Source organism: Hyalella azteca, unplaced genomic scaffold (genome assembly GCF_000764305.2).
Source record: "Hyalella azteca isolate HAZT.00-mixed unplaced genomic scaffold, Hazt_2.0.2 contig13949, whole genome shotgun sequence".
Lineage (NCBI taxonomy): Eukaryota > Metazoa > Arthropoda > Malacostraca > Amphipoda > Hyalellidae > Hyalella > Hyalella azteca.
The window spans coordinates 130,043-274,221 of NW_025943851.1; the positions used below are offsets into that span (position 1 = coordinate 130,043).

Sequence of the window (144,179 nt, forward strand, 5' to 3'; positions counted from 1 at the left end):
TCGAGAGGCTGCTAAGCAGCCACTGATTACCCCTGGGTTTGTTTTTCTGACCTCGCAGTGCACTAGTAACGCGACTCGGGGAACCAGCATAAGCAAGACTCGCTCCGTGCAATTTAAATGCGTAACTTTGATTATTCGGAAACTATAAAATAAATTGACTAATTGTTCAGAAGCATAAGTAAATTTGCTTCTTCTGGAGCATTATTCACATCCAAGGTAAAATTTAGATAGTTTCAGTTAATCCGATCTCGTTCTTCGTATTTTTACTTAGCCATGAATTCAGCGGGAGCCTGAACTTCGTAGTTCCCAATGCATAAGTTGCGCTAAACCTCTAACCGCCACAAAAAAAATTTATTTCCGTTAGAAAGCAGGATTTTAAAAATAATTTTAAAAATCATCGCATCGGGGATAATCTTTATTGCATTGTTACACGAAGTAAATGACAGACTAATAATGAGGTACTCATCAATGTGACGACAATTCATTCTTTGTGATAAAAAAATGAATGGCTACAATGCTCGGAAATAAAGTGTTCGATTTCATTGATTGGTAGGTTTCTTGAAGTTCTATTTATTGTTTAACGTTAAAGCGATAGAAATGAGTCATAAAAATTGCGTCAGCTTCCAAATTTGTCCATTCAAAAATTTAAGAACTAATAATATTATCATACTGCACCTCTTAGCTTAAAACTTAACGAAGATGAATTACACCACTTTAGTTTTTAATTGTTATGTGAATAAGGCGTGGCGTTGAAACTACACTGGAAATCAACAATTTAAATCAAAATTTTGGAAGTTTGCGGAATGCCAAATTATTTTTGCTAAAATTGGGTGATCCTCTCAATTTTGCAACAATGTCGCCCGTGATTAAATTATGGTAGCTAACAAAACATCTCAATTTATTTAGTTATACATTCGTACACAGGGAATTTGTTTCACACTCACCTTGTAAAATTTGTTGGCATTGCACGAATTGTATAAAACTCACTTTGTTCGATATTTCTACAACACTTCTCTTTAACGTCACTTCTTGTTGTTTGTCTGTCGTCTGCTACAAATCTTATAATCGATATTTAGAACACTTCTACCCGTCCAATCGATCTGAAATTTGGCACACTTGCATAAAGTTGGAGACAATGCATGAATCAAGTGACAGAATAAATAATTTTTATAACAATTTTTTTCAATATTAAAGAAAAATAGAAAAAATAATTTCGTCAGCTACAAATATTATTGTCGATATTTGACACACTTATACCTGTTCAATCGATTTGAAATTTAGCATACTTGCGCGAAGTTTGAGACAATGCATGAATCAATTGACAGAAGAAATCATTTTATATATTAAATTTTTTTTCATTATTAACAAAAATTTAAAAATAATTTCGTCCGCTACAAATCTTAAAGTCTATGTATGACACAATTTGACCTGTCCAATCGATCTGAAATTTTGCACAATTACATATAGTCAGAGACAAAGCATGAATCAGTTGACAGAATAAATCATTTTGAGAATTTACAAAATTTTAATAACCTAAAAAAATTGTGAAAAATACTTTTTTTTAATATTTGAAAATAAAATTAGAAATTTATTGTACATGTGTAACATCCAAGACTCTGGATGCTTCATAAGTGTTGTATTTAAAAATTAAGCGCATATTATTAATTCTTTCATGCGGCCAAAAGTTCGTCTAACGATGATGGCCAACGACGATCCCATAAAACCATGAAAATTATGTCTGGTATTCATGACATAGTGCCCCCACCCTCTCATTCTCTATATCCTCACTTCCTCTCCTCTCATGTATCATGGTTGCTAGGAAGCAGCGACCGACAAATTGACTGTGGCATTCCTCTGAACTCGTGAAGGTTTTCGTTGAGTGACCTAGCAAAAGAATTCATGGTTTACGTCAGAACGTATGTTTCTGTGTATTTCATATGTTTACGTGTTAAAACTGGCTGAAATAAGTAAGAGAGAATTTCTTTCATATATTATTATGTTACATATATACAGGATAGAATTAAACACCTAAATAATCATTATTTGTTTCATCCTTCGAACCTTGTGTCCTTCACACGATAAAAAAATTGCGTGCTGATGTGCTCACATTATTATTGAAGAATGTGTTCTACTTTTAAATGAAAGAAAAAAAATTGATTTACTTCAATCCCATGAAAATGCTTATTTGGCAATTGTAATAAATTTTCCACCCAGATTCCGGACACCTGAGCCTTCACGATGAGATCCGTGGCGCTGACGTGTGTTCCGTACTTCATCGTGGCGTTGGTTGTCCTTAGTCACCTGACTGTTTGCAGTGAGTGGATATATTCATTTATAGATGTTCGGAGTTGATCAATTCATAAAATTCTTAATAGTAAGTACTTATGTCGAAGTTTGCAAATTAATAAGAGAGTTATAAAGTTTCTAAAATAAAGAACAAAATGACAGGATTTGTGTTTTGTTTGTTATTAAAAAGTTATTAACGAAATTCTCTATGATTTCTTGGAGTTGATGATTTCGTGAAGTTTATTTATTATTTCGTCACACACCATATTCATTTAAATTATTCTTGACCGATTATATGGTCAACACTTTATTGTTATGCGCCTTTATTCATGCATTTGCAATCCAACGTTCAGAAACACACTGTCATCACGTCGCCTCAGGCAAAGTTTGATTGAAATCAACCGATTCAATTATTCTTTTCTGACATTTTCTATCAATGTATGCAGATGCCACGAAAATAGAATGTTACGTCGATAAGAATGGCGACAAGACAGACCCGAACAACATCTACCGCTGCGCCGCGGACCACACCTGCTGCCAAGAGGAAGGTTTGCCATCCTGCTGCATGAAAAAAGCAAGCAGCGTTGCCATGTGGGAACAGGTCTGTCGAAATCACAGTGAGACATAAGATATATAGTTTGAAATGAGCTAATGATGAAAATTGAATTCATTTTCAAGACAGAATGGAAATTTGTTAATCAAATTTCACAAATAAGGGAGAAACGACTATGATAATTTCAGCGATAACTATTAAAAAAATTTGTGGTCATATCGAAATTTAATGCTTTCTGGAGCCAACTTGCGAGGATGAGCAAACTTATAATGTAGATAATTTTTCTATTAAAACATCACCAGTTAAATCGGTAAAATTTGTAATACAGATCCAGCTTTGGGGCATCCTAGGCGCGGGCATCATCGTGCTGGGTTTGGTGATGTGGTTCTGTCGTCACGACGGCGATTGTTGCTGCAACGCAAAGGACGGACGCAAGTCTTGCTGTGGCAAGCCTTACGGCAAGAAGCCCGACGACAAGTTTGCTGAGGGATACGGAGTGCCGTGAGTAATTAGGCAATAATCTTGTATACAGGAATACTGTTGATATTGAGTCGGTAATATGCGTTTATGTAATGGTTCCATTTCCACGTTATATATGACATGTAATTTGTTGTGATTCAGTTGTCCATGCAAGTGTCACGGTATTGAAGATCTGATAAGCTTGCTGAAGTTGGTCGCACTAACTCGAACCACAATTTCAAGAAATTACCTCTAAGTTATTACCTTAGCTGCAAAAGGCATGTGTGTGTGTGTGTGTCTGTGTGTGTGTGTGTAGTTAACACATTATGATTCAAGAATACCCACACATCAGAAAATATGCCTAAAATTAAAAATATCCCTTAGATCGGACACAGAATCGGATGACGACGACGACGACTCAGACGATGATGACGAAGAAGACGACAAGAACAAAGACAAAAGCTTGAAGAAGAAACCCTACGCACATCCGTCCACCGAGGAAGAACCTCAAAGTCAAACTCCCGGGAACTTCCTGAAAACAACACCGTGAAAAATCATCCCCATAACCTAAACCTTTCGCTCACTCTGGAGGGGATATCACCGGCAGAACAGCGTAAAGCTTTGCAATTAATTTAGGTTTTTAAAACCTGCCGCGAAATTTGAAAACCCTAACCACGCCTCATGAAAGCTTTGAACGATCCAACTGAGTAACAACTGACTATAGTAAACTGATAATTGCGTGAAAAGCCTATAATATTAAAATTTGTGAATCCCAAAAACGGCTGAAATCTACTTTGCTAAAATTTTAATTGATATTTGTTTGCCGAAAAAATTTTGATGCGGTCTCATTTGCTTCGTCCTCGCATGCAACATTTTTTTTCCGACTTTACACTTGAAGACTTTAGTGACTCTCTGGTCACACTTCATTGAAGGACACCTGGATACTTAGAAGTAGTTGCATTATTTACTATTCTCGTATAACATCATTGAATGTATTTCCTTCATAATTCTGTGATACGTTGTTTGTGAGAATTTGAAAAGCATTCATAATCTAGTGGCATAGTATTATATATTTCACAATTTACGTGTCTTTTCATGTAAATATATATTTCCACAATTGTTATTGTTATTATTCACCCAAGCAGTTGAAGATGGGCAGTAAAAATCGATCACCAAAAATTTTCATTTAGTGCTTGAATAACCGTTGAAAAAATTTCCGAGCTAATAAAGTTTTCAAAAAAATGTTCAGTTTACTAAGTCAACTGAGCAATGAGCATATATCGCTTAAAAATTTAGTTTTATATCTTTGATAATTTTACTGACAAGGATTACTTTTAAAAATTTTTAACAATTACTAGTTAGAGCGAAGTGGAGAAAAAAATTTAATCTGATGGAAATCATGGGCTGAAAGGACTTAAATTGAGTTACCCATGAATTTCAATATGGAAACAATTTTGCATGGTAAAATTCATGAACATTTAAACATTTTTAACTGCAAAATTGGGTCTGACAAACACACGGCAAGTTCTGGGTTTGTTGTTTAGGGTTTTTACATTGAAATTACATGGTTCGTATATTGAATGCGAAATTACATCGATATATAACTTTTCTAGGTTTTTATATGTGTACTCGGTAGGACTAGTTAAGCAAAGTGTACTTATAATAAAACACAGGGAAGCTCTCATGGCATATTCTGAGCGAGTAAAGACGTTCTAAGTTACATAAATTGTCTTCAATTCTCGTTCTGAAAACAATCGTAATATCATAAAGAAATAAATGTTTCAAATCTAAATGGATGTGTTTTTTTAAGTCAGCATAAGACCAAAAATGCACGATTCCGAAATATAACATGGCGACGCACTTCATTTGGAAACTTTTTTCCCGAAGAGGCCAACAAAGCTTTCGTCGACACAAGTAAAAACATCGGTCCGGTAGAGTTTTTATTGTCAGCTGAAGCTATTTTGGAATTAGTTAAACGTTGTTTTTGTTTTTTTTTTGCTGGTATTTCAGTGTTCTGATTGCTATTATTTGTTGTCACTTGTTTCGCTTTCTATGGAAGCTTATATAACGTGAGCTGGGACCCCAACTTGGGCAATATGCATGGAAAGAAATTTTTAATTTAAAGTTTCCACGTTCCATGGACATCTGTGCAAGATCGCAATGTGTTAATTGCGGTTTTTTATAGGAGATTTGGCTTGAAATTCATTCTATTTTAATAAAAAAAATATTTCTCTTGTGTCAGCAAGCGAAAAAAAATCATGAAATTGTCACAATATCGCAACGCATGAGTATGCTTATTCCTGAAATATACATAGCAACCCTAGCCGTAACAAGCTTTAGATTTATCGAATAATTTTTATAATTGGTTTAGCAGTTTCCACAAATTATTCCACTACCTGAGTATACTTTCCGACCGACACGTCTGAGTCAAGAAAAATTAGTGCTCCATTGTTTACGGCGCGGTTGTTTTTCTCAGTGTATCAGAAAGGAAGAATGGATTTCGGCAGCGGAGGTTCGGCGTCCAACAATCGATGGCGCAGGGATCGCCATAAGCCAGCACCGACGGAGCGCGGGGCATCAATCAGTCCAGAAATCACCAGCGTCGCGCCGACGAGAATGTCGCGCCGCGCAAATATTTCTGCGCGGGAGTTCAGGATCTTCTATTATTCTGATTATTCGGTGTGAGAGATTTTTTATTCAGATAAAAATAAGTACAGTATGACGAGTTGAAGAGAAAGTTCGTCTTATTTGAAAATTAGAGATTAATATTGTACAAGAAGTTGATGGAAGGATAAATGTAATAATATTGTAGACAGCAAATAAAAAACGGTGAACTGTTAATGGCGTAAAATTAAGTTAAATTGGTGACAAAAGTGAATAAATTATTGATAGAAAAGAGACAAAAAGCATTATTGAATTGTATAATAATTTATACATTAATTGTGAGAATTGTTCTCCCATCATTGAAATGATAGCAAGCGACCAAAGAAAATGATGAAATAATGAGCTTTTGAAGCACCATTCAATTTTTGCGCACCCCATTCGACTCTGAAGACAATAACAGCGTGACGGAAATTTTCAATTCGCGAACATGAAAATATTTGTAGCACAGTGCAGGCAGCCAGAGGGTCCCCTATCATTTGATTAGGCCGTCATTAGGTCGCTATTAATGTTTGATTACCGAGAGGGTGCTGCCTGATTTCTGTTTGTTTGACGCAATTCTTGCTAGTTTGGTGAATTGGAATCCGCTGTGAAATTCGCAGCCCATCACTGCGAGATTTCTACCTGCAAACGAGAAACCTCATGTTAGGAATAATCGCGCTTTAAGTTTTTGGGAACCATTTTGAAATTTTTTTGTAATTTTGCGAGAGCTTTAGAGAATTTTTCTTGTAAACGATAAAAAATTACAAAATTCACGCCCAAACTTCGTTTTAATCAAGATGAGTCTTACATTGCCTACAGATATGTAGGAAGAATTATCACTCTCATATGAATACTTCTGTTAAAGAAATAAATGTTAAAGGATGTTAATGTGCATAAATGTTAAAGTTATAATTTAATATGAATATGGCAAGGTGGTCTCTTCTTCCATATGTTGTATCTCTTCTTCCATATGTTGTATCTCTTATTCTATATGTTGTATCTCTTCTCCCATATGTTGTAGCAAACCATGGCGATGTAAGCAGCTGCCACAAAGCCTCAAAAACTTGTCGTCCAATATTTCACGCGATGCATATTGCGCTGCATGACGCTGAGATGCCATCAATTTTGTGGTGTTAACATTTTTATGGGCAAATTTTCCTCAGCCGTCTCAGTTTCTCGATGCCCATCACGTTAAATCTCATCTAAAGGCAAATATTGGCGAATATTGTCAATTTACGCCGTCAGAACGGAAGGCTATGTCGGCAACTTGGTCCATATCGAGCGATGAGCAACGTTCTCTTCACTTGTTTGTAATCTACGCAGCCGCTGCGAGAACAATGTTCTTCAGCATATGGAAGCTCCTTCAGCGCATCGCAGTTGGATCGCATGCAGATTCCTTATATGTCCCGATTATTAATTAATCCATGTTCTAGTTATACTGATAAATTTGTGCTCATATATTGGTAGCCTACCAATGGTACCAATTAATACCTACCCATATGGTAGGTATTAATTACATAAAAATTATGTTGGAAAATTTCTATTGGCAAGTAAAACAAAACAACTCTTTTTCCTCTTACTGTAAGTGCACTCTTCAAATCTACCATACTAGTTGCCGAACCCACATACCAACCGAAATATTTAATAAAATCGTTGTCAAACATTTGTCCAATATATTAATTTTATTCTATATTCACGAAATTTTTCATCAAGCTCATTTTTGCAAATGTGATGCAGAGATTCATGCCAAATTTAATGATTCATATTTCGCTTATGAAATGTTGTTTAACAGCGAAAGTGAGCTCGTTACGATTGCTTACGCTGATAATGCACTTTTTCAGACTCACCAAAGCAGAATAAATTACATCATCTTCTTTTTGTTTTAAAAATTTTAATGCACTAATTTAATTTTCTTCACTTAATTACAAGTTTACGGCAAGACTTCGGAAGTTTGTGATGAACTTGCTTCAGAAAAGAAAAAACTATTTGCTTTGATGTTTTATTTGTACATAAGGTCGGGCTCATTTCTCTTCATTCCACTCGGTGATGTAAAACTTAGGTACTCGGAAGTGAGGTCACGTTCCTTTACGGGGCAAACTCAGTCTACAGAAAAACTTTGTTGAATACAACAGCTATTAAGTCCCGTACTAATATTGCATTGTTTCTTTAGCACTTGATTCTATGCAAATTTAATTTAATCCCGGATATTACATTTTCATCTCTGGAACTCCTACAAAAACATCTATCACAGAATTTACGCTCCCACAAAAAAGTATAATAACAATAAAAAATATTAATAAACTACAATAATAAATAATAAAAAATTATAAAATGAAAAAATAAAATCATGGGTATTGTTCAATTAATTGCCTTCTTGCCACAGATAAGCCATTTAAATTTGCTTGTAACTGATGATATACACAGATTCGGAATGTCCGCGATTGTGTGATGCGCAAGTTGAAGCGGAAGCTCAGGATAATGAAAGGGGAATGAAAGGGGAATGTCAAGGGAATGTATTTTTTTCCGACATTAATATTCCAATAATTTTGCGTTTGCATTAGCTATTCAAAATTTATTATGAATTATTCAAATGGTGTACGCATGATTTATTTGCTTGACAAGTTTCGCCTATAAAAAAGTCCTGCTGTTTCACGAATATGCCATTGTTCGTATTGCCCTTGAATATTATTTCGACCATGAAAATCATTGTTCAATATCGAACTCAATTATCAATTTTTTAATGAAGATTTTTATTTGGTGGATATAAATCATACAAATATCAATTTTACATATATAATATTTAAGATCTTGATATAAACGGTTTTAATTATCAAAGACCTTGATCCATATATGATATTAAGATCTTCCATGATATTGTTTCTGCAAAGAATTTGCAACGCATTTTTTCTAATCCATATTACTTTTTCTGATTATTGCCTACAAGGCCTGAATTTAATTCCAAGAGGGAAGTCAGGTAAGCGAAGTTGTAGGCTTTGTTTTCGCAGAAAAAATAATCTAACTTGTCGATGTTCGCCCCGGGCCGACATCAGAGCCTTACGAGTGACCACCGCAAACAAACGCCGATGCAAAGAAGACGAGCCTTAGGCCTCATCGACGAGCTTCGAATTTCGATAGCAGAGACTGATATGTCCCGCGGCGCATCGAAAAGTCGTAATTCATGAGCTAACAAACGTCCTACTTCGTTTTCGCTCATCGGCAAAAATTGAAGCGGTGCAACCTTAGGCGGCTGAATAGAACATATATAGTGAGAATTTTTAGCTCTCAGAGTTTTAATGGAATAAGTGAATGGAAAAGACCTTAGGACAAATATTCTACACGTGAAGTTATAATATAAGAACGACAGAGAATATTCCAAATAAATATATCATTCAAGCTATTCCAATGCTACTAAATTCCAGGCTGATTAATCATTCGTGCGTCACTAATACCATCAAGGACGAGCTAGATGCGTGTCTGCATTACAGCAATCATGCATCCAAGGAGATTATCTCATGAACATCATCCTTCAGAAATTGTGACACTGCAGCTGAGTTGTACACTTCGGCAGGCCTTAAGAGACGCTCAGTAAGCCTTCGGGAAATTTAGGCAAAAGGTTTAAGTGCAGCGATGCGCATCATCAAAAAGATCGACCATGGCTTGCCCAAAAGAAGGTTAGACGTGAACCATAATCCTTGCGAATTCTGAGCTAATTTAAATGTGTTGTTTGCATATATTTGACTAAACATGATTCATTCCCTTAAAATTACAAAATTTTCATAGAAACTTAGATAATTAAAACTATAGACGATAAAGAGTTTTCGTTTTAGGTGCAGATTATTTAGATAATAAAAAATAAAATAAGAATAAGGATAGGGATGAATAAAAAATGGGATTCATTCCATTTCTCACTTCGAGCTTACCGTGTAAATTATAGCATTCTAATCTGGCTTGATTTTCCCCCAAGAAAAAATTATCTAGTATCAGTGCTCGTAATTTGTAGCCTAAAATGCAGTAAGAACAGTAAAGGTCTGGGCGCTTAAGTTGATCCTAACTGGATTTCTTGAAGGCAGATGTCATTGTGCTCCCTTCAGGGAACCCTTGCCTCCTTGTAACGCTTGCAGCTTCGACAGCTTGAAGAAATTTCGTTGGCTCTAAAACGAACAGAAATTGAGATTTTTTAGAAGACTTGGCTTTGGAAGTTTAGACATACTGACATTTTTTCAGTCGCCCATTTAATTTTTCTCAATTAGAAAAATTTTATCGATACTTATCGATAACCACAAGATCCGATTTATCGGTACCGATTTATCGGGAACCACAAGATCTCGCAAACGAAAACAGGGACAGTTTTGTCACATGCGCTCTGGAGATGACAGAAAGACAGAAGCAAATATGTTGCTCCGCTGATCAAATCTCGGATGTCGAATTCTCTGATCAAACTCGATCGTCCCGACGCGGGAAATTTTCAGGATATGGCGAGGAAATGCCCTATTTCGATCGCCATCTGAACAATCAGCAGAAAATTTTCACCATCATCTGCACATATTGGCAGATTGAAGGTGCGATTGAGCTATCTGTGCGATTGATGCGTCATATATCTGAAAATATATGTTATCACAAATTTTCACTCATGTTGGTGCAAAATAAAAAAAAATGCTGCCAGATAGTGCCTTAATAATTTTCCTGGTAATTTGAAGAAACATTAAATACGAAGATTTGGCTTTTTGAATTATGTTTAATGAACGGAAAACTTCAATAAAATAATTTGATAATCTTACATGACAAACAAATTTTCTCACAAATCTACGTAATCTACTCCTGAAATTTAAATTACCATTAGTGAGAAGATTTTTCGTCAAACTTTTCTTACATAAGATCACAAATGCAGCGTGAGCCACAAAGTAACACAAACATGTTCGTGGGGCAATAAAGAAGACTATATCCTTTATATGTGAGTAATTATGTAAATATTTCTAATTTCTTAATGATTACATCGTTAGGAAGGATATCTTAATCATGCGCCTACGATTTATTGTACCAATTCATGAAATTATTCTTTCCATACAAATTATTTTGCATTGTTTAAAGTTCTCGGAAATTAACGATTTTTTTAAAATAGATTAGAAGCTTTACATATTTTTAGGATTATAAGTTGGGTCTTAAGTTAGGCCCTTCCGCATGAACGGTAACCTCGTAAACCAAAGAAGTTTGCCCAACTGCTGGCCGACAGGAAAATCAGGTACTTCATTTTCCACTCGAAAAAGAAATAATTTATGAAAGCTCCTAAACAAGAGGTAGCTTATACATGCCACTGTTCAAAACTGCTCCTTTTAACGGGGCACATTTGAAAAAAAGTTAGAATTAAATTCGTAGTTTTTTTGTAAATTTTGGCCTGCAGATGTACTATTAAGATGCAAAAAAATTGGACGTGGGTAAATTTTAATTTATGCTTTACTGAGCTAACTTTTTTCCTATAATCTAACAAAAATATTTCAATTTTCAGTCGATTGAATCCGCAGTAATAGGCATACATATATCATTGTTTAAAAAAATTCATAAATAAATCCAGTTAAATTATTTTTTTTTGTCTTAGCCGTATTACCAATAAAAAATTATAGTTACGGATCAAACCGCGGCCCAAGAAGCAATAAGGAAATCATTTTACTGATTTTAATAAAAATTATTAGGATAATTTGTTCTTACATTTTACTGAACGAGAATTCAATGAAAAAATCATGTGTTTGCAGGAACTTGTTTTCCATAAGAAATCAATTTCTGCCGTAAAATTTTTTCTATTTAGAAATTTGATTTCCGGTAATATAAATCCAGTTCTCATCTTTTCATACTCCCCTACACCAGTTATCCTATTTCATGGCAATTTTTGCAACATGGACAACATTTTTTGTCAGTCAAACACTCGTCAGGTTTCATCATATGTCGGCTCTTTTGATAAATTTCGAGCAAAGATAAGAGTGTCGACAATCGTACGCATCGGCCCTTATTGACCAACAATGTGCAAATTACATGTTATATATGTATTTGGTAATAAACGACTCATGTTTTCCATTATATTCTTCGTCCCACTTCAAACCCGCTTTTGATTTAATATAATATTGATTATGATATTGACAATGCAATAAACGGCGAAAATGAGTTCTCTCAATGAATCTCACAGAATGTAAACAAAAAAATTTGGTCTTATTAGCAAAACTTTTCTTGTCCAGAAGGAAACCATTCCTCTATTCATGTTCCGGGCCCAGTTCAGGGAGACAAGTCATGTTTATCAAAGTTTGGCTCGGTTGCCGATGACATTCCAAGTTCTCTTCGGGAGTCCGAAGGCTTTGATCAGCCCCTCGAGTTGACAGAGAGTCTTAAGAGCCCAATGTAGGGCTGAGGCTCTCGCTTTGTTCTTGCGGTGCCCCAACGAGAGCAAACCTTTCACAAACGCTATTCCTACGGGAAGTACGCGTGAGTGTCTTGAGGCAGCTTTACGTTTGGCCCCAAAACATCAAACAAAACCGCTCTATTAATGAAAGCTTTTATGAGAATCTTTCTTCAGGTCCAGAGTTCTTGCGACCGCTTCGAGCAACGACTTTAAGCCCTACCATGTAGAAATAATTTCTATAAACTCAGCCATGTGCTGCATCAAATTCGAATAAGTAACTCACAAAACTATTGGCATCTATCAAGAAAAGTTAAAAAACTTTATAAATAGAACCAGTTTTTTTAGAGTGATCCAGTACCGTTTTTATTGCCAAGTGTTCAATTGTTAATTTCTTCGCAAGTTATATGGAATTAGAATTAATTATAAATTTGTTAAATATTATCCTCAATGGAAATTGAGGATTAGACATGCACTCCATGCTATAAACTCCTAATTTAAATTTGTTCGCAATATATTCTCGCTCAATGGGTTTCCGTCACACCTGAAGTTTGCTCAACTTATTAAATTCTTGTCTGGGCGATATATTGGAGCTGTTCTCGAGCGTGATAATGGGAACGTTGTTTATTGCTCAATTCCATACTTTGGCCTTGCTTCGGAAACTATGTAAGAGGGATTTTAAGTTTTATTCGTAAAAACCTTCCGAAGGTTTTTCTTTATGCACTTTTCAAGAATAATTTTGAATTAGTCTTTCTTCAAGTATGGAGATATTTTCCCTTTCCATAGACGATCATCTCTAGTTTTAAAAAAAGCAAGCAATATATAGTATATCCGCTGCTCGGTTTAACTTTGTACATCGTTGTTACTAGAATAATGAAGCATAAAGCTAGGAATTATGGCACTGGCGACTTACGTGAGCGTTCCATTTATCCAGCTCTACGCATTCACGCCAAAAACGCCTCTGTGTCTGATGGTAACTTAAAATATTAGCTACAATTTCTTGTGTTTCTGATTTGCGTATTTTAGAATCCTTTTAGATGCTTTATTATTACCAGCTGCCATGTTTTTTATTCGAAAGTAATTAGTTTTCAAAAAATGAATAGACATGATTCAGAATTTAAACTTAATGCTAGGTTGAGACAACCAAATGAGATATTGATTTTGAAATTTGAATTTGCCTGAGCACCTTTGAAAGGTACTCAGGCAAATGGCAACCAAACATAATCAAACAATGTTCCTTCCACTCAGCTTTTTCCCTCAACATGAAATTTAAATTCACTTCTTGAGTCCCAGTTATTAGGTAGGTAACCTGAGGCACAGCAAACTCCTCACGAGCGGCCACAACGTAAGTTTCTTTACTCATTTCTCTTTACCTCCCGCAAATAACTGTTTACAGTTAGTAATAAAGGAAATGTGGCAGTTGGGAAGTGGAACAGTTACTCCAGATACCCCACACAACGGGCGAGCAGCCACGACGTTTTCCATAAAGCTTCAGCTCGTTTGCATGGTAACGAGACAGCGACGCTCATGAGCTGCACGGAGCCGCATTTCCTCATTTGCTTGCGATTTGCCTGCAAATTTTTGTTTGCGCTGCGTGCCCAAACGCCATCGGCGCGCCCATTGCGGAGTCGGGAAAGCCCTTGAGTGAAGCGACGATGCCTCAGCACTGATGATCTGCAATGGCAGATACAGTCGCGGTAATTTTGGTCAGAATAATCGTGGGGGCAAAGACTGTGGCACATTTGTGCGTAGCTGCATATTTGTAGCCGGAAAATAACTTCTACAGCCTAGTTAATTCGGTTCAAAATAATCATACAGCACTGAAAAGGAACAATTTTATATTGCTGCATATATGGACCTTTAGAAACTGCCAAGCCTCTGCTTATAGGACTTATCGTGTACGCACAAATCAATTTAAGATTCCGGAATTATAAGATCTGTTGAGCATCTCTGTAATGCTTATGTGAAATTCAGTCTTTTCTCATTGGGTATGGCAGACTAAGACGCTATGTTAGTTAATTTCTCAATATTATTGTTGTATAGATGAAATAAACACCTCTCATCCCTGATAACATTATTCTGGAGTATCGTTTACTCACGATGTCCCCAGCCATCATTATTTAAGTATCTCTTAGCAAGATTTCATGTCCTCATGAATTCCACACACACACACGCCTCCTCGTACTCACAAGTGCACCATGAAAAATGTTGTCACAAATGTGAAATTACACATTTTTTGACACTGCAGTTAATTACACAGATATATACGTTTAATCACAGCGAGTTTTATTTATTCGTTAAAATGAGTATGAAACGCTTCAAGTCTCGCTTCGAACAAGCAAGGCGCAATCGTTTTTAATTAGACGAATGTTTAGAACGGACACATAGTCAAAGGTTTATTTATAGTACACTTTTTAAAACATATTTTCTTCGGTTATACCTAAATTCTTTCTTGTAACCCTTGATATTAAGCGAATAAAGAGTGTTGGGAAATCCATGTCCATCGCTTACCCGCCTCTACAAGCCCGGTAGACTAAACCGCATCACAGTAAAGCATGTAATTCAGCAGAAGACATCCGGTAGCAGTAAATGCTTCTATTGTCCTCCTAACTTCGGTGCCACTATTGGGTAATTAAAAAAAGGTTCATAACTCTTTCATGAATAATACATATTTTTAGCGAAATTTTCAACTCATTATTACTTAGAAAGTTTCAACTCAATATTAGTAAACTTTCCCCCAATTGTAGCATAAAAAGTAGACAACAACGCGATTGTTGTTTTCTTAGCTCAAAATTGGTTTAACTTTTCCACTATCAACTCGCACTGAAATCTTTGCAAATCGTTGTTCAGGAATCACCTCAGAGAACTGTATCTCTAAGAACTTCAGATATACAATTCTTGACAGAGACTCTTTAGAACCTTTAGAGATTCTTCTCTAGAAGTTCTCAGTCCACTCTTTTTAAGATTCTTGCCAGAAAATACATTTCAGCAGCTGTCACCGGTGCTCGCGAACAGCATCTGTTTACTGCAGAAAAAACTTCCATTCCCGATGCTCTGATAATGTAAGTTGATAAAACGTTCGCTTATTTTCAGAACACGTACGTATGTGATGAGTCTCAACATAGGCGACCTCTTCATGAAGCTGCAAAGACAGTTTTTTAAAGTCTGCGCATCCGCTGGAATTTTCATTTAAATTGGATTTGCTGAGATTTTAAATAAACAATTTGGTTATTGGAAATAAATTAACAATTTATAGATTTTTCGACTTAACAATGCAAAACAGAAGCTTCAATGACATTACAAAACTTGGCCCAAGGGCGACGACGATCGAAGTTATAAAATGTACGTAATGTTAAAAGCCAAAAAACTTATGACACTTTGATGATCTATTCTTACGCGAAGCCATTATAGAAAAACTATAAAGATCCAAGTGCTTTTCTCGCAAGTTATCGACATTTCAAATCAAATTGCGAAAAGTTGGACGAGGCTGCAAGACCATTAAGCGAAGTAAAGGGTGATACACAATATGCTGGTGCAGCGAAACTAATGTTACTTGCTGAACAAGAAGAAAACTAGTTTAAATGACCTATCTCATAGAAAAACAGAAAACATAAAGTATCAGAAAATCGAAGTTTGATGTTTTCATCGATACAGAAGCCAATTTTATTCATATTTATCGTTGATAAATATGTGAAGCTGAAAATATGGCAATTTTACCGTAAATCAATTCCATACACTTAAATGAATGCAAATATTTGCATGAAGTAACAACTTTTTATTCGAATTTTGTCCGAAGTCTAAAAGAAATTAATTAGTAAATAGGACTAATCTTCTGCTTACCTGATAAAATATAGTTTCGTTTCAGACATTACACAGTCAATTTCATACTTCATTCTTATCAAAGATTTAAACACTGAGTTGCACATTGAAGTAGCAATCATTTATATAAGAGCTTTCGCATTTTCCACGAATCAATTCAGTTTTATTACAACCGGTTACATTTTAACTGAACTGGTCTCTACTCTATTTTTGGACCCGGGACTTACCTGTACCCATGCATTGCACCACTATAGCATTATTTTTAGTCGAAGCGCCATGTATAGTATGAGCACACGGTGTGCTTCAGAGCACACGGTAAAGCGGCTACTCCTTCATTTTAATGAGATGGCCTCGTGTCATATTATGGGGGAGATTGCGTGAACTAAAATGCTCGCAAGCGCATGATTTAAAGTCAACGAGCTATAAAAAATTAATCGACCGGACGTGAAAACGTTTCAAAATCTTTTTATTTGAAAGTTATAGCATGACCTCGCAGTGCTGCTATCGCATGCAGAACAGTATAGGAATCCGTTCCCTTATGTGAACGTAGAAAATATAAAAATTTATTTTAACTCCCAGTGCAACAGATTTTTTTCCCTCGTGGTTTTGCTTACTTTTACTTCGCACGAGTAATTCAAGCTCATGCGTAATTCAAATTGTATATATTATAAATGTTTCTCAAAGTTCGTGTTTGAGTTTGTCTTCGAAGTCTTGCGCTGTATGAATAATGAGTCTGATAGTGCACGTTTCAACGGTTCTTATCTTATTGAGATATTATCTGGAGCTGAAACTCAATTCGTTGACGAAGAATATTGAGGCATATCAAAACTGGGTGGAATGATTGAATAAAAAATCAAAATCGGATTTACCTATTGATAATTCTCTTTAAGAGACACAAATTCGTCTTTAGATTTTGAAAGGAAATTCAAGTGAAAGTTTTATATTCTATGTTAAACGTGGGTTCGAATGGGCCTCTCATTAACTAAAATAAATTAACTTGACTATTATTGGGATTCCGGATGACGGACCTCGAAAATTGCGGTGATTATTGAACCCAAGCTTCGCCGTGCTTACCAGCTATTTTACACGTTACAAAAAATGGTCGGGCATGAAATTCCTATTGATTAAAGCTCCTTCTTTACTGACGCCGATCGTCTTTTTTCTTTTTTTTTTCTTACATGTTAAGAACTCAGTGTTAGACTCGCTTCTATTTGCAGTGTCACCTCGATAGGTGACGACCGTATTGAAGTGTCAGGACGATTTCATGGGCTTACCAGCTGTTCAATGGAGTGAGGGCATTAATGGAAGATTAGAAAAAAGCTGTTTCAGTTCTTAAATGGTCATTTTACCTACCTGTTTGCTACCTTTTGAACCGACTGAGCACGCCAAGCTATAATGACTGCAGGTGTCGTGAAATTACACTATAATTTTAACAAATGATGATAAAAGTTGCTGAGGTTCCTGTTGATTCAAGAAAACAATCCTTGCAAGGATGATGTATCTAGAGAAGAGTTCCTGTAATAAACTGTGGTTTGCATCAACAAAATACACTTCTGAGGAGCGCTGGCTGTGTGCATTGATACACGAATGTTGGTTAAAGCACGCTTAGCTTTACTCATTCGAGCTGTCTTTAATAGTTTTAATGATAAATTCAAGTTCATCACCCTGAACAATGACATCATTATACTGGGTATTAATTGAAGTATCTCAATGATTTATTGTAAAGGTTGTTCATTTTCTTGTACAAACTTCTTATGTTTGATCAACCTTCTTATCCAAGGTGTTCTTGGATAACAGCTAATTCCTTTAGCTTTATCTTAACTTTTTCCGCATCAAGTAGTACAATTTAAATTCTGCCTCCAGCACCTAATCAACAGAGTAAAATTTAATGGCGAAATTGTCCACGATATATCTCTTGACGTAATCGTAAATGGTATTCATTCTGAAGAATACTATTTACTGCTGACTGTTAAAGTCCACTTTGTCATAAATGTATGGCACAGCAGTATTCGCAACAAAGATCGAAATCATATCAACATTTTCACGAGTAGCATACTGTTCACGAGGTATCGGGAGCTATCCCGACCACAATGGAAGTCTGGGAAAATATTCAGTATTCGCGCTACAACCCTTACACTTTCTGGCAGACTCCACCATTCTTCAGCGCGTACGATATCTCATTTTTCTCCCTTACAACGATAGCGATCGTTATCGTATCATAACGCGAGTCTTTACGACTGTTCACCCTTGGCTGGTGCCATTGTATGATCGTCCGCACGCCATTACGAAGAGCGCTATCTCTACTCTGCTCGTTGCTGCTCTAATTATATTATAGACTGTGAATAGAAGATAATGTTAAACTTGTTACGTTCAAGTACTTGTAGCATTTCGAACTTTTCGGCTCTTGACGTTTTTAAGTATTTCAAGCCAACTCTATTTTTTCAAGTCGTTTATCATTGTTCTTATGGTATAAGAGTATCTTTGATACTCTGATTATCTAATTGTTCGAACCAGATTCATTTTATTGTATCAAATATCAAGAAAATTATTGGACCTGAAGTGTGGATACGTAATTAGATCGCTAAAAATACAATGCTTATCTACCAGTAAGCAATCATATTTTTGGAATGGGCATGAAAATGGTCGCTGCCAAAAAATGTTCCATTGCAGTACTTTTAGATACTCTCGATGAATGTCAAGCATAAATAAAGTCTTATCGGATCAACGCAGCAAGTGCTGCTTAACATTACCAACCACGCCAAACTTCTTCTCGGATCCCGCCATCAACAACTTATGGCACTAACGTACAATTAAACGCACAATTCAGCGGATTTTAAAACTTCCAACAACTCCAGAAACTGATTTAACTCAATAAAATAATCTTTATACACACATTATCTCTAGGATAATCCGGCTGCCCAAAAATAATAATAATAATAAGTGACCTCACATTGTAAAGTAAAGCTTCCCACAAAGAAATATACATCAACACACCCTCTGGCTGAAACCTCCCTCTTTTCATCCAAGTCTTTATTCTCCCCTACCTTTACGGGTTTTTAACAAGAGCTTACCCTGGCATCTAAAGCATTCTTTTCTGCACGTTCTTTTGTGATCTTCCGACCTAGTCATTACATCGCATTTTAGTGGCTGACGTTTTTCAGAGCCACTTCTTCATTCAACATTCAAGAAAATAAATGGGTGTGAGTGATGTCTGTTTCTATGGGAGAATTTGTTTCACACTCGCCAGGCTTGCATTTTCTTTCATTCTGTTTGTGATTTAATTAATTATCTTTATTTCTTTGCTTGGATAAGATATTTCTAAGTCACTTACACATGATAGCTAATCTAATTTAAATATTACTTCAGAAATTACTAGCTGCGTCATACATTTGTACAATTCTTGGATGAAACTCAAAAATTTAAGTAACGTTAAGGCTAAACTCATATTTAATTCAGTTAGCTTGTTCAATTGCTGCCAAGCACATAATTGATATAAAATTAAAGTTAAAAAAGTAAACTTTATCAAATTGCCCAAAAATTCAATTCTCTAAAAAATTTTGAATAAAAATGTAATGAAAACTTGCCGTGTGTGAGAAAATTGTATTATAAATGAAAATTAAATAATGCAATTATTTATTTCTTCAATCAATTTATTTCTTGATACCTATTTAATTAAGAATACGAACGCTTTGATTAATAATCTGGTGGTCGAAGCTTGACCCTGAACAATCAATTCTGTTTCCGGCTCTATCGACATCCTAATCCAAATTTGCCAATCTGCCGTACTTGAGGACCCCCTGCTAAAGCTGCGTGTTTCAACAGCTCTGCGCCTCTACAAACCTCGCACCCTCGCCCCCAGCGCTACGACGAGCCTCATCTCAGCTTATACTCGGATAATAGCACAACAGTGGCAGCTGTGACGCTCTCCATACCCTGACTGCATCTGCCACACGACAGCACTGCTAGTATGGCACGCGGTAACACTAGTGTGCCAAACGGTAGCACTTCTAGTCTGCCACACGGAAGCACTGCTAGTATGACACGCGGTAACACTTGTGTGCCAAATGGTAACACTCAGAGTCTACCACACGGCAGCACAGCTAGTATGACACACGGTAGTACTGATAGTATGACACACGGCAGCACTGCTAGTATGACACACGATAACATTTGTGTGCCAAACCGTAGTACTCCTATCCTACCACACGTCAGCATTACCAGGATGGCGCGCGGTAGCACTGCTAGTATGACACACGGTAGCAGTTCTACCGTGAATCTCCTGTTATATTTTTTTTTCAAACTGGCCTAGCGAGATCAATTCGAACCTTAAAGAACGTTCCTTCATGGATCTACTGGTCGGCCATGGAGCTGCAGTTGGTCCGTCAAGTTAGTCACGCCCTTAAAATCCGAATTCGTTAAGAAATTTGCCTAAAAGCACGACTGGATACGGCTACTGCATGGAAATCTTTGCATTCAAACCTGAAACGTTCAACCAATAGCGCTGTTATGCGCAGCTGATGATTAAACTCTCGATCAACCTCAAGCAGAGAGATGCTATATGTCAATTATTAGGTTCATAATTTGAACCTAATAATTTCTGAGGTGCATCAAGATTCCGCTCAATGTAATACATTTACTATAAATACATGTATGCATACAATAAAGAAATAATATTTGGCATTTAATACTGAATTACAATTCTTTGTATCATCTAACAAACTTATTATTTACCCTTTTGTCTAACAGAGTCTCATACTCCGGATTTAAGTGAATGTACAACTTAACGCCTGATTCATATGCACTAGGTGATGAACGGCCGACTCCTCTCCTATCAAAAACTGAAATCACGGAAGTTAAGTAAGAGACTGGTGCATGGTATAGAGATGCAAATTATAACATGCAAATTTCATATAAATTTCAAGCCGTAGTTGATTAGGATTCATGGTTCAACGAGACTTGGACACCCTGTGACAGTCCCTTCAATAATTCATAGTGTTTGTGCCAATTTAGCATTACTAGAGCTAGATAGTCTGTTGTAAGTTATTTCTGAAAATTTGTATAATCGGATATCGCTGGGCTCGTAAGCTACTGTAATGAATATAAGGTTCCGTTATGTCTGCCATCACACTTTGAAGGCAGAAATATTTTATCCAAGGTTGCAATTTTTCTATCGTTTTTTAGTGAATCATGCGCATAAAAATTAGTACATGCTTATTCCCTTCTTGATTTAACGATTTATTGGAGTAAGCCATGGATTTATGATAAACACTTAAACTTCAATTGCTCATTCGTCTAACTACTCTGGCAGATGGTGAAAATTTCATCAAATTTTTGCTATAATAAAATACACAAATTTAGGATTTCTAATGTGTTTCTTTTACTTTCATTTCTCCAATCGGTAAGATAGATTACAATAATGACAATGAATTCGTAATTTGTATGGTAAAATCTATTGAAATAAAGAGTTGAAGTAATTTAAATGGGACATATATGTACCACTGTGTCCTGGATCAATACCTCATGGTACACAGATGTATATGCCACTATATGAAGTAAGCGCTTAAAGTAAATTATAACAAGTTACTCAGCTCCCTTGCGCAGTAACGCCAACGCATCCTATAAGAGTATGTAATCATTGAACCTTAATTATCATTGCTCATTCGTTCGATATCAAGCTACCACACTTCTTTAATTCAGGTTATTTATGACATATTCAACGATCAATTAGATGTGTTAAGAGTTCCACATTTTTTAAATATAATTTTTGTTTTCAAAACTTCTCATTCACATAATATTTTGCCTGACTTGATTAAGCGCCGCAGAACATCAAGTCCCATCGTATACGCCATCGTCCAGGTGGTGCATGGCTGCCCGCGAGCAATAAACTACAATCAAGGCGGGGTAGCAACGGTAAAACATTTCTCATGGAAATGCTACCGAAAGAAGCAAGTCAGAATTTAACAAATTTTAACGTAGAAATAATACTAAATACTATTATTCCTGACTTAGTAAATGAACGAGGAATTACGTGTGTGGATAAAATGTTTTATCGCACAAAATTTTACTTCAAAACAGTTGAAAAAAGTTAGGCTATGAACATGGATCGGAATGTCAGATCGTTAGTCAGAATACTTGTTTATAAAAATTAAAAATAATATTCAAGATCGCCTAACCCTAATTCAATCCGAATCAAATCCTAGTAATAGTGTAACATTCAAAAATAATTCAGGGAACAGTTTCACTAAGGGGAGAATTTCTGATCCTTCACACGTAACAAAGACTTCGTCTCATACCACACACCATCGGAGCGCTACCCTTGCTGTCGTGAGGGTTAGACTTACCAATAGGATAATTATATTGAGGGGTTGATAATACAATTTACAATTTAATACAAAGATGATACATTTGAAAAATTACAATTTACAATACAAAGCAATAAGGCTTTGGGCTGATAATATAATTTATTATTAGTGAATTAAAATATATAAATTTAGTTTTTACTACAGGTTTCATGACTAGACCTTAAAATTTTTATTTACATGTAGATTGATCCCCATCATCTGACAGGAGTGAAGGACTGAGAGTTCGGTCGCGGTCACGTGTGACTGGAAACAGCAATTCTCAATTAATTCTATGTCAGATGACTGGACTGACAACCCAGGATTCGATTGACAGGATGGCTCAGGACTAAAGTTAGCTCTGACCTCCAACTTTTGAAAGCCCGTTCAGTCTGGCGGGTATGAAGTGCCTGAATGTGTAGATAACTACACTCGCATGATAAGCTTGAAATGACAGGCCAGTGCATGACTAGCATGAAAAATAATTATTCTTTATTCACACAGTAGCACAGAAGAAAATACATAAGAAGAGAACATCGAAAATTTGAAGAAGGAAAAACAATGATTCCTTGTGAATGCCTATACAGGGTGTCCCAAAATAAACGATACTCAACTTTGAAGGGCTGTAACTCGAAAAGTAATAGAGTTGAAAGTTTTTGGAAGGTCAGGATTTGTTCCCTATGTTTTTCTGCATCTCTCAATCAAAAATCAGACAGATCGATGTAGCCATAAGCGTTTGATAGAACTTTCAGTGACATGTGCTAAAATCGTGCTTGTGCAAAGTTTTAGTAACATCATTTTGCATAATCATTACGTTGTCTTGACATGTTTTCTTTTCGCTGTTTTATTTTTTGTATCTTTGGTGAGACAAAAACATGGAAATCTTTGGTGAGAGGCAATCATGATAAACTTTGTGAGAGACAATCATGACAATCTTTGTGAGAGACAATCATGGCAATCTTTGGTGAGACAAAAACATGGCAATCTTTGGTGAGGGGCAATCATGGCAATCTTTGTGAGAGACAATCATGACAATCTTTGGTGAGGCACAATCATGGCAATCTTTGGTGAGACACAATCATGACAATCTTTGGTGAGAGGCAATCTTTGGTTTTGAAATTCCCTCTCACCAAAGATTGCCATGTTTTTGTCTCACCGAAGATTGCCATGATTGTCTCTCACCAAACATGATTGCCTCTCACCAAAGATTGCCATGATTGTGTCTCACCAAAGACTGCCATGATTGTGTCTCACCAAAGATTGCCATGATTGTCTCTCACCAGAGATTGCCATGATTGTGTCTCACCAAAGATTGCCATGATTGTCTCTCACAAAGATTGTCATGATTGTCTCCCACAAAGATTGTCATGATTGCCTCTCACCAAAGATTTCCATGTTTTTGTCTCACCAAAGATACAAAAAATAAAACAGCGAAAAGAAAACATGTCAAGACAACGTAATGATTTTGCAAAATGATCTTACTAAAACTTTGCGCAAGCACGATTTTAGCACATGTCACTGAAAGTTCTATCAAACGCTTATGGTTACATCGATCTGTCTGATTTTTGGTGAAGAGATGCAGAAAAACATAGGGAACAAATCCTGACCTTCCAAATTTTTTTAACTCAATTACTTTTCGAGTTACAGCCATTCAAAGTTGAGTATCGTTTTTTTTTGGGACACCCTGTATAAGCTAAAAAGCTTCACAGGCGACATATATAGGCGATATTACTTTCAATAGAACAATAACATTCAATGATAATGAGATAAGTTAATAAGGAACAGAAAGTGGCTACAGTAAAAACATCCTGATAAACTAACCATTAATAAAACTTATATAAGATTAGGCAGCATGTAAGCATGTAAACTCCAACCAGCAATTACATGTATGGGATGGAGAGAATTTGTAAGTAATTGCATGGGCATAAAGTGCTGGCGTTACAAATAAAATTAGTCTGAAATGACTGTGAGAGATTTCATAGGCTTAGAGAAACAACTGGTTTCATTTCAGTAAAGTTTTTTGATTGATAAGTTTTTTCGCAAAAATCTGGCTTTCAGCCCTAAACACAACAATCCTTAAACCGGTGGTGGGTCCATAAAAATATTCATCATTGAGCACATATCACCAAATAGGTTGGTTATTACTGGGTTCACAAAGTACATTTCGTCCATTAGTGAACCAAAATTGAAAATACATAGCGCATTTACTTAAAATCGTCATTAATTTCTCTAAAATTTTGAGCAAAATAATGTGGGTTATGGCTATTGCTTATGACTATTTCGAAACTAGCATATATATGTATATACGATAATTGGCAGTTTAACATCTCCTGCAACAATAGCGTGAATCTTCAGCAAACTAGCATGGAATCATGATTCATCGTTGGGATGCTACATCGCTCACTTGTTCAGGAGTAAATAGAGCGGTGATTAATGAAAGAAACACTGTAGGGAAACACTGCAGTGTTCTGGTTTTCTTCGTTTACCCAAATGAATAAATGAATTTGCAGAGACGCCCCAACGTACGGTAAATACAAGAACTTCATTCATAAAATAACACATGTAAGCTGTATGTGCTACAATTTTCAAAAAATACCCTTCCATGCCCGAAAATTTGCAGGCACATTTTGACACCAGGATTGGAATTCGTTCATTACCTTCTACGTCATAACTAATAATTGGCTTTCGTTTTGCGGCTGAACTAATTACCAAGCTTTATTATTATACGACGTCATAATTCAGTGCCTACCATCAGAGACACAACAGCGCCCGTGATTGTCATCAATTAATCAGCTACCCATAAATATTCTGTATTTCTGCAAGTGGGACACAGGACGGCCTGAGGCTGGTGTCGGGGCGAGGGAGAGATGAGCTAAGAGGGCTCCTGTTACGCTGCTTGTTTGTGGCTGCAGGCTGCGCACACTCGCTAATGGTGCGCGCCGTTTGCTCAGTGCCACCTGAAGTGCCGCGTGTCAGGCTCTAGTCGCGCATCAGTGCCACTAACAGCTGTCTCTGGGCACAACAGCTTGTCTTTACTCTTTTTTTATGTTCCTCTTTATATTTTTCAAACCATTTACAAACCATCACGTAATGAAAGTCGTCTTGAGTTTCGTACATCGTCAAACGAGAACAAAATGTTTATTGTTGTCTTTTTTTCAGTTGCGGCTAATGAGACAGAGAAAACAAGCTGCAAAGTGCAATCTCTACAGTGCGCCATACGGAGAGATGAAAGCCGTCTTGGCTTTCATTCGTTGTCCATCCTGTGACGAGATGAACGTTGATGTAACACATTCTTGACACCGTCACGCAATTGACCTAAACGTAATTGGAAAGCAAGCTCAAGCTATGTTTGAAGAGTTCTCAGTCTATATATAGGGCCTACCTTACATAAATATTTATAACAGTTGGTCAATATCACATTGATTATCTCAATGATTATCTCAATATCAGATCTCAATGTATTGAGTGACTTTGCACAAAAGGGAACCAATTCTCCACTTTGTAATGTTAATTTTACTTAAAACAACGTGACTTTTAACGCCAATGATTGAAACGTCAAATTTAATGGGGGTCCTAAAATCTGGGAAAGGAATGTTTAACGACCGCCGCTTTCCATTGAATATAAGAAGCTTCATGCAAACACAGGTTCATTGTTTTGCCGGGTGTTTCTTCAATAACACTTCGGGGCTTATGTAATATATGTAAGATCAAATCTTGGTATAGCTGGTTATGAAAATTCTTTCGGTGAGTAGAAAATGACGTGGTTTTTCCATTAAAAATAGAAGATCTGATGGTTTCGTAGCTTATAATCGCGTTCTATGCGCAGTCGTGCGTGGCCAACTTTGGTGCTCGCGAAAACGGCATTTCTAACTTTCTTGGATTAATAAACTTCGCGCTTGTAAAAATTTTCTCCAAGTTTGGGTTGCTGGTCTGCTGACACGTTTGGATTTTTTAAATCAAATTCCTGGAGTGGAAAATCGTTGTTGTCATTTAAAGGCTCCTGCTTTGCCTGCAGGTTTCTTGTACTAAACCTACGTTAATTTTTTTTGCTCGGGAACCTTGCAGTTTTGTATTTAGTATGGGTGAACTGATAATATTATAAATGCAGTTTCAAGAATCGATGTTAATATGTACCGAACAATAATTGTGTTTGAAATGAGAAATTTACCTATTATGAAGGAGTTATAAATAAAAGACATTCAGAATAAATTTCGGCTTTCTTGATCTGTCACATTGCCATACTTATCAAAGAAATAGTTTTCAATTCGTTTGAATACGCAAAAATTTTCCTCTTTTTAAGTGTTCACAAGATGTTATGTTTGATGAGACAGTGCAAAACCAATCGCTAGAAGCAAATTCAACTAAATTGAAATCACAGCTAAAGCTCACTCAAGGGAGAGCGCGTTCAAGAATGGGATTAAGGAATTTTGCTTAGCAGGAAAAAATTCTTAAATTCACTCGATTTCAACTGATCAAAACTAAATATGTTCTAGTATCGAGATTAGGCCACTCTTTTTCCGAAGATTGACCATTTCTGGACATCGTCAAGTCCGTCATCGTCAAAATTCGCAATAGAATTGACATTTGTTATCAAAGCCAAGATCAAACCCAAGCAATTTCCTCATCACGAACCGCAAAAACGAGTTGCAGTTGAATCGCGCCAATAGATTTTAAGCCCAGGCCTTTGAAGTCGCAAGGCTTTGGAGACGCGCAAGTCCCAAGGCCGGCCGAGCGTAGATCACGAGGACGCTGCAACAAAGGCTGCCTTATTTTATCAGCGGGATCGGATAGCGACATCTTTTCTTCCTGCAACGCTTAAGTCTTTCTTTCGGGAGGTCTCTGTACGGCCGTGGGCTGCTGCAGATTGTGCCGTTGACTGCTACGATTTATAGCTCCATTGGAAGAGAAAGAGGAGTAATGTGCCTTCGATAGCTTTAGAGTGTCCGCCATCTTGACCAGCGACACTTCGGTGATACAGACAAATAAAGGGTAACTTTCGCTTGCATTGAGCTCCTTGATAAATCCCATGTACTTCTAACCATCTTTCCCTTCCATTAATGATATTTTTGTTTCTAACCATTCCTGATCATCGAGCAGCACGAACAAACTCCTTTCGTTTCAATAGTCAATACGAAAATAGGCTCAAGATAATTTGCAAGCATACTTTATTCGTTATTTATTGATGATTGTAAAAAATCGACACGGGAATGTCCCAAGGAAAGCATGAACATTGACATTCAGTTATGATTCTCATTTTGGAAGTGTTTCAACGGACAAGAAAGTTGTAGCTGAAACGAAAAGTTTCATTTACGAATTAAGTCATGCAGGCTATTTAACAGAACTGGAATCAAATCTATTTTAATAGCGATTTTGCATAAATTGTAAACGTTTTTCCGGCGATTATCCCCAAACAAACTCCCCTTACTCAAGACCCAAATCGCTTTACTACGTTGGCCAAAAGTTTTTGCTGTGAAGCCACCCAGTAGCGGCAAGGGAATATAAATGAAAGGCTTTAAATTCCATCCACCCATTGCTATTCTGTGAACTAAGAGCGAAATAATCCTTATAATCCGTGGGTCTTTACTACTGGAAATAAAAGCGCTTGGTGGTTTACTGGTCCATTTGTCAATTTAAGCGGAAGGAATTTATAGAAGCCTGACGCGACTTATCCGTCCACAGCGGCCGAGGACACATCCGTCATGAAGAAGCCATCGGAGCGCTCGTGTAATTTAAGTATTAATTCCGCTCAAATTTATTCCATCTATTAGATTATACGATTCAGATCAACAATACAACCAGTCGGAATGGTAGCGACTCTATTTACGAATATATTTGTTGTACTAAGGTTTTGAACAAGTTAAGCCATACATTACAAACAAATTTAAAAATCACAAATTTTCACAAAAGTGAATGTTGTCTGTAGATAAGGTGGGTGAGTGTAGATTAAAGCAGACTCTTATATAAATTCTGGAAATACTTAAAATAACTTAAAGGAATCTAGAATTAATTTCGAAAATTGGTGGAAAACGAATTGTCCCTAATAATTAAATAATTCAGCCCGAAATGAATTACCTTTTTGCTGCAGCCCACAACTCGATTTGAGATTCGTTTCAAATACGGTCCCGTACAGCGACTGAAGTTAGACATTTCGTTAAGATTAATAGCAACAACTCCAATTTTGTTCGCCATGGAGCAGCGCCATTTATTCGGAAAAAGGTAAAAATGCACCATCGCACATTTTTAGTTCAGGTAACTTGGATACAATTATTGTTCTCTGTCTGAACATACGTATATTAATTCAATTTATTTGTATATCAGTGATCAAATCCTTTTTGCATCAAATTCATAAATTGAAAATAGTTTTAATGAATACGAACGAAAGCTTCCATATTCACAACATTGGCAATAGTGATTATATTGTCGGGCATGTGAAGTATTGCTAAACTGCCGCGGGGCGAGCGTCGCTGAGCGGCTATAAACCAAGTCGAAATCATTCAATCATGCGCACAATATCTACAGTTTTTCGTGCTTTTCGTTGCCGAAATTCCATCGTTTTCTTGACACTTTAAGATATAGGTTTTCAGATTTTCAAATATCTGAAAAGTTTTACGATCGGAGAAAATTTTTAGTTTCGGAACTGAATGATAAGTGGAATCCATTGCGGTTTTGAGGACAGATCACTTCCGTAGCAAGCAATCAATATTTACTGATACAGTGAAATATATATTTTATGAAAATAAAATCCCTTTTCCTTGTTAAGGCAATCAATATTAACTTATAAAGTGAGGTGTCTCCTTTTCCTTTTTAACACTGAAAGTTTTGGACTGCATATATTATTTGGAGAGAAAACATAAGCGAAACTTATAAACAATTTAAATTTTACTCATTTCTTTCTTTTGATTACCATTAAACTCTAATTATTCTGGCTTCATTCATTTATGCATAACATTCTTTGTTCGATGCAATAGCGCCTTGTAGATTTATTTAAAGTACTTTTAATACTCACAAACTTACGGTCTTGCTTGGTAATTTCCTTGGAATCAGCGGGGGCTTATTGGTGGCCCATGAATGGCCGACCGCCGTCGATTGACAATGTCACGGCCCGGGCTACGTGAAGCCTAGCTGCTCCTCAAGGCAATCCCTACTCACTGCCAATTCTGGACTCTGAGTGAAAGAACCCGCGTTCCATTTTGCGGAGATCAATGGCTGACACATAAATATCACTAGAGCAGACAGCGCTGAAGCTCTCTATGTTGAAGTCTACATAGAGACCTTGACGACTAATGCTTGCCACAGAGAGGTCTTGTGAACATGGCGCTTACAAGATCGTGGTCATCAGATTACGAGATATTTAAAGAAAGTTTCTATTAATCCAATACTGCGTTTAAATTTAATTATAGAATTGTCAGTCGGCTAATAATGTTATTAATCAGATGGTAAGCAAACAAGCCTTAATTTATATTCTCATCAAATGTTCCTAATTTTAATGTAATTTATGCTGAGTTGCAGTCTTATTTCAAAATTTTGTAGGACGTCACTAAAATTACTGCCAGAGTTAATGAGTAGGAACCAATGGTTTAGTATCCAAATGAAGAGAAGAAAGGCTCCTATGACTGAAGTTACGCCGGCAACTTTCCTAGTTCCAAGCTTAACCGAGGCCCATAAATTCTTAGTTTCACCCGCGAGAAGTTACGTCGGATCTCTCCATTGTGCATCGGTCGTTGGGTTGTCAGAGCTTATGGAGCGAGGACGCGCAAATGCCATGATGACCTTATCGGACGGCGCTCCGTGAAGCTCCTAACGATGATGAGGCTGCGGTGCGGCCGGCGCCTTTGTCTGCTCCTGCCGTTTGGCCGAGATAAGGCAGCGAGTGCAGGAAGCTCTGGAAATTGATCGTTAAAGGAAACACAAGTGGAAAACGAGGTCAATCGGAACTGCAATATTGTTTAGTTCCGACGTAGTTCGATTTTTGTCAGCGATAGACTTATAATCAAACTACATGCGGCAAGGAAAATTTTTACACACACGGAATTTGGGAGGAAAATTTTCAAGTGTCTTGATACGCAGAAAATATCAAAATATATACAAATTCACCGCGTAGTACCAAAACTGTCTAAAATCGACCAAAACCTCTTAAAAGATAAATAGGACCACCAGAGAAGCAATTGACCATAAAACATTACAGGCTTAGTTATTGATAACTGCTTAAAATCGGATCATTCGTAAACAATAAATAGCTATAATATAATCGTCGTCCGCCAATTAATCGATATATTATCTATGGCCCTTGAGCTGCGTGTCTCGCTTACGACGAATAAACCCTTGGCATTCCATGACTGGTCATCGGTGGTCTCCCTGACCAAGTATTGAAAACGTAAGATCAACCGATCATTTTCAATAGCAGATGGAGCGTGCGTTGCTTGTGGCTTCGTAAGAATTACTCGGTCAGTTCGTACGAGGCCTTCCGTTCTGGGCAGGCTGGATAATGGGGGGTCGTCTGCAGCGTCCGCTCGTGTACAAAATATGGCCTTTAGAATGGGATTTAGTAGACGGCTTTGGAGGCGCTCCAAGATTGTTGGAATCAGCCTGAGCTACAACGGGTGGCGTAATCCAGCCCTCAAAAAATTCGATGGAGTTTAATTTTAGCTGCAAATACAACATACGTTTAGAATTTTTCCATAATCATGATGGGAAGCTCATATTTTCAATAAAACGTTTTCACGCGCCATAAAATCAGAGTTTTTCTTGATTTCGTAAGATTCAGATGAAAAAAATACGATGGAGCTAAAATTTTCACCCCAATCAAAAAAGGATCACTGCAACTGTGAGCAAACTATCTCTCTAATTACACGGAGTTAAGTTTTGGCGGATTTGAATAAACTCAGCATAATATTTTTCAAGCCCAATTGTCTGCAGCGGGTGACTGCCATTTCTTGCCTGCAATTTACTGGTGGAAAATTGTTATGCATTCCTACACGAATTCTCTTGATTCACTTTCTCGAGACGCATAAAAGGCAACTTTTTGAGGACACTGAACGTACAGTGAGACACATAAATATCCATCAAGAATCATTCGTTCGTCGCTTGCGCTCTGAGCACAAAACGCCAGCTTTTACAGTCAATGCTAACATTCACCGCTCCTAAAGTTGATGTAGGTGCAAGTCATTTCATTGTAAAATTTCAAAATTTGTCTCAAATTGTTACATCTAAAATTGAAAGGCAAAAAAAAAAGAGACGGAATTTGAATAGCGTCCAATACTGTGTCCAAAATCCGATGGTGCATTTACGAAAACTTTTTTAGCTTAACCGTAGTTGCCGGAACAAAAAGTAAAGAAAAATTGTGCACGTCAATTATATTTTCGAACGTAAGAAAACATAAAATAATGAACCATTTTAATTGCTAATTTTGCACTGTTGACCACAAAGCAAAAAAGAAGTTAACGAAAGAGACCTCGATAGAAAAATTTACGCTCACGTAGAGGGAAGCTCACGAAAAGATAAAAAAATTGTGCGAAAATCGACAAAGTCAACTCAGTTTAAGCAGCTATATGTTCCAGAAGCCTAAGGCTGTAGGAGGTGCAAGATATGCAGCGTCAGCCCTAAGCTGCAGTCTGGCGGCAATTGCAGAACCTAAGCGCCTGTAAGAAGGATCATCCAGGATCCTAAGTCGATCACTGGAAGCAGATCTTGCAAGATCGCTGCCGGGAAATTGATATCGTACAACCTGTTCTACCCATAAGATTTGGCAAGACCTAAAGACCTAGTTGAGAACTTTATTTTGGCAGTGAGCCAAGAGTGTTGTGGTTCAGCGATATCAATTTTCTATCGTAAAATGACTTTGTTTTAATTACGAACCTCAAACATGACAGTTAATATAAATAACCTGTTCACGACTTGTGAATCATACGCTTGCCATGAGAATCATCGAATTACTGATATTCTATTAAAATACACAAAATAGGAGCAACAAAAAAAAAGGCAAAAAAATCAAACGAAAAAAAGACTAGCTTTCTCATTGAGTTCATGAGAGAATAATATAATGTAAATTTTTCGAAATAGCCACTATATAAATGAAAATATTCACCCAAGTATCAAAGATATTTTAATTGGTGGAAATTCGATCACATTGCGATGTTGCTACCCGAATGGATAAGTAATAAACCAGCGATTGTCATATACGATTTATTTAATAACATGACACGCTCTCGGTGACTCCAGTAGAAAGGCTACGACATATGATAATAATAATGGTTATTATGATACATCTTCTCAAGCGAAGTAGAAACAAATTGAAGTTATTGACGTCATCATTCTTCCGTTAACATGTACATTATTCAACGTTAATATGTACATTATTTACAGCTATTTACTTAATAAGCAGTCCACCGCACATATCGCGAATTATAGAAACAATACAAATTTTTATCATAAAAGATGAATTCCTTAAATTAGCAGCACGTGCACGAGAGAAACGATTTTTGAGTCTACGTTTTTGCTTTTCTTTTAATTTTGTCCAAGCTTCGAATTTTTACTCTTGAAACGAATTTGATCAGAATAGAAAACTTGAGAACGAGGGTCCATTCTCACAGCTGATATTTCTTCCCTAAATAATTTCTATGATAGAATGTGACGTCTAGAGACCATGAAGAATGTTTTGATAAATTCATTTTGACGATTTCGACTGAACATATTGGGACCATGTGATGCTCAACCTTCCCATTAAGCTTGGTCAAGCCTTTTGTGTTATTAAACTTGGATGGCACTGAGAAATATCTCAGCATTGTTACCTATTCATCAAGATAAATATAATACCAGGTATGTGGCAAATATTCGAGACTCGCATCAAAAATTTTATTTCATGAAACCTTATAACCAGAGAACGCAATACATGTCGACATTTACGTTCTGCATAAAACGGACATGATCATTGGATGAAAAGTTTTTTGCTATTCAAATTGTTAAGAATACAAAAGGTTTTCCAGCATTGTTTAAGGAATCTAAAAACTACAAATTAATTTATAATGGCATTAAATGAAATTTATCGATAGGTGAGGCATTTAGTACGAGCACAGCAAACTGAGATGTCTCAAATTTTGTTTTAAATACATTGAAGTATCGCTTAAATTATTACATAATTAAAGCACAATAGGTTCAATTTCTTAACTGATAATCCCGTTAAAACCTCAGGACATTAATTCCCTTGTTATCTGACAACATCCAAATGATCCAATTTTTAGCACCATAGGAGTAGTCGTTTTCATAAAAATGAATTTACACACTTCTCAAAACTCATTAAATGTAAGGTTGCTTCTCAAATCAAAACAACACATTTGCTTACCTCTTCTCATATGCCTAGAGTAAATTCTATCAAACATGAAATGTATTTAATAAATTCCAGTCGTTTAATTTCATTAAATTGCACACGCACAGCTCGCGTAACACACGATTCATTTGTTCTATTATATTAGAACTATTATATAGTTCTATTCATAAGAGTTACGAAACGACGCCAGAGCGCGCAGTCTCGGTACGCTGGTGTCCGCACGCGGGTAGCAGCAAAGCAAAGCGTCCGCAGTGGCAGCTTCAAAGCACCGAGTCGTCTGGCGTGCAGTGCGGTAATTTAAATATTCCATTCAAGTGCAGCGATATAGCAGTAGAAGCGGTGAGCTTCATCATATCAACAAAGCATGGCATGCCAACAGAATTATTTATACCACGCACAAATGGGATACAATGAAAATGGACGAGACAAACGCGGCAATGTTCAGGGAAGCTTATATTAATTGCGACGGCCATGTTATGAATGGTTTATAAATTTGGGCAGTAATTTCTGGAGAAATTATAACCTGAGTTTTACGACTGCATAGGCACGTTTTTAGTCGGAGTGATGTTCAATTTGCTTCTAAGAAGAAATCTAATCCATTAAAGTTATTAGAAAAAATTATAGAAGAGAATCACCCGGCAGAAGCCATGCCGGATTCTACCCTAACCGAATAAAAAAATGATAGATTAATAGTGACAGCTTGAGATCAACAAAGAGTTAAATTAAAACAATTAGAGGACATTATTCATATACATAGAAAAGTCGCGATGAGAAAAGTTAAAAAACACAAATGGAAACAGTAGTTCAGTGAAGTCACCATCACAAATTGATTTCTATTTTAGGGTGATCATTATTCTACAATTAATTGCAAAGAATGGCTGCTTGACGGACGTACATTGCAAAATATTGAGGACGAAATTCTTTGGCCGATGGCAGCGGACAACAAGCGAGCAAAATATCTACAATTATATTTTAAATGCATTACAATGGATATAATCGAGTGCTCCGTATAACTGGTTCTGAGGATTTTTCCTTCGCCGAGTGATTGGCAACAGATCAGGTCGCAGATAAAAAACAACGCGAGGCCTGAATTGACGGACATTAATTATCAGCCAAAAGGAAGTACCAAAAATTAAGTAACCATTCAATCCGACTGAGGATAATATGGATCATGTCAATCCGACTGAGGATAATATGGAAAAAGTTATGGAACGAGCCCATTTATACGTAATATGAACAGCTAAAATATATACCTGCACAGTACAACACGAACGATTATATTGAGGAACAACCAATTTAATGTTTAGATACCAAAATATCGCCGATCTCTAGCACTCAACTGAAGGCTGAATATTCAACGGTGATTTCCGTTCTTCAATCGTGCTGTCGTGTGAGTTATTTAAAAAAAATAATGCCAAGATTGAAGTCAGTGCAATTTTATTGGACAGAACGAAACATTGAATGGAGTGATACCGTAACAATATATTTCAATGCACGCAATTTCCCTCAAGTAGTAAAAGCCTATTCATCTAAAATTGTTTATAAAAGAAAATAGTTAATTTTCCTAGTTATCGCACATGACATTTTGTTTTATTAATCTTTATTTGAAAATTCAAAAGATGGATAAGCTCGGCACAGGCTAAATGCATTATTCTAAAAGCATCCATACATCGCAAGAATTTCTCTTCGATGTAACTGCATTTTGATCCTCAATCCGCGTGTATTTTCTTAATGAAAAAAACACTAGGGATAATGGCCTACAATTTTTCATGCGAAAACGGCTAATGAATTCAATATTCACAAGACAATTAATGACTAGAAACCACCTAATGCCTACAATAATTCATCTTTTCATAGTTTATTAATATCATCTTGCTTAATTTGTTCATGAGAATAAAAACTGACAGTGGAATAATTTTGCTGTCAACGATTTACTTATTTTTTTTTTTAAATCAACATGAAATTAGAGAAACAAGAAATGATCCAGAAACTGCCGCAACAACATCAAGAAATCCAAGATAGATAGATATTCAAAACTAATGATTATAAAAACATCGCATATAATATCACTCATGAGTTTGATTACTCGTAATCTAACTGCACACCACTCAATGAAGATTATAATATATTACTCAATGAAGTTCCAAAGCATTTATTTATACGTTGATCACTGTAACTCAGAGCCGGATTCATGACTAATATTGCCGAGGAATTTTTTCAAAACACTTTTCTCACTTTAATCTTCGCAAAGTTTATATAGAAAATATTAGAGGTTCTACATTCGATGAAATTAAAGATTTACGAAGAGAAAACTATTGGAAAGACACAGCACATACATTAAAAAACTCTTGTCTTAAACGATATTTTTGCGTGCATCTTCTGGGAGTTCATACTGCGGTCATAAGACGATGGTGTTGCTGGAGTTCGGAAGAGGTTGCGGGGGGCGAGGCGCCCTCACAGGGTGCAAAGACCCATTGGCAGGGGGCAAGGGCGGTGGTACGGAGATCGCTCCATTGGGGAGACGTTGGGGAAAAAATCTCCAGGGCTGCATGTCCCCTTCAGACGTGCTAGGAGTGCTGTACACGTCACCTCCTAAAGTGTCATTAACGTCGGCGTTGACATCTTCGTCTTCGGTGGTCATCTCTTCACCGTTGGCCATTAAAGAAGCAGGCTTTGAATAATGCGGGGCCAGTTGACTGAGGCCCTTCAAGTCAGACTTGGATATCGCGCAAGAAGACGAGGGATTCAAGGAATGCGAGTGGAATTGGTGAGAGAAAGCTTTTATGTCGCCACCCAAAGAAGCAGATGTATTCATTAAAGTCGAGTGGTATCCTTGGTTCAATCTCTTCAGATCCGCACCCACCGACGCTGAATTATGCAGGAATGACGACGCTGGAATGTGATTGGAAAGCTGGAAGTCGTGAACTGTAGGGACCAAAGTTTGGTTTAGGGAGGAAAAAGGTTGCTGAGTTAGGCCCAGTAAATATTCTACCAGAAGCGCTGCTCGCGGGCGATGCTGCGGGTTGATGGCCCAGCAGAAAGCCATAAGTTGGTACAGAACATCTGGACACGTGGCAGGCTGAGCCAAGCGGTAGCCGTCCCTCAGGTAGTCTGGCAGCAGCGACAGTGACAAATCTTGGTACGGCTGCTGGGCCAGAGTACTGAGCTCCCATGCCAGGACTCCCCAAGACCACTGCCAGAATATGAGTTCCAAAGCATGTTTAATGAGTCAGTGAAATCAAGTAACATAAATAACTTCAAATTATGAGCGTATGAACTACATCTCACGCAAATCTTAACATAAGACCACTTCGGCTTAAGCCTGAAAATAATTAGGCCTAAGTTTTATGATCAATCATGGGAATGAAACTAAAAAGAACTTATCTCAGTTACTGATAACTTAAACGACCCGGTTATATTGAAGAAGAAGCAATTTACGCTTTAAGACCAGAATCACGCTTTTAAAAAGACTGACCACATCAGCTGGCTGTGAAGTGACGCCTTCAGTGATGGCCTCGAGCGCCATCCACGCCACGGGCCGAACGATGGCGGCAGCGTCGCCGTTGGACGTGACCGGGGCGAGCACGTGATAGTCCTCAGGGAAGAGGTCGTCAGACAAGGCGGAATCTGCTACACGCAGCTGCAGCTGATCCGTGATGCTGAGGCAAAGAAAAAAACAGATTTAAAGTACTTTTTACTGCATGGTCATGAAAATAATAGATTTGCATGCAGATGAAGCTGGTCCGTGATGTTGAGGCAAAGAAAAACAAACATTTAACGTATTTCATAACGCAAGATCAATAAAATAATTTATCTACACGCAGCTGCATCTAGTTCAGGATGCTGCGGCAAAGAAGAATAAAAAAGGCTACGTATTTTATACCGCCCGCTTATGAAGATAAGTAAAAGGAGTCCGACCGATGAATTCGAATAATGTTATCAGGACCAGTGACCCCCAGAACTGCTTCAAATATCTAGGCAAAAGTTTTTTTAAAAGATTAATCGGTTAAAAATTCATGAAATACAACCGCATAAATACACCTAACAGAAAATAACTGAAAACTTTTCCATGGGCCCAGTTACTAGATTTATCTTATTTTTAAGATTCATGTCAAAAAGATGATATGAGAAAACCAAGCTGATTTCAAATTAAAAATCTAAAAATTATTCCATTTCATCCAAGATGCGCGTGAGCAACGGAAGATTATCAAATTAAAGCTATCAACATCAATATATAATATTTATTTTTTCAATCTGAACGTAGAAATATTTTCAACTGAACAGCAAATAAAATATATCTATGCAAATGTAAGCGGGAAACTAAACCTTTAAACTTTTGAAGTAAACATCTTCAAAACTTTCAGAACTAAGTATTGATCAGGAAGACTGAATTTGAACGAAGATCTCCGAACAAGCATTACACTAACTCGTATGAAAAATTGTTACATTAAAAATATCCAAAAACTACAAACGTGAGTTATGTTGAATCTAGAATAAAAAATTCTATATAAACCACGGCACTAGACAAGGAAAGAATAGATGATATCCAGACAAGAAAAAACTCTCCACGCAAGTGAGGGGAGCGCAGTAGCGAGCGAACAACATGGAAATGAGCACTGGAAGGAGATGGGCCTGGAAATCGAATTAGGCTGAGAAGTACAAGTTCAAAGGAACATTGTAAGAAAGTTGGCTCGTTCACCGACGCACGCCTAGACCAATGCGCTGCTCAGGAAATACGCTTCACTGAGAAAATTTACAAATTGGAGGTCTAGTATCGTGCTCGCATGCAGAAATTTCAAATTTAGATGCAGACATGATTTTTCAGCAATAATTGGCAACGAGTTTTATACAAGCTATTTTCTACGAAGAAAATAATTACCTTTAGGAATATAAAATACTTGTTTATGTCAAATGATGTAAAATATTTATTTAGGTCAAATAAACTTGTAGAATTTTCAAGCAATAAGCGTTTTTATTCCTTTGGAAATTGAAAAGAATTTGCAAAAGCGAGAAAGTAGCCTTTAAGGAGATGGAAGCTTTTTATAAATATCTCAAGACATTGAAGCAATAAGACCAGTTTTCTGATATGGTGTACATCTTCACCCTTCATAAGAAATGCTCGATGCATTAATGGAACGAATAAAATTATTTCATATAAGAGCCACTCACAAGCAGTTGCGTGCAGCAAAATCAGAGTGCAGGATGTTGCAGGAGTGCAGGAAGGCCAGAGCCTGCGCCGCCTGCAGTGCCACCTGCTGCAGGTCCCCAGGAGTTAGGTGCACTGATCTGCTCTTCAGAAACCTGCACAATAACCAAAATGTTCCTGATAATTTTAGATTTCTGACTCGAAAGACTTTAGATTTCTGACTCGAATTCTTGGTCTAAGTTTGGGCTATACTTTGATTAACAATACGTGGTGTATTTGGACTTCGCGAAAGCGTTTGACAAAGTCGACCATGGGGTGCTCTTCAGAAAATTAAGACTGCTGGGAGTCGGAGGTGAATTGCTGGCATGGATCCACAGCTTCCTAACAGAAAGACTACAAGCTGTAGTTGTTGGAGGCTCGAGATCGAGCGTGGCTAAGGTGAAGAGTGGAGTACCACAGGGAACGGTACTCGGCCCAATCCTTTTCCTCATCCACATCGCCGACATAGATGTGGCAGTGAACCACGCCACTGCATCGTCATTCGCGGACGACACCAGGATATTAATGAACATCACAGACAGGACGGACAGTGAGAGGTTACAAGAAGACCTCTCTGCAATATATGACTGGGCCCTAGTGAACAACATGCAGTTCAACGTGACCAAGTTTGAGGTCCTGAGGTACAGAGGAACCGGAAGAGCTGGAATGGATCACCGCTACCTGGCACCTGACAACTCGGAAATCGAAGAGAAGCGACTCGTTCGCGATCTAGGAGTGTTGATGAACAATCAGGTCAATTTTGGTGATCACATACCGGCAATAACCGCAAAAGGTAGACAACAGATGGGGTGGATCTGGCGGACGTTCAGAACGAGAGAAGCGGAACCGATGATCACACTCTTCAGAGCCCTTGTAATACCTATCCTTGAATACTGCTGCCAGCTCTGGACTCCGTTCACACTAGGCGCAATACGGCAACTGGAAGGAGTCCAACGAACCTTTACTTCCAGGATCAGAGGGATGGAGAATTTTAACTACTGGGAGAGGTTACAGCAACTGAGTCTGTACTCACTGCAGAGGAGACGGGAGAGGTATGTCATTCTGTACACATGGAAAATGATAACCGGAATGGTGCCAAACTTCGAGAGCGAGACCTTCAAGATTCAGACATATCACAACGAGAGAAGGGGGAGACTGTGCAAGATCCCTCCCCTGCGTAACAGATCCGCAGTCAGATTTCAATCCCTGCGAGAAGGATCACTCTCCGTGGCAGGACCAAGGCTGTTCAACGCCCTACCAAGGGATCTAAGAGAGGGGGAGTTCGTGTTCCTGAGCACAATCCCAGATCGACCTCCCCTGCAACACTACCAGCGGCGAGAAGCAAGCAACAGCATCGTGCATCAGGTGGCCCAAATGAGGGCGGATGAACGATAATCAGAGGCGGCGATCCATCGTGGCCTGGGACTGCTATGTCCCAAACAAATACTAAGGATACTAAGGAATATAGCGCTCTTTAGTGGGTACGGTCGTATAAATACTTGTCGCAATTTTATCCCTTAAAACTTGCTATAAAAGAATCAAAGCACCTGCAAACACTATTTAAGTACAAAATGAGACGTGGACGAACATTCTTATAAACACCGATCCTATAATAATAATTTTTTACGATGCTTTCGAACAGGAACATAAATTAGAAAAAGCTAAGTTTACCAATTATCAAAAATAAAGATAATTGCTCCTAAAAAAGTAGATATATATCCTTTAATTCATGCATATCCCAGCTGGTCAGTAGCACAAGAACTGTCAATTGTAGGAAAATTATGTGTGTCTATTCTAAGAAAATTATTACAAGTTTCGGCATAACACGCTTTATTGTTCAACAAAGACTGGTGTCACCTTAAATTACGACAGATAATAATCCATAAAAAACAAGTCATAACATCGCGTTTTTCATTATTGCTACATCACCACAGTTGATGAACCTATTTTAGCAGCATGAGTTAAGGAACAGCTCAATTTGTCCGCCTCATGCTCACAAAACCACCATCAAAAGAACTCTCTTTGGCTCTTGACAAGCCAGGATTATCAACAAATCCCAGAGAATTGCCAAGAATGCGCGGGCCATTAACACGACGCTTTCGTCTTCTTCTTCTGATACGAGGCTCACAAAACCTAAAACAAATCTCTGAGAGCTCTCGTCGCTCGACCTCATCATAAATCCATTTGCCGCCATTAGAGCTGAGGCCAGCCGTGCCGCACAACAGTGGCAGCTTGATTCTTAGATAACGCGCCTACTAATACTGCAGAATATCTCAGGCCTTAGACTGAGATGAAGTACGTATTTTGGCTGACACTTCCAGCAAGATTTTATTGCTAAGAAAATGAAAACTAAAGTTATTGTATTCATACAGTGAAGTGAAAAAACCCAATGAGCCCCAACAGTGGCCCGAACAATCAAATGAATCTACACACATACGTACATTTACCGTATTATATTCATAGCTGGAAGTGTTCTTATAACATGTTGTTCCGATCGTCTGAGCCAAAGATTGGGGGTAACTAAATTTTGACGGTTGCACAAAGATAAACAATCTCATACTAAACGCACAAAATTAATTTTATGTAGCAAATACAAGAAAGTTAGCATTTTTTCTGAGTTTAGAGGACACGACATAGCGAATCTTATTAAAATCATGTATAAATTCTCAGGGAGGACTTTACGCTCATAATTCTTTCATACTCATAAAAATAAATAACTTGACATAAAGTAATTCAAAATAACTGGACAGAAAATAACTGGACAGAAAGTAATTCAAATGCAATACACAACCTACAGATTAATAAGCAAACTCGCAAAAGCAGGTTTCATTTTCCAGCATTTTATTGGCGCTGATCGCCCCCGTGCATCCAATTGCCCGAGATCAAGCAGGCGTAAGTGCTGCTCGGTCCTAGGGATCCGCAAGCCGTCGCTCGATCGACAAGCTTCAGCGAGAGGATGGATAGCGTCTAGAGCGAGAGCCTTGCCTTGATGCGTGCCACAGAAATCTTATTGACGTGATAATGGAGCTTCAAAGCTCCCCCGAGAAATTGCGCTACGATTCCGCATTACAGGCAAGTGGAGCGCGCCCGTCGTACTCATGTAACCATAGAAATAAAATAACTTCGCTTCTGCTGCTGACAGCCCGGGATTGCGGGGCGACACGAAGCTGATGGTATGTGCAGGGGTTTTTAGTGCGACGTGTGAAAAACATGTCGAGATCAAATAATAAATAAGCAATAGATCGAATTTCGAGAAATTATTGCAGAAATGTTACAATTTGAGTGAAATGAACACTTGGAAACACTAAGCAAAGGTCGAACGCTTGAAAACTGCCTAGGGAAAATCTGATGCGGCTAAACGAAAGATAGAGTCGAATTGAGATAGGTAAAATAATACTGCATTTAACGTATCGATTGAATTCCAGGGCTGCATTTTATATATGAACCCAAAAGTTTTGTTAATAAGTCTTCTCTATAGCAAACAATGTGGAAAACGATAGATAGCAACATTTACAAAATACTTATTGAAGATGATCATTATAGCCTCACCATGTACGCATTTTCAAACTTATCGTCTATAAATGATCAGTAAGCTAAATTTTTTCAGTTTAAATGGTAGACCAGTTAATGAATAAGAAATTTGAACTATTCTTGGTTACCCAGGTGTATTTTTGCTGGATTTATGAGCATCAGAAATAGGGTGCTGATGTCACGCCATTCAAATCACGAATTTATATCGACGAAATAACGTTAATAAACGTTTTTCAAACATCAGATGCCTGGTGTGGTGGGCAAACGAAATTCCAAAACAGTAATTAATTTTACCAACAAAGATTTTTGTTAAATATCCACTCACAATTTGAGGTTATGGAAGGCAATGTCGGGGAAGATGACAAGTGGAGGAGCGGAGGCTGCGAGGGACACGGCGGCCATGGAGAGCACAGCTCTGTGCTGCACGTTAGCCAGCCGCGCCACCTCCCTGCACAGCTGTCGTACCTGCTGCTGTCCTGCACTGCACTGCACTGTCTTCACCAGCACCTGCACCGCAAATACCGCACCACTTATTATATTTTGTATAGATTCTGTATATATATACTTTTTATAAATATAAATTTTAAGAAATGTTTACACATATGTCAATCAAATTTATGGACACTCGTACAGCACTCGCACATATGTAAATAAAATCAAAGGGGAGAGGCTTTTTGGAAATAAATACTGAAACCAATTGATCGATTTTTACAGGCCTCTGCGGATGTAAAAAATAAAATAGTATACTTTTACATTGCTGTAAATTTTAACAGATAGTATAGCATCGCCAAAAGAATATATACATTACCCGCTGCAGTACGACAATGTTCTCGTACTTACAATTTTAAAGTGAGAGCAAATAATTAACTTTTCATTTCATAATTTAGCAACATGATGAAAAAATAGTCCCAGTTTTTATAGTTTCTTTAAGAAATTTCCTTCCCAAAGAAATTATAAAACCATTAAGTTCCCTTCAGTTGTAGCCTGAACTTGACTCGATCGAAATGTATAAACCCCGATCGAACGCTTGCAAATGGAATTGCTAAATTGCAAGAAGATATATGGAAAAGTGCATGCCATTGTTGTTTCATGTTTCAACAAACTTTATTGAAAGGATGTTATCGCTAACGCAGCAACTATCAATCTAACAATAATACAAAAATATATACAAAAAATATTCACGCATTCACTCGAATCATTCGTGATAGGCAAACTTTATTGTCTTCATATGAAATTATGATCACAACCAAGACATTACTGAGTTTCGCTTCATCATCAAATAAAACATTCGACTAAACACGGTGAAGTGCACGTGTGATGTATTCACGATATAATGTATCATCCAGTAAGTCAACAGCAATCTTGAAGAAACGTATCATATTATTAAGGAAGGCGGCTGCGTTGGGCATGACAGCTACAATCGATTAGGGGCAACGGGACGTTAATTGCGTCAGCTAATTGCCGTGGCAGAAACAGATGGAGCGCTCCGTGGAGTTTTCTTCTCTTAAGAGCATCGTCACTGGGGATTGTCGGCCACACATTGACATTAATGAAGAAATCTACAGCAGACTGCGTAGAAATATGGGATTGTCATAATTTATCATTATGTTTTTTGTTGTTGGGTGGATGAAAAATCAAGAACCGACACTTCTATGTTCATCTTGCTCCTTCTTCCGTTTGTTGATTTGATATAATGAAAAAAATACTGCAGACTCGGATGAAATGCTGTATTTAGGAATCAATATAGTAATTATACAGAAGGCTTTCCCGTGTTCATTGATGCTGAGTTCCGAACAATAACTTCAACGGCCCATGCATTTCCCCTTGTGACTAATTAATCTAAACAATCAAAAAAATTTAAAAGCGTACACTACTCATTTAACGTCAAAACATACAAAACGCTATTACCGGGGCTTTAGTACACATATACTTCCAATAATTTTATTCAGATCTGAATAAGTTTATATAATATGCTTGCTCTCGGGTAGCGTAGCGTAAATCTGGAAATGTTTCTGAAAAATTTAGCATAAGTTTGCAATGTGTTTTATCTTAAGAAGCAACTCCCTCGTATATTTCTCCTACATAACTAAGCAGCACTTGCCTGAGTGTCAGGATGAGGGGAGTCCGCCTGGATGCAACCGCGGTACAGTCGCCCGTAGCGGCCCTCCAGCAGCACGCATGTCAGACGCACGCGTCGTCTGTCAACCTGCGCGTGCAACATACATTTTTTTTGTGAACATACATTTACAAGCGAATGAATGGGTAGATGCAACAATATAAAATAATATGTGGGTATGGTTGAACCCTATTTACCGCGCAAGCTTCGGCGATTTCTGTATTTTTTTATCACAACATCGCAAATACGACCAAGCACAGCACATCTATCACAGAAAATTTGCACGATGCCGCTGCATACATTTAGACCTCGTACTGCTATTAACTCATTTTGCTCTCTTGTCGTACTTATCTACGCAGATCGGCAGCTCTGTTCACAAACACAACTCGTGTATCTCTGTATCTCATGAATCCATATGCTTTTGCGACTTCCGCATCTACTGATGCCCGATGCTCTACATTTCTGCGTCTAGTAGACTGCTCAGCTCTGGTGACTTCCGCATCTACTGATGCCGAATGCTCTGCCATTTCTGCGCCTCGTAGCATGCTGTGCTCTTGCCATTTCTGCGCCTACGGATCCCCACAGCACAATTCTCCCAATTTAGTAGAGACGTCTCAGCAATAAATTTGCCACGCAGCTCTTGGATACGACGCAGTCTTGCTTGCCCGTACCAAACGGGTACGGCTCTTATTGGACCTATTTTCAAGAAAACCTATCAAAATAGAGCATTTATTTGAACTCGTGCAGTATGTAGATATGACGCGGTCATACGCTTAACACTATTTCATGTAAATGGGTCATTAATATAAAAACGGATACACCCAAGTAGAATATTTTGTCCACGTGTCCATAAATGCAGTTATATGGACCACATGTCCATGGACATGAACACATGTTCATGTCCTTTTGGCAGCGTGAGATAAATGAAAATAAATCTTCAATACAAAAGAAACACGAATTTATAAAGTACATTCGAAAATCTGAAGACCTATTTGAAAATAATTGAACAATTCAGCGTCAAGTGTGGTACCGGACAAAAAAGGAATTAAGTAATAAGTCTTGGCAAAATGTAAAAATTAATCACACATGTTTTCAGATTTGAGCAAGAATGCGTTGAGAATATACGGATCATGTGCAAAGAATGCGTGAACAATAAATGTACTGTTCCGATGAGAAAGCTGTGAATGAAATCAAGATAAGCATTGATATTTGCTAATCGGAAGCGTTTATACTGTTCTCGGTCATATGTAGGCCAGCTCACAGATTTAACGCAAACTAAGAATTAAGTCAGATAACAGTTATTTTAATTACATAAGAACTTGACAAACCACACACTAGTGCCCATATGCGTGGCTGTGAGTGGAAGAAGGCGGTGTATGCAGGCTCCTCGAGCCATGCGAATAAAAGACGTGAGAGTCTCTCGGCCAGATACTCTACGGAGCTTCTAACTTTTAAGAGATTTTTTATGAAAATTCATAACTCGCTGAATTCCTAAACCGCATGCAAACATCAAGTATTTTAATAACACTACCGTCTTCCAGTAAAAAAAGCGATACGTTTGTGGAAATACTCATATGGACAGGACCGTTATTTTTATTTTTTAGGCCATTTCGTATGGTACCAAAATGCAAAAATAAGCTTTCAAAGGAGTCCCAGCTACCATATCCCAATTTAATAATTAATAAAAAGGTAAAAAGAATTTTAAAAATCTGAAAAGTCATTGCTTATAAATATTGTTTAACAGCACAGTTTGACTGAGTAGAATAAAGTACATGAATGAAGGAGAATGCCTGCAAGATGCAAAAATAAGTCTCATAAAAACAGTTTATAGTTTCGATAAAAAAAATTATCTCGTGCATTTTAAACACCCGCAGTTTTCAGTGATCAGAACCAACACCCTCAGTGTTCGTTAATGCATCCTAAAGCGTCCTAGAGCAGCAAAGGTCTCTGAACGTTCCCTTCATAAATTTCCCTCATGACACAAAGGGAAATTTTCCGGCAGTTGCTCAGCGTGCATAAATTCTTGCTCGGTGGCTCGTGTGGAGCAGAGCACTCGAATGTTTCGAGCGCTCATCCATCTCTCGCGTCCGTCAAGCCTACAATAATTTAAGTCGAGGCGGCGACCTCATAAAATAAGCTATTTGTGCTGCTCCTCTTCGACGCCTCTACAGCTCGCGTGAGAGCCCGGCGGAAGCTGTCACTTCTCTGCCCTATTGGAGCTGTACAGACAATTGCCGACACACAACCAGACAGGAATTAATGTTCTTGTCGTGTTTTTATGTTCCTCAATAGTTGCGGCAGATAAAATAAACGCATTCATTACTCATGAATGTATTTAACATAAATAGCAGTGTCAACGAAATCGAGCTATGTGGTTTGCTGTTTATAGCCATTAGGCTGTAAGCGAGAAAATAAGAACAAGAATATTAAAAGATGACACGGAAAAATGAGTTCATGAACAGATTATCTGAATCGATACAGAATACACGCTGATTCCCGAAAATAAGGAAGAAAGCGAACCAAGCCATGAATGCAAAAAAATTAGGAAAAATTTAACCCACACCGGCAGTAAAATGCGAAAATGTAACAAAAATGCGATCACGGATGCACAAGAGCAAAATCTTTCTCATAAAACAAACCAGAAAATGATCGACCCTCGGAAAAAAATGTAACTTTTGCGTCGCCACATCACATCAGCTATTGATGTCACTCACCTGGAGGTGCTTGAAGTTCTCCTGCATCTGCGCCATGCAAGGGTCGACGAGAAGCTCGCGTTTATTTATCGTACTGTTGCGACTGCCGCCAGACGCCGTCGTGGTGAGTGTGCAGTTTTTGGAGCCTCCCAGAGATCCTGTGGTCGTGGGCCGGAAAGTTGGGAGGCTGCAGTCACGAGCCAAAGATCCGGAGATCTTTGGCCCAGAGATGCTTGCCGGGTGAGACAGAGATGCCGTTGACATAGGTCCGTATGTTAGGGAGGCAACCGAAGTACTTCCAGCGGGCGTCGACAGTGACGCCGCAGAGGCATTGTGCTCGCGTACAGACGTTGAGGAGGAAGAGTTCCTCGGCAGTGTTTGGGTCGGTGGATGAGGCAATGTTTGCGTGGGGCTAACAGGCAGCTGCGTAAGAGACGCATAACAGTTGCTCGTTACTGACGAGGGAAGTGTGTAGGTGTGTGTGGATGGAGTGTATGTGTGGTTGGTTGGTGTGTAAACGTTGTTTGATAGGGGCGATAGCAGGGAAGAAGTGGTGCCCACTCGCGATTTCTGGTCGCTTCCGCAGTTGGACCTGCGGTGCGAGATTAGAATTGACGTTTGGTTGCCAGAGAACGCTCAACTGCGACAAAGCCCTTATATCACGTGACATATGAACAACAGAGAAAAGGAAATGTTAAACCCAAAAAGGAAGTTCGAATGAAACTCAAGAGAAGATCGATTTTAGTCAAATTAACGATTCTTCAGCTTTTACCGTAGAGGTACAAGCTACTGAATCCAGTAAAAGCAACAACATAAGCTATATAATCGTAAACTCTTCACATGTTCTCAGATAAAAATCAGCGCATAACCTTCACCCCCAAAATTCGCTCAAAAAATCGTTCGAAAACCTCGCGGACCAAGTAAAGAAACATTCGATTAAAATAAAATAGAAATACAGAGCTGCGTCCAGCCGCCAAACTAACGTAAGGGTGCAGTGGTCGCGCTGCCTCTTCTCCCTGACGCGTCGCCTCACGAAGGCGGCGCCCAGGAGGCTGAGCACCACCATCAGGAGAGCCCCGGCGCCGCACAGGCCGTAGTACAGCGCTGGGGATACCAGGGCGGGGGGATCCTCCTGGGGGTCTTGGTGTGGGGCGTACGCACCAGAAGACTGACCTGGAATGACGCGCAGCAAGAATGTCAGAATCAGGCAGTGCATTTAAAATTTTTACGCAATATAAACTGTACCGCTTTTTTCTTTCACTTGTTAACGAACCGGCGTTAAGTTGAAGCGAACTCCCCTGGTATCCTTGGAATGGCGAGGAACAAGAGGGACGAAAACAGATTAAAAAAAGCATTTATCATGGAAAAGTGAATTTTTCATGAATTTTAAAAGCTGAAATTTGTACAATCGTCAAGTTTCGAGATTTTTGACTATATATAATTCGTTCGTACGTATGAACGGAATATTGTGGGCATCATACCTAACCCTAATCGGTGTAAGCGATGACTTATTAATTAATGTGATGACCAGTTTCTTTGCCTTATAAGGTACTCCATCCCAAATCACTAACGAGCTTGACAGATTAGAAAAAGGACAATGAGTAGAAAAGCGTTCTTAATGAGGTTAAAGGTAAGACACTTGATAAGGCATACAAAACCCGGGGAAACATCAATAAATATTCCTTAATAAATTCAAAATAACTAGCCAATAAAACAAAGAATGATATTCGAATTCGGCCACAATTCCTCTAAAGATGAAGCCAAAAATTTAAATTCCACCAAAAACTTGCAACGGAAAAGTTGGAACTTCCCCGGCACGCTTCTTAATGTAGCCTTTAAAGAATATCGCGGCAAAATACTTGAATAAACTTGCATTCATCACGACCACAGGAAGGAACGTGGCATATTGAATGGTAACTAGGCAGATATTCAAATGCCCACCGACAGACACTCAAAAAGTTAAAAATGAATTGACACAGAAAGCTCTTGTATATCCAGAGTAAATTTATTCATGGCTTCGAAAAGTTTGTGCCCACCTTGAAGGCAAATTTTCCTCCGTCTAAAATAGAGTTCTATCGGTGGCAAGGAAGGTCTGTGCGACGTCACATTGATATTCAGAGTGACATAGACTTCAGCGCTCGCGGCTCCGGTACACGGAAGATGGAGTGTGAAAGTTGTTGGTTTGGTAGGCACGTTGCCCGACAATGAAATATTTAGGTAAGGGGGAGCCAGCACAACAGGACCCTTCCTCTCGTCGTTTTTGTCTTTCTTCTTCTGCTTCCGACTTGGTTTACTTTCATCCAAATGATCTTTGCTTTTGGAGTCTTGGGAGTCGTCCTTCTCACTGTCTTCTGTCTTCAGAGCGATGTTGTACTGCAACTGAAACGAAAGAAAATATACATTGGTTGTGGGCAAAGAAAGTGTGAATTTCTTCCAACATCATGCACTATGAAAAAAGTTAAATAATTTATGTATGGGAAAACAAAGAGACCGTAAACAATTTAAATTGCACTTATCACATAAAATACATAGAATTAAAAACACATCAAGTATGCACGGACTGACAGCTAATTCATCTATTAAGTGGCAAAATTATTATGTCAAATAGGTGGCAGGAAAAGATCCCAAAAAGTACAGCACGCACAACAATATTCACTAAAAAGTTCTGACGAACGGATCATTTTAATTAACGACTGGCTTACCCGCCTAGAAAAGTTGCAGAGTCAAGAACAAATTTAGTTGCTGGCGCCTTGGCAAGGCAATGAAGACGTCATGTTTGTCGGAGTCCCAGGAGAAAAGGACAGAAGAAGACTTTGATTTTGTGGACTAGCGGGCTACTCAGAGTCCCAAAGTTAGTTAAGGGAAAGTTAGGACAACCATTGCGCCAAGGATACGAGCCCTCGACATGAACGACAGTAGCAGCATACCAAGAGGTATGGTGGCCTCAAGTAACTTACGTACATTCCATGTAGTAAAGAAATACTCTAAATAAATCTTTACAACGCACGTCATAATTTAAAAGCAGAACTATTACAGTTAGAGCAAAATGCATTACCAGTGAAATGTATACGAAGATCGATTATCCTAATGTATTGCCCAAAAAGTAAAAACCGCCAGTCCTCAAGAACACAAACGTACGTTGGGTTTGGGTTTCATCATTTAATTATTTTTCAGTTATCGTAAATAATAAAATACTATTCTCAGTTTAATTGCAGCTATCACGTACATCTTACGACCGGCCAGGGAAGCCTCACACTTGAAAACTTGTGACAGATGAACATCACAACTTCGGCACTGATGAGATTACCTTAGAAATGTTATTAGGCTTCAGGTTCTGAAACTTGGAACGGCAAATGGAACTTAGTTTTTGGTTCAGCCTTCGCTTCAGTATTTTAAATGAATTCAGGCTGCAGGAAAGCTCAAAGAAGGTGAGCCGAAATTGGACAGAAAGTTTCAAGACGAGAAAAAAGTTTGAGCATCACGATTTTGTACGTTGTATAGAAAATACATCAATTGCTTTATAACCTCAATTTGTACTTGACTCTGATAAAAAGAAAAAAATTAATTCACAGAATTGACTTGAAGCGGGCGGATAAATCAACGTCAGTGGATGATGCAAACTGATATCGCACACGTTCATGACAGTAGTATAGCAATAATATACGTCATCGAGACAGTGGGGTAAATCCAACTATATCATTGAGCGCGTAAATTAATACACAGAAATCCATGCCAACAGCGGCACAATTAAGCCTCATAGTGAATGGCTTCTGTTTGCTCCTTAAAACTTGATCCCACAACGATCCTTTTCGACGATTCTCATTCAGGGCTCCTCTTAGATCACCCATTTCTGTGCATCAAATAATGGAGTCCCTCATCAAAGTTGACCCCTACCCCCCCCCCCCCAACATCTCTTCCAAGCTTCATTTCGTCAGCCCTCCGAGTTCATGAACTGAGAACAATCAAGTTTATTAATCAGACTCGTACATCGATTGACAGCCTTGAAAAAATTCGCGCGTTGTGAATAAAGTTGTGAAAGGTCTCATGGATGCTGCTTAATATTGAGAAATCATACAAAAAATAATTTGTGGGAACTTTACTACACGTGTACGTGCAAAAGTGAACTAATTATAGATTAGTTATTGTAATAGTAAAAAATACTACTACTAATGATATTAATAATAATAATTTACATCGCAGAACATTCACAGCTTGTTGCGGTCTTGGACACGCAACTCACTGCTTTAATTTTGTTTTGCTTAACCGCCCGGCCTTCTCGCCGATTCTGACCAAAACTGGCGCACAGAGCTGGTATCGAACCCGCACCTCTCTGCTCTAATCTTGGTATCCTGAACTTTAACCACTGGGTCAAATTATTCAAAATATTATCTTTAAAATTTTTGAGTTTGAAAACGATCTGCATATCTTCGAAGTGGAAATCAGAGCCTGGGACTGCTACGTCCGAAACAAGTACCAAGGGTACCAAGGACCAAGGATACATAATGTTATCCGTTAAGAATGTCTTCGAAATGTTGGTCCACCGAGTCAATAAAAAAAATAAACAAAACTCAGTGTATAATTCCCAAGTTACTTCCAACGTCAATTGGAAAATCTAGAACGAATTGTTAGAACTATTATAAAGAACTAATGAAGTTTGGAACATTTGCAGGCATGAATCGTAATTGCAAACACAGATAGCGTATCAGAACCATAGAGGGGACCCTTACACGCCCCTGCTGAAAGCTTCAGCTAACAAGGGGCCTTGACATCGCCATGAAAATTTGTCTCTCTTCAAACCTATAAGGATACAATGGACTTTCTTCGCCCCACACTTGGCTGTTATCACCAAAAGTTACACGCAAAAGTATCCTCATCATTCCAGGCAAATACCACGGGCGATTCCAGCGCATTGAGGCGCGTAAGGAGTCTCTGCGATAGCATCTTGGCTTCTAAATTGGCATCACGAGTCCTAAACTCGCGGGAGTCACGAACAGATTTATGGCTTTTGCTTCAAGTCCCTAGACTTCTTCACAAGCTGTCCATACACAGCGGCTTCTAATTTACGGAGGTGAAGCTCATTATTTTCTTGTGTTGGGCCCATACATGAAACATAAGGAGATAACAAAAGGGTCGACTAGATTATTTATCCTAGAAACCCAAGATATTTCGACACGGTTTACATCTTATGTTCGTCACAGGTAGTAAAAATTTATGTGAATCATTTTTAGAAGATAAGCTCAAATGCCTGAATTCAGGATATTCACCACCTTTCCCGAAATAAATTAGTAAGCATAATGAGAGCGGGAAAGAGATCTACGTAAGTGGATTGTTCAGGCTCGGAGCAATAAGTAAGGGAGACAGAAGGCAATATTTCGAGCGTGTCGAGTCTCTGGTTAGCTTTATTGCAAGTTGTGGCGGGCGCGTTAGCACCACATTGAGCTAATTAACGTCACTAAGCTCTGAGCCATCTTGTGACATGGGCACACTTAAGCCCACGCACGAGAAAGCTTGTAAACAAAGACACACTGAGTAGAATAAGTTAACTTATTAGAGAATGAATCTGAATGTTATGTAAGTTTATTTGACGCTGGTTAAGTCGTCAAATTTAATGCATTTATCAGTCAATAATAATTACTATTTTATAATTTCAAAATTGTGCTGTAAAGTGAAAGCATTATCGCTCTTGAACATTGGGCATCGGTATTTTCATGAGCTGTCGATAGCAATATTTTTTGTACTGAGTACAGACTCTTTTTTTCCCTTCAGTGGACGTGGTCGAATAAAAGCAAGGGCAGCAACAACGCAGAGCGCAAACTAAGCACAACAAGGCACCGTGTCACTGATAGACTACTGATAATCCCACACCATTGATGCCATGGTAAATATTGACTGTAGAAACTCAATTAAGCGACTATCGCGTCAATTTATGACCACAGCTCATGATTTTCTCCTTAAAAGAAGCTAATTGAATTGCTAACTGATACCATGGCGATGAATGTCCAGCCTTTCTCCTCAAGAAAAATTAATTAAGGAACCTGCTAACTCGCACACGCTCGAGGAACTCTCTTCTGCACCGAAAATTTATTATAATAACTACAGCAAGACTATTCTGGCGGTGGGAGTAATCTGAAATAATGGTTGATAAGCACGCGACATAATCGATGTTCTGCATGTGTATAATATCGCAGTTAATCAGCAGACTGCAATATAAGCGAATCGAGAGAACGCAACATGCAAGGTTCTTTTGCAATGCACGAGGCTGTGTATACATTGTGCGGGCTCTGTACAAAACCACTTAGCGTGGCCCAAAGTGATATTGTGTGATAGCTTTACCGCTCATATTTATCTCCACAAGAAACCGAGCGAAAAATATCTGAATAAAAAAGAATTTGTATTTAGAGTTCAACATTTTATAAAAGATTGTTAATTGTTTGACCAAATTATTTTCTAGCGCAAATCCATGCCATAACTGTCGTGAGCAAAGAAAAATATAACGAAATCTGTACAAATCTTGTAACACAATTAAGTATGATTCCAAAGCATGAAATAGATTAGCGTATTCCTATTTATATTGATGAACGGCTATACTAGCTGTTGTAATCCGTAACAAGTCGTTCAACTAACAAGTCGGAATCCTCGGGTAATTTTGCAGCCAGGATAAAATTACTATTCCGTATATAATATCAATACTTAGTTTTAAACAGATGTGTTAAAAACCGATGTGTGTTCAGTAAAGATTGTACCGTTCACACTTAATCCCAGCAAGAGCAATAACGCAAGAGTGTAGATAATCTCCCACAATGAAGGAATCTGTTGAATGTTTACGTAGGTTGTGGAGGCGGCCGCGAAATGTCGGCCCCAGCATTACACTAACAACCCCCAGGGGAGACTGTCGTAAAACATGTGCACGTCCTGAGCTAAATTTATGTAGAAGGAAGACCTAAATTTATATTGTACGAACAGAGCAAATAAGAAAAAATGTCTAACATTTGACAAAAAAAAAAATACGGTAAGCTTACGGCGCAGGGCAAACCAGCCGCCAACGGCTAAAACAAACAAAGCAAAAATCAAACAGCTTTATTCAGACAGGTAGATTTATTTAACCAAATTGATTTTATTATTCAGATAAATTCATTTTATCAGTGAGATTTATTTGCTCTGGTAAATTTCATTAATTAGACATATTTAATGACATAGGAAGATCAGGGTTGAAATCAAAGCCATGGTTTCCGTAGAATAATTTTAAAAATTACACACATTAACCACGGCTAATTTTTAAAGAAATATCCGAAAAATGGGAGACCTGAACCGTAGAGGATTCACAGTCTCAACAAAAATTAATTGAACTTCGAAAATAGTGAAAACAGAAAAAATGAAAGAGAATTCATAGAAGGTATTAAATATTCAACGATTAATGAAACCATATGTTGCATTGCACTTTTATAATAATAACGTGCCATTGCACATTAAGATCAACAATTTGGCTAATAAGTCTGAATTTATAGGGATTATTCCACTTCAATAAGCACGTTGATAATAATTCGCCCCTAGTGATAATAATAAATTCCGTACAAAGGAACTGTACATTTATCATCAGTAGGACAAAAGTTAATGTGAAACGAAACTTGAGTTAAGTAATTCATGAAAATGGTTAAACAGTTGCAGGAGTTTAATGATAATTAAGGTGGTTGAAACTAATTATAGGAAAATTAATAGTTTTGCCCCACACAAAAATTGTGTACACGAGGAATAATCCACCGAGTGAGATTTACGTGCTTACGGGCACTGAGAAATAATAAATCTGATGCAAAGATCCCATACGGTGCTCGTACCCTGAATACAAGCTGTAGATCAACATTTATTCCAGATCTATGACCCGACGTGTCGAAAATTTTCTCTGATCCTTACAAAATCTTTTCAAATTGACGGATACTAAACGGATACTTGAAAAATATCCTTCAGTGTCGTGTAGGTGCATGAAAACGTAAGCGAAAATTAATAATGTTTGCATCCGTACATCATAAATTTTAAAAAGAGAAAACATCCGTTTAGTTTAAAAATTTTATGAACAATTAATATTTGCACAGAACTCTTAGCTACCTCACTTGTTCACAGCACAAATGCGTAGAAGCTCAAGATATCTAAGATAAAAAATACTTCAACCTAAACATGATCGAATCAAGTCAAATTTTAAAAATGAACATTAGGTAGAAAATTGTCACTTTGAATAAATACATACCTACTCGGCATATTCTAGCACTTTTCTAGGTCGCCCATGAATTAATCACAAATCGATATTTAGAAAAAATATAATGTTGAATTTTTCTGTGATAAGAACATGAAACATTTCCATTACATTAATTTTGATAGTTATTGTAGTTTCAAATTTGTCTAAATATATGTTGTGCTAAAAATGCCACTTTCCTCGCACAAAATTCGCAGAACAAAAAATCTCCAACACCGCGTCTTTGATTGTCTGGTTCGATTAGAAAAGAAATCCGAGCGGCGCGCAGGACGCGACGGTCTGAAATTAGCAGAAATCGGGAGACGCTGCCGGCACCTCGCTTATCCAGTCCAATTAGTGAGACGATCGTTCGTGTGGCGCTCGTGTGGCAGAAAGACGTCTGATGACGGCAGCCACACAGATGGCTTCCTACGGCGCTCGTGTGGCAGAAAGACGTCCGATGACGACAGCCACACAGCTGGCTTTCTACGGCGGTCGTGTGGCAGAAAGACGTCCGATGGCGGCAGCCACACAGCTGGCTTTCTACAGCGGTCGTGTGGCAGAAAGACATCCGATGGCGGCAGCCACACAGCTGGCCTCCTACGGCGCTCGTGTGGCAGACTGTCTAGTGACAGCCACGCAGCTGGCTTCCTACGGTGGTCTTGTGGCGGAAAGTCTAGTGACAACACCGCAGCTGGTTTCCTACGGCGTTCGTGTGGCGGAACGGCGCCTAGTGACAACCACACAGCTGGCTTCCTACAGCACTCGTGTGGCGAGGCGACGCATAGTAACGGCCAAACTACATCCGTCAAAAGTTAAGAAAGCAACTTAAGCACACAGATGGACTTTTTTAACGAATGTGTTCCATATTCCTACCTAAAAATGATTCAAAAATTTAAATTTGAGAGCAAGAACACCGATAGATCATTCTGAAAGACAAATAGTTTCAATTGCTCATTAGAAGGAAAAATGTGAGGATCCACGCGAAAATTGAACATTTGATTCTATCATGCACATACAAAAGCGGATGAATCATTTGTAGTTTATCAAGCGATCACAATTTCGCGCCAAGGAGCACGCGACACAAAGAGGAACGAGAGACGCAAGAAGTAACCGTAAGCTCAAGACATCAGCAAAAAATCGCCGTCTTAATTTGAATCAGCAACTTCCGGAGGGTGGGCGACGGGAGCTCCAAACAACAACGATGTGGCGAGGGAATTCAATGAGGGCTTTTTTATTTTTGGTCATCAAAAGCCACGCAATGACAGGGAATTGATTGAGTGCTAAAAACTTTACTGGGAGTTGTGTACTTCTGCAGAGAATTGGAATTGTGCGGTGCTCATGAATAATAAAGTGTCTCAACATTGACTGTTATTCCAATAAATCTCTACAACAATAAACTGCTGCGCATGCTGCAGAGTTTTTATCTCTCACTTGGACGATGATTGTTCAGGGCTGGCGCCTTCTCGCGACATATATTTCGATAAATGATAAAATTGCACAACAATTATCAAAATTAAAATAAAGGAAATATTTAATGTTCTAATCACAGGACAATTCAACATTATTTTCTAAAAGTTTTATTTAAGCACTAAAGCTAGTCCCGCCAGAATTCACTGAATCAAAAAATGTCTACAGAAGTCAATTTAAACTTTAATAGAGACCGCTAAACTAAGAGGATGTCACTAACTCTCTGTCCCTTTTCAGTGGATGCCCATCCAGACTGGCGAGTCTATTCACTTAGTGTCCCTCTTTTATTAACTGACCCCAACTTGCCTGTCAAAGTTCTTCAATCAAACGCAACGCGGTCTTTTCACTGAGATTTTTTATCCTTTTTTACGGTAAACAATTTTATTTTGTGTGCGCTAAAATTCAGGTCCTTTTTGGGGAGGCGAGTGGAGTATTTTTATTTAGTTTGGGACGGTAAAATTTCGGTATATTGTGCGGAGTGTTTGGGAGTGGTGTTGCCGCTCAATTTGCGTGAATGGCGTCAGGTTGCCATTGAGTGGAAAGCGGCTCTCGCGCACACGCTGCCCGCACTGAGAAAAGGGGAACAAACACGACATATTTGGCTTCCCTCGCTCGCCTCCCGAAACTTTTGCGCGGACAAGCACATGCGGGCTGCGAAAATTCGCACCGATAAAAGAGCACAAACTTCGGGATACTCCACCGAGCCTCAACCTGAGTTGCAAACCAAGAAATGAGAAGCGAATTGTTCCGATGCCCAGAGCAAAAACAAAAGGAAAGTAAACTCCTATCCTTTTCCACTCGAAAACTTCTGTCCAAATGCATAGCAGAAAAAAAAGGCAGCTCGATTGGAGGCAAGAAAATTTACAAAGCAAATGTAGTGCATCGAAATTAGTTCGAATAAGTGAAAGTTTTCGGCTATGATAACCACAATTTTGCTTAATCATATGTGAGAAATTGGTTGTTATCTGCGCTGCGGTGCCGTTGCAAAGAATAATCGAGCATTCTAAAATATTATTTTCTTTCATTGAAAAAGCCTTGCACCATTAATCGAGTTTTGTGTTTTTTCCCGGGAGAAGTCCATTACAAGTTTCATTTTAATTTCACATATTTAATTTACAATTTACAAAATGATGCCAGTAATAAATGTGATAGATGATACCGAAAAGTTAGTGCGATATATTTCCTACAGTCTCATTATTATCCACTACTATGCCCACGCTTATTTAATTTAACCACATCAAGTAAATCTCTTTTTTTAAGACGGACCAAGTTGCCGAATTGTATATATATCGTTCGGTCGAGATACGGTCTCGGGAGCGCATGCATGTGTCGGAAAAACTACAGGTGGCGGTACATCGATCCACCATGACACGGTGCAATCAAATGACTCGTGACGTTCGAATGAGAGTCTCTCTATGGAGCTGGGATGAGGCAGTCCCTAGGATATGTCAATCTATAAAAGAAATGAGAGACCACACAATGGCGCCAGTTGAGCTGGAATGTCAGCTTAGGAAAATTGATGGCAAGTTGTAGAATGAGGCTATTCACTGATGAAGTGCCACGGCAATGACTTTATCGTAATATTGACGAGTCAATGCAGGATCAGGGGTAATTGCTCTAGAATATCTTGGGATGCACCAACAAATTGGATTGCCGTTGGTATTAAATATACGTTGCTAGCTAATCGTTTACTTGTTTTAGTAAAACTCAGTTAATTATTACAAGAAAATCTCAAACATATTTTGCGTTTGTGACATGAGAACATTTTTTTATTCTGCATAAATGTAGAAAGAAAACGTCAATAATATTGATACTAGCGTGCTATAATTCCTAAAATTTAATTGATGCAAGATAAATAATAAACATACAAAACTATAAATCGAATTTGAGGAATTCTAGTGCACAGCAAGCATATGTTTATTGCGCTCCTGTTAAAAGAATGTAATCGAATAAACAAATTCTATGAATCAAATATTCATAGTGAGACAGCAGGCAATAGTGCAGGGTATTTTGCTTTACATAAAGCACGAGTGTGGTCATATGTAACAGAAACTGCAGAAACTATAAGCTCTAAATGTATGCCAAGCAGTTGAAGGTTAACAAGGAGCCTTCATATATAAATACCAGGAGTTCAATATGGCTGGGAGCCCAGCTGCGCCCACAGACATCTCGTACATATCCTCATCGCGAAGCTAACACAGGAAAATAATTGTGACATTTTGTCCAAATAGCGACACACATTCAGTACAGCACGTATCACGCTCTTTTGCCGTGGTAAACCATAGTCGATGACCCACACAAGGCATAAGGTGAGTCATTATTTGGTCAAAGTTTCACTTATTTCGCTGAATGAGCAGTCTCAGCAAGAAGACCGCTATGAACCCCACGTAAATTAAATGAAGCACAGAACTTGAGTAATAAAAGTAATTGGACAAAAGCACGTTCGATGACACGGTTCGGGTAGTCATGAGGGCAATAGACGTCAAGCAGCTGAGCGCGCGACACTCATCTTGTTTTTTAGAGCCATCACAGCAAGCTGAAGTCTTCGCAATAAAAAGACTGGGGTAGGGTTAGTTTATGGCTGCAGAGGCGTAAGTTGTGCCTCTAAATGATGAATTACAGGCTATAGCATGAGCAATGGCATGCAGAGTAAATGAGAATCACTGACTTGGTCCTCATGTGCAACACTTGACGCGCCTTTGCACGTGTACAACCGATATGAATCTCAATTGTTTCAATGTAGTTTTTCGAATAATACTGAAAGCTATAAATTTGAACATCAAAACTGACATAGTCTCAACATGAACGCCTCAACTATTGATGATCCGTTCAAATTAAAAATAATTAGGAAAAGAATTTGTACAAGAAGCAATTTATAAGAACTAACTTTTTACACGGGAATTGTGGAAATTTTTACTCTCTCCTAGACATTTTGTAGGCGATGAGTGAAAAAATGGATAATTATAAAAACTAATACTAATACTAAACTAATAATAGCTAATACTAATAACTAAAACTAATAATAATAACTTGAGATTACTCGAAAGAGATAGAGGTTGATAAAACATGTGGTTCTTCAACTTTAAGGTAAAATTCAGAAAATATATACTTGCCTGTAAGATAATTTGATGCAATGAGTAAAAAAGTCCACACAAGCGGATACATCGCACACATGAGGAACACCGCAGCACGAGACCGAGCTCACATGCATATAGGAAATGAGTCAGCCACCTGCAACTGCCTTCTTGATAATCTTCGACGTTCGATCGGCGACCAAACTTCGATCCTAAGTTTATTAAATGTCATGCACTCTAATGTCTTGTAACCGGCTTTGTAAAACCCACCTATTTTGCTCGGTTCTCGAGTTCTGGGATACGGTAAATTGGTAAGAACGAAATTGCCAAGGGCGACGATGTGCTTCTCAACACTATTGTAAGGAATCAATCAGTATTGAAGAGCGAAAAAAAGTGTGCATGTCATAATTTCATGAATTTAGGAATGCAAAATTCTATTTGTTTTCAGAAATTACCCAGTGGGCAACAATGAAAAGGCTGTGAAAATATGAGATGAAAAAAGTTACAAGAAGCTCGTTGAAAATTAACAGACCCTGATTCATATTATTGCACGTTTTATTGTGTCATTCCAATTCAATATATTAGTTGCATTTACACCTTTTTTAAGGCAGAATGAATAATATTTTCAATTCTCCCTAGCTCACCGTTATTGGTCGACTTTCATTCGATATTTCAATTCCTAACTGATTGTTAAGACGGTCTGGCAGTGAAAAGCCATACTGCGAGATATCACACTTTGCTTTGAAGCCGCTACCATATATAAAAACTATAACGTGATTTAGTTATTTTTCTTCACAATAAACTAAACTAATTAGTCTATAGTAAGCATTCTTACATAAATATTAGAATAATCAGACATTCGAAAAGTCTTCCAAAAATTCAGTATAATTTTTCTTCGCAACATAAGCTATTGCCGTCATTCATCCAAGTCACCCAAAGGCGAGTGACGCCTCACTTCAGGCACTGAGAATGACTTGCATTAATTATGGAGCACAGCTGGACGCATATACCGTAATTGAGAAGTTCCCTAAACACAAGCCCCGGTACCTGCATACGCCCACAAGCCTTGTCCAGTCAAAACAATAAAGTCCAGCAGGCCTCAACTCTAATATCTTGATCAAGATCATCGCATTTTTTATGGAGAAGCAAGATAAAACGCAGAAATAAAGAGTTGAGCTCTAAAATTTACGTGATCTAGAATTGACATCACGATTAGAATAATTAATTGGAATAAATATGAAATATCATGGAGAGACAAAAAAATCGTACGTAAAGCAAGAAAAAATAGAATGTTGCAATAGTTTAATGGACTTCAATGTGAAAAGTTTTGTGTTACTGTCTGTCGAACTAGATATTCAAATAAAGGTCACTTGTATTAAACTGCATTGGTGAATAAAACAACGCATAAACTAATAGAAATAATTGGAAAAGCGTTATATATCACACTTTCGATTAACTTCCAGTATAAATATTTTACTTTACATTATCAATGATCTTTTTCAGGAGGCGTACCCAACAAAGTCAGCCTGAACGAAGACATCATGAAATGTCCACGACAGCTGACGCCCATTTGTGTCGAGCGAGGCTTAACGACAATCTCCATTGATAAATCAACAATAAATTCTCTATTCCAAGATCTTCCAAATCGTTAAAGCGACGCGTAAAGGTTTGTTCCTAGGATTCCAGAGATTTTACGAGTCAATTTACAAGTTCTGCTCTAGACCAAGCACCTCCGTAAACGTGGATTCGTAGGCACCACCTGAGTTTATTGGAGAAACAAATGGTCATCAGGCGACCACGCAAGACAATTCACTGAAGCATTCACGGCGATTGTCTCAGAACATACATTTATGCAGTCAATAACTTCGGAGATTAGACTCCATCGGACAATAAACTGATGGATAAAAAGACTCTCTGGAAGGGAACCTACAGCTTCTATTTTAGGATACTAACATCGTTTCACAAATAACTACAATTAACGGATAACTCGCATAGCTTCGCAACGTCAGACTTACACGGTACAATGTGTTATTGTGCCACCAACTACTCTGCATTAAGTGATCCCTAAATACATCCCTGAATTTAGCAACAAACTGCTGCGCACTGAAGGCAACCTTCATTTCACAACTAAGTACCACTATTAGAAGTCGCTCCACCATCTACAATTACCTACAGTAAGCTCTACATCCAATGCTTCAGCCATGTTCCATTCAATACTAAAATACCTACTTTCATAGTCCATGAATGTTGTAGGATAGTTGGTGTATGAAGGAGCTTAGGGACGCTGTTCCTTAAAGGCGCAGTTACCCGAATAGAATTGGGTATAATGTTCACTGCCACGACCGTACGGCACCAATGACGTCTTCACAATGGAAGGCGTCGTCGAATTCCACGAAATCGAACATAAAATTTTAGGTGAACATTGCCGGACAAGAACCAACGTTGATGATGCATCTATCTTTCAAAAGATTTCGACGATCAGGAAACTTGAATGACTGGTGCGGTGTTTTGTCATTCATTGTGCGAGATGAGTGCAAGGTTCTGGAGATTCGGTCAAGTTTTTTAAATTTGAAATACAATTAACATGTAAATAAGAACGCTATTAAACACAATAGTATCAAGAGAAAAAAATAAGACCTGAACACAAGTAGCATGCGGCACTTGAATTGATTAATAAAAACGATATTAAAAGAAAAGGTACCTAGATCCCGCCCGTCAGTATTATTCACATTTCGTGGAGCACAAATGGTGGCTCATAAAATTACCTCATCGACGAGCTGCCACGGTCCGCCCATTGAATACATTTAAAAAATCCTGCCCTGGTCATAAATCTTGCACCTAAATGAAAATGTTGACGGGGAAACGCCCCCTTCAAAGCTTGTCAGTATCTTCCACTACGGGCACGTGGCACTAAATCCTGGGTAAGCATTCGTCAGTTAAAACTTTGAGAGGCGCGCTCGTTTCTGCCGACTTGCGATGCCCACTGCGAGTAAAAATGACAAATTTCCTATAACGAAGAGTTAATTCATGCACGAATTAGAGTGGAAAACATGCATGTCAATCTGAATATTAAAAACTACGTTTTTTACGATTGATGTAAAAATCAACTCATAACGACGAACTGATGGCGCCGGGTGCATTTATTTATTGAATAACGCATTCTGCCACGTTACGATGAAGACCTAATAAAATGTTAGCGTAGCATGTTTTATTATTTGAAGAATACTTTATTGAAAATCGGAAGTGGCATTGCAATTGCTCTGGTTGTTCAATTTTCAAGAGCAGTGCTCTCATTATAGCTCTACAAATTGATAGGCTTGTAATAATTACAAGAAATTAATTGATAAACGCCATGATTATCGAAATATCGAGACTATTAAAAGTCGGGTAAATGATACTTGCCGTCAACTTCGAGAAAGAAAGACACATAAATTATGAGTTAATGACGTCACCTAATGCGTGACCACCAACATGAAGAAATATTTTCAGCATTTAACAGCATTAATCATGAACGTAAAACATCGAAGATGACACGTCGACACATTTTTTATTCAGTGCTCTAAACTATCATTTGTAACAAATTATCCCTGACCATTTCAATGGAATTTATCAAAATCTACCACACAATATATAGAAAAAATAATGATGTTATTTCATAGATCAGCACCATAAAAATAAAAAATGCTAATATCGAAACCTTTGTATAAATTCAGTGAAAACCAATATATTGCCATAAATAAGCAGTAGAGATATGCAAGTGAGTAGACAGTAGGCAAAATAGCGAACATTGGAAAAGGAAGAAAACGAACCACGCCCACCTTTCTCGCTTCTACCTATCCAGGCATCGGAGGTATAGGAAGGCCTGATTACCAACTCTACTTATTTGGGTAAAAGGAACCACGGATCTGATATAATAAAATGGCGTATTTTACGATGAAGAAATCAATGCAAATAATTTGAAAAATCAGTAATTATCATTTCCTTCAAGTTTGAAAAGAGCGTTTAAAGAACATTTCTTAATTAAATGAAAATATGATTAAAATTTTATTTTATAACCTATGATGGCTATATTAATGTAATAAATATCTATTATTGAATTTATTACTACCATGAATATTCATATTATATTGCCAAGAATTTTACAATATTCTTTACGTTACATATTACCGGTACTTTCTCGTTTGGAAATTTGTATGGCGGCAGTAGAAATGATTTAAAGAAGGGTTTCTCAAATCTTAAGCATATACTGACAGTTTCGAGCAGCGCAAGGTTAACTTGCCAGTTATTAATGTAGATTCGATAAATATTTGAATTCATTGATGAATGAATGAGGTGTATAGCAAAAAAATATTCTGATGAACAAGAATGAAAGATGAAATTACCGTGAAATAACATGCAGTACAGTATTAAACAAAAAATTTAATTCAGTTTACTACGACGATATTCTTCGATTCATCAAATAACAAGATAACTACTTAATACAAAAACTATAAAAAAATAAAATTTCATGAAATCCCAACAAATTTCATAGCAATCACTAATTGTAAATTTTGGCGTCAGGATCGTGTATTGCTGAAGTAATGATGGTACTTTTTCTTGTAAGAACTAAACCTTCTCGGCATTTTTTAGTCATTAAATCATTAAATGTCAACTAATTCAACGATTTAACCCATAGGCGGGCCTCCAGTTTACGGGATTTAGCTACGAATAGCGTTGAAGACGGCAAATGTATTCGAAGGCAAAGACTTCAGTAATCAAGTGATCTCGAGAGGAAAATTTTAATTGCAGTGAATAGATGCTCGTTGGAATATGGGATAATGTTAAGAGTAATGCAATTTATGAGAACATGCCTCTTATGACATGTAATATTGTCGAGTGTGATGCATTGAATAAATGCCCATTATGACGGGGAATAATGTTAGGACTAATGCAATGCACATAGATACTCGTTGCTACATGTAATAACAATGAATAAATGCTCGTTGTTACATTTAACAATGAATAGATGCAGATTGTGACATGAAATAACGTAAAGAATGATGCAATATATAGATGCTGGTTGTGACATGAAATAACGTTATGAATAATGCAATATATAGATGCTGATTGTGACATGAAATAACCTTAAGAATAATGAGATATATATGATTCTGGTTATGACATGAAATAAGGATGCAAGTAAGTGCAGCACTCACGGGCGTGCTGTCGGTGCCGTGCCAAATGAAGTGCAGTGCGTGCACGTCAGCCTGTACGGGCACATTCCAGCCCATGGCGTACTCGTTGACGACTCCCTCGCGTACGTAGTACAGCTCTGCTTTCAGACCTGTGAAGTGCAAGCCAAAGATTTAATTATATTTAATCACAGGGAATGTTTATTGAACAAAGGTATAGGCAACAAGAAGAAAAGAGAAATTAATGTATGGTAAGAGTTGAATGCATTATTTGCAGAAGGTTCCATTACATAACATAAAGTTCAATAGTATCTGAAACAGAGAAAAATTAATATAGCCTCCGTGAGCCGTGTGAATATATGGTATAACAAAAATTTTCTTAAATTAATAAAAATTGGTAAAACAAACCTAATTCGAGGCCAAAAATTCTAGGCAAGGGTACAGCATACCGACAACAGAACAATCGTTTACCACCAAGCCAGATTTACAGCCATGTAGCAATATCACTATCCCATCTCCACCGTGAAATATTATCAGTTCTAAAGAATTGAATGCAGAGCAAGCAAGCCAGGTGTTAGTTAATAGAATCGAGTGCGACTGCACGGGCGGCGCCGCGTCTATGTTTCTGGCCTCATCTAAGCCGAGGCGTCAGCACCCAGCAAAACACGGTCTGCATTCATGATCAACGGCGAGATAACGTACTAAAAAAATCTCATCTCTAAGCCTCCATAAATCACACGGATAAAATTAGCGTTATAAAGAGATGGATTAGACGAGGATCGGGTTGCTTTAATAAAGCTCTGACATCGAGATCTCACATCTGTCTATTAAATCGATTATTTTGGCAGTTCTTATAATGAGGATCCAAAACAACTACAAAATACCCCCTACAGATTTTCCATTAGTACAGTTACAAGGTGGAAAATTTAAGCGCCATGCACGCAAATTTTTCAAACTCGCAAGCAATTTTTATTTTTATGAGACAGTTGCATACATTCAAATAGGTATATCGTGCCGAAATCGCGGAATTGCCTATTCTCTGGAATCGGCAGCCAGTTAGCCGAATCTGTAGAATCAGCACTTCTATACCATAGGAATCTGGGGTTAGTTCAGTCAGCCAAGTTCTTTCTTTTCAAATATTTAAATATAAAGGAAGTTGACCAAACTTTACCTAACCTTTTCTAACTCTAACTGACGATTTATGTTCCTACTCCAATTCTAACGTCCGATTTTTGTGAATCAACAACGAAATGCTGATTGTATATTCAGCAAACGGGCTGCCGATTCCATATAATCGGCAATTCCACGGTTTCGGCACGACATATATATAATGCCACGCTCCTGGCAAGCACGAAATGCAATTCTTGTTTGAATTCCGAGAAAGTTGTACCTCTAAAAGCAACACGTGTTCAAAAACTTTCTTCTGGATTGCCACATGATTATAGATACATAGCGGCAATGGATATTTTTGGCTTTGCAATCACTAAATGAACCTAAATAAAAACTTTTACCTTGCAGTTGAAGGTATGCAATATCAGAGGCGGGTTACCGTTCACCAGCAACAACGCCCTCGTTGGTCAGAGCCCGCTGATCACAGACAGATATTACTGCTAAAGACGGTCGTTAAACTGCCGATAAAATTGATAAAATCTTGCAAGGCTGCTCAAAATTTATAAATCCGAACTATCGTCTGCTTAGAAACTGATTAGTTAGATTGGAACTAAACTAAGTGATTTGGGTTGAACAAAAAAAAATGTTTTTTTATGAAGAGAATGGGTAGCTTAATTGATTGTTACACCTCGAACCAGATTCGAAAATCAATCTGACGTAATAGCATTACACAAGCCACTATATAAAATGCAGCTGTAGAAACGTTCGATCTTTCTCCATCAATATAATTTTCCGCTTACTTCTGCGCCTCACCACCAAACAAAAGCCCGAATTTCACTCAATTTTACATGACAAATCACAATCACGAATAACAGCCAAATCTTCCCACAAACGCAGACACGATACTACCTCTTAAGAAAGGCTATATTCTCTCCAACTATACGAGAGGCCCTATCTTAAAGACAGATTAACGTCCACTCCTTGACAACTTCCGCAACAGATTCCCCCTAGCAACTATCAGACAAGTCTCAGCATTTCTCAGCCCTTGTTAAGAATTCAACGTCGTGAACGAACCTGCAAGTAAGGAAATCTCTTTGAGTTTCATACATTTGGCCAGGTAGAACCACTGCCGCTTCGGACCGTGTAGACATTAGGCAACAAAGCCATATTGTCTGGCCAAGAGGCTGACACTGAGAAGACGAGATTGAGATGTACGAACTCCAACACTGACGAGAGTAAAGCGCACGAATAGCCGAGGAACCGGACAGTGATGAAACGAACACATGGCGCTAACACTGCACACTTGTTTGCATTAGAATGACCGCCTAACACTAACTAGAGGCCTAAAGCACCGGGGCTCTCCGGCTGCTGCTCTTAAATATAGGTTCACTTGTGTACCGAACTGACGTGCGTAATTCGCATACTTTCGAAAATAGAATTGAATAGTCCTCAAAAAATTATCCTCAGATATTATGACTGTATGGTACACTGAAATTCTAATCTTTATACGAAAAGGAATAAACCTCAGAAATACGCACGATTGCTACAATTTTCCGTACGGCATTTCATCCGTTCATGAAAAGCTTCAACTATTCCCGACGGGCCCACAATCTCGAGTGAATAATGCGGCTAGACATGACACGATCGAGCCAAACATCGGATGTCGTGTCAGGCAATGCCACGTTCTGTTGTGCAAGCTGTCAACATCGCCTCCTCTATAGGATGCGGTCGCGTATTTTCCAGGGTCAAATTGGAGTCGTGATTGATGTATGTGATCAGGTTTGGCAGTGGTGAACATGTTTGGCAGCGTTGATCATGATGGCAGCGGTGATCATGTTTGGCAGTGGTGATCAGGATCAGGTATAAGAATGGTGTTCGCGATCTGTTATGTAAATGATGCATGGATCACTAAAATGATTAACGGATATCAATTTTGGAAGCTTTTCAGGTCTGTTCTATATATCAATGATACAAGGGATCATATATGTCAATGTTGCACAAAATTATCGCTGTTGGCGTTTTAAAACACACGTTGAGTTCGTCAAGCAAACGGTACGAGGTACAGAGACACAAACTAAGTAAGTCTCAAATACTAATACTGTAATTTGTCTCTCGCCCATGCATGCACCAGTTAGCTGGAGCTGCATGCTGAATAAAATGCCCCCAAACAACGTCAAAGATACCCCATAATTTACTCCCATTATTCTGTCGTAAGATATTGTCTTGGTGTTTATCGAGGACAGCTTTTAAGGAGGAGCGACGTGCTGTGTTCGTATAACATTCAATTTTGCTGCAATTTTGGTCAATAGGTCTTGTTCTAGTTTAAATTTTAGCGATAACAACACCGAGGTTGTAATGCAAGTAAATTTTTAGCTTGATCTACACAAACGGGCAGAAAAATGCCACATGAAAATCAGTCTAAAATCAAAACTTGTTCCTATTTCTAATAGTTTAAGTATTGGAGAAAAGTGCTAGTTTTCTAAATACTTTGTAAACAAAATTTAACCCGGTACATTATTTTGAACACTGACTTTGAAACTAAAAACTTAATATGTGAAAAATGACTGCACCGAGAACAACCATACCAAACACTTCTGTGCCGCAGTTGAATTAATGATAACAGAAATTACACCCAAAATACATTTGCACAGCAACAGAAGCATTTGCAACCTTTGCAGCAACCTTACATGAATATGTAAGGTTTAATAAATAAAAATTGAACTTCTAATAAACATTAGAAGTTCAGTGCACCATTTAGTCGTAATATCTGCCGATCGTTTTTTTTTTTTTTGAGGACTATCGTTGCCTGCGGTGGATACTACATATTTAGCTGCCTGCAATTAATTCATAGAGATTTTGGTATTTTGAAACAGCACTTCTTAAAATTTATTGATCAAAGTTAGCAAACGTGGTTATGAAATTGGAGACTTTTGATCTTTTCATTTGTAGCTATACGCGGCAAAAATATAACAAATTCGTTATTAAAGATGCAGCTAGAAATTATTATGGAATCTGAAAAGGAGAAGTTATCAATAGGCCACTTTCTCGCATAAGAGACATAAATGCATTAATTAGAGGTAGTTTTCATTAATAATGATATACGGAAATAAATATTAAATTGATGATGCTTCATTCGCAAACTGGTAACCGGAATTGTAGACACATGAATTTGATCGGCCCATAGGATCAAATTGATCGACCCATAGGATCAGATTTGACCATCAGGATTTGAATTTGTTGGAATAATCAAAAATATACTATTAAAAATTTACTGTATCAACTTTTACTAGAAAATCTTTCAGACAAATCATGATTAAAAGTTTAGTTCCGGCCGTATTCTTGTAATAATATATGAATAATAAGGCGATTCAAATGATTTATTAAAATAGAGAGATCATCGTCATAAGTTTCACGGGTTTTGAAGCTTATCACCATGATGACAGCTTTAATTCACCGCGCAGGCATATTCACGAGTTATTTTAACGCGTAAAAAATGGCCGGGCACTAACGCAAACTCGAGGAGTCAGAATTTTTTTCTATAAAATCGGGCGATCAACGAACTTTGAGCACACAACAGTGACGGCACTACAGCTCAATGAATGGCCGATCAGCTTGGGAGGCTCAGAACAAATTCTCACGGATCGAGAGAGGTTGTGCTCAGCGATGCCATTCGCTATTATCGGCCCGAGATCTGCCTGAGAACCGCACAGCCTCTGCGCTCGACCGCCCGGTTTATGGGTTTGATGCTTGTGGTGGTGCGCGTTCAAACAGCGTTGAAACAGAATAAAGTGTGTAGAGTTCTGCATTTCACAAAAAATTTCAACATTAAGAAATTACCATCAATAGAAAAGAGCGGAAGCCTACAAACTTAAGTATTCAACCACAATTATAACTAAAATCTTTACAGGGTTTCTCGGAACTCGAACGATCAAAAAATTACTGGAAAAACCTTGCAAGAAGACGTTGATATTAAAGAAAATTTAACTAGCACCGAAAATAGCACCGAATTAAATTTCAAGAACATATCATACGTGAGTGACGGATTCAACACAAATATTGAGACAACCTTATGTACTACTCGACTTATGTTGTGATGTACTTTTAGCGTGAACGCATCGCCCTTAATGTGCTCTGCAGGGAAGATCAGGGCGCATGCCGCGCATTGTCCGCTCGTGGCAGTCTTGGCCATCCATAACGACCATCAAGACAAGCCTAACTACATCGCAAACAAAACACCGGCTAAGACGACGTAGCATATGTTCACATGATGATCAGATAATCTACGCCGAATATGTTCGTGTTTTTTATACATGATAGAACAGCTGATTTTTTTATCTTCAGTACTACAACGCACAGAGCTAGCGAATGAGATTATCAACTGATAATCTCATTCAGCAAAGAAGAGCTCATAATCATTAAAAAGTTAAATTTGTGACCTAATTGTTGAATTAACAGCGAATAATAATAGAAAGAACTTGATGTTTCTTTCCAAATTTAAATAGCCATAAAGACTCAGATTGGCCAGACCAAAATCAGTTAATTTGTTGCCTTCTTTCTAAAAATATTCCCGCGAAGACACTACTAAACTATGAAAAAATTGGAAAAATGATTACCACTAAATAGTGGATTAATATTTTAAAAACGCAAACCAAACCTGACCAGCATAGGAATCGATCGTGGCAAGGAAGCGTAGCCCCGCTAAATTTATATCTCTGCAGATGCACGCTCTGAGGTCTTCGTACATCATAACGTGTTCGATTTGACCACAATGGGCACAATTTACTCTGAACGTAGGCCACGCATCTCAAATAAATCACTGCAAAGGTCACTTCAAATCACACATTTGTCTTGAGTTTTCTCAGTATTTTAGTGTGAAAGTGTTCCATGTGCAACACAATCGATGTTGTTAGCTACTTTCAATGATGGAACGTTTTTTTTTTTTTTTGAGATTTTATGGTACGGCATTTACGGCTCCACAATCTCATCAATACTAGTGCTGAAATCATGAGAGCCAGAGAATAATTCAATCATTAAGCTCACTAAATGGTCAGCAATTCGCACGGAAGAAGTAAAAGTTATTCAATAGAGTAAGGCTGAGGGCTTCCCCTTCTGTCGTCTTTGAGAAAAAAGTTTAGTAACTAAGAAAACTTATACGATAACAGAAAAACAGAATCAAAAGTCGCGGAAAGTCTCAAGCAGCACTCGTATGAAAAGCATGACTGCCATGATGTATACACGAGCATTACATGATTTTTTTTAGCTCTGAATTTATTGCGTAAAGTGCATTTCTTGGCCGCTTATTGCAGCTTGGAGCTCTGCGGCTGCTGGTAACTTTGCTACAATTTTACACACTTTTTTTTAGCCACTAGCGACCCAACTTCAATTCAGTTCGGGAAAATTTTTCTGTGCTATGTAAATGACGAACATTTTTGCTCATGGCGCCCCGAACAAAAGATCTCACGTCAATTTAGCTGGATTTTATTAGTGCAGTTTCAGTTCAAAAGACCCGGGGGATAGAATATTTTTCACAAGGAATTCGGCCACAAAAAGACGAGACTCGCGAGATGATGTGGAAGATGTCGAGAAGATGTCTGCCTTAACAAAAGCCTGGAACTGAAGGACCATGTAACTTTTGCCCATTAGTGAGATAGAAGAATAGAAAAATTCCACGTGCGTTCGGCAAAAAAACTGAAAAGATAGTACAGATTGAAAAATGTTAGTGTGAGTGCACTGAACAGTGCCCTCGGATATCCAGTGGGTATTTGTAATGGTTCTTGAATAAGCAGGCCTCAACTACAAAGCAAAATCCAGCATGCAGGAAGAATTTCTCATCATTGTGTAACATACAAATAAATCTGGACGCGAATTTGTTTATAATTGTAAAAAAATCCGTAACTGAAACTTCTATTAACATATTAACTAGCAATAAGTTGTGTAAACAGCATTTTCCTTCACGATTACACTGTTATATAAGAATTTCTTTATGCGCATAATCAGAGGATCGGAAGTTGTCTGGCCCACACAAGAGACCACTTCGAGAGGCACTACACACCGAGACACTATGTGCTTGCGCCCGCCGTGCAATAACTCCATGCATAATTCAGAGCACGCGTTGCTAAGGCATAGAAACAGAAGAAGCCATTTAGCCGAACAAGCATAAGACGGTCGGTCATACAAGGCGCCAGAAGTGAGATGAAACGCCCGAGCACTGCAAAAATAAACTATATATAGGCATAAAGTATAATGGAATACAAAAGTTTTAACCTTTTTCTCAGTGGCAAAAATATGGCCAACGATTGACCAGTCACAATCGCACCAGTGACATGTGATTGAATGAGAAGTATTTTGGAATGCGACAATCAATATTCTTCGGCGTTTCGAATTGGTTCAGCTGGTCCGCGGATCAAGCAATTGTTTGGAACAGTCAAAATCAAGTAATCATCAGCTGCATGCATACAGTCAAAAGATTTAAACAAGGTTTTGCAGCGGTAATTTCGATTGAGGAATTCGGGGATGAAAAATCACTTGTAGAATCTAGACAAACAAAGTCTGCACCAAATACTTTGATAGTAAATTATTATTCTCAACTTAGAAATACTCTTCGATGATGATCGAATAGTCAATAATTATTGAAGAGCCCCCACAAGTTAGAAAAAAAATGAACAAGAAAAAATGACTCTGTATTCATAGCAATCTTCCACTGATATTATTTTAAAAAATGAACCTATTTTATCTCATTAAAGCGGTTCCTTGAAATTATCATTGTTTGAAATTTATTCGTTTACCTTTAGTCATCATTATTCTTCCTCAGTGTCATATTCACCGTTTTAATTCAACGAAATATTAAACTTTGGGTCGTGCCATCCGCTAACCCACGCAGATACTTCATCATTTTATCCCAAATGTTTCCGGGGAAACTGACATTCCTGGCACTTTAAGGCAGCATTTTGGTCGACCCTCTCACGATTTTACGTCTTTTTTAGCGCGGGCCTTATCGGTGGACGAAGGAAATGTGCTCTAAGAATCGCTGCGCTGTGACGCTACACTCGCGCTAACAAGCCGCGCTTGGGCGCGAACAACTCGTACCGCATCGCCGTCGCATTCTTGCGCTCAAGTAAACAGCTCCCAACTGCACTTCTCTGTCAACGTAAATCTTCAGAGCAAAGAAAATCTCCTCCGAACGACGCACCTGAAGCTACAAAAACGACTTGCAGGTGTGACCGCCCGATGTCTGAATTAGTCGGACAAAATCTAACGGCCACTTTTGAATGGTTCCAATCGAGTGGCTTTGACCATTCGGAAGACAAAAGTATAGAGGGGTTAGTCCGAGATAATAATCACGACTAACAAGATCCATAGCTTTACCCACTGAATCCTCGACGCTTATAAAGTCCTCATCCCATTCAGTTTTCTGACAGGTACTTTATTAATAGTGCATCCAACATGGCAAAAAAATAGACACATTTCATGCTAGCCAGTACATCCATTAGAATCATGTCCATTTTCTCTAAGTTAATGAATACGAATGTCCTTTCTCTAAGAATGAATAATAGCTGAAAGCTAATTTGAAGAACAATAAATTTAGAAAACATTTGCAGAATAAACACTCAGCCAGCAAGAACAGATGGCAAAGAGAGCGTAAATTGCACAAGCGTCTGTCAAGCAGAACAATTAGCGAGACCAACAAAAGCAATGTACTTGAGCATGACGGCTTCGACGAATGGCATTAGCGCGCGCGGTGACAGATGCTTCAGCAACTGTTTACTTGGGTGAAGTACGTTGTTCGGGAATTACTTGCACAAATACGAGTATTTCGGTGAGCACAATTTTAAGCATCAACAATTTGGTAATCAATAGGAAAATAACAGGGATATTTTGAAAATTTTAAATTAATTATGAAACGAACTACAGAGGTCGCCTAATTATTTTCCTCATTATTCTCCTTATTATTTTCCCATTAATAGGGGAAAATAATAAGGAATACAATTACGAGTGAAACAAATAGCTAAGATGATTCAGTACCGCGAACGATCTCTGTCCAACAATACACGCGGCAAAAATTGAAAGGGAAGAAAGAAGAATTAAATTAGGTAAAACTATTTCCCATTCAACACAAATTAATAGAAGAGTGAAGCGTATTATATATGCGCTTTCTCTGCGGTGTTTAAGAGTCAGTTTTTTCGTGGAAAAGAAAGGAAAAGAGAACGTCAGATAACACCTATATTAAATTCACTATTTTATACCGTCCCATTCTTGACGACAGTCTACGTATGACACAAGATCGCCATGTTTAAACTTCCCTGAAATTATTACACTGAACAGAAGCACGTAAGATGCATGCCACGTTTCCCCTGTATGACAGGTGACCGCCAAACAAAGATCTTAGCATTAGAAATCTAAAGAAATGCGAAACCATCTGCGCATGCCTCGTGACAGGTGATCGTCAAACAATGTCCAGCCAACGTCCCGCAATCGAAAGCATTTCAGGAGCGACGGTCGCTCGGAGATCAAGTTTGTTTACCGCATTCATTGTGCCGAAGCGACGGTCGAGACAAAAGCTCTTTGTGGCTTGTCTGCCTAAGGAGGACAAAAGTCAGAGGCGGAGATACGATTTTTTTAACTTCTCAATAAGTAAGAATGACAGGTGTCTTTCGAAAACATAGTCCAAGTATTTGCAAGTAGCAAATTTAAGAATTTGCATGCGTACAATTGATATAATTTTGAAAATTAAATGGAGAATTTTTCTACCATGAATATCTCTGTTTCTTTGAATATTTGTCATGTGACTATAATAATTTCATTCATTTAGGACGCGAACGCATAGGCTACCGCATAGAAGGTCAATAAGAGACCATTTAAAAGACTGTCTCGGCCGAGAGGAATCGCCGAGAAAAGAATTGAAGGGCGAGGAAGTCACACTTGGCGCTGGCGTGTTTTCGTTTGGTAGTCAATAAACAGGGCAGCGCTTGGCAGTAAACAAGAGAAGCCGTTGGCTGTCACGAGAAGGGCTTTGGCTGCCTGTTTCACACCGACCAAAGAAGGGGACGATCGACGTCGCCAAAAATTTCACCGAAATACGCGAGGAAAAAATTCTTACATTTCTTACAAAGGCCATGAGGATCTAAAGCACCTTTCCTTGACGGGAGAAACATGCTGAAGAATTAGTGGCCAAGAGCTCAGTAAAATTCATTATTTTCTTATCTTAATCCTAAATTCCTGTTGACAATGCCCGAGCGATACTTGAGCAATAAGATTCCCGGGCCCTCACAAAAAAACTGTATAGGAATAAAAGAGTATTTACTTTAATAATATCTGCAGTAATCTCCCATATTCCTATCATTTGCGTTCCCGAGTTCAGTGATATCGATGGGAAGTGCGGATCATGGCGGCACATTTCAGGAACGAGATTAGAGCACAGATATTATGCAGGGCTCATAAACACCCGCGCAAGTTCCAAGGACTTGCATCATTCGGGAGCGAAACTTCCTAAAGAAGGACGAGTGAACTTCAGAGATGAGCAAAGTTGTGTCGGCGTGTCCACGCGAGGCGGCGCGACCGAAAACACGGGCTCATCGCTCCGACAGCGAGATCATGATGCGCTACAGGCACGGACTCGAATCCCGCCATAAAAATTTAATCATTTCACTCACCTCAAATCGCGGCATACAAATTCGAGAATTTCTTCTTAATAAACGAAAAATTTAGATTAAGGATTACATTTTGTATCTATTCAACTAACGGACCAAAAAATTCAACAGGCAAACAAGACAATAAATGTATGTTACACAAATCTAATGCATTGTCCCGCGCTGGGATGTCGGTAGGTGGACAAAATGAGCTAAAAACCATAGCATTAGTCCAGCATTCAACTCGAACTACATATAGAAATTAAAATACACGTAATGGAAAGGAAAATCCTTTTGTGTAAACCGCTACCATGAACTTGTGAGTTGATTCAAATAATCTCTATAAGTACAAGATGTAACAAAAATTTGATGAGCAACATCAAGAAAAGAGGAAATTTGGTGAGGGCCAAAAGGTGAGAGGAAACGAGCCAGAATTGTTGTCAGAAATTAATTGGGCTCATCGACGCTATTTGTCCTGAGCGGACACGGCCAACGAGCGAGTACTAAATGCGAGCGCATATACGAGCCTCTGCGCCACCGTGTCAATATATACGGCTGACAATTCAGTTTATTGCATCAACGCGACTTTGTTTGAACGACCCTACTATATATAAAAGCAATTTCACTCAGGCCGTTGGTGAAATTATCGCGGAATTTTTGAGGGCATATTTTGCAGTCGGCGTTTAAAAAATTAATTGTCGAGTGCCAGGCTGAAGTTTGCACTTAATAATTAATGCTGATTCACTGCTCGTTGCATGCATTAATTAAATTATGAGGATCAAAAGCGGAATGACCAAGCAAAACTTTCTCATCAACATGGAATAAATTCATTCAACTGATATGAATGAGAGGGTAGGGATCAAAGAACCCATCTATGATCGATTTATTACCAATTCTATGAACAAAGGATATTAAGTGCAAGCACTCACATTGCGAAGGGGGCAGATAAATGAAATGTTGATGCAACCAAACTTGTTCCGGATCAGGAACAGAATATTTCAAATACGTCCCACTTTATGCAATATTTTCCATTGAAAGTACATTCGTTCAAACAGACGAGGTGATTAAATTTCGTTTGTTTTTAGCAAGGTAAATATATTACTGATTAAAATCCATAAACTTCTTGGTGCAACTAATGTCTTCTATACATCTAAGTTACGAGCACCTATTTCCTACGTATTTGTATTCCTGCCATCCTGCGTGTAATATTTCTTAAATGTTGCGGCCTGTACACGGAACAATATATTGTTTGTTTCTGATCCGCATCATGCGCTATATGCAGCTTAGAAAAAATGAATAGCAACAAAGTATTCTGAGGTATAGGCATATACTTATTTCACGTGAGTAAATTCAGTATGGTTCCAGGCCCCAGGGTGTGATCAAGTTCTCAGGGTGCATGTTAGGCATATAAGAGAAACAACGACAATCCATACCTGACTTCAAAACAATTTAAATACATGTCATTTGTGAACATGTTTAGTCAACCTAATTTAAAAAATAAAAAAATAAAAGATCTATCGTAATGAAGATTAATAAAAATACTTGGCGGACAGTGATGCATTAATCCGATGATAGTTCACTTTAAGAACAACATGCCTGCTCATCCGCGATGCAATGAAACAGCAATAGAGATCGGTGTGCTCTGATGTCAGACATAACAGCCTAGGACTGAACATCGCTTTTAATGTGCACCATAAAGCGGATAATTAACCCACTACGCCTCACATACATGCAATGAATGGTATTGGCCCTCACGGGTGCTGCCCTCAATCGTTTAGGCATCCTTAATTCCGTACCGAAGTACTTTAGTTGAATACAGAAATTTTATTCCGTATCGAAGTACTTTAATTGAACACAGAAAAATTAAGCGCTCATCGCTGCACAGTGAAACAATGAAGGGACGCTTATGTCAATGCATACCTAATTAAATTGCATGCTAAGAGACAGAAAATTAGTACAGAATTAAATAAAATGATACATTGTAGGACTTTAGACCTTAATTTACAGGTACCAAAAAAATTACTCATTTTTTTGGAGATAAATATCGAGCTTACACTCAAAATGCATGGAAGACATTTGCTCAAAAAATAAGATGACAACTTAAAACTAATTAAAAAAAGTCTTTGCAATCAAAATCTCTACACTGAACCACCTGAAGTATCACCGACGCCTCGAACGTTCAACAACTTGTGGGTAGACTAAGCACAGAGTCGCTGACTCATTGGCGGAGCCAGGCCAACATAAGCAATTAGAACATCTCTGCTACAATAAAAATTCTGAAAGCCTCGCCTTCGGCCACTTAATAGCGAAATCAATAGCACTAATAAAAGGCTTGTCTTTAGCGACGTAATATACGGATGTCAGCCGCCAAGCGCAACAGTTTGGTGACGGAATAAGGGCGCAGTGAAGCGTGCGGTCACGGCATGCAGGTGCTCCCGCGACGGCTCAAGTTACGTCTGGCGTCTCGTCAAATAATTGAATGGTCACCAAGAGTGGCGCCAGCCTGGCCGCTCAGCCGGCAACATCTTGGCTTTCCGGTCATCTTCCTACGATTGGAGGAAGGCAAGCACGATTGTAACGAAAATCAGATTTTAAATGCACAGTGCACATCGTTCTCAAGCATTAGTGACGCATTATCACTGGTCAAGTGCACAATGCACAACGTTTTTGAACATTAGTGACGCATCATTACCGGCCAAATGCTCATCACCCTTTGTGCGCGAAATTCGAGTATGCATATCAATTTGGGGTGAACTAATTTTCGTTCGATATATCATCAATAATTTCAGAGCCGCAAAAAAATGCAGAGTTTGCACCTTATGGACGTTTTTACCGCTTTATTACGTATTTTAACGGATACTTTTTGGAAATATATTTCTCTCTCCATCTCACAAATATTCCTTACGATGAGAATTATTCCATCTTGTAATTTTGATTGAGCTAGGAAGTTCTGCTATGACACTTCAAATTCAATCATTTTGAAAAGTCCCTAATTTCCACGGAATGAGTATGTAGATATGCGCAAGAAATATTCCCTTGAACCCTTGCAAAGTTCAAATGATAAAGAACAAAACTCAATACAGTGCAAAATTTTTCAACAACTTCACAAATAGAAACTTAGCGCCTAAAAAGAATCTGCTCATTGAGCGAAGCAGCGCATATATGCCTCGGTTCTTATCTTGGTCCGATTGCACTCGAGGCGCATTGCCATGCGCACTTGCACAGCTTCTAACGTCAACAAGCAACTTAAACTTATTAGCTTATTTAGCCACGCCAGCAGGAGAGACTCTTTTCATGAAGAGAGACGAACGAGCTGACTTAGCTAGTGTTTACAATGTGATCGAAATATTTATAGCGGAAGAAATAACAAAAGAAGGCGATAATTGGTCACTAAGTCCGCTTTACATATATCAATATTTTCTTATTTTAAGGAATTAGATAAAGTCACACAACGGTACAGTTCAATCGTTAACCGTTTAAAAACGTTATTAAAATAATTAATCAATAGTGAATAATAAGTTTTTTTTCGTAGCCGTTACAGAAGCATTGCGTAATAACGCATTACCAGTTTCAATTTTGTTTTGAACCAAATAGCTAATCAGATTACAGAAACGCACGAATAACGGAATTAGGAAATTTTTCACACTGAGGGCACGTCAAAAATATTATTTCACTATCGACAATTCATCAGGAATATTATGAATTTGAACAGGGACTGCAAAGTTAATTCCCAGACTCGTAATAAGCTTCACGAACCTGGACCCTATAAGTCCAAGAACTTGTGGTGAACGAAAACCGCGTTTTGCCCAACGCGGTTTCTCTGGAGGGCCTGAGCGCACACGTGCCACCCGCGAAGCAGGATATGGTTCGGTTTCCTGGAGGAGCTTTTCCGTTAGGAATAAGTCATTTACACGGCAACCAAATTGTCTGCACTGAGCAGCGTATCCAGACGAGATATGGCTTAACCGCACGTGCAATATACTCGTGCGCAAGCACATGAAGCTTAGTATACAGAATATGTTGGAATAACCGCAGATTCAATATACCACACATGAACTTTGGTATAATGGCCATGTTGGTATATACTGCACATGCCCAATACTCGAGCGCAAGCAAATGAAGCTTGGTATATAGACCATATTGATATAAAAGCAGGGGACGGAGGAAATACATAAATCCAAGTCTGCACATTTAAAACAAAAGAAAAAGCAGAAAACTTGGTGACGATCTCGGATAAAATCAAGCGTAAAAATTTAGGGCACATATTCTAATGATTAAACCTTTCATTTGTTTTTCTCATCAACGAACTAATAAAACAGCAGATCAAGTTAATGTATAAACGGCAAAGTTAAAATTTGTTCGTCATATTCACCGGTGCCCGATAAATTTTAATAACGCAAGCCCTCATTTCCCCCGCCTTATAATGAGACCTGATATGATCACAGGCACGGTAAACATGGCATCACTGACACATCAATCCATTAAGGCCGTAATTATCGATAATTCAGATCGTGCCAAGAGAGGAAGGGGAGATAAGAACAATCAGATCAAACGGGACGTCTAGATCCGGAAAATTATGACCTTCAGGATTTGAAAAATGCTCATCCAACGGTAAAATCATGAAAGAATAACGAAAATTCATTTTTTCAAGCGATAGATATCATAATTTTTTTCAATTGAGCACCCTTACACTTTGTAGCGTTTATCTTGTTCAATAATTTTATTTATAGATCATGGTAATTTTTCAAAGGCATGGTTCGACGAACCTTAACATTTTATAAATCAACTATCTGATATAATATTCATTTTATAAGATACAGAAATGAATATAATAAAAGAAATTTTATTATTCGCTCGAGTTATTGAAAAAGTTGAACATTCGAAATAAACAACAAAGAACAGTAAGGAACATTTGCCTGCGTGATTTAGCTCACAGTGTCGGCTTTTGTGCAAGTCTCCTTTCCTCATTTTCTTTAGTAGAAAAAGTAGATTAAAAAGATTATTAGGCCCACATCACCGAGGAAGCCTGACTTGAATGAACTCGTTTAGTATGAAGCTAAGCCACAAGCCGGATTGAGTCGACGTCACACGAGCCCAGGGATCAGGTTCATATCACAGGTCAGATTAGAGGAAGCTTGCAAGACGTAGCGCCTCTAGCCAGGGTCGTGACACACATAAACCATGAGGTCGATTGCACCTTAAATTAAGTGATAATCCAGGAGCTCTCACTAACTGCACTTTTTATGGCGACCTGCCATGAGGTGCTAAGCCAGCAAAAGATAACTTGAATATAGCTGGATATTATGGCTTTAATGCGCGCATATAACTAGCATCCACGGGAGCTGCCTGTCTAATTCATGGATTTTATTGTTGCGTGATAAGAGAAGATACTTATCATTACGGAACACACTTCACAAGTCTGAAATGCCGCTACCGAGAAGAAATTGTAAGAGAAATTGAAATTGCACGTAAATAAGTAGTTCAGCTTCATTACACATATATTAACATTTTAAACAGACAATTGGGATACAAGAACTGGACATCGGTGCATTTTCATATTCAACCTTGGAGTAATTTGCGGATATTTTTTTTTTTTATTTACAAAGGACAGCATTTGATGAACTATCATGTAGAAAACTACCAACTTCAAAACTCATACGGAATCACGTTGTGCAAATATTCCTAAAATTGAGAGAAGTACCAAAATACTAACAATGCAGTCACAACTTTGAGCTCTGTAGTTAAGCAGATGCCCTTTGTATGGTAGGAAAATGGAGATATGATTCAAATAAATGAAGTAAATACATGGAAGAAAGAATTAGAATTCAATGGCAGTTTTTTTTCTCCGACTGAAACATCGGGAGTGCTTGCACTTCGGGACACGATCCAAATCTATCGTTTGCAACAAATTTTATGACGGAAATAAATAAGAACAGAACTTGAAAACAACGCAAGGAAGAAAATGATTTTCATCAAGCATTTTTGCTCCACGATTGCGAAATTGACGGTCACTATTAGATCCCGGCCATACTTTCAAATATTGTGCTTTGCAAGTCAAGCTAAAATGAATATAGTAAAGTTAGTGTGTTCTTTGACAGTGCAAGTAATTATGCATCCATTCATTCTTCAAACAAACGATTTAATTGCCTAATAATACATCAATTTCGGCGAATTCATAATTTTACTTAGTCGAATATGTGTGGCCCAACTTCAAAATGCCAGACAAGCCCTCGCACAACGCGAGCAGAATCATTAGATCGCTTCAACCTGACCTAATATTTCCCCTTAGAGCAGCCCAACGAAAAAAAATAAACGCCTGGTACAGAAGTGATGAACGAGCAAAATTAAGGCAAACATCGCAACCAAGACGGATGAGGTTGTGTATATTTCTTTCGCTAAACATTCCGAGAAGCCCAGTTATAGCATGGACGGTAAATCATGTGCTTCATGTACCAACTTAGTATATGAAGAGTAATGATTCCTATTTTAATCGAAGCATCATCAAGAAAATTTTTTTTTTTTTTATTTTTTAGTTACTCACCAAGTAATTTCTCTGAAAACGACCAATCTTCAAAAGATTAAACGACTAAACAACGCTGCGAGACTAAATTGTATTTGTTACACAATAAACAATTGTACTAAACAATTCTTCTGAAACAATATAGGAGCCCGCCTCAAAAGGAGCGATATCAAACTGAATCACAACTAGGTTGCACCCGAATAATTATGAAACTACACAACTTCACACCACCTCTGAAAAGTAAAGGACTGGGCCGACACATATGAGCACTTTGCCATAACAAACTCCAACCCGCGCCACAACATCAACAGTAAATGTTGAATGTGCAAAGTGTAGTGGTTGTCGGGACCAACATAGCGGCCGGGAGATAACCCCCGTTTCCGCAGAGGCAGTTAAGCGGTGGCTCCACCGATAACGAGAGTCGCTCGTCGAGCAACAGCGCACTCGGCACCTCCGAGAGCCATTAGCGTCTGGAGTGTTATCGCCTGCACCGCCAAACTTAACTCAGTTCCCTCGAGCAAGCCAACACGTACCCTTAAAAGTATTACTGTTAGTAGTTCAGTGCCGCCAAAGCCCGCGATGAGGATTTTCGTAGCGATACAATTACTAAACATAGGACATAAAGTAGCGTTACTATTACTGATATTTCATTTCAGTGCCCACAATAGTTGCCACACTTTCAAAATCTAACGAATTGCAGAGGACTAAAGGACAAAAGGTTGGTTATAGGAAATTATTCACTACTGGCGGCTTGACTTAGGGAGATTAGGTATTATACGGACTATTTGATATCCGCAAGGGGCAATAGAAAATAAATCTAAAAATCATCCGAGAACTTTCGTTCAATCACCAACAGTCCCGCGATTTCTACAACAGGAATTAATAATTATCACTGGGAAGTGAAATACCGCAGTTAATCAGGTGTAGAAAGAAACAAACTCTTGCCACATATCCCTTAGTGCTGAAAAAACAACACCTGCGAGCGAACGACGAAATAACTGCATTGCGCATTGGCATGCATATTCGGTGAAGTCGCAGCACTTTAGTTCCCCGTTCTGTGAAGTCGCAGCACAAGTCCCCGTCACACATTTCATTACACACGCCGTGTGGATTTTCGCCTTCGCCTTTCCTTTGTTACAACGAAACAATTCTTTTTTCATTGTTTTACCATTTTTAATGCGATGAGTTAACTAATCATATGATCCCGACCTGTTTAGTAAAATGTGCAAAAATGTATCAATAACTGCATCAATAATATTGAATCAATCTGTGCGACTGCTTGTCGAAAATGAGGTATACTATTATGTACCGCAAGTAACAGACCAATATTTTATGCGGAAACGAATCGTTTATTTTTAGCATGTCTCATTAATAATTTATTTGATAACAATGATACGTACTTCGATAAATTCTAGCCAAAGAAGAAACTTAACTAAAAATGTCTAGTGTCAGCAGACATTTCAAAATGCAAAGGTACTATTTTGATATTCAATAATAAAACGATCATGGAAAACATTATTAGCATAATTAATTCTAGGACGCGAAGCTAAAATAATGTAGGTAGTTATAGATTAACATTTGAAAATTAATAATTCAAAGCATAATTTTTTGTTAAATATTTTATTATAGTTTAGCATTTTATAAATTAATATTTGAAAGCTTAATTTTTGGTTGAATATTTCAAACAAACGAGCAGCTCAAGCGCCCGCATGCTAAGCACTGTACGTGACGTGCACAACAGTGTCTGTGCAGCCACAAAATTACATTCATCACAATCACGAGCTGAGCAACGCTTGGCAAAACCATTAAGTGGAGGATGACGATGTGTGTGCTTGGAAGTCTTGCTGCTCGTTAAATTAGTAGCACGACAAACTTTCTTCGTTAGTAAAATCATTTTAATAATCATTATCTGCTTGAAATTTTGCAGTAAAATGTTCTTCATTTGGATTTTTGTGTCAAAAGTGATGTCCCTGTGACGAAGGTCATGAAAAATGAAGATTAAATAGGGCGTAAATGCCCATTTAAAATCATACAAATTGATCGTGAAAACACAAAGTCAGTTCGGAGGGCATCCCAATAATTAGCTCAATTCACATCCAATCAAGAGCATTTATATCATCACACTAAGGTGATAATAATTTGCTTGAAATAAAATAAAACATTCCTCGCTCCATATCCACGATGAAGTAAAAAATGCTGCAGGATACTAAATAATTAATCAAGCAGAAGCATTTCAGTTTATCTTTTTGCAAGTAAGACTCATTTTGGCGCAAATTCATGAACAGATCCATTAAATTGTATTCAATTTTTAGGAGATACCCTGGGCGGCTTTACACTCTACAAGGGTTCTGTAGGTACACTGCTGAGTCCCTAAGCTATCGTTAGACGGGTAATTAGCAGGTACGGCTACTAACGAGCTAGCCAACGACCCGCCTTCCGACTGCTGATGACTGAACAAACGGCGCCAACGATGACGACAATGGCGCTATTAACGACACTCTAACACAATTTCCTCTTCGAAATTTGAAGCGCCGAACTACGCTCCATGAAATATGACGTTCAGTTTAATTTATGTAAATTTCCTTCACTTTGTAATGCGAAGAGGTGTGTGAAACTGAGAGTGATAAATCAATATTATGAGCAAAGTATTGATATTAATCTATATGTGAAGCGCAAATTGAAGCTGGTGAATAATATTATTTGAAAACGGCAGGAAGTAGATTAAAATCCATCGTTCAAAGTCACCTATTTGTAATGGAGTTTTAGCATGTGTAAGTGATGCACCTGAAAAACTGAAAATGTTATGAATGACAATAAAATAAGAGAGGAATGACAATAAAATAAGAGAGGAATAACAATTTTTGGTAACCAAGTCCAAAAATGTACTGTAATTGGTGCAAGGGAAACATGAAAATTTGCACAAAATTATATAATTTTTTAGTACAATATGCATTTCGCACCGCGCCTAACAAATTAAAATAAACAGATAAAAATATGCCAGAATAGAAGCATAAAATGTGAGGGAAAAGACAAACAGTGAAAATACGAAATAAAGAAAAACTGAACATATCATGCGAGGATTGTCGCCAAAGTCGACCACAACTGTGGAGTGACCACAACTGTGTTCATTACAGACACGATCCCTCGGTAATCGGCTCTGCCGGACGCACGATCGTTCCAACTTTTGAGGAGAACCAACACCGAATTACGGACCTCGCTTGATTGACCTCAGAACATGAGGGGCTCGGAAAAAACTGCTCTACAGAAGCTGCTTTACTTCAGAGGTTGCAACATATAGCAAGGTGAAGGAGGATAGGGAACTCAGCTATACGAGTTCAGGGTATATCAGAGCTATATGTAAATTAAATAAACAATATAAAGAAACAAATTTAAAACAAAACGTTATAGGGGTTTAGCAAGACATCAGATCATTATGGGTTCTGGTTCGAAAACTTGGTTGGACAAGTTGCGCAGCAAGCTGGCACTTCGGTATTAAATTGAGAGTATAATTGTGTGCTATAATTCATTTAATCCTTCATTTCGTTATTATATGTTTGGAAATTAGTTTAATATTCTGCATCAATTGATTTAATTATGACTAACTGGCAGATCACAAAAAAATTTACAGGATTTTTGGCATGGAAGTATATCATCAAGTCCCATAATAATCCCGGGCGTTTATTTTTTGCATTTTCAAAGAAAAGCCTCATCAGAAAGACAAACAGTTACAATGGACTTACTCTTGAAATTTTAAGTCTATTTCTGAGCATTTTTCTCCAATTCAATTGGTAACCCCAGAACTTCCTCTGTTAATGCGTATAAGCTTTTAATTTAAACTTTCGCGGTACTAAGGCGGAACTTCCTGAAATTTTCCGGAGAAGCAAAGTTTTCTTGGATAATAATTACAGACACCAGTAAAGGACGGCGGGCGATCGTGCAAGTACCGCTGAGGCCGCAAAAACGCAGCCGCCTCCCAATCGATGGAGAAACTTTCCCTTGAATTGCTTGCCTCGGTAGCAGGCTCAAGTGATCGATGCCTAAGCGGCGCCTGCGGCCGGCGTTAGGCGCACGCGAGGCGTCACCTGCGAGGGGCTGATATACCACGAGAACTCCAGCGCTGTATAGGCGGTCAGTACAGACCTACGACTGGAAGCCTTCAACGTGACCAATGCAATCATTAGGTCAGTCACTGCACACTACCACATGTGCGATTTCGAAAGATTTTTTTAGTTTTTACATCGTGAGTTTGTCTTAAATTGAAAATTAACTAATATTTATAATGTCAGGGAAATAACAAGTTCACAAAATTTTAATTAAAAATGTTTCGGAGTTCAGCTCTTTATGGAAAATTTTTAATATACAATTGAGGGCACTTGATGACCAATCGTTGAAAGTACTCGATTCATTTGATACCTTAGCAGCAACACCACCGGAAAGTTCATAAAGCCAGATGTTTCTTTCAATGAGGCAGAGAAGATAAAAACTTAACTAATCATTAAGAGAAAATACAATCGCAAACTATTAACGCGATGTTTCCGCTGCATTGTTGCAATGTTCGCCTACATATAACCCTGTGATGGAACAATAATGTGATGCACCTCCGTTTTATCAATAATTAACCAGATAATTATTCATAAATTCATCATACAAAAAATAACGGGCAATTAAACCCAATCAAGCGAATGAAATGTGAAATCCATTATAATCAGAAGCCGAATGCCTTTAAATGAGAGCATAAAGCAATTCACCGTAAAGCCACACCTGAACTAGAGTCGAAAACAAACAAATAAGAGGCGACAGTGCCGTTGCTATCGCCCAATAGAGCAGCGCTTGCTCAGACTGCCGGTGCAAAACATCAGTAAAAAATTATGCACCGAACTCTAGCAGCCATCTGTTGTGCAGGCAGACGAGTAAAAAAGCCCATCCTGGCTGGCTTCCTGCTGAGCAAAAAGAATGTTTATTGGAAGGAGAATTCATGCAGTTATGTCAGCGCAACGATCCTGTGCATGCGACTCTCGAAATATTCAGATTATCTGATAATAGAACACGGCAGTCTATATTAACAATTACAGCGAGGTGCATTCTCTGCATTACAGGACTCGTCGTATTGCAATCGAATTTCATGAATTATTTGCCGAGCCAGAAATTTTGATGTTGTTTGTGTTTTGCCACGAAGCCGTGAAATCAGTTATAAAAAATTCAAACTTGCCCTCACATGACCGAAATGATAAAAGGACGATATTGCTGGGCATATAATCACCATACAGACAAACAAATTTTGGCGATAGAAAGGTAAAAATAAAATGCAATTCTGAAAGCATTTAGAAGTCATACTTTCATCGAAAATAATCACTTACGTCCTCAAATGAAAGACAAATATAATAATTCAACACGCAAATACATTATGGCCGTTTATCACCTCGTAAGCCCACAAGCAAATAACAATCAGTGAAGCAAAACATTTCTGGCTAAGCAAGGCTCGTTTTAAAGTACTGAGATACGCATGGGCGGCATAAATGAGACTGAAAATGGGAGAGGGGAGCTCGAGAGACACGAGAAGATAAGCCCATACGAGGGCATGGATGAACATTAACGAATTACAATCGGTTTAATTTCGCCCCAGCAATCCCCGAAGTCGTCAGAACTGTTCATATCAAAGGCCCAGTGATCTCGATAATGTTGTGAGCCGCACGTGTTTACAGCAAGGCCTTCCAAGTTGAAAATCAGACAGGTTGTTTTGATCAACTAATGGGATCTGGCTGGCCACAAATTGGTAACCATGCCTATTAATAGAGTTTAATCCGTCTATCATTGCTTCTTCTGATAGCACTTACATTTATAGTATTTATGTTCATGAAAATTGTTTATAACAAACGATATAACTAACAATGTTCGTATTTCTCCTCGATTCTTTTAAAAGTATCAACTGATCAAGCTAAAGCTCGAAATTTATGCTCCTTTAAATTCATCAAGAATCAACGTCGGTAGTATCACTTTGTAAAACGCTTATTAGTTTCCTCTGCCAGGATGAGTCAAACAAGTGGCCTGAAAAGCCATTCTGTCGTTCTAAGTCTCATGATGGGCGGTTCATGCGTAGCATACTTTAGCTGAGCGAGATTTAGGTGGTGCTCTGGTGCATGTGCAACACCAACCACAACTGCTCCACTCTGAGAGGCTATGGTGCGCTACGCATGCTGCCCTGCACTGCAACGGAGCTATGGTGCGCTACGCATGCTGTCCTGCACTGCAACAGAGCTATGGTGCGCTACGCATGCTGTCCTACACTGCAACAGAGCTATGGTGCGCTACGCATGCTGCCCTGCACTGCAACGGAGCTATGGTGACACTGCAACGGAGCTAGGGTGCGCTACGCATGCTGTCCTACACTGCAACGGAGCTATGGTGTGCTACGCATGCTGTCCTACACTGCAACGGAGCTAGGGTGCGCTACGCATGCTGCCTGCACTTAATCTTTGTATTGACGCTACATAGGATCGTTGTGGCGCTTAAATCTAACGTCGTTCGTTGGCTTCGGACAACATACATGATGAATAAGGTTCAAACTATTCTTTTTAATGGCTATAACAAGATGAATAAACTATGTTATCAAGTTCCGTAGAGGTCATCTTCCGAAGAGGAATCTTCAATTCAATTTTGACTTCTGTAAACTGCGTTTAATTTCCTAGAGAGACGATGCAATAAGTTCGTGAAGTTCGAATTAACGCACCGCGTAATGACTTGGATTTAAAAAATGTCTTGAAATTGTTTCAGAATGCAAGAATATTTAAAATAGTTAGGATGCTCAGTGGTGCCACGAATTTTCACGTTGTAAAGAACTAATATATTTGCATTTCAATTTTATAACGAATAGTGAACTTTCAGTCTCAGTATTTATTATTATACATCTCACCCTAATTAAGGTATTTAATTAATTGACAATCCAATTTACTTCTCTTAAATATGAATTCCCGTCGAACTGACCAAGCAATTATAAAATTTAAGCATGGCACCTGATAAATTTGAAATTGAAAACTTGCTGTTTATCCGTAGCATGCTCAGTGCAACTATGGATTTATCTCGTAAGAGAGTCGTGCTTGAAAATTTCCTCAACAAAAAATATTCAAAGAAATATCAAAAAGACATAAACAAAAAGTTATGCCATCCTGAGGTAGTAGTAATTTTCATGTGACCATTACATTGAATATAAAAAGGCGGACGAAGAATAATGAAGAGTTCTGTTCGTTAACAACACTCGCTTTGTGATGCAAAGATGCTGGAGAACAAGCTGTAGCAGGTGAATAAGGCTGCAGGAAGGGTTCAATGCTGACCAGAGTCTTTCCAGCGGGCCTCTTTTCGGTTCACACCTGGCACTACCGAGAGAATATTTCGCAATTAACTGAAATTTAGTGGGCCATTGTGGAGCATAGAAGAGCACTCGTTGTTCTTTTACGACTTAATTGAGAGCGAGCAGGAGAAGCGCTGCTGCGGGGTAAGCTCATGCAGTTTTCTTTATTAGAAACGTTACAGCGGAAAATGTCTCGCTGCGGTCGCATATACATGAAGCTTTCGTTGGATGAAAATCGAATGAAATGAAAAATATTTCTGCACAGAATAGTTTTCCATTAATTACGGTTGTAAATTATTAGAGTGAACAATTTAAAATATCTGGAAATCACTTCCTCGCTACCATCAGTCCCATCAATCGAATACGAATACGAATTTAGGCACATTTTCTTTGAACATTTATGTTTATTATATAAATATTTTTCAGTTCCTCGCTACCATTAGTCTCATCAAATATATATTTATGTACATTTTAGATACATTTTCTTCGAGTAAGCAATGGAAAGCGCCCGCAAGAAGGCATAAGCAGAGCCTGAGTGCCAGCGAAGAAAGTCACTTCATGTGCGGTGCCCGCACTTCACGCGGCTGCCCTCAGCCTCAGCCCGTCCCGCCACTTCAGTCATGATTGATGTCCCGACTTACGGAACGAAAAACAACGCTTAAACACAGGCAAATTAAATTCACTTTTTCACATAAATAGGATTTCCTGACCCACACGAGGCGTTTCTTTCATAACCAAAAAACAATTGTCCGTAAAAATTTACTTCTTTTATCTTCGCTGAGAAATTTTCAGAGCGTCTATTAGCCGTTTCCCCAGAGAAGCTTTACAGAACCTCGGGAGCTACTACCGTTAAAGCAGAAATGATAATCATTTTACGTCAAATATTTTAATCAATTGAGATTATAACGCATCTTAGAGAGAAATGCTCGACATCTCTTGCTTGAAGGGAAAAGATAGAACATGTCATTTTAAAAAATCAACTGTAATCATTATATCAGCATCAAGCCAAAACAAATATCCTTTTACAAATCAAGATCGCATTAAACTTGAAATTCTAATTTAAATAACTCAGATAAAGCTAATACAGTTTTCATTTTGCATTCATACGTAAAATTCAAAACCACTACGAAGTCACTCTAACTACAAAAACCATGACTTCATGAATAACGCAACTGGAATAGAGATAATCACAGGAGCTTAGCATAAAACTCCATAAAAACCAGCCATCGCTGCGTATATACGATCGAAGACCCCTGGCCTGAACCGATGGTGCTCTTCCCCCTGTAATGATACGCTGCCGAGGCGCCCATTATCCTCGGCTACTTCACGATATTGCCTAATGAAATTCGAGGAGAATATTAGGCTCTCGTTAAATGAGCGAACTCCACCGTACGTACCAGTTAGATTTTAGAATTCTGTTTCCAGATTTTGACATTGGCGAATAAATTAATTTAAATGCATCATTACAGGTTAAACTTAGCGTTTTTTATAATTCTTGACGTAGATAAAAACCGTTCTACCGAATAAAATAGCTAAATTTCGCGATAGGTGATGGGAAGAAGTAAGAAATGAGGCGATGAATCACTGCGCAAGTTATCCAAGCGATTTTCTAACGATTTTTTTTCTGACAGTTCATTTTGTGTCGTACCCTCTATACTTCCCTGTAGCGCTTTTCATCAGTACATCCATCCTTCCAGATACGTGCATAAATAGCAGACATATAAAAGGGCAAAAGTTCTTTGATTTCATTTGTTTACGCAGGCCTGGCCCCTTTGGTCTTGTTTATTCTTCGAGTATTGAGCATCGTACAGAGCATCACGGTTTTGGTTTATTGCCAGTTACGTTAACTTAGTGTTTTAAAGCCGCAGGGAATTCTGGAAAAGTGGCACTTGAAAATTCTCAAACTTAAGATCAGTGAGTAGAGACTGCGACCGTTTAATTGAAAACGCTGCCGCATATTCTTCAGCAAACAGAGCTACGAAATTTTACGGGGTTGCTTAATCTTCTTTAAAGACTTCTGTCTTATTCAGCGTAAACTCAATATCATTTTGCATCTCGTCCCATTCGCTTCCCGTTCTACCGTCTGGGATATCTTACAAGTAATAAGGCTACATTTTATGTTATCGCATCAATGCGAGCTCTCAAGTTATACTCACTCAACCGAAAATCTTGTTTCTTTTTTCGGATTGAGCTTAATTCTCAACAGTCTATTTGTCAGAACTTTGACTTTTCAAAGTTTTGGTTTAGCCTTCTGCCTTCCCCAACTCGAGTAACGAAAGAGATCTCCAAGCAGAAATGTCCGATTTTTGAGCCAGGACATTTCTGCTCGGTTTTCGGATTTCAGCCATTCACCTCGAGTCCTTTCAACATATTCTTCGGCAGACACAGCTACAACGTCGTTTTAGGAGACCCAGTCTTCCTCAGATTCTTATGTCTTGGATTGGGAATCGTGCTACTGCTGCATCGGTTTCTTTTGCTCAACTTAATTCTTGCGCGAATCTCATCCACCATATCCATAGCAATATTCAACTTTTCTTAAAAAGCATGTAAACGAGGCGAAAGGTTTATCATTTGTCGCAACAGCTCACGTTTTTCTTCTTTTTCGAATTCCGACCAATTCTCGGTCATTGTGGTCTCGCTACAGTTTGCCTATTCTTGCCATAACGAAGGTAAATGATGAGATCCTTTACTTGAATTTCCACGCAGAAACCTTTTTTCTCGATTTCGATTTTAAAATCCCCAACTCGATTCGCTTACTTTTTAAGTGATCAGAATCGATATCGAAAATTCAGATTCCCTTCGATTTCGAAAATACAGATCCAGTCTACAATATAAATGGTTCGAAATCATCGAATGAATGAATTTTATTTTCCTTGATCTCGTCGCGGTATAATATTTGCAGGGATGTGTGCAAAGTTATAAATTTATCTGTAGCATAACTAATTACTTGTATTAAGCTACTATTTTTAGCGATTCTCCATATGTTTAAACATCATCACGGTTGAGAAATTTCGTATGATTTTCTACAACTAAGAATATCCCTTATTTCAAGTCTATTATAGTGAATACAATAGTATTCTTAGTGTGTCATACACTCAAGGAACACGTGCGTCCATTGAAATTCATTTAGCATACACCAATGACTTACTCATATTTTCTCATATTAATTCCCAGTACCGATACTTCACACTTTCTACAAGAACAATAAATCTGCATGAAGGACCAATTATTTTTCAATTTTTATATCAATTCCCACTTCCGATACTAGCACTTTCTATCGAGCAATAAATGTACATATGAGTATAGGTGCAACGCGCATGCGCTAGCAAGCCATGGTCATCAATCAAGACTGTTAACACTTATCCGGGCGAGGGAGAGGGCTGATGAGCTCAAGAGGATTAGCACATCAAGAGAGACAAGGCTTGCCTGAGTCCGAGCCCTTGTGACACTTCAACCCAGACCTCCCCTTCCTGCTACCAATTAGCATGTACCCTAAAACAACGAGCTTTGTACCTTCAGTCGCGTACAAATAGTTGAAGAAAACCTGCATAAAGAAGAGGAGATAGGCACTTGTTGAAAGCAGGCAATCAAGCACTGAGAATGTTACCACGCGTTTATATCAGGTCTTCAAAAGCTCTAAAAATTACAGGTTTTTTCAACACGTTCATCGTATGCTCTGCGTGTTCATCCGGTTAGCTATTTTGTTGGATAAGAATATCCACCAATTATTAGGGATTAATTTTTTTAAATTATATGAGCAAAAATTGATGGCGTGTTATTTTCTACTGGTGGTGCAAGTCTCGTGCGGCGTTAGGTGGCAGAACATGTGGCCGTCCGACGCATAACTCGCTTTTCCTAGTTAAGAACCACGCAAGAGGGGTGAAGTCTCCCCTTGGTCATGGAAACACAGCCAATTCAACACCATTTTACACCACAGAGTTTCTAGAGCAAGGGAATTTCTAAACAAAAATTGTCATCAATATACAAGTGCTTTCCAGCAGTGGTTCGAAATATATAGAGTGTCATGAGTGGTTATCAAATGTCATCTATAAGAATTTACGATGCTGAAAGGTACTAAAATATGTGGTACTTGCATTTATTAACAAATATTACAATAAATTTAAAACTGACTCACAAAAATACGAAAACACGACCAAAGAAGCAACCGTGATCACGCCCACCATCTTCATCGATGTGGGAAGTGGTGAGTAAACATAAAATATGGTATAAAAATTGGCAACAAAATTAAGATAAATGAAATTTTGAAACATGATTAAGCCTAACTCAATCTATAAATCAGCAATTATTTTCACTCACCCAATAAAAGAATCGGTGAAAAATCATTCGTATTTGAAGAAAACTCGAATAAACGTTCATTTGTGATGATTGAAAAATTTGTTTGGGATTTTACAGCACGTACCTCTCAACCAATCAAATGTATTTAATAAATAATAAAGATTTTAAAATCGAAAACAATAAAGAAGAGGGAACTGTTCCAAATCACATTGGTGGAAATTTCGTCTTCCAAATTTGATGTGGGGATACTTGTATATTTTTTATTTGATGTTACCTAAGCAGATATAGCACGTGATTTCAGTGTATAATCAAAAAAGGCGCGCAATTATTAGAGACAATTAAAAATTTTTCCTGAAATTTCATCTTTATTATGTGTCAAGACTGAATATTATAGAAGTTTACATCAGGGTTAAAATTTCTTATTAAACATCAACTTTCTAATTCAGTCGCGTTGATTGAGTGCGTAAAAACTTGCTTATTGTTGCCGTTGAGTCGAGTTTTTGAACAAGAATTCGGATAGACGCTTTGCAAAGGCTGCAAAAGCAACGCGCAATTTAATTTCAAAGCTTAGGTCGATAAATGTTCAGAAATTTTCAATATTTAATGTTTTAATTTAAGAAATTTTTAAAATTGTAATAATTTAATTCTAATAAATACTGAATAACTCATTAAAATCTCGGCCCAGCAATCCAAGCTAATAAGGAAAAATGCAGCAGAATAACCTTGAAGCTGCAATCTAAACTAAACTATATCGGAGCATTCAAAAAGGTTAATGTAGATACCATATTCGAACGTCTTTGTGTCGAAATTAGATATAAATAATAAATTCATGTCGAAATTAGATATAAATAATAAACTGATTTGTGAAGCAGCTGACCAGCATCAGCGGAACACGAAACGATTCTACGATATCAGATTTCCATTAAATAATATTAACGACTCAAATTAATTCCTTTGCTCCTGGCTCCACAAATTAGTTGAGGCAATTTTGCACGTGAAATATTACAACGAATCTGAGCTGGACGAGTCCTTGAATTACGAAGTTTTCAATTTTTAATCAACACAAACAGAAATTAAATTCGATGTCTCTTGATAGAGAGCAGCAATGCGTGGCTTATACAAACAAAAACATAAGCAATTTCTGAGTGCTGTAAAATCTGAATTATTATAAACTGAAATTTTCCATTGTGATCGACCGTTTATCATAGACGCAAATATATAATGGGCGTCGTGTAAAAGCAACATCGAAAATATAATTCAGGAGAACGCAAGGCCCTGTGTAGACAGCCCATAGAACGCTGTTGTGCATGGCGATATCTCCTGAACAATGGCTAATTTAATTAAGTTGATGGCAAGTTTAATTTGGACGCTGCATGGGAATGACGCAGTTGACGTAAGAGTTTTGATAGAACGGACGATATTCTGGGTACAGTGAAGAATGGCGGGGATGCGGTACTTTGCAGATCAGCATATTCAACTTCTCTTGTGGCAATAACTGTGTGTCGTGTTGTTAAAATAAGTGTCTTATAACTATATAAATTAGAGTCAACAGAAATTTTGAAGGAAAAAATGCCGAATACTTCATTTCTAACCTCTAAATCTAGAATGATGGTAAAACTCTCGTTAACAGGCAGAAGTTACTGAGAAAATACTATTCTAAAAATATCCACCTCCACATCCAATGCAAACAAAAAATAAGTAGAGATTTAATCTCCTGAACTGGTTTTCTGAGTGTACAAGCAGTAGAAAATATTTAACAGGTAGTCAGAAAAAAATGATGACGCAGTTAGCATGGACGAAGATTATTCTTTCAAGAATTTAATTGGAGACGAGATTTCATGCGTCAAATATAAGTAAAAATCATCTGATTATTTAAAAAAATGCTTATCTCTCTTGTCAATATTCGGGCATGCACAACAAATCTAAGTAGATTGGCCAGGAAAACTACACTCATAAATACTTCGCCATCAGTCAAAAGCACTTTCCTCTCAGATCCTGTAAATAACCCGGCCAATCGCAGAAGTGAAATTTGAACTTACGACACAGCATCTCATTGGATCATCGTATAAGTTTTTGATTCTCCAACTCCAAAATCGAGGCGAGACGTTTGCGCGTAGAGTGCCACAAAATGTGAGTAAAGTTTCACGTACAATGCGTACAGCCGCCGACACCACTGTTCCTGCAGTGCGTGGTTTTATGGCGTTAGGTCAGCGATTATTCAGTGATGTACGAGTTCTGCGAAAGCGCATCGACACAGCCGTGATCCGATAGCCCCGAGATTGATAGTCAATTCGTGCATAAAAATGCCAAATCTAACAGGAACAATAGTTCAGTCTCTTCCTGCAGCTGAATCATTCCAACACGTGACTTTATGGCAATAGAAATTGACTGGAGTTTGCGAATAAAATATTTGAAACACTGCTTTCAAAGAATGAAAATTGTTGCTACTAGCGAAGCGCTACTGAAATAATCACGCGAACTTAGTATCATGGATCGAGGTCAACCATGTTCACTGGAAGTCGTACAAGCTTAGCTGCAGGTTTTCATAGCACAATAATCGGATTCACTCGGAAAGCGCAACGGTTTCGCATTTCCAGTGAAGTCGACGCCAAAGCCCACTTCGAAAGCGAGGAATCGCTGGGATTTTTGAAAGCCAAAAACTAACATTTTTCTTTTTCTCTACAAAGCTAGAAAAGCTCACGAAATGGAAGCAAAAACGAGTTTTATAAAAAAAAAGTAACACAAGAGAACGAAAAATACTCATAGAAGGAAATTATGATTCACACCTCCGAGCCATTGAAATGTATTGATAATAGTTCGAGCTAAGAAATAAAATTACAAATAAATTATATTCTAGCACATGCAAAGTGACATTAGTCGTATATTGAAACATCAGACTGGGAAAACGTGTTTTTAAATTAGGTCATACATACAAAACATTCTCATAACAAACACAGGAATTGGTACCTCTGACATCTATAAAAACAATTTTTGGATCTCCACTTCTAGATTTAAAATTTCCTGAAAAAAAATGTATCACAAAGAAATAGCAGTCATACGCATCATTACAATTTTTTGTTGAAAAACGTTATATTTACATCAAGCGTGCTGATCTAACGTGCAAATTCACTTATTACTTCGCAATGTTTAGAGAATTGCTAAAGCTGAATTTCTAATTTCATCGCATACAAATGGTATAAAATGGCGTCAATAAGTAAATCAACTAAGTTATATAATAAGTAAAGAATCAAATTAATCACAATACTGGAGTGCCACTTTACAGCAATTAGAATTGAATGGAATGTTATAAAAAAACAGCGGATCGAAACAGAGATAAAGCCACACCTTCCTCAACAAAAATTAAGTCATTTGTCTGATGGTAAACGGGAAATCAGCGTTAAAGATGAGATGTGAACAGGCCAAAATGTCTAGCAATGATCATGCGGTATAATAATAACAACATAATAAAGCAATTATAGGTATTTTTTGTTTTAAAGACACTATTTTTGAGACGCGGAAACATGCAACAGCACAAAGCAACTGCAAAATCTTAGCCAAGGTTCGCTCGAAAATTTCAAGCAGCGCCAGGGGCGCTAATTTGCAGTCCGTCGGCAGGCTCCGAGCTCTGACTGAAACGTCCCTCACCGCGAATAAAAAAATCGTGGACATTAGGGAAAACGGTAGAAAATTATTGAAGGTACCAAATGAGAATTTGAATTTTCAATGATATTAAAAGTAGGCATGAAAAATTTGAAAACTAACAAGTAAATACTATTTTTAACAAGGAAGAAGTTTCGTTCCAACTGCTTTCGGAAAATATCTGATTTTTATTAACCTGTCCATAACTTCAGAGCTTATACACATATTAATATCAAAAAGGCGGTAATAAATTTAATAAAATCTAAAATTTAGCTATTAAATAGTGAAAATGCAAAAACACTGAATAGACAGGCAGTTCATTTTCGAACAAAAACCATGTTGTACATAAAACCTGCTGAGATAAAACCAAACAGAGCTGATCAGTAATAAAGTTTCATTCAAGTTTGAAGCATGAAGTTCACAGTCCAAGCAAAATATTTCCACTAAACCGACAGGGTTAAAATTCATACTTACCGGAAAATCCATACCGACAGTGTCGGTATGCGCCGACAGTGTCGAAATTCAAAACTTGCTTAAATTTCGCAAAAACTCATAAATGATCAGAAACGGGGCTGAAACCATACGTGGTAGCATGCAACTGCTTGTACGGCGCACGGATCAACAAGGAGCGCGGCATACGGCACTGCCAATTGTACGGCGCTCGGATCAACCAGGAGCGCGGCATACGGCACTGCCAATTGTACGGCGCACGGATCAACCAGGAGCGCGGCATACGGCACTGCCAATTGTACGGCGCACGGATCAACCAGGAGCGCGGCACACGGCACTGCCAATTGTACGGCGCACGGATCAACAAGGAGCGCGGCATACGGCACTGCCAATTACACGTCTCTGACCGATCACGGCGCTGGCGTAACCTGCACCGCGGGGTGCCCGCGTGCGGGCAAGTCGTGCACAGAGGCCGGGTCACCAGGGACACGAACACGGGTACGGCGAATAAACGGGTCACGTGAGGGCCATGCCGCCATATATGTGAACTACTGACCGCCATATACGTGAACTACAGACCGCCATATACGTGAACTACTGACCGCCATATACGTGAATTAAAGGGTCAAACTTGACGTGGACTGTTTCACGAAACGATAGTTTCCAGGAGCGTAGTTTACTTTTAACTCAAATAAATTGTAGTTTATTTTTCACTCACTGATATTGCATTACGAGGAGAGTTGGAGTGAATAATGAAGCTGATCCTGAAGTATCCTGGAGTTGCTGTGATGCTCCACTCATTTTGGGGCCCGAAACAGAAAGCGAAATTCTTTCTGTGACGAACAACGGAATGACTCGAAAATTAAGAGTTTCCATAAGCTTCGATTTGGCGACTGCAGAAAAAAGTGATAAGGCCTGTATACACACCAATTGAATGAAATTTTTGTCGATACAAATATGAAAAAGTTTTTCATGTTTTTCATGCAAATTTCCTGAGCGACGCGAGTATTTAATGCTATATGCGTCGTTTATTTTTTTATCTTACTCTCTCTGATCAACCTTCCATGATTCCCTTCCTACCAGACTTGTAATTTTTATTCCAAAACGATGCTTAATGGATTAATAATTACCTCAAAGGCCAGCAAGCGGCGGTATTTCAACAAGGTTCCCTAATCCTGATCTGCATGCAGGTAGTCCATGCAGTATAGGACGTCGCCGCCGGAACGGTGTGGCCATTAGAGGCTCAGCTCAGCGATACATTTTTGCTCCAGCAGCCGCGTTTGAAAGCATATTGAGCGTAGCAACATTGACCAGCCTAAATGGCTGGCCTGCTCGCCGGTCCTGCCAGAACTAACGGAGTGTAGCATTCAGAGCTCTGATGTTGCCTGGAGTAACGGAGTGTAGCGTTCAGAGCTCTGATGTTGCCTGGGTAACGGAGTGTAGCGTTCAGAGCTCTGATGTTGCCTGGGTAACGGAGTGTAGCGTTCAGAGCTCTGATGTTGCCTGGAGTAACAGAATGTAGCGTTCAGAGCTCTGATTTTTCAAGAGCAACTTAAATATGAAAAACGTTCACTGCTCCAGATTACTCGGAATTAATTCAGACCGCCAAGAAGAACATTGCTTAGGATTGTTTTTTCTATATTTATCTCCAGTTTGTTGCGGACAACGTACTTCCAAAAAATGCATAGTATTTTCTGTACAGATTGCATTGCTCACGAGATGTACGCATCGAAACATTTTCCAATTTTTGCCAGTGTAATTCAAAGGCTGTATATTTTACTAAGAACGAAGGTTCCTTAAGGCAATGAAATGTCTTAACTCGTGCCACATCAAGTACAGCTTTATTTCATTATATGTTTCTGTCGTCGATTCCAACTGAAGAAAAATCTGTCACACGCCAGCTCTCTTCGCCTACTGTTCAGTATATATGAAGAGCACGAAACCTTCCATTAGTGTTTTGGTTATGCGCGAAAAGTTCCGGTTATTGATTAATAAAACGATGAGAAATGCTTTCTTTTGAGATTTTCGTCGTGCTTCCCAAATGCGTAAAACAGATACCTAGGTAATTAGCAGAGCACGACTCTGTACTTACCTTATCATTTATTACAGCAAGCTAGACCCGATGAAGAGACAATTTATTCATGGACATGTGAATGAGGGATAAGAGAAGTCGGTTTCTGCCAGGTATGCTAAGTACACGAGATACGCCTGGATACGAGGTCTGAAACCAACTCATTAATATGAGGCGAGGCTACCGTACATACCTATGCCAGATGTGGCTCAGCACTTCAGAAATTGGATGCGTGTTAAGTCTTCAGAAATGATCCGGGAGGAAAGAGGCGGAACAGAACGCATTCGGTAGTACCGCTCATTGAAAATAAGTTTGGGTAGCGGGAGAGTAAAATGGTTCCACGAAAATAGTACGGTACCTCATGGGAGAAAAAAAGTAGCTCATGGGAGATCGCACTTCATAAATCTGCAGCAAAATAAATAGTGCTTCGAGTAACGGCTCGAATAATTTTAATCTTTTATAAAATTAACCTCACAGCAGGTCATTATGATATTAGGAATTATGTAGGGAGCGTTCAAAATTCTGACTTTTGCTTGCTCGTAACACGAATTTAATCGGTGAATCAAGTGCTATAGAAGAGGCAACATTGCTATTTTAGCCACACAAATAAATGCGACATGATCAAACCAATAGGAAAATTAACCGAAAGGATATGCGTAAGTGTGACTCGCACATTCAAGACTTGAGTAATGATATACTGAGTGCAGTAAGATCCCAATCAAATACAGCTGAACCGAAGGTTCGGTTTTCCTTGAGCAGTAAAGAATCTTTGGTATACGCGAGTCGATCAATTTGTACGTTACACCGGCCACGCACTATTTACAACACGACGTACAACATCTAAGAGCCGTTCATCTTCGATACTTGACACGGGTAGACCACTGTAAAAAAGGACGCGTGGTTAGGACCATGTTCACTAGCGGACACACACCGATCCGGCCGCTATCTTATTACGGGGACCCTCAATTGAATTGCAAATAAGCTCTTGCACTTTCGTTCGGGCGTTCGAGATCAAACCCGAGTACTGGGATACACTTATAGTGAGCCGAAGAATACAAGCAAATAAGCCTCAAACTTTAGAGGGTCGCCGTACAAAATTTCACATCTGAGACAACGAAGTTATAATGACGTGTAAGATGACGTTTAGAAGCGCTGAAATACCAATGGACATTAAAGATTCCCACCGCTGAATAGTGTTGAACATCACACAGGTACAAGTAACATATAGCGTGGCACAGTATAGGTACGTCTTGAACATCTTTCAGATATACTGTATACGTACTAGATAGCATTGCGCAGTGACAGAAATTATATATTCCTACGCAGTGATGATATATGATCTCTTCATGTATCGTATTGTGTTTTCTCTAATTATACATTAAATAAGGGAACAATGCTGCTGCCGAGAGGGCAGTGGTCAGCAATAGATCAACAGTTCTCAGGCAAATGAAACTACGCACATGATATCTTCCGAGAAGAATTTCTTTTAAGCATCATAAATTCACTGAACACAAAATGCGAAGAAGGTTGTAATGAACATGGCCCGATCAAAAGTAATGTAGATGACAAAGATGGTCTTCATGGGGCCGTCGAGAAGCACAAAGAGGCTTGGGGTGAAATTTACGTGATTGCTGAACTGTTTATGGCAAGAGTGTAGATTGACTGGAATAGATGTGGCGTAAATGAAAGTACACCACCAGCCGTGATGACCCTTGGATGGAGACGCCTCTAAATGTCTAACAAGAACGGACGTACGAGTTTGAACAGCAGGAAATCAGGATGAAAGAATGGGCACGTTGATTAGTTTTACGGAATCCCATGGAGCAACGGACCGAAAGTAACAGAGAAAAAGCGGAGGCGGGGAAAGCCGAGGTGGCAAATATGGATGGCAGATGGCTCATGGGATCTTCTAAGGCAAGATTAATTAACAATTGGTGCATAAAATTCTGGCCTCAAAAATGATAGATTGATGAGCAGCGCTCAAATTGAGATGCGGACATCATTTAGGCAACTTGGTGATTTATGCCTCGCAGTCGCCGATAATATAATGTCCGAATTATAAGACAATGAATGCAAGCACACAGGGATTCGATATCAAACTCTATATTCAATAAATGATGTTTGCTCAAGTTGCAGGTAATTGTTTGTATGAACTCCTGCACCTCGTACGCAGTTTGTTTGCTAACTAAATATTGTGAGTAGCGTAAGATCATTGAATACTTTGGATAAATACGGCTGACGAGTGACGAACAATTTCAGGTAACAAATTCTGGAATACGTACTGGTAACTATATATGCTAACCAATTAATAGGATTGAAATTATAATGATGAACTATATAGCACATATACAGCAAAAATGTGAAAAAAATGAGAATGGCACAGTAATCATAGAATTAAACACGGATCGGTCAAAAATATAAATAAGTCAATCGACAAAGACAGTTCAACTCTTCAACGTGAGGAAATAAATGAAAATCCACCTTAACCGCTGCGAACAAAGGTTAAGGCAAATTAGTTCTCTCAATCAGTCTAGGGATTGTGAAAGAAATTTTCGCCTTGTTGAAAATAATAAATCTTGAACTGAGGAGAAGCTTTTCGCCATCTGATCGCCAAACCCATAAGCACTCAAACAAAAAAGTTTCTCAAGGTATCATGACTACTTCGATGTTCCATCATTTTACGTTCATACTAATCTTAAACAGTAAAAAAACGTTAAAATAAGTGCATTGAATGAATTAGTAAAATTGGAGTTAATCTCTAATGCAACATCTTAAAGCAAGAGAAACTTTTAACAAGAATTCAGTATTGTCTTTCCTAATTTCGTAAATTATATTTCTAGTTGCATTTTAAACTTTCCGAGGAACAGATCGAAGCGCGGCTCTCTGGAATTTAACATACCATCCATCAGTAACACATTTATTTACACATAATGATTATACGTAACACTATATGAAACTCAGAAGCAAAAAATTTAATACCGTTTGAGATTTAGCAAAATTAAAACGGAATTAATGAACTTAAAGAAGCATATACCTACATAGAAGGAAGACTATGAGTAGCTGCTAAAACAGATTAGGTTCATATGAGTCTTTTAGCGTACTACGGAGAAGACATGAAATAAAACTGCTTGCCTAACTTTCATCAAGATACTTGTCACTTGTCAGAAACATACTAAGTTAAATCCGGATCAAGAAAACCCTAGTGACAGTCACAAAAATCAGTAAATAGATTCGTATGATCAAATAACAGAAACTCATCAAGCTGTAATGTGCATGGCTGAAAAAAAAAACGATAAAAAAAGACTTGTAAGAACTAACAAAATTGCCAGTCGAAAGGTAAAAGAGTTGGCTTCAATCTCCAGGACTAAGCAAGACGAAAGAACATGCAGGCAATTTCCGAAAACTTACCTAGAATGCGTTGCACCTCAGCCTTGGTGAGATATAAATTCAAGCTCCCTGACGTCTCCTGCAGTGTAAACACAAGCAGCAGGAGCCACGAGACACTTGCCCTCCATACGCCACTGCTTAGGGCAAACATGGCTGCCTCAATTGTTTGTACGAGTCAAGGCGTCAATTGGGCAAGATTTCCATCAAATACTGAACGACAAATTCAAGACATCGCGTTCACAAAATCAACAAAACATTTCAGTTCAATAAACGTCCACAGTTGGTGCTGGTTTCATGGTATAAATTGTCATTAATTTGCAAGTAAACTTTAACCGAGCTCAGGTTTAGGAGTTTAACATAGAACTGTTATTTTGTTCGGGGGCAGCAAGTAGAGGCAAGAGAGGCTACAGGGATCACTGGAGAAGGGCTTGGCACACACCCACACACTACCGCGCCGCGACGGCAACTGGCGCCTGCCGCGTGCCGCCTGACGGGCCTGAGAACTGGCAAGTTGGAGTGTCTGTATAGGGCTGGAATTTGAAACGATGGCCAGCGGCTCCTAAATGCTGAGGGTAAAGTTGGCAGCGTCTTCAACAATAAATGAAAATAAAAAAATTTTCATTTTGTAATGAGTTAAAAGTTTGGGCATGGTAGTTTTCTTGATAAATGAGAATGCATTTGATCCTTTTGATCATAATTCAATTTTGGAATCATCAATAAACCACTGTATGAAATGTTGTTCTCACTGGAATATTCTGCAAATGGTGTACAGAAAAGAAGTACATTTAATAAAACAATGCTCATACTAAGATCATCACATTAGCATATTTCAAGTAATTTGCCATCAAAATTCTCCCTACGAAAGAAAAATTAATCATGATATTAATTTGATTTTTCCCTTCTTTCTTTTTTTCTGAACATTTAAAATGGAAAGATTGCTGAAAATTAAATTTTTAGATTTCACCAGTCCGTTCATTCTCATCTTGATTTGCGTTGTCGCTCACGAACCAAAGACCAACACAGTAACGTCTTGGTGCTCATGCCAGACTATATACCGTCCTGACCTCTTCAGTTCATAACTTATTCTCGTACCTCACGAACAAAGCGAGAAATTCCTCGCTTACATTTTGGAGCCATGACAGGATTTCTGTATCCTGAACTTATTTAGTGACCCGAGGAAGAAACGTTACACCCCTCACTACGTCCAATGAGAATCACAAGTATGGATTAAGTATTAAATAATTATGCACTGATGTAGAAACAACATATTAGATATCTATGAATATACATAAATACATAAACATATGAATCATTCAAAAAGAAAGAATGGATTTCAAAATCTACTTAATTTTACCATTTGTGTATTGTATTGTAATGAATTGCTTCATGTCCATGCACGGAGTACAGATCTTTGTAACTCATAATTTGTAAACAAAGTAGTGTTCTTGCAACGGTTCCGCGCATTACATACCTCATCATCGATGATGAAATTTTTATGACTTACCGAAGTTTTTTTCGCATGAATTCTACTCAAAGATGCTATAGGCAATTAAGTGTATTGTTATTCGTTCACGTATCCTTATAAGAGGATACCCGAGAGGATCTGGAAATTAACGCGTCTGCGATATATCAGTTAAACGAGAAATTTATACGTGTATACAATGTGTCTATACCTAAGAATCTGAGCCTATAATGTTTCCTTTTATTTTATTGTTTAATTGAGACAATTTTCTTGAACGAACTATCTAATAGCTCTCTTTGCCGAGCTACAAAATATTTACATATGATACTCCTAAATATTGCTTTAGGACCACTCATAAAAAGTTTAACTCGCATACAAGTCAAGACTCCCCTCATTTACTATGCACTCATTATACCAATGTGGCTAACAGTGAACAACGCACTCGGAATCACGCTTCATGAGCGCTCAGCGATCTTATAACAAATGTCAGTAAACATGGGTGTAGCAGTTTTATTTCAGTGTTTACGCTCGATGAAGTTGTGTGTTCAGTACATCACTCTGTACCCCATCATCACGCACTGTAGAGGCCACTTAACCCCACGGCATAAACAACTCCACGCGTGCACTTTTTGTCGTTTTTACAGCCCGCTGTCCACACATTCCCTTTCCACTTCCCAATTTTCAATAGGCAATCGCCACCCGTACTCATGGAGGCATGAGAAAAACTCAATCGAGATTAGTCCTAAAATTGAGCTCGCAGATCACAGGTTGGGTTCAGAAAGTTGTGCGTGGCGCGTAATTGTCGAGATGCCGAAGCCTTGCGCATATCGGGTCAAACGAACGCAAATTCTTTCCTTTTGCCGACCTCGAGCTGCGTGTATAGGTTCATGTAATTTGGCTATCTCGAGCTGAATCGAGCGAGCGAGAAAAACCCGATTGAGGGAAAAACTTCATCAGTGAAAGGAAGTAATTAGGCATGGCATCTCTTTGTGCCGGGCCTGGCGAAATATTTTAACCTGTATGGAACTTCCAGATTCTGAGTAATGCTTGATCATTGTGAGAAATTCCCTAGACTTCCGTGTAATTGCATTCGATTTTTGCCCTGCGATAATAGTGAGTGCTTTATATGTACTGTCAAATAAATAAATTTCTCTTACAAACGAGTATATTGAACAGTGAACATTGATCTGAGTTAGAAAAATCATTATGTATGGAAACAGGATGTGTTACTGAATTTCATTCAATTCTGACAGACCTTTGATCTCACTTGAGTAATTCAGTCACGTTAGAAAGCAAAATCTACAACATCAAGTTCTATCATATAATATGAACTGGTATCGCTGAACCGGTGGCCATTCAACGAATACCGCTCCAGATCCAACACTAATCATTTTGTAGTGAATATTTTGCAACCATAGTGAAACACTCCGTATGTGAAGCATTTAAAATCAACGAAATTGCGTTTTCTAGTCGTTTATCAACATTAATAAAGGCAGAACCAAAATACGGCGGACAGATCATTCGCTTAATTAATTAAGATAACCGCGTTCTGAGAAAAACTCCTGCTATAATAATTCATTTGCCTCTCGCATCAAACATTTAATTTTTAAATGGGCTTACATTCAGACGCCGAAAATTATGTTTCTGCATTATTTTACTGTGTTACAATTGCAGTGTTTAATTGTCATTCTGCACAAAACCAACAATAAGGTAAATACTTGCGCTGTCCCTAGTGCACATACTGTAATTGCAGGCAAGACCCATGGCTTGACAGCAGCCATGAAGCTCCTCAACGGCTAATGATTAACAAGGTTTGTCGACGTTAGTCACCGAATAAAATGTAGTCTATGTTATTTGCCTGCCGGAAATTTTCGCTTTATTATTCATTTTTGCAGACAAACTACATAGTAGGCAAGGTAGGGTCTGCAATATTTTCCGGGACACGTCAGTGACCCGTAAACTTTCGTTCCGAGATTCGCGAAGGCAATATTTGCTTGTCCTTATTCATGTTCCTTCTTCTTCGAGAAACAATCGCAGAGCTTTAATATGTTGGGGCATCCATTTATTTTCCCATCAAAAGAGCTTTTGCCACTAAATAAAAAGCTGTGCGACTCGAATCTTTTGTGCAATTGAGCGTCATGAAGGAGCTGCATACAATGCTCATATCCACTAACATATTAGTGCAGCGTACTCTACGTATGGCAATACGAGCGCAACATTTTCGTTACATGGATAACTGAACAAAATGAGCAGTTGTTTATGCGTTTCTTTCATGGGGCTGGATGACGCTCATTATCGACCTAGCCAGCAAAATGCGCGTTGAGTGCCTCTTGATTGAGGTAATTGCCGCTGCCAGACCCAGTTCAAATTTTTAGACGAGACCAGCCCCGGTCTTAGCCGGGTCTGCCGCGCTTTTGCCGTTTGAAGCCGTGAATTAATAACCGGACATCTATCTCTGAAACCGCACTACGCTATTGCTGATATAAGAGAAAATTTCAACAGCCCGGCAAGGCCGGAGAACGGCTCTGTTGTGGCTGTGCGAGATGTGCGAGATGGGCAGCAACCCACATACGCTGCCCGTACATTTCACTGGGGGGTTTGGGATAGGGAGTTGGTCATGAATTGGAATTAAGGGAGGGAACTTTATCATTTATCTAGTTCATGCCATAAAATACGCTATTTTGGTCCATTTCTGGTGCCAGTTATCTTTTTTACATCGCGAAATTATCATAGCTCCTCGAATTTCTTAAGAATTTTATTTTCTTTTCCAGTTTGAACACTTCGACAAACATAGAAGCTTACCCATGCTTTAAAAGAGGACCTATCAATAATTTGTTCTGGAATAAATTCTAAGGTATATAGAGAAAACGTTGTTAATTAACCAGGAATTAAAAAAAAGTAAATTGACCATATCTTGTAATAGGTTACCGCGTTTTGGAGCTGGTCTCCGAATCGCTTTCATCGAAGATATGGCGAATTTGCTTGCCGTTATCTCTGCTTTTAAAATATTGGTGAACTTGCGCTTAAAGCAGACTAATGGTAAAAGCACTGTTAATTTTCCTATCAACCCATCAAATGATATTAATCTCCGAAGGCGGAGAAATTAGAGACAGAGAAGGAAAAAATAATTTTAAAGCGTTGTCTACAATTAAAAGGTCAAACTCAACTGCCGCGCTCACTGCCAGAGCCGCGGCAGAGCTGGCTTTGAGCTGGTTGTAGCCAGAGGAGCTCGGTGAGGGCTGCGTGGTCGCAGGACAGAGCCCGACAGGGCAGGAGCTTGGAGGCGAATTTGCGCTTCTCCGCGCCTGGCTAAATCGTCTCCACTGCAGACATTGCTGCTTTGTCGCGTCTCTACGCCGGCCCAACAGCCGGCGACGGCAGTACTATTCTCTGACCTAAATTTTAACTGGGGAGACCAGCTCAAAGACTGCGTTCAGTTAACGAGACATGAGCTTCGCGAATTATTGCTTAAATATTAGATCAGCTGCAAACATCTGGGCCTTATCCAGCGCGTCTTGATGCAACTGTTTCAATTTTTACGGAGACTTGAAATAAAAATAGTAAAGTTTGCAAATAAAGTCGTACATGTTATGATCGAGCCGTGAAGCATTCATTATTTAATTATATTTTGAATTACTTAGATAGCGAACCGTGTCGGAAGTAATATAGGATCTGAAGAACTTTAAATTAATTTCTCAGCACAGGAAAAGAAGCTTTGCTAAATCAAATGAATCCAAAATGCTTAATATTTGCATAAATAAAGTTAGCTAAGAAATCAATCTCATATAATTAACATGGAAAATCCAGCGTATACATTCGTGTGCTACAAAATTCAAAGTATAAAATTATTGTGTCATTCACTTGTGAGTATCTCTAATTTGTTATCGTTATTAGTCAGATTAAATTACACCTCAGAAACCACACCGCAAAATATACATAATAACCACGGCACCCCAGCAAACGCTGTTCTCGTTTCTTGTAGAGGGAGCCGTGCAGACAATTTTGAGGACATCGCTTGTGTATACGAAACTGAGTTTCGTCCTCTTTGCTTTGTGAGGCTCAATTCCAGTAATTCATTTACGATCTCGTAATCCAATTTTGCTCTTCATGCTCAATGGGTGACAGGTTTTTCAACGGCAAAACACCACAGTAATGTAAGGAGGCTGTGAACAATACTTGGACTTCGAAACATTGGGGATATTTTAAATGAATACTTTCATGCTTTCCTTCTCCATCTCACTTAACCAACATTTCAAATATACATTCTTAATGTCTGTCATCAACGCAAAGGAAATTTTGGGAATGATATTTCTAATGCAAAAGTATTTTTATTTGAGAATAATAATTTTTATTTGTTATTCTCAACAACGACTAATTCGCTAACACTTATATTCAACTTAATGATAAATAAAATATTATTGTTAGTCTCAATAACTTTCATTACGTAAGCAGTTCATCATGCTGTGGCCAGGAAGTATTCTCATTACCACGCAGGAGGCATGTAAAGGAGAGGCAGATGCAGGTCAGTATACATAGGACGCTAATTACTCAGTTATGGACAGGCCACACCCACGCTCTATTACTCGACTGTCTGCCTAATCATCACCCTGCCGACCGTATGTTAAAAGTCATTATATATTCTCTTAACATAAAACCTCTAGTTTAAAAATGAACTAACAAAATACCAGTAGCTGCTAACATACTATTAAATATAAACTTGTATTTCACTTGCAATGTTAGAATCGAGAATTTTCCTTCTTGAAATTTCACATAGCATCCGATTTGTCTTATCGTGTTCGAATGTCTTGTGTTCTTTGTTCGTCTTTGTGTTCTTTGGCACGTCTTTGAATCGCCTTTGTGTTCTTTTGATTGTGTAGATGCATTGGATGAACATTTACAATCAGTATCAACATGCAAGGTAATCTGATATTGTCCTTATGTAAAAAATACAGTCAATTGCCTCGAAAAATTTGCAATGATCTTTTGCTTGCCCACTTTCGCGGTAGACTTTGTTCTTTGCTGCGGCTGTGCACAATAAATTCAGTCCCAAATGCTAGTGTGAAATATGATAGCGGTGAGAATATGGACATCGTGCTACGCTTTATGTACCATCATTAGCATTCTTAAACATTAATATCGTTGAATTTATGAACCAGAAGTTAAATATAATACCTACTAATATGTTTTTAACTATTTGGAATAAACAAAAAACTCTCGGGTTAATTTTTAAAGTTCAATTACTAACATGATTAAGCAAGCGAAGTTACGATTAATCAACGAAATTCATCGGTCAAAAAGATCATGCCTATTTCAAATGATTGAAATTCTTCGATTAGAATTATTCTAGAAATTTTTCCAATCGAAGTTATGCAAGCTACAAGCAGTTTGGAGGCTTCTGTGATGCACCTATACTAAATCCACGCATTATAACTCTATGCACCGTTTTACTCAAGTTACACGTATTAAAACGTCATCGGCTTGAGACACCATCAATTTATTCATGGAAGCTGTCATTAGCGCAGCAATGCTTGTTCCCTTCCCTCTTAGAAAACTCAGCTTACATGCGCCTCCGCTATGATGAAAATTACTTGAGTTTGTGCTTCAAACGAGGCTTCGGACCTACATAAATGTTAGCGTGGCTCTCACGCTTAGTAAACAACGACGAGTCTCTCACGCTCAACAGAAATTAGTTCGTCCTCTAGCTCGTAAATTATCACTTCTTAATCATGTTTGACGCTCGTGTAGCGGAGGCTCTGAAAATTTCGTGTTAAATCTCGAATGATTTTTAAGCTAAATGGCGGTTTTAAGCTATACGGTATATTTATTTAAAAATATACGGCGATTGAACTGGCCTCATATGAGCGGCATAGTAGATCTTTCAAATGTTTTAAATCTAATTTCAGCCCAATTTTCGTCGATTGTAAACCTAGCAAGTCTGTGTGTCCAGCTACTAAAAACAAGCAGTTGAGCTATCAATTTTGTAAGAATGGAAAATTAGTTTCGAAAATCAAATATTAATATTTGTTTCGAATTGATGTCTATGCCCTATAAACTGCGTGAAATGCCGCTCGGAAAAGATCTATAATATATTATATCACACACACAGCTTATGTGAGCTTGAGGATTTTATAGTTTAAATAGAAGTAGAAGCAACAATCAATAACTGATTACTGACGAACTTGATGATTTAGACGAACATTTACACTAAACATGTATGGCATAAACGGCAACCACTAAACGACAGATGACAGACCATTTCGAAGGATATAACATAGCATATTTCTCAATAGAGTTGAAGGATATAACAAGGATATAACATAGCATGTTTGTCAATAGAGTTGAGGGATATAACAAGGATATAACATAGCATGTTTGTCAATAGAGTTGAGGGATATAACAAGGATATAACATAGCATGTTTGTTAATAGAGTATATGGATATAACTAGACACAAGAAGAGGAAGGGAAGCCGCACTGGGCGCGCGAGAAGCTGCGCAAGTGCAGCAGGGACAACCTCTACATAAACTGTCCCCAACCTAACTTGTGGTGTTGGTGTTTTTCCGTTACTTAGTAGGGGCAGTCGCATGCTGCTTCACGGCTCTTGTTTTCGTTGTTCGCCCGTTTAGAATTACGGCTTTACTCATCTTATTGTTGTTATATAACTGTTTTTTTGTCACTCTTTTACTAAATTATGTCTTTCTTAACTCATTCTTTCTGAGTTTTATTTTTCTCTTTCTGTTACTGAAATATGTCTAAGTTTTCACGATGTTATTGGTGGCTTTCGCGACTTTTTGTTATCTCTCGTTGTTTGAACTCTCGTGGTGGCGATCTTCACGTCATTGCTGTGGCTGGTAAGACGTCGTAAGTGTGTAGGATTCTTTGGAGTTTCTTATTAAGGATTTCGTCTTTTTTATCCCTTAAAGGGTTGGATATGTTGAATATCTTTTGGATGTCGTTGTGTTTGACGTCCTCACGAAGTGGCCGCGTTTGTGGTCTTTTTGATGTTGTTGAACCTGAACTTTCCCAACATGTTTTAATTTTTCCTCTCCATTACGTGAATTATGTTCGGATTCGTTGCGTATTCACGACGTATATATATGCTTTATGTCTTGCGATGTGGATCGTTGGTTATTATAAGCACAGAACTATAGTTGTTGCGTTAATTATATTGTTGTTGGACTTACGAAGCGAGTTACCACCGCTGAATTTATTTAGAATATTTATAACCAAACTTTAGTGTAAACTATATAGCTATTAAATAACTATTAATGAGGGAAAAAATTATTTAAAATCATGTTATTATAATTAGAAACGTTCATAAATCGATATTAATGTCTAAACGTGTAAACGTACTCACAATATAATGGTTTCATATCAGTTTTCTTGCAAATCGAGTGTCAAATTTGCGCCGTTCATTGTTTTTATTGGAATATGAAATTTACAATTGTAAAGTGCATAAGCTGTCTCTTAGCAAATAATAGTTAGTCAGCAAAGTCACTGTTCACTCAATCGCTGTATGAAATTTTAAGCTCCTTATTACAGTATATTAAATTGAAAGTGATTTAAAAAGTCTCTATTAATTATTGACTTAGAGGGCCTGAGGACTCTAAGACCTTCAGGATAAGTGTACTTGAGAAACAGTAGGCAATTTATATTTGATTTAACGTGCAGTTTAGCTACACTCTGAGCTACATTGATTCTTAAATTATTAAACAAGGCGCTCAACAAGGTTAATTTTTTAATATCATTCAAGGACTACTACACACAGGACATGCATAGCCTATGTCCAGCCTCTGCTAGCAGAGGCGATCGCCTACACTATGAAAATGCTGTTGTTTTAGTGACCTACTTTGCTTAGTACAAAATTTTGAACTTCAAAACTGGCAAAAAGTCTATGGTTCTGACCAAGGACTACTACACACATTGTAATACTATTGTATGAAACAATTATGGGCATATCATTTGTTGATGCCACTAAAACACCAGCATTTTCATAGTGTAGGCAATCGCCTCTGCTAGCAGAGGCTGGACATAGGCTATGCATGTCCTGTGTGTAGTAGTCCTTGATATCATTTAAAAAGTCAATATATTAGAATAAATTTGTATTTTGTTCTCTTATATAATAAGTGCAAGTGTGCAAAATTTTAGCAATATAAATAAGGAACAGCCAATGTGATAAATATTTTAGTAGGCCTTGGAGAAAAATGCGCTCGCGAGTGACCTCAGAAGTTACAGGGTCGCTGCCGCGTGTTGGATGACGCCATCAGCACCGGCGCCACAGCCTCCCGACCTGTTGTGCGACGCCATACTTATCGGGGAATTTCAAGTGTGACATTATTCCCGCAGTCAACTAATTTATTTTTCATTGCAGGGAAAATTCATAATCTATCACAAAGGATGTATTTATCGATCATTTTCCCGCTTCTACATCAGATGAGGCAACTTATGCAAATGATTAATAGGAATTTTATTTTAATACAATAGTTTATCCTAGGCCAAGTCTCAAACGGCGGCATTTGCATCATAAATTCATTTAATTGTCGTTTTTTACATTCAGTAATATTTTAGTTCAACATATTAGTAAGTTATTTTGTAAACTATTTTCTATTTTTTTGTTCCTTATTATCTTCTGTTACTTATTCCTCTCACATAGCAAATAAATTATTTTTAACAGACAGTGAACGTACAATGAGAGCTCATAGAGTGCCATGAGCCCAGCATGAGAGCGGTGGCTCACATAACTCGACTCCTGCCCATGATTTACGCCGCGGCAGAGCGAGGGTTGCGTCGCACATGTGCCAGCCGTACGAGGGTAGCCTGCTTAGATCTGCCTTTATTGCGCACTTCATTTCTTACCGTAAATAATAATTACAATGCCATGAATCCATCAATCGTTTTTTTATACTGATGGCTCATACATGACTACGAGAATACAGAATCATGTTCCAGCAAGGTTTTGTGCTCGAGTTAAGACATAATGACGGCGGAAATCAGTCAGATCTGATTATCTGAAACGAGTTATGGTTGCCTACCGTTGTAATATTTGAATGCCTAGAATTTTTTTAATTTATGCTGTAGGAATTATTAACGCCATTTCATTCGAGTGGTTGATCGGTCGTCTTAATTGCCCCTGCTGGCATTGAACGTCACCATTTGACCAGCCAATTTTTAACTTTCGCCGGTAATTTCGAAACGCTAATCACCAAACGGCGAACGGCACACATAAAAGTGAAATGAAAAACCCACCATGATGGCGTGCCATGGAAATAGTGAACATTTACCGACTCTTTATCCGTGCAAACGACTCTTTCATAAATTGCAAGCTTCGTTGGGAATGCTATTGCTCTCGGAACTGGCAGCCAAATGTTCAGTCTTTGACGGCTGAAAGCCATTTGCGCAACGAATTGATTCCTAAAAATTCCGATCATCCGTGTAAATTAACGGAGAATTCAGAAATTCATTGCTTCGAGTTTTTATGGCCGATAAAGTTTATGGTCAATTCACGTTGCTCTTCGTGACCAAATCTGAAAGTTCATTCTGACTTTATGCAAATTGTGCGCATTATGGTCGCCTATTATGTTTAAAATCTTTTTATTAGATGAATTTATTCATTGCTTTGTTATTCTATATCGTAACACTACGCCTATATGGTCAGCTAAGTTTGCGGAAAATTGAACGAAACACTTGGCACAAATAACGCTTGACTGTTCTTTGAAGGAAATATTCATATTTTTTCCAAAGTCGTTCATTGATATAAAAAAATGGTAATAAGAAGACCTAATTTTCGAGATGCTGAAAAAATACTCCAGCCCAACCAATAACGTTTTAGGTGATATAATCTTAACGCGAATATTTCGGTAGCTTTTACGTAACTGGACCGATGCAAAAGTTTGCTTTTTACGTTACCATCGAAAACCGTTGAGAAAAATTAGAATGTGTCTTCGCCCGGAGGCCTTTTCTAGGACGAGCTGCAGGGCGTGAGGAGCTTCCACGAACATTAAGACTTCATTTTCCCCTCGCGTCGTTAATTACTTTTCCTTCCCATCGACAGGCGAGTTTTTTTAAGCGTAAACCATTTCTGGTCGCCACAGGGATCATTTTTCAAGCACTGTTGATTGGGTGCCCGGGCGATGAGGTTAGCAGAGAAAACAAAAGTATATTACGTCTAGAAATCTGCTAACGTTTTATTTAATAAATCGTAGTTTGATAGTATTTTATTCTATTACTAAAAAATTGCATTTAGTCTAGATAAACATTTTCCAAAGTCGCGCAATCAATGTTGAGCGACTATAGGGTTAACTATTACCGCCTGAATTGACCCATTGGCTTTGGCTGTTCAACTATTATTGATTATGCTTACGCTTTGCACAAAACTCGGACATCTTTTTCCTTGAACAACATCTTTTTCAACCTCAAAGTCATTTAACTTGAGTCTCCTTAGGCGAGATAAGTGGAACAAAAACGATGTACTCATGCCCAAAAATCATTTCGTTCAGTGCCTAAGGGCCAGTGGGTTCAAAGAGTAAGAAGTCGTTCCAAAATTTTCCTTATTGCAAAAAAGTCTGAGTATAGCTAGAGGAGAAGAATAGATACTTCCAGACATTATTAAAAATATATTTGGTCAATGTAAATATCTTGGCAACCTGTGGTTTGAACTTTATTTCAACAAAATCACATGCACTGACCTACATTTTTGCCGGTTTGGAAATTTTAGAAAATAATTCCTTATTTGGTTTAAATCATTGAAGATTGAACGAGACATGGGGCCTGAAAAAAAAATCAGGTTGGCAAAAGATACCGCCGATTTCAATGCCCTCCTTAATTGATCACCCGAACACGCGGAGTGTGGTAACATTTATTGGCAATGGTTTGGGGATGACTAATGTGCGACTTAGAGAGGCGTCGACCCAGACGAAAAGCGTGGCAAATCTCCATGAACAGTTCATCAGTCGGACTTCATAGCCGCCGCCTGAGCTGTCCGCCCTCAGCTCCACAGCGCGATTGGCCGTCAAAAACCAAAACCATATTTGGTTTTTATGCCAGGCGACCTTGTAGGTACGAAAGACCAATGATAATTGTAATTTAAATAACAGCAGTAGAGCAATAGCGTAGGAATAATTAGTTTGAAATCATGTTTTCCTAAATGAACGTGTTAAAAGAAACAATAGTTAACTTTATTTGTTCGTTAAAATTGTTTTATAGGCTCTTTTATGTCTAAACCTGGCCGCGCCTTGAAGTCCTCAACATGTCCATTCAAGGAGTGTTCGATAGCTACGCGTCATGTGGCACGTCACTAACAGTGACGCAACAATTTTTACGCCGCGTATCAGCATATGGAACGACTTTCAAAGCTCATCTTGTGCGTAGAAGTAAAGATGCATATGAGGTGGAAAGCACTCAAATATTTCTACGTAATGCTGCACTCCATCATAACAGGTTTCTCTAAGTTTGAACTTCTAACAAGAAGCGATTGATATTGTTGGGAATTCTTCGTGTTTATTTTATCAATAGTTTGAATTTCTAGTTAAATAAATTGGTCTCAAATTGTAGATGTTTTTCTGATACTATGCCAGTTGGTAGATTGAAAAGCATATTAACGTAAAGGCTAGGGAGGGGGAAAATTTTGAAAGCTATTAAATTACCGATGCGTAGCAAGCCACGATTTTAAATAGTAATAACTTTTGAGTAGTTAAGGTAGCTAGAAAGAGCTATTCCACATATGGATGAGGAATAGAAATTTGAGTAGACTTCTCAATCATTTTTTTCACGATTCTAACATAATCAGAGCCGGAATCATTTACTCATGGCATTGATAACCTAATAGAAATAATGAAAATAAATAATATATGCACTGCTCATCTTATATCAATGTAAGAATCGGATTATATTATATAAGGCTTTCTTTTGAAAAAGTAATTACCAAATTACAAAGGCTGACTCAATACATTGCACCCTCATTGAACAGTGATAAGGGTCCATTGAAAACTCAACGAAAGTTTAAGTAACTGATCAAGCGCTGACGGGAAACGAAGATGCTCCTATACGGAGCTCGACTTGCTCATCACAGAAAGATTAAATAATTTCGATCGGTCCTTCAATAAAGAACCTTATCTGTCGGTGAAGATAATTCTCAAGCTCTCCTGTGCTCTGAGGCCATTATGAAAATTACACGTGCTGAATAAGCGCGTATAATAATTAATAAATTAATCATGAAAATAAAAAATAAATAAATCTTGAAACATATCGGTAAGATTTGCCTTACAAGATTAATATTCTCACATACGATGGTCGCGTCTTCGGCCGAACAAACTGTCAGAAAAATATTACACCGGCAACAAGCATCGTTAATTTATTCAAACATGCGATGATTCTAAGCATTATGATTTAAATAAATCTTTTTATAAATCGTAATTCCTCTTAGAATCGTGTTAATTCCTTTTTTCTTCGTGTTAGAATCTTAATTCCTCTCAAAATGAAGAAAAAAGTTAACATGGCACGTATATTTTCAAGTAAGTAAAAGATTTACAATAGCACATGGATTGAATAAACTGCTATTCATGTTGCAAATAAACTAATAATTATTAATTTTCTCCATAACATTATTCAACCATTTTCCGTTTTCTTTCTTCCTGTTCACTAGCACAACAGCCCACAGGGAGACATGGGGAGAGAGAGCGAGTCACGCGCAGTCACTTTGTAATCTGAGTGTCAAGATTTTGCTTCAAAAGTGACGCTGCACAAGACAGATGGACGCACGCCAGTCTTTTGCATTCAAAACACCTCTAGTTTAGGCAATCATCAGACTTTTCGGACACCCACTGAGTCTTTGATCGAACGCTGTTTGGTCTTCGTAAGAATTTATACACGGAAAGTCTTCTGCTAGACACTTGATGGCTTCATCTCGTCTTCCCATCTTATGCTGTTATCTTCGAAATATCAACGTTAAAAAAAGCTACAACTTCTTGCACGAATAAATAATCCATATCATTTTTTGAAGACATAATAAATTAATATTCATCATTATAATAATTATGGCATTATTTACGAGTTATTCGAGCGCCCATGCAATGTATGTAATAATTGTGGCAGGAAATATTGTATATCTTAATTCATTTTGTTTATTATATCATCAGATAACATCGCAAAACAGAGCTCAATTGAAAACTTAATTTCAATTTACGTGCATGCATCAATTTTTTCTCAGACAGTTCATATTGGAGTTTTTTTAAATACGGGTTTGAACATTTTTTCCAATATCATTACCTATGTTTTTTTGAGATATTACAATAACAGGGAACGCTATTTCAAATGGGATTATCTTAAATCTCAAGGATTTTCTAAGTCAATCAACGCATAGTAACCTGAAAATATAGGACTCGCACAACAATCCAAATGCACATTAATCGAGTGAAATACGTCCTAAACAATTTGTTGTAAATTTACGATGCAGACAACACCTACAACCACACTATTCGAATATTCAGCCTCAGATTTGTTCTTACTCAGCCCACAGAAACAAACAAATGTTGTTCTCGGACAGGAAATTTCTTCTGCTCTCTCGCATCATGGAAAGTTCTGAGTAACTCCGGTGAAGGAAGAAGCGAGTCTTAAAAGAGACATCAATCTCCAAGCTACTGTTCTCCGGATCTCGCAATGGCGACTTCTTTTTCAGACCTCCATGGCAAATCCAAGATCCTTTGGGCTTCTCTTTTAGTTCTTCTGTTCAAGAGTGCGGTTAAAGAATATATTTGTTGACGGGGCTGGTAAATCTTTAATGCTTAATTTTCTCCACATAATTTGTCAGTTAGAATTGATACGTTACGGAGTTTGTTATTGAATGGTTGTGATTTTAATTTTACATTAAATTAACTGCTCCATATTTTCCTACAGTGCGAAAGATCGAGATAACATCGTTACAGTTCGAAGTTTAATTTTTTTGTTCACGAAAGTTGGCTCATGGAATATTATATTGTGTTAATTAGTGAAAGTTCTTTATTGGCAAATTATAATTAATATTTTAAAACGTGTAATTGTGTTTGTATATCTGAAGCGAGAGATCACCATAAAATTCAACTGATTCTCTGAGAAGAAGCCATGATAGAGTATTTTATTGGAACTCACGCATTGAAATCGTATCTATGACATAAAACACTAATTCGAATCGGAGCAGCGCTCATAACAAAATTTATTCCTTCAGAATAAACGTTGCTACGCTGGGTTAACTGATTAGACTATTTATGGTAAAAATTTTCATGTGAGACGCAAGGCTCCTGGGACAAACTGTATGCTTGTAACCCTATACGGATATGAAAAAGTTGAGCGCATGCAAATGCTTCTCTGTTGAAAAGTATACCTTTAACCTGTATACATATACATCTACACCTTAAAGGGCTTGTCAAATTTCCCAAATTATTTTCAATAAGTTACTCACGGAATGACGCAACGAATACGTCATTCAACAAAAAACGTTTTCGTGCTCATCTCATTCATCACAAGGGTGCTCGACAGTCACAGCGATCGTCGCTGCTGATGATTGATGAGTCGCTCCGACTGTCAGCCTAAGCGCCGCTCAAATGAGTCCTGTTCAAATACTGCTTAGCGCTTCGTAAACACTGAGTCACAAGCAGTAACAATTTCGGTGTACGCCTTGTATACATTCATGGTGAACCGGATACTCACGACTCTTGAACAATCGATAGATAGCGAACAGCAGTAGTTTCAAATAGTGCAGTATGTTTTTACTATTGTGGCACAACTGACGAAGATCTGGAGTCAAAAAATATAAGAAATTTCACTGAAATTCTTGTTCCTATATTTCGAACTCATTTCGAAAGTAACCATAATTCATAGAAAATATAAGCTGAATGCCAAAATGCTGTTGAGCGCAACTTTATTGCTCCATCGAGTATATTAATGGCATATGTCTTCTCGACCTCCCGAATATGGCGCCCGAATATTTTGCCATGACCAACTGGAGCCCCTGGTTGGTCCTCTGCATTTTCGATTTAATAAAAAAATGCACGAATATCCGAGGCGGTCGAGAGAGCAGCATCTCAATTTCACAGCCGCCAATACTGAGTGACAGAGTAACCGCGGATAATTTCCATATAAATATCCTGGTGATCGATCCTTGAGTTGCTATCGCCGAGACCAGCCCAAGAAATTATCATAGACGCCCTCAACAGAGCAATGGGTGGAGTTTGGGAGGGTTTGCCTTCGAAGCCTTCGTTTAGCTGATCAATGTGGTTAATAGCCAACTCCATAAACATGCTAGCGTCTCCGATGACTAGCACAGCCAACTCCATAAACATGCTAGTGTTTCTTATGGTAGCCTATGTTCAATAGCATACTACATGCACATGCTGGCGTTTCGTTCGTATGACTTATTAACATAGCTATAACTCCACAAACATGCAAGCGTCTCGTTTGGTTAAAATGTTTTTATAAATTTCCTTAAACATGATATAATTTCGTACGGGAAGCATGTTCAATTGCGTAATCCACGAAGATGCGTATTGAATCGCTAGCATAATCCATAACATGAATCCATAAACATGCCTACGACTCGTATGTCTTACATAACCATCTCCATAAACATGCTTGCGACTCGTACGGCTAGCCCAGCCAATTTCATAAATATGCTTGCGCATTCTATCATAAAGAACTCGATACGCATGCTTTTGTCTCATATAGCTAGCATAATCAACTCCATAAATATGCTAACGTCTCGTATTACCAGCGTAAAGAACTCCATAAACATGCTTGCTACTGGTATGGCTAGCACAGAGACCTCCATAAATATGCTTGTGGGTCGGATGGCTAACATGCACGGTTACGAGACCGCGTCGTTTACTATATTTTTTCCTGTTCTGTCCACTAAAGGGAGGTTTATGTGTCTGTAATAAAGTGGCTCTGAAATCATTTCCTAATAATTTGAATGAAATTGTGCTCTTAATGTAAAAACATGGAAGAATTTTTTTCCTTGATTTATTCCTTTTACTAAATACACATGGTTCTAATTTGCAGGTAACAGAGTCAGCCCTTCAAAATTCTTGCAATGAGGTACGTATAATTGGCATCAAATTCAAATATTTTATCCTTGAAACGTGTGATAGACAATTTGGACAGGCATTTTCAGTAGTCCGAGTAATCCCCAAAGCTCATCACGTCATTTGGTAAACTTCTGGTAATAAACTTCGTTTGGTAAACGGCTAATGAAACACAATTTAATGATGCACAATAATCATATTTTTAAATTTCTTCCCTAGTAGTAGTCATCTTTTATTGAATTTTAAAAATGATAATATAATTAATATTCACTGAAATGCAAGCATAAGATGAGCTGATTCTCTAAGCAGCTCCGATGAGTTGCATCCATAGAATAAGGAAAGCTATGGCGTCCTGCTATTTCCATGCAAAGTCAAGTCACTGCTTGCTATACTAAACTTCTTTCTCGATTATTTGCTGGAGTTCAATGATTCTTAATTGAAAATAAACAATAAAGAGGTGGAAAATTCCGCTAATTCTTTGTTAGGTTTGAGTTCATCGAGATTTGAATTTATTTTGTGTAACATTCCGTGCATGTACAGGCGTCAAATTTCGATCGAAATGCGGGAATAAGAAAATAAATATAAATCAGCAATTATCGTTCCCATCCGGGCAAAGCTCCCCTTAGTCGTTCTTGAAGACAATTCAGGGGTATTTTCCGAGTCATGATATCCTGGACTGAACTATGATTTGAAGATGTGATCTCGCACACAACATTAGCCTTGCGAGCCCCGATGTGGATCATGTGCTTGCACTAAATCTACACAATTAAGCGCAAAAAGAATGCGCGCGGTGAGTGGCAGGTAAGTGGACGGCTATGCCACTGTTTACTGGCCCTTCGCCTGCGCAATGATCATGAAGCTGTATGCCAGATCACGTTCATGGTCTCCAAGTGACAACAAAAGCTCACAAAAGAGATTAAATAGACGGGAACGTTCGGTGGTGTTGGAGTTGAATGGCAGTCGGTATTCGCGGTGTCACAAGAGAACTGTTCCGGCGAGAGAAAAAAGACGCATGATAGAGGCTTTCGTCCAAGGCCTCAACTTGAACACGGACCAGCAAACTGAGATGTCAGCTCAGGGATTTGAAAAGGAAGCGGGCGTGAGGTTTTCGAGGTGTCACAAACAAGCGACGACACATCTATCTGCGCCTGCTTGTCATCTGATACTCGAACTGGCACCGCAGGCTTCCGGATCACCAAACTCACGCCCCATCGTACGTTTCGTTTTCAAATATTTCTAAATTTCAAACCAAAATGATTTAATAAATTAGCGTTTTATCTCACGTTATTAAAAATAATAATTATTTATTGGTATTATATATAAATTTCTGTATAACTTTATAATTGGATTACGAAATTTTAGAAGCCGGTACAGTCTCAATTCTTTATTCATTATTCTTAAAATATTTTTGCAATAACATTCAACAGGAACAATAAAAAGTTAATCGTCATTATTCCTTCCTCATTCACTCGATTACTATTGAAACTCAACAGCCCAAACATATCACAACATAAATCTTAGACGCGCCATCGATGACCACTAAACGGCAGAAGGTCTATAAAAGTCAACCGTTGTATTTTAGGGTCTAATAATATAATTGTTCAAATTTTTTATTAGCTTACTATTGAGTACTAACGTTGAAATTTTTTTGCTTCAAACTCTTTTTTGTTAATCAATCTGCTTTTTTTGTTGCTGTTAGTTAACTCAAATGTACATCATTCCACATAATTTAATTTTAATTAATCCACTTTATTTTCTCTCACACGATTGGAATTTAAAGCACACATTTTCAATAAAAAGTTGGCTTTTTATTAAAACGCCAATTTTCTGTTCCATGACTAGGAAATTCTGAAATAAAAATCAACTGCACAGACTCAAACATAAACATGCTGCGATCCATGTTGGAACACGGGCTCAACTTTTAATTTAGAACATTTTGTTACGTAAATATCTCGTACAAGGAATCGTTACATAAACAAGTAATGGAAGCTGTCACTTCCCTGACAAAAATCCCTTCGATATGCCAGCGTGTGGATGGGAGGGACTCGTCCTTATCGCACTTGACAATTTCACAGAACATCTACCCGATGTGGCGACGCTGATGAGACGTGCACGCGCTCCCTAAATCAGTGCAGTCCCTAGAGTTTAGTGCTCTCATTTACATACTTGGAACGATGCAAATCCTCTCAATAATATCTGATATAGTGTAGGTCTAAATGTGTGTGTTTGTCTTGTATTTTGTGTGAAAAGCATAAAATAGATAGATGAAATTGATCAAGATGTTATTTCTGACCAGTTGCTGAATTGTTCTCCGAAGACAATTTTCGTGGTATAATTTCGAAGCGCCATTTACCTTCAGTTGAAATGACTATAAACACGAATGTTGAATTCTGATGGGTTGCATGAAAAATTATTTACTCTGTGTGCCATTTGTAGATGACGTATAATTTCACTAACTGGTAGACTTAACTTTCTCCACAAATATATCCCTAAATGACCCAAACCTGAAAAATATATCATTAAATAACCCAGATTTCGCAATTTACGTCCTAAAGATGCTTCTATATAATTATTTATTAGTTACTATAAACTACGCGAGCCGGAAGCCTATTCATTATGTGCAGTGAACGTTCCTTTAGTATAATTTTCTTTGCATTAAATATAATACGAAGACAAAATTCGTGTCGTGCTCACGAACAAACTAAGCTTCATTTTATATCATCAGAGGGTTCTTCATCAATAGCTTTTTCATTTACAATATTTTTTACCCCTGAAAATTATTGGATTCTCAAGAGACGATGCGTTCCCTGTCGTTCCGCACGATGATGTGAGGGAAGCCATAATAATTTCTTTTATTAGCAGCAAAATCTCGAAGCAAAAACCTAATTGATGAGTCTCTCATGCAAATGGCCAGCGCGAGGCTAAGAGAAAAAGCACTTCGCTCGACATGAAACTTTTCTTGCGCGTCACAAGTCGGTGAAGCCGCTATAGGCGACGCGTAAAAAAGCTTCCCTTGCATTTCCCGTCATGAGCAAGCGAGCCGAAGTCACGAATTCTTGACGGGAGATCAATATTGATGAGAAATTTTTAAATATTGACGATTAAAAGATCACGTAATGGCTTTAGAAACAATTACATTTCATTCGCTTATTCGTTGAAAAGCACGTGTATGGAATTATGTATTATGGGGCTGGAATTCTGTCCGTAATATTACTAAGAATTGATGATAAAAGGATCTGTAATAATTCACATAATTAGCTAGTGAACATATCGAACAACAATGAAATTGGTTCTCTGCATGCATTTATTTATATCATCAGAGAAAACAAGGCTGCACTAGATCTATTAAATATTGTAATCAATCAAAAATGCACGAGCATTTGTAGTAGGGTCCAAATGTAGTTTAAAGAAAGTGAAAGGTATTAAAGTCATGAGCGAAATACTCCAGTTTAAAATTTCCATTCAGTGTTTTGCATCCAAAGATCAAATTCCAAGTAATAAAATTACACAGATATATTTGTATGTCGCCTTGTCCCAGCACCGAGTTATACCGACGGCAGGTCAGACTGAGGCGTCCGCTGATGAAGACGTCGTCGCTACGAGGGGTGATCGGGAGCGACGACTCCCCAGAGGCCGCGTAACCCTCGAGCTGATCTTGCAAAAAAACGCTCGCAGAACAAATTTCGCTGTTATTTGTTGTTGTAAGTCTTTTACAAGGAATTACTATCGATTTTTAAAGTTACAAATCGATTCAATTTGTGGAGTATTGATGCAAACAGTTTTGTTGGGCTAATTTGATATATTGGTGTTATTTCATTCGTTTCAATCACTTAAATTCATTCCTATTAAGCTGCCTTTTTGTTATTAGTTTGTGAGATAGAACCAATTTTCCACAGATGAAAGTTAAGAAAACTTGAAGTAAATTTTGCTACTTTTTTAAGAATCTATATTACAAAAATTAATTAATATTCTAAAGTTATCGACATTTATTCCATCAACTACTAAGTAGTAGCAAAATAACATGTATTTGAAATGTTTATTTTAGGCATCTAAAACGAGAAATTTCTGAATAATTTTCAAATGTTTGTTGATTTTTTTTAATTTATACAATTTCTACGAAACCTCTTAGGCGATGAGCGCACGGTCTGCTCTATAGTGTTCAGTCGTTTATTGCAAAGTGTTACGTCTAAGACACGAGGCGACGGCGGTGCTTCGTCTTGGCAGCGCAGATGGCAGTGATAGCGTTATAGCGTTATGGGAAGTGTCACGATACTCGTCATGCAGGGAGTCGCTCGCACCAGCCAGGACCAGGTCATGATTTTTGGGCAGAACTCGGCATGTCTGTCTCCCTTGACAGCCTGATCTGTCATACAGACATAGGCACGAACTTCGGCATCACACAAACGCACTCCTGGCAATATTATTATTATTATCATTATTGTGTTTATTCTTATTATTACTATTATTATTGTTATTATTATTATTCTATGAAGCAGTTATCGTGGCGTATAGTTCAAACGAAATTCGAAGGCACGGAACACATAAGTTTAATATCAAGCAAAAAATAAATAGAAGCGAGAATGGATGAGAACGGATAAATATGGCAAAGCACTTGAATAATAAATAGGCTCTTTGAAAAAAAGAGCTAGGGGGAGTATTAAGGATTGATTTTACTTATGTAGTTGAATGATGTTGTTAAGAATTTTGTAACATAATTGCAAAAATTTCTTCAGTTTATCAAAGATGCAGACAAGGGTAGTTCATATTGGTTCCGATAAGACGTTCAATTTTTTTTTATCTTTATGTACTCTGAAGTAGCGAACCCCAATTCTTGTAAATTTTTTCACCCCAGTTGCGACGATCGTGGAATATCTTGAGTCAGGCATGTTTTTTTAAATACCATAAGACTGCAGTCACTGTAAAAATCAGAAGTGAACATTCAAAATCTATGAAGAAAATGATAGATAAAAAAAATGAAATTACCGTGAAGACTGATTCTGGACGTCTTTTTTGAGCATCATTTTTAAATGAAAAATATTTTAGTCGGTGGACTTTTACCGACAGTTCACCAGATTCGATAAATTTCAATTAGTTCGTCTGCAAATAAATGCAAAAATGAAGTGACGTAAGTTTTTGAGGTGGTATCCTCTTCTCGAGCTTCAGGACGCAAAGAGTGCCCGTCAGTGTCCTTCGGAACCTCTTCATATTCGGAACCTTCTAAATAAACGCCATCTGAAAAGAAAACCAGCTTAGGATAAAATGCCGTTAGCGCTAATGGACCGTCTAAACTGGCTAAGGGGGCCGTGTAAACAATCCCATTAATTCGGCGAGCTCCCGAGGCTGCCTAGCTACCGTCCATCGTCAGCTAGAGTCTCAATAAAAATATTGTCAGGGCTTGCCAATCTTCCTCACAAATTTCTGATGCTAAATTTTGCTCATTACATGGGAAAGCTATATTTTTATAACCCAATATATTATTAGGTTTGAAGTCCACAGTAAAATTAAAAAAGAAACATAAGACAAAATTTTAGTCATTGAAGAAATTTTATCTCAAAAATTAAATTCAGGGGATAAATTTTATTCAACAATTTTAAGTGTCACAAAAATTTTAAAAAGTTTTCGACCATTTCCACTCGAATTATTTAAGCGCCTCTTCTTCAGAGGTGCCGCGTAATATAGAAATCATTCGGCGAGGCCTAGCAAGATCGAGCTCGTAAAGAACTCGCCAACCACATTGTGGTTTCCCATGTTAAACCGAACGGGACACAACAAATAATTCTTAGTCCCCCATAAGTCTGGCGCAGGCAAGGAAGTAAGCCGTCTTGTCAAGTGTTTGGTGAAGTCCTCCGCAGACCACTTGTCGGGATAAAGGATTCCATCCCACGGCGGAGCAGCGTCAGCTCAACTTGGTTCATTCAACCGTCAGAGGAGCACCATCATACAGCCAACTTAAAAACAATTAAAAATTATTTATTGATGATATTTATCTGGGTATTGTGAAAGCTCAAATCCAATAACCGCATCTAAAAACATTAAATTTTCACTCCGCTAATAATTGTCAACGAGATCAAATGAGTCTCTATCCAGTTTAACGCTAGCTAAGCACTTTATATAATTCTGATAAAAAAGGTGAGATGATGCGCATTTTATCTTGAGTGGGATGCATGTCCGCTTGTATTTCATTTTTTACCGGATGAGCTACAATATTTTGAAATGTATTATATAATCAAAGATCTGATATGTTCATAAATATGGTTGAAGTTCTTTACTTTATTATGTCGAATTATGTCTGATCTAAAGAATTATATGAGACAAATTGTGCAAGCGTTTGTAAAAAAAATCTCTCTCATCCTGCCCTCTCATAATAAGAGGGCTAGCTTTTTTTGCTTTATGGAAGGAGAATTTGAGAGTTCAAAGAGAGCTGAAGCAAGTTGTGTGAGGTGATGAGAAGCACTGTTTGCTGAGATAAAACACGTTTGCTTCGCAAACCTGCCACGGCATTTGCTCTCCACTCGAGACTTGCTTTGGTAACTCACAGAAGATTGTTGAACACTCGCGCTCCTGAGTGTTCAGTTTCATAAGGTGAATTAGCAAAAAAATTCGTATTTGCATGCGAAATATATTTCACATTAAGTGCGAATAAGTGTAATTCAGCGCGGTTATATTCCGGTAGCATTTGGCAATAGTCGTTTATATAACAACGATCTATTTAACGGAATACATTAGCAAAAAAGAAGAAAATAAAAGTACCTAAAAATTAAAATAAGTTCACAGCAGTGATCGTTGTTCTAATTACTCGACTCTGATTGCAAGCAGATAAAGATGGTGACTACGAGCTAACCTTCCGTCGACGGCAGCAGAGCTTGCAAGTGACAAGCCACGGCCGCTGTAAGAAACTCGCAACCCGCGGCTGCTCTGCGGCAGGCTCGCCGCGAGTTCCAAAAGGCGGCACTTTTATCCATCACATTCACGACTGAAAAACTTAAAGATGTAAACAGATATTACGATATATGAATAACCATGAATTTTTACTATTAGTATGTAATAAACTTGGTCATAAACCCAGAGTTAAAGTTTCGATATAAATTCTTGTTTTCGTAGTTTCAATCGGGACTAAAATTCAAGGAATTTCATAGGATGTACGATGCACAACCTCTGATTCAGATTTTAAAATAATATGCACCGTAAATCATGTCATTGGTTAGAAGTATATTCTGCAAGCAAAATTTTAATAACAACGGTCTAAAGAAGGTAAATATCGCAAGTTTTACTCACACCTCAGGCAGTGCGCGTACGTTGTGCAAGAAAATAATCTGAAATGCACACAAGAATTAAGAGTGCTGAGTGCGCGTCCGCGAGCGCACAAACGCGATTAAGAGCATTTAGGATGTTTGCTTGAGCAACAGAGATTCTCTGCAGCACGACTGATGCTTTGAATTGTCGCTTTCCTGAGCTCTTAAGCAAACATGGCATAAAGGAACCCTTGCTCGGCGTTTGCTTTGAACCCGATCAGAAACATATCTGGCGCATACGCTATTTAAAGCTCGAAAAATGCATTAAATCAATACCTTAGGAAATGGCTTTAGGAATTTAATGATTAGAAATCTTAGTTCTTTATAAAGCTTAATCAAAGGATAAAGTTTATTTATAAATAACACAGAAATATCTTACATTCAAAGCTAGCTGTCAACTGAACTTATATACATATTTTAGATCAATGAAAACGGCAATCATTGCAATTAAAACAATCGATTTTGTTTAATTCGGGAAGAGATTGAAAGTGTGCTGTCTTATCCTACAGAACATTCCTAAGGACTTGTATGAACTGGTGCCTGCAATTTTAATTAAGAATTGGATCTTAGGAGTTGGATTAACTCCATACAAAACATTCTTCGTTGATTACTTAAAAGTTCGAGAGTACGTTTTTAGGGAGATCGAAGTTCTCCAGTCTCGAACGTACTGCAGAGCACCACGAGGCTTCTGTTTGCAGGTGATAAGCTTGGCAACCTCTGTTGACAGCTCGTCTGTTGTTTAAAGTGATGTGTGGTAACGGATGTTGTGGATCGGGATGTGTGGCAACAGTTGTGGAACGGGATGTGCGGCAACAGATGTTCTGGAACGGGATGTGGGGCAACAGATGTTGTAGAACGGGATGTGGGGGCAACAGATGTTGTGGAACGGGATGTGGGGCAACAGATGTTGTGGAACAGAATGTGGGGCAACAGATGTTGTGGAACAGAATGTGCGGCAACAGATGTTGTAGAAAAGAATGTGTGGCAACAGATGTTGAGGAACGGGATGTTTGGCAACAGATGTTGTGGAACAGAATGTGCGGCAACAGATATTGTGGAACAGAATGTGCGGCAACAGATGTTGTGGAACGGGATGTTTGGCAACAGATGTTGTAGAAGAGAATGTGTGGCAACAGATATTGAGAAACGGAATGTGTGGCAACAGATGTTGTGGAACGGAATGTGTGACGACGGATATTGAACGTATTTGATGCTAATTCCTTAAATTGCCTCCATAGTTCAAACTTTTATAGTGAATCTGATCTCAAAATGTGGTGTATTTGTAACTATTTTTGTTACTAATTGTCAGGGAGTTCTTCTGTGGATGGGGAAAGTTATGCCGAATTTCATGCGTACGAATCGATTCGAAACAGACGAACTAAAAAATATCAGACTTAAAAAATTACGCTTGAACCAAGTATCTTTCATAATTGAGTGAACACTGGCTTCTCTAAATTTTGTAAGAAAAAAAATACACAGATAAAAGGTAGGAATTTTTAAAAGACAAAAGTTTCGTCCTATGAGTAAAAAAGAAAATCTCAAATGAGCAGTTCGTTGAGTGAGTGTGAGATTTAATTGATACGTAAGCGTTTAATTATAGTCAGTAGCCAAACAAATAATAGTAACGTAATCTATCAGTGAACGCAATACGTCGATTGCCTCAGTCTGACGGTTTTTAATGGCCACCAGAAGCATCTCTTATAGCTCTTTAATGGAGTCATTGACGGAGTTTATGCGTCATTAGCGGACTTGCACGCATTTAGGCTTTGTAACTGGCACGGATTGCTGGTCGCCCTTTTCGAGGATGATATTAGTCAGTTGAACCCAAGTCTCATTAATTCATTCTTTACTTACCATGCAATTATCTATAGTATAATCAATCAATGTATGGACCATTATTTCATAAGCATGTGTTTAATTGCTTTAGGGTTGACCAGATTGAATGCGGCAGAAGGAGCGGTGGCATCGACAAGGAGTCGTTCTGTATCGGCACCATCTGGCCTACACATCAGCCCTCAGTTAAACAGAATACGAGGACAATTGAAGGACCCTCTAATTCAACTTTACGCCGACGCTCCATCTTAACTGAATGAACAAACGTTGCCTAAAATCGATACTAAAGAGCTTTAGTTTATAGCGCTTGATGGAGAAGCGCCGGCACTAAATTTGAATAGGGCTGCTCGGCAACAGAGCTGGGGCGGAATGGCGATGAACCTCCGGAGAAAAATGATCTGAATCATTGTGATGGCACGAGCCAGTAAAATATTAACATCTGTGATTCTACTTTTGTGATACGAAGAGCGAATCCGTTTTTTATTTAGCTGAACTTTTTTCCTTCCTGAATTTGTATGAATTTAGGACAAGTCTTATTTTTTGCCGGAGTTAGACTACAAACCTTCTAGAGTATATTATTGAATTTTCACTAGATGTTACATATTTGTATTGCGTAGACCCAGAGCAAAGGAACCGAATCCGATCTATTTCTGACATCGAAAAGTATTTCAAATTCGTTTTTTATCGATCGCTCTTCGGAGTTCTTCAATAGTCATAAATCTTGAATTCTAAAGCTGCCTTGATCATAATTTCTAATCCGACTTTGCAACTAAAGCTAGCAATAGATGTGCACTAAAAACACATCATTATATTTTGATAATGCCAGACACAAAACAATTTTAATGTAAACCTCATGTTTGTTTTAGGTGAGTGACCGTGTGAAGTTTCTATTCGTTAAATTATAAGTACCGCTTGCAGGTACTTGCTGTGCAGACCTTAAGTCATTCCCTCAGCTAATTAGACCTAATGGCTTCAAGACACGGCCACATGAACAACTTCTGGTCCCTCCTTAATGAGTTAATCGTCGACTGGCGCTCGTGTTGCTGCCCGTCTGAGTATGCAATTGATTTTATGAAACATGGAAAGGTCTCAGGTTTGAAGTCGTAAATTTACATGTAGTCGACGTACAAACTATTTTACGACCTACGTGTACATGTATTTAGTTAAATTCGTTCAATTTAAGATGAATTAATCCAACACACGAAACTGTAAATGTTCAAAGATTCATGAAAAATAAAAATGCTAATATTTTACTATGCGCAAGGTAGATTCAAAAAGCCTTGCATTTCCGTATTTTGGGAGGGGTGCTTTAGAACCTTTCTCGCGCAGGCATGAAAATAAATACCCTAAAGCTGCCTCAGCTGCTCATATTTATGCAAGCCGGCCGAAAAATGGCCAACGTCTGACCATTACTGTCCTTCTCTATAACTTTATTGTGGCCTTAATAGATAAATTTTCGTATGCCAACCGCAGGCAAGTGACACAACACCAAAACAAGTGCAAGAAACATGGACATACAGTATATCGTCAGATTGCACACAAAATTGTTGATTTCAATCTGTGGAGTAACTTTATTATAACAGTTTATCACATAATTACTTATTTCTGACAAAAATTAATGGGGAAAAATGCCATAACATTGATCAAAAACTCTAGCAATGGTATTCACAAATATAGTATATTCTTTGAGCTGGACGCTAGCTAAATGACTTACAACCATGTTCCTCTTGTCATCTGTTCATGGTAATGTCATTTAACGGCTCGTATTTCTTAATTTACAGAAGACAAGTGTCAGCCGGGATCCTCCGCTCATTCATCATTGCATACATACAATCGTCCAGCCCTTGGAGACTTGAGACTAAAATTATGCAATGACACCATGCAGTCTGATGACGATAAGTACTTGTGAAAGGATAAGAACATTAGCGGATATATTCATCAATTGGATGATATAATCTTATCCTTTTCAAATTTACCAAGAATATTGAGGTTCTCTGGTACGTGGAATAAAGTAATTTTTGAGTTACATTAAAACAAACGAAAAAAACTGTTACCCAACAAATTTTCATTACATACTTCCATCGATTATAATTATCACTTGTCAATAAAATTCATATTTCAAGGTGCTTCGTTTCACAGTGAATATATTAAAAAATTTGCATGCTATGACAATGTAACAATTTTACAATACAATTATACTTTTTTCTATCTAACAATAGTGTTCTTTTTTAGTAACAATTTTAAAATACCAGATCAAGATTTCTCTCATTAGTTCCGTTTACAATATGAATCAAAAACGGAATTTTCGCATTGCGTTGCTCATGCCGTAGAACCATTTTAATGGCTTTCTGAGAAAAACTTGTGGCAATTGTCGAGAATTTTTATCGTTTTAGATCTTCCCGAATATTTTCAAATTTTAGCGCCGATTATTTCAGATTTTAGCAGCGGCTCATCTCGGGTTTATTTTTCGTTTAACCAACGTAAGTAAAATAACTTGTATATTTGCAATTTTTTATGCATCATTTATTGAATAATGAAAAGGAAATATTTTAGTCTGTTACTAACATTTGTTAACTGGTTATTCGATCACTTTTCGCAGACTTAAATGCCTAAATTCTTTGGCCGCAGTCAGTCAAATCCGAAGTCACGGAGTTCGTTTTCCGTTGCAATTTCGCTGTTTCAAAATGTTGGCCTGATCTCACATTTTGCTCGGCGTTTATTTGAACCGTGGATTGTGCTAAAACTTACGAACTTTTGAGAAATTTTTATTTATATTTGTGCGTAATAATAGATTTGCCCCTAAGCATGTTAGAATTCATAATTTTGAAACACGTAAAAACTCGAGCAAATAGTATTAGTACCCGAATAGTTGTAATAAATTTTATCAATACAGTAATTATATCTTTTCTGTATGAGATTAAATGTATTTCTATCCTTTTCAATCTAAATTATTTACACATTTAATGGCATCTTTAGCTCTGGTGGGCTCTAAAATATTTTTAATGTATCTTTCATGAATCTCCCTCGTAAATATTGTTCATATAATGTCTATCAAGATTCCAATACGTGTATAGCTTACTTCAGAATGCATTGCACCATTAACATTCCCAATCTGTAAATAATATTTTAATGACTTAATTACTCACCTAGGAATACATTCAGCACAGTTTAGAAAGGAACCTACGAATTCCATTCAAGTTACGAGTGTGAACACCAGCCGAGCTTCTGCGCCGCTATTCTGGATACAAATGTAATATAATATTGCTGGCCTACTACTAACATCTACATAATACGCACAACTCTGGCTTGAGGCAACGGCGCGAATTTCACTGCTGCAAGTCGCACAAAATAAAACAGCTGTGGCTGCTTCGTCTTTCGGAGCTCGGCGCTGACACTCGTCATCGGACACCCTTCAGAAAGTGCGTGCTGCTGATTTAACAAAGCTAATTAGCGTCTCGAGAGCCCTTACAGTATTGGGTGCGAAGTTCATCTAGGTCTTTCTTTGTTTTCTGTTGCGCGCAGAAGTGAGGGTAGAGAGCGGCGCGCGGGCGCTATTGCAAGGGCCCTTCAGCCGTGGCAAACTCGACTCAATGCGCGTACGAGGAATTCGTTGCCTTTGCATTACATTATATGTCTCAGAACAATGAGGCTTTGTTGAATAGGTGTGAGAATATCATTTACACATCGTCGCCTAATGGGAGTATGGAAATTCAGATATAGTCTACTTGAATATTTCAAAATTTTATTCACAAATTGTGGTTAAGTTTTTTATTTTGTTTCATAGATACAATTACATATTCAACTTTCAAGATAATCCTAAATAATTTTCAACGGTAATGACTCTGTCTCGAACAGCCGGAATTCCTAGTCGGAATATTTTCACACAGATGGAACTGAATATTTACTCAATTCCATAATTGTTTTATAGAAAAAAACGCCCTAACTAGCATGTGATAGATTCGAGCAGGCTTGTTGCTGCCCAGCACTGTGCCCCCCGGGCATCGATCAGAATCAGCAGTTATCGGTGACAGTTTCCTGCAGGCAGCTTTTGTCGGCCCTGCTGCACTACGTCCGAGCTATAATTAGATATTGATGCATACATTCTATCATCAAATGTGTTGAATTTTTCAATTGAAAAGATTTTGGCAAAAAGTATCTCAGATTTTATGATGAAATAAGCCAAATTATTCATATATGGTTGCAATTTTGTAGCAACGTAGTTATAGCATAAAAGTAATAACTCCTAAATCATTCGATTAATGCATTACATTAATAATCGATATTTTGCTGAATTTTTTCTGATATTACTAATCTGAAACAGTCTTCATTTACAATTTTTTTTGTTGATGGATTTGGTTAATTCTCTGGCCATTAAATTGATGTCTTTGTTAAATGCACTTTTTAAACAGATTGACGACTTAACAATACAATTGAATAATGAAACCAGCGGATAGAAAAATCTATTAATATATCAATTGGAGGATAATTACAAATCGACTCGGATATCTACATTCCATATTTCATCTTATTTAACAATACTCCAGATTAAAAACATAACGCCTAAATAAATTTAAAAATATTATATTTCTTCTGTTTAAACGTGTCCCGATACGAACAATATACAAAATATCTTCAGGTATCTCTTGGGAGCTAGAGAACCACTTTTTGTCTCCGAGCATAGAGAGAGAAGGCACTGAGTGGCCGCACTGAGTAAAGCTAAGCGCTGGGGTAAAGGCTGGGTCAATGAATTGCCGAAGAAGAGGCCACTTATCGTGTGAGAGGCCCACACATGAGGGCCTTTCAAGGGCCTCAGATGCCCCTGCATGGAGGAGCTGCCTAAAGAGGAGCAGTTTGTTTCTGAGAGAAAATTATTTCATAATACAAATTAAAAAGCCAAGATTTAATAACAAGAAGTATGTAATGGCGTCAAATTCTACCATACCTGTAGGATAGAATTAACAAACATACAATTTATTTTATTTCCACGATAGAAATTTTGGTGGTTTTAACAGTAACTTTTCACCAATATTGCAAATTGTACGTGTATAAGATAGCTACAGATAAACTAAATATCCCATTAGTTAATTCACGCTAAACCCACTTTTCTTTTAATAACACACGACAAATGTCTCTATGAAAAATCTCATTTCCGAAGGAATAGCTATAAAAGCCCACTCCAAACCTGTTAAATAATTCTCGACCAAAAATGGATCATACACGCTAACATCACTTGAGCGTGGCGAGCGCGCGCACGCTAGAAAAGTTTTAACACTTTCCCAAGCCATTTTCCAAACGCTGAAAATATATTCAAGTTTGTGATCCCATAAAATGATGAATGAGCCGAAGTTTGGCAAGTAATCGCATTATGCCTAGGCCGCCCTGTGATCACATTATATTTCCCATGCAGCAGCGGCTACATGTCTGCTTCCTGCGTGACAAAAATGGTTTAAAACCGTTCGATTTGGACCCAGATAAACAACACTATGAATTGAACATCCCTGGTCGCTTAAGAAATACCCAGAAGACATTTATCTATTATTCATTCGCAATTTTACTTTTCAAATCCCAAAACGGGAAAAAAGAGTCCGGGATCTGGAGCGTTTCGCACGAACTTTAGAATGTTTTGTTTATTTCGTAGCTTAGGCGAAATATCTTGGTTCATGGATTTAAAGGATTTCTCTGACAAAAAATAGTGTTCAACTTCCGAATTTACAAATGAATAAAATTAATAGATAAAATCTGGACTCGTACCTTCCTTTCTACTTGCATCCTTGCGACGGCCGCTGAAAGAAAAGCAGATGTAGATCTGCATTTCACGGGCTGCTTCCCCAAACTACCAACTTACCCTCAGAAAATAAAAGCAAAAGAGCTCTGTAGATCCAAGTTCTTTTCGTGGGACTTCGAGCTTTTAAATAAGCAAAGCTTGTTCCACTGCTACCGGCAACGATCACATCCTTGGTATAAACACCCAACATAAAATCTCGATTTTGTTTTAGCAAATTTCATTGATAGATTTCTTTTGACTAGGGTGTTTAAGTACCATTCAAATTATGACATGGGATTTTTTTTTCTAAATTGTGATAAGCAAATGTGGAGAAACTCTAAAATATCGAATTAGTTCAGAGTCTCAGAAGTCTATTAGTGATTGTATGTATTCATGCATGGGTTATGAGGTTTAAATCAACAGTCGGCCCGGATTAGTATCTGCAATTTTTGTATTTGCTGATTGAGCTAGTGACAAGTTTTGATGACAACTTGATGGTCGTGAAACCATCTCGCATATCGTTTTCAATTCTCAAACATGTGTATGATTGCAAATATTTTTAATACTGCAGGGTCATGCAGTATTGGATACATTTATTTTGATTTCTGATCGCATCTGGAAATTATAAACCTGTTATTAAGTTTGTAGGTATGTTTTTTCTAATTACCAATTTGCGTAATAACTCTGATGGCCTAATATACATTAGGCCTTCAGAACTCGTAATAAACTCTAAAGGCATAATTAAGCAAGAAGTTGGGATAAACTTACACTGAAATAGTGTAAACTGCTTAAAGTTTCAGTGTGAATTATTCACCAAACATCAAAATTTAGTTTACTATGTACACTTACTCATTCACGAAGAGGAAAATGTTTTTCAGTAAAATGCATCAATTCCGTCGCAGTTTACTTTCAATGACAGATTAAATTCGGGCAAACGCTTGAATGAATCTGTTTTTAATGTTGAAAAATTAATTTTATTGTTGTTTATTGTAGAATCCGATTACAGTGTAAATTCATCAAGATTTTGCAACTTTTAATATTGTATGATCACAATAAACCGTTTTAAAATGATAGATAATTACGCAGACAACAGTGTGGTACACTCAACGTCGTATACACATTGGCTTGCGATCAAGTTCTTGTATTAGTGTAATTAGCTGCTATAAATTTAGTATTGAAATGAACGCTCTCGAATTTCGTCTCAGTCTCTAATTACCATTTCATGATCCTAGTCTGATAGTCCAAATGAATTTATTATGTAATGTTTAGCCTTTGCAAAATTACCAGGATGCCGTGCTATGCTACCTAATACCAACAATATTGATTTGAGTTTCACTTCCTGAAGAGCCAGAGTACGCGAGTGCTCCTCTTGGCTCCAAACCGCATGCCTTAATGGCGTACGATAGCGTCGATATTTTGCAGATAACTTGACTTGCCAGACACTACCCTACACTGAATATCTTAGTAGGCATTCAGGCGGCCACTGAAAAACCAATTGATGGCCGTTTAACATTAGCAACGCGGTGCCGGCGCTGCGTGCTTGTCGAAGCTGCTGGTAAACAAGGTGTTAAACATTCGCTCAATGAGTGCGTTGTCTGTTCACTGCAAAAAATAATATTCTGGGGATAATTAAGTTAACTGTTTTGAAACTGAAAATATTTTGTTTTTACGAAGTGAAATGCCTAAATGTCGAGGTTTCGAGAAATTAATTGCCACTAGGCTGATCAAATCCGGCAATTTTATTACATTTTGACTTGAATATTTGCACTGTGTTGAGAAATTGTATTCGACTCCAGGGTCTTACATTGAACTCATACAGTACATATTATTATGTTGCGCACACTATTTCTATTTATTTTGACGAATTTTCTGAGAATGATTTGGATATTTGTTGATACTCCGGTTATGTCCTCGAGGATTTTATAGCTTTTTTGAAGATCCTATTCGTCATTTCACAAAAAACGCTTCGTGGAAATTCCAAGCTTCAGAAGGAACATTTTGCTTCGATTTATCAGCAATGATCGAGCTTCTATTGACAGCCAGAGATCGCAGTGTCAATAAAAGAGTTTACATAAACGCGTTAGCCTGGAATCTCAACCAATATCAACGATGACGTCCCCGTGAAATGTGATCATCTTTTCGGATTGAATCGAAGGTTTACGTGCCTACACTCCCCGCCTGCAATTTTTTCTTGTGAGTAATTTTTGGGGGGGGGAGCTGCATCTTCTGTTATTTTCAAGCGTGTACCGACCGTTAATATACTAATATTTAATTGCAAAAAATCCACTATTTTCCTTTAAAGTTATTTTGGATCCAAATGATATTTTTGCGAGAAACTACCATACTGAAATATAGCACATTGTTAACGACCGTTTGATGCCATATTATGTCATTTCAAAAGTTTTATAATTTCAATTCTGTGCATGAGACTTCATCAGGAATAGGTATCAGAGAAAGCATAGTTATATGTCGCTTACAATAACGCAAAGTAATACAAATGTCGTAAGCAAACATGCAAAAAAATCCACTAAGCCAACAGCATCCGGCAACAATCTTCCTGCATTCAGCCGCAAGTCGGTCGCAAGTTTGGCAATAACGGACGACATGAGCGGCCAGCAAGTCTGTTCCGCTGGGCTCAGGACTTACGTCATTGGCAAAACAAAGTTATAGAGCTTCGCTCACTATAAGAAACACAGGGATAAAGAACAGAGCGAAAATTCGGTTAGGTTTAAGTAAAAAAATAATGAATTTTGAATTTCTTTTTTGAATTTCTGTTCTGGATTAGTTTCTGGGAAATAAATTAAAAACTTGAAATATATTTCTGCAGACAACTAAACACGCATATATTTTCTTGCATCATAAGTGACGATTATAGCTAACCACGAAAAAGGCTCATTTTTATATTAAACGGAAATCAACTGTCAAACCCATTTTTCATTGTGACGAAAGCGACAATTCCTGATATAGCCATAGAAGAACACTAAATTTTGACAACATTCCTTCTAGAATATAATTGAAATCAAACGGAACGTGTCTGAGATGTCTGTGCAATGATGTACAAATCTGTATGCATACGGCAGAAATATTACGCGAATCGATTATGAATTTGCGTCTAATTGAATAGTGTCTCCCATAGAAACTCCCTCAAATGGTTTTCTTTCACACTTAATTCATCGGGAACTAAAAAAATAATATCAACTGGAAACGAAGAATCAACGAGGTAAATAAATTGTGCTAAACGCTAACTCGCTAAGTGAATGTGGTCATATTCAATTTTTTTGCTTGTAGATGTAAGTAAAGCTGTAAAATCTCACTGCATGAATAATTCAATGTGATTGAACAATCGATGCCGGTGCAATTATAGTTAACACGATTTTGAGAGACTGGACGACGGACGTGGCCAAAAAACTGTTCAAAATCATTAAACACTATCAGGATTCACGAATCTCATTCAGTTAGCAATATGTTCAATATGTTAAAGATGTAACCTTTTACATAACTTATTACTTATAAGCTAGAAAACCATCTTGAGCAAACGTCTATCTAAAATATTCCCAGTTGTCGGTTGACATGGCAGACGGGAGTGATGGCTGACCGCTGATGTAGTTATAGGTGAAGATTAACATTTGAGAAAGTTGAAGAAACATCTAATTTTTGTGTTATATTTATGGTTTGTTCATCGCACTTAAAATAAAAACGGTAATTTATTATTTTTGTTGTCATGAATACTTGTGAGGATAAATACCTTCCAGCAGAGACACGTGCCATGGTCTCGACGTGTTTGTTCATGCGGTGAAGGATTCTCATAGACTGACTTATTGCACTGCGCGCGAGGGGTCGACAGAAACAGACGCACCCTCATTCGAGCTTTAAATCCCAAAAAAATATTTCCGAGTCGCTACATCTGACAGCTCTTTGAAGTTGACGAAAAGGCGGGAGTAGCTAGCTTCCGGTCCCATTGCAGTTTGGTTTTACCTACAAGATGTCAATGATATTTAAACAACGAAATATGAGCAGGGTTTAGAAAACTTTGAGCATTTTAACTAGCATTAGCTGACAACTTATTTCGTGCTCCTATATAACGTAGCTTTTGTCTCTTTTTCCATGAATCTCGTTACATATTCAGTTGTTTTGTTATTCTCAATTTACATATTGTTATTCTCAATTTCATTTACACGAAGTTATTACCTTTCTCACAATTGTCAACCTCGTCACGTTGTAACAGTAAAATAAAAATGAAAAATAAATGTAAAGTGTGAGTAAAAGTGCACGCAGAATTACCACCGCGTTTTGCGAAACATTCTCACAACTTCCTCTCTCCGTGAAGCGCTTGTGTCTCCTCCGGATCTCAGGCCGTAGGCAGTGATGTATACCATCGCCACAGTGGCTTGGGAGCGACACGCGACCCAGACAAACACGGAGGAGTTACGCTCTCAGAAGCTCCTTTATTGTAGCCGCTGCTGCTCTAATGAAACCAGCCCTAGCTGTGAGATTAAGGGGATATCCCTAATGAAAGATGAGGTAAACAACTCATGAGGGCGTTTTTAATGCCACTTACAATTGCAGTTTCAGATCGTTTGCGTCTCGTTCAGTTGCTGTCACGTCAAATCTCTGACTTTTCGGTCTCGGTTATAAAAACTGGAGTATTTATAGCCTTGTGAATTGCAATTTTTTTATACTATGCGTAACTAAAGTGCTCTAAATTATGATAATCGCAGATAAGACATAAGCTTTGTTGCTTGTGAATTTCCACGTTCAATATATGACACCTCTACCTTGATTTAATTGCTATTCGCTGCCAGACTAAATGACATTACCATCGGAATCAGAGACACTAGGCATACATAACCGTGCGAGAATCACGCAAACCAGATATTTTAACGGAAACCTTCTATTTATTATTGCATACACTGCCAAACGGTCACATTCTTTTCTTCATTTTCCCGACATATTCCCTGAACTCAGGCAATGCTATTTAGTTTACGACTTACACACCGAACTCTGACTATGTTGTTTGGTTGTTCACGCTGCAGCGCTGTGCACACTGCAGGCAGACGCGGACACTACAGCGGCAGCGGCGTAGTATTGGGTGACCGAGTGCGCTGTTGACGCGACCCGCATGTCGTCGTCAGTTTGTTTGCTCTGCTCAGCGACGCTCGCACTGCCGTCACTCCCTCTCGTGCAGCACGTGACGGCTTCCCACTGTCCCTCTGCCAGGTCCCCTGACAACAAAAGCCCGGTTGTCGATAAACTGAGCGGTTGTAGTTCCCAAGTCGAATATTTGAAAATTTTGGTGACGAATCGCATGCCTTCAAACTATGTTCATAATTTTACGTTCAGCATTTGGTTGACTATTGAGGAATTCAGTGACAGAGGCGTTTGGTCACATCATAACCAAGCGCATTAAAATAAAATCAAGTCAGCCATCTGAGCAATGCTCCTCCCAAGTCTCCCTCTGCAAACGAGCTCCTTCTCTTTCAGGTCGTCAGACACGTGACCACTTCCAACCCTCCTCCAACCTGATTTCCTCATCACAAAGCACAAACGCCGTCCAAAGGAGAACTTCTAGACCCCCGCTGGCGGTTAACGACGCCGGTGTCGTGGGTGCATCCTCAGCCTGTGCCGACCCCTGCTGGGAACTAATGGCCTATGACGACAACCGAGGCGCTGTGCGCTCACACTTGCGCACTTCAATGACGTTATGGTGAGCCAAATGGTACGCAGATGCACTTCACACGCTGTGCAAGTACCAAAAACACTCATTGTATTTCTAAAGAGGCATAATAAAAACAACCAATGGCTTGGGACTTGGATAGCTAGCCGTAGGAATCTCGTTCTTAATCTTTCTTCATAGCAATTTCAGCAATAGCATTTAATTAGAATAATACGAAGTTGCCGGTCTTCATTGAGTGCTTGCACTCTAGCAATTTTAGAATACCTAGAAAACTGGCTGTATTTTTCATTTTTTATTCCCTTTGCGAAGATTTCTTATATTAACCAGAAGGTGTGGACAAGTTCTTAGCTCTCAACCTCAGTTTTATGTGCTGGTCTGCTCTACACCCAACCAACTCTTGGACCACGTTTCTCGTGATTTGAGCCCCAGGCCGACCTCAGCCGCCTTGAGCCCTCACAACTTCTGTAATCTTCAGCTTCTCTGCCCTGATCTCACCTCGCTTAATTGAGCCTGATTGGCATGACTGATGAGAACCACCGTCCTTAGATTTAATACACACCATTGCTTCCTGCAGGGCTGCGCAGATTGCGCGACATATCTGCTCGGTTATACAAACACAAATACAGTTCCGATTATGTGCTTTAGGTACTTGCATTAGTGCAATCCAGCATAGATAGGCATCAGGATCTTATCTGGAAATAGGTCCCATTTTTCCTGATGCAATCTCCACTTCTCTATCATCAAATTTTAATTTGTTTGAAATTTTTTGTGTTTGGAAAGCTAAGAAATTGTTCAATGACCTCCCGGTCACGCCAGTGAAATCAACGTTTGCATAATATTCGTGTTCCTGCCAGGCACATGAAACACCTCAAAAGCATGAATATATCCTTGGATAGTCTTCTGAATTTTTTTAGAAATAATATTTCCAATTCATGATACAACTTATTGTTATTCACCCGGCGAGGCTTTAACTCAATGATGGACTAAAGGTTCGCGTTTCTCCTGCACCTGAATAAATTGGAAAAGGTCCCCCTAGGCTAAATTTGAGCTCGCCCATGCAATTCGTTTCTCCAATAGAATCAATTTACTTTTGATTGACAAAGGATAAAATTTAGTGCGACAAATCAGGACTTTTAGCAGTAACGCAATGGAGTGCCAGCCTGTGGCCAGTCTGACCCTGCAGTCGATCGAACAGCTACCAATTTGCTGACCAAACTAAGGCGGAATATTGGACGCTGAAGACTGGCTTCCTGTTCACTGTGTTCACTGTGTTCAGTCCCAACCTTCCAGCAATAAAATTTATCATCTGTATTTGAGCTTTCCGCATATTTTAGCCTGTATATTCCCCATTATGACCAATTTAATTTTGTAAGTTTTGACGATTTATTGCATGTAATCGTTTGATTTTTTTCAGACGCTATGGTTGTAAATGTTGAAATTTTCCAATTAGATTTGAAGGTTCAATAAGTGAAAGTTTTTGCGGACAACGAAATTTATCCATTGATTTTAATAAATGAATATCGTGATGGTTACCGAGACCATAACAAATCAATGTTACATTCCCTGTACAAGACCTTAAGAGTAGTCCATACAAATGAGAGAGTGCAGTTAAAAAAATATCAGTAAATGGTTCACTCCACTTTGTGTAGTGACGAGTGAGTGTCGTATTTCATGTCCCGATATTATCACTTTAGAATAGACCCGAAACTCATTTGCCAACCTAAACTCGCAGTTATGTCTTAATTCAAAATAATAAATACAGTATTATTGGGATGACTGTTTAGAACGTCCTAGAGTTGATTAATTACGACGATGTCAAGTCGGACGGCGACTCTCTTGCTCGGCATTAGAAAGCAATTAGACGTTCAACTGGATCTCCTCCGCCACCAACTTAAGCGGCGAGGATCGTTTCTGCTGTTGCATATTCATTCCGAATTAAAGTCTCGACTGCTGTAATTAATTCAGTCTGAATATTCTATAGCTATTGTGCGTGATACACGCCACCCATTACAATGATTTATAGTGCTGACTGTTGAATGCGACACTTCGACGAATATTTTGTTTCCTCAAAAATTTTAAGAATTTTATTTTGAACTAAGCCTCTTCTATTCATTTAGCAGCTTCACAGTGAAAGGGTGTAAAATGAGCAGGGTGCATAATGATAGTTTCAATTGGTTTCGAAATCAAAGCAAAATTTGTATCCAAATCTGCGATATTTTTCTATTTTCTTTCTTGTGCAAAATTAAGAGTGTTATCACGTTTTTTTGCTTCCTATATTTTGAAATAAGTTCGACAGGAGGAAATATTCAGCTGTTCCACTGCTACGACATTTTTCAGAAATATTTCATGTTTCGTGGGAAGCGATGACGAAGTTAACTTTATTGCTCGATCAGAT

General features: G+C 38.1%; 2 protein-coding genes across 2 annotated transcripts; one reads left to right on the top strand and one right to left on the bottom strand.

Annotated features, from left to right (window-relative positions):
* Positions 1-38: 38 nt before the first annotated feature.
* LOC108672276 lies at positions 39-4,397 on the top strand. The gene is made up of 5 exons (XM_018159915.2): positions 39-216; positions 2,215-2,314; positions 2,733-2,887; positions 3,168-3,340; positions 3,683-4,397. The coding sequence occupies exons 2-5, from the start codon at positions 2,239-2,241 to the stop codon at positions 3,846-3,848; spliced, it is 570 nt and encodes a 189-aa protein (XP_018015404.1). The 5' UTR covers positions 39-216; positions 2,215-2,238; the 3' UTR covers positions 3,849-4,397.
* Positions 4,398-35,792: 31,395 nt separating this feature from the next.
* Positions 35,793-104,167, bottom strand: LOC108672275 (tyrosine-protein kinase Dnt). The gene is made up of 10 exons (XM_018159914.2): positions 103,733-104,167; positions 65,292-65,419; positions 49,365-49,707; positions 48,312-48,501; positions 47,350-47,920; positions 44,621-44,725; positions 42,845-43,026; positions 38,973-39,104; positions 37,279-37,462; positions 35,793-36,996 (listed from the first exon to the last, which is right to left on the bottom strand). The coding sequence occupies exons 1-10, from the start codon at positions 103,860-103,862 to the stop codon at positions 36,202-36,204; spliced, it is 2,760 nt and encodes a 919-aa protein (XP_018015403.2). The 5' UTR covers positions 103,863-104,167; the 3' UTR covers positions 35,793-36,201.
* Between the last annotated feature and the right edge of the window lie 40,012 nt (positions 104,168-144,179).

Coding starts and splice junctions, on each gene's coding strand:
- LOC108672275 (XM_018159914.2), bottom strand. CDS start 103,862: ATGTTTGCCCTAAGCAGTGGCGTATGGAGGGCAAGTGTCTCGTGGCTC. Junction 48,502..49,364: donor GAGGAAAATTTGCCTTCAAG/GTGGGCACAAAC, acceptor GCGTCATTCCAG/GTCAGTCTTCTGGTGCGTAC. Junction 37,463..38,972: donor TTTGCTGCACGCAACTGCTT/GTGAGTGGCTCT, acceptor TCTTTGCCTCAG/CATCACGGATCAGCTGCAGC.
- LOC108672276 (XM_018159915.2), top strand. CDS start 2,239: ATGAGATCCGTGGCGCTGACGTGTGTTCCGTACTTCATCGTGGCGTTG. Junction 2,888..3,167: donor GCGTTGCCATGTGGGAACAG/GTCTGTCGAAAT, acceptor TTTGTAATACAG/ATCCAGCTTTGGGGCATCCT. Junction 3,341..3,682: donor GCTGAGGGATACGGAGTGCC/GTGAGTAATTAG, acceptor AATATCCCTTAG/ATCGGACACAGAATCGGATG.